This window comes from Ranitomeya imitator, chromosome 2, assembly GCF_032444005.1.
Source record: "Ranitomeya imitator isolate aRanImi1 chromosome 2, aRanImi1.pri, whole genome shotgun sequence".
In the NCBI taxonomy this organism is placed as follows: domain Eukaryota; kingdom Metazoa; phylum Chordata; class Amphibia; order Anura; family Dendrobatidae; genus Ranitomeya; species Ranitomeya imitator.
Genome location: NC_091283.1, coordinates 108,559,813 through 108,703,991, shown reverse-complemented (window position 1 = coordinate 108,703,991; position 144,179 = coordinate 108,559,813). Strand labels below are relative to the sequence as shown.

The 144,179-nt window shown below is 43.9% G+C and overlaps 1 protein-coding gene across 1 annotated transcript; it reads left to right on the top strand.

Annotated features, from left to right (window-relative positions):
* The first annotated feature begins 47,067 nt into the window (after positions 1–47,067).
* On the top strand, positions 47,068–133,712 carry TMEM164 (transmembrane protein 164). The gene is made up of 6 exons (XM_069747133.1): positions 47,068–47,687; positions 105,742–105,791; positions 115,286–115,352; positions 126,885–126,963; positions 129,526–129,626; positions 131,351–133,712. Exons 1-6 carry the CDS (start codon positions 47,151–47,153, stop codon positions 131,555–131,557), a joined length of 1,041 nt encoding a protein of 346 aa, XP_069603234.1. The 5' UTR covers positions 47,068–47,150; the 3' UTR covers positions 131,558–133,712.
* Positions 133,713–144,179: the final 10,467 nt, after the last annotated feature.

The following is a 144,179-nucleotide window of genomic DNA, read 5'->3' as shown; positions in this document are numbered from 1 at the left end:
CAGTCTCTGGTTGGTTGACATTTATGGCGGTAATGCACTTCAGTTGAAAGATGTGCCAAATTCATTAACATGCATCTTACTGGAGCCAAGACTGGTGTACAAAATGCCAGTCTTAAAGGTAATCTGTCAGCAGGATTTCACCCTTCATATAAGATGTGGGGTGCCCCAAATGCAGCACTTATACTGATATAGTCCACTTATTTTCTGATAAGTAAGGCTGTTCATTTGATTGTTGGAAAATCCCAGTTGAAGGTGCATTTAGAAGGTGTTAGGCAGTGACCCCTGTTACAGCTAGGGGGCGCTGTGTGTGCTCCCCGGGTTCTGCATGCAGACGGATGAAGTCCATAGGTGTGCATGGGAGTCACGGATTTCCGATCCAGGTTTTCCATGTGGCTGAAGGCCACAGGTTTGTGTGTGTTAAAAGCCCTGCAGTAAGGCTGCCGTCACACTAGCAGTATTTGGTCAGTATTTTACATCAGTATTTGTAAGCCAAAACCAGGAGTGGGTGATAAATACAGAAGTGGTGCATATGTTTCTATTATACTTTTCCCCTATTTGTTCCACTCCTGGTTTTGGCTTACAAATACTGATGTAAAATACTGACCAAATACTGCTAGTGTGACGGCAGCCTAAGAGGTATGGGTGTGTCAGGTGTATGAGGTGCAACCTCAGTGTCAGTCTGGTGTGTGCTGGTGTGCAGAGCAGAGGCCTGCAGAGCGCTGTCTGAGTTCATGGAGGCACAGGCCAGTGGAGCCAACACCCAGGGAAGCGGAATAGCCTGGCACCCGCAGTGTATACAGCGATGCAAGTCATCCAAGGTACTGGTCTCAGATATGGGCAGTCCTGTGCCCCGAGGAGTTGGATGTGAGCAGTCCTGTGCCTGGAGATGGATGTCCTGTGCCCGAAAGAGACGGATGTGGACAGTCCTGTGCTCGGATGTGGATGTCCTGTGCCCGAAAGAGGACTAGCATGTGTAGCAATTGCAAACAGGTGGATATGGTGCCCGGCTGCTATCCGGAGGATATCCTGGGCTGTATACAGCTGTGTGAGTACAGAGACTGTAATACAGTGATGCAGAACACCCACGGGAACTAGTCGGAGGGGGCTGGCATGTGTAGTGTCTGCAACATATGAGGCTGTGTGTATGGAGACTGTAATATGGCGTGCGGTCGCCCAGGGAAACTGGACAAGGGAAGTCTGGCCTGTTTAGGGACTGTAAATCTAAAGCCATATGATATGTATTGCTATGAACTAGTGTGAACTTAACACTGTTATTATTTATACTGAAGTTATATGCATTTGTGTGAATTGGACTTTAATGCTGTGAGGAAACACGTTAAAGAGACTTTTGAGTTGAAACTTTGTAGGTCACTGCCTCTTCATTGCGTACGATGCAACTACAATCTTTCAAAGGGTAATAGGTGCATTTAGATGGGCCATTCTCCACATGTTAATCCTAATCAACCAAATACAAGTAGATTGGCTTTTATTTACTGCCTGTTTACACGTGGTCAACACTGGCCTGTTTACACAATGATTTTAATGTGATGTAAAAGGGTAGGTGATAAATATTAGGCTGGCGTCACACACAGCGTAAAACAATACGGTCCGTATATTACGGCCGTAATACGCTGAAAAGTCCCGAAAAAAGTGGTCCGTAGCTCCTCCGTAGGCAGGGTGTGTCAGCGTTTTTTGCGCATGGCATCCTCCGTATGTAATCCGTATGGCATCCGTACTGCGTGGTTTTCTCGCAGGCTAGCAAAACCAACATACCGCTATAGAAGTGATCCATGTGTCCCAAAAAGAAAAGAAAATATATATATACTGTCTATATATATATATATATATATATATATATATATATATGTCAGTAGACACATATATTAGAGAGAAAAGCCGGTAATTCAGTGCGGTGTACAGTATACAGTACAGTATATTAATATTTATTCCAGCGCTAGACAGCTTGATAGCCGGTAATTCAATTACCGGCTTTTTCCTTCTCCTTCCTAAAACCCGACATGATTTGAGACATGGTTTACATACAGTAAACCATGTCTTCTCTCCATTTTTTTTGCAGATTCCACACTACTAATGTCAGTAGTGTGTATCTGCAAAATTTGGCCGTTCTAGCTCTTAAAATAAAGGGTTAAATGGCGGAAAAAATTGGCGTGGGCTCCCGCGCAATTTTCTCCGCCAGAGTAGTAAAGCCAGTGACTGAGGGCAGATATTAATAGCCTGGAGAGGGTCCACGGTTATTGGCCCCCCCCCTGGCTAAAAATATCTGCCCCCAGCCACCCCAGAAAAGGCACATCTGGAAGATGCGCCTATTCTGGCACTTGGCCACTCTCTTCCCATTCCCGTGTAGCGGTGGGATATGGGGTAATGAAGGGTTAATGCCACCTTGCTATTGTAAGGTGACATTAAGCCTAATTAATAATGGAGAGGCGTCAATTATGACACCTATCCATTATTAATCCAATACTAGTAAAGGGTTAAATAAAACACAAACACATTTTTTAAAATTATTTTAATGAAATAAAAACAATGGTTGTTGCAGTATTTTATTCAACGCCCAATCCAGTCACTGAAGACCCTCGTTCTGTGAGTAAAAAAACATAATAAACCAACAATATACTTACCCTCCGCAGATCTGTAACGTCCAACGATGTAAATCCTTCTGAAGGGGTTAAAACATTTTGCAGCAAGGAGCTGTGCTAATGCAGGCTGCTCCTCGCTGCAAAACCCCAGGGAATGAGGCTAAAAATAGATCAATGATCTATATTTAGCTTCATTTGCGGTGAGGCGCCCTCTGCTGGCTGTTCATAGATCGTGGGAAATTACCTAGAAAGCTCATGAAGCTAAATATAGATCATTGATCTATTTTTAGCCTCATTCCCTGGGGTTTTGCAGCGAGGAGCAGCCTGCATTAGCACAGCTCCTTGCTGCAAAATGTTTTAACCCCTTCAGAAGGATTTACATCGTTGGACGTTACAGATCTGCGGAGGGTAAGTATATTGTTGGTTTATTATGTTTTTTTACTCACAGAACGAGGGTCTTCAGTGACTGGATTGGGCGTTGAATAAAATACTGCAACAACCATTGTTTTTATTTCAATAAAATAATTTTAAAAAATGTGTTTGTGTTTTATTTAACCCTTTACTAGTATTGGATTAATAATGGATAGGTGTCATAATTGACGCCTCTCCATTATTAATTAGGCTTAATGTCACCTTACAATAGCAAGGTGGCATTAACCCTTCATTACCCCATATCCCACCGCTACACGGGAATGGGAAGAGAGTGGCCAAGTGCCAGAATAGGCGCATCTTCCAGATGTGCCTTTTCTGGGGTGGCTGGGGGCAGATATTTTTAGCCGGGGGGGGCCAATAACCGTGGACCCTCTCCAGGCTATTAATATCTGCCCTCAGTCACTGGCTTTACTACTCTGGCGGAGAAAATTGCGCGGGAGCCCACGCCAATTTTTTCCGCCATTTAACCCTTTATTTTAAGAGCTAGAACGGCCAAATTTTGCAGATACACACTACTGACATTAGTAGTGTGGAATCTGCAAAAAAAATGGAGAGAAGACATGGTTTACTGTATGTAAACCATGTCTCAAATCATGTCGGGTTTTAGGAAGGAGAAGGAAAAAGACGGTAATTGAATTACCGGCTTTCAAGCTGTCTAGCGCTGGAATAAATATTAATATATATACATATATGTGTCTCACTGACATATATATATATATATACCTATTCTATGTGTACACATTTATTCTACCTATTCTACTGTAAGCTGTCAGTGTGATTTTACTGTACACCGCACTGAATTACCGGCTTTTCTCTCTAACAGCGCTGCGTATTTCTCGCAAGTCACACTGCTTGTCCGTGTGTAATCCGTATTTTTCACGCTTCCATAGACTTTCATTGGCGTATTTCTTGCGCAGTACGGTGACAAACGCAGCATGCTGCGATTTTGTACGGCCGTAGAAAGCCGTATAATACTGATCAGTAAAATACGGCAAATAGGAGCAGGGGCATAGAGAATAATTGTGCCGTATTTTTTGCGAGTTTTACGGACGTAGATTCTGCGCTCTTACGTCCGTAAAACTCGCATGTGTGACGGCGGCCTTACAATCATAGTGAACACTGACAGAGGATGATATTGGTTGCCCATTTTGCTCATTTGAAGAATGACTACCAATAGGTTAGCATGAAATAACTCATCATAGCTCACTATGCAAACGAGTGGTAAACTGGATACAAATTTATTAAAACGTCTCAAGAATCAGATGCTAATTTCGTTTCTTCAGCCTTTATCATGATGAAATGCAGCAGAATATACTTTCCTAAGCAATCAACTAGAGGCTAAAACTGGAGCTTTTGTCATACAGTCTGTCATCTTTTAAGCCGAGTTGCTATGGCAACCACATTATTAAACAAGGAATTGACAGGTGTTGATGATTGCATAGAACGATCTATATGGGTGATATTTTAGAACGTTTCTGTCTATTCAATGATGATTCTATTCTGTTTTTTGGTGGAAACTGACAACTGTTTACATAGTGTGATATCTGCAGTGCTTTTTCCATGTACGCCAGATGCCAAACATTATTAATATTTATGTGTTGTAAAAATATAATGTCTATCATCACTGGTGTACTGATCAATGAAATAGATAATTGGGTGATTTAAAGAAACTGTTCTTCCAAAATAACAGCTGTGCTAATATGTAATTACTCTACAATGCTGGTGCTAGATGGAGTCATTCCTCTATAAATAGGCCACATACTGTTTGTAATACAGCATCACACAGCGGTAAATTAAGATTCAGATTGGACTGTATTTTGGATGTGTCGAACTTCACTGGTTGTATTATAGACTTATACATTTAAGTTGCAGCCACTAATACACCAGATCATTAATATCTGATCTGTGTAGGGTGAGACATCCGGGACCCTCGACGATCAGCTGGCAACTGCCGGAACTTCTCGGATGATGCCGGAACACAACAGGTGCATCATTTCTATACTGGTTGTGACCAGGTTCTGCAGATCCTCATGCTATTCAAATGGTGGATGGTGGAAATAACGGAACTGCTGTGTTCTGCATCCGAGAACTGCTATCTGCTGCCCGTGATGGTAACAGCTAATTGGTGGGGGAGTGCCAGGTGTCACTTCCACTACCTATCCTGAGAATAGGCTATCAATAAAAAAGTAAAAAATGTTTCTAATATTGCTGTGTCTGGGTGAAGTCTCTATGCTCCTCTATCTCGATGGTTCACAGCAGAAAACTCTGCATCTGTAACAGGTAAGTATTAACAGCGGCTTGCAATGAGTTTCATCCACATCCAATCTTCATTAAAAAATTGAAGTTTATTTTATCATTTTAAAAACATTAAACAGATTAAAAGGAAAGTTGGAGAGGAGTTTTAACATGTTTGAAGGGGTTGGTCAGGACTGATATATTGTTACGCTACCTATAGAATAAATCATGAATATGAGATCAGATCAGTGAGGGTGCGGCATGTTGTCCTTGGTGGGATTTGAACCCATGACCCCAGCTACAATGCTATAATGCTAACCACTGAGCTACTAGGCAGCCCAGGCAGGTAATTGTCCCACACAATTTACCCCCACAGGACCTCTCCACAAGTACAGTATGATGATCCTACAGTGTCACTCATAGATTATGATGTTCCCATAGTGGCTCCCACATTTTGATGCCCCATCAGTTAACCCCCTCTCACAGTATGAAAGCTCCACAGTTTGATGTCCCTTCAGTTCTCTCACATAATATTAGAGGACCTCACAGTGACCCCCAACACAGTATGATACCAACAGCGACTCTCAACACAGCATGGTGTCCATATTGTCCCCCCAACGCTGAATGATGTCTCCTCGATATGAAGACTCCAGTCACCCCCACACACCGTATGATTCCCCAGTTATACTACACAATATGATGGCCCCTAAGGCCCACCATACAGTGTGCCCCCACCACTGCCTCACACACAATATGATGGTTCTTGTGACCTCACAGCACCCCCACATAACATGATGCAACTTCACAGTAAGACACCCCCACACTTTTCCTGCCTGAGAAAATAAAAAAAAGTCTACCCTAGTCCCTTTTCCCCAATGCATTGCAAAACATTCACTATCAAGAAATGTTACATCATTGATCTGTTATCTGGTTTCAACCAGAGATCAACTATGCTGTACTCAGCTTTGCAATGGCTGCAAAACAGAGCTTGTAATAACTAGGCACAGCACAACTGACACAAGTAGGGCTGAGCTGTGGTTGATGCCTGCAGCTGACAGATCAATTATGTAAAACTGCAAGTACTACTCTATTTGTACATGTGACAGAAAATAATCCTCTGCCATATGCATCAACTACAATTTACAGTTTTGTATAATTCATCTGTCAACAGCAAGCATCAAACACCATAGAGTGGCATTTGCAGTTTTACATCCGTCAGTTCTACTATGCCTAGCTACATTGCAAGCAATGCAAAGATGAGTACAGGATAATTGACCTCTGCTGGAAACCAGCTAACAGGTTACTGATGTGAAGTCTACACATTCAGCTAAGTTGATGTAGAGAGTAGGCGATAAAGTCCTTCAAGGAGCGTTATGTACTTGAAATAAATAGACTGTTGTCACGTTCCACCCCTCAGTGTGTCTGGGATGCAGTTACTGTCAAGTAAATAAGGCAGCACACTGCAGCGTTGAAACATGCAAACATGAAACACGAAAATTGAACTGCATTACTGCACTAGAAATATGAAAAATGAGAGCGTTTAGCGCATAAAAATGGCCAATTTTATGTGTACCTGGGAGCCACTTTAGGGCATCTCTCTTATACCAGGTCCTACACTTTCCTCTCCTCGCTGAGAATAAACGTCTCCATCTGAATGGGTACCTGTGAAATCTCTTCTTAGACTAAAATTCTCTCTGTGGAGGGATAATGGACCTGCTGCAATTAAAACACCTGTGGCTAGGAGGCGGAGTGCTCGGTCAGAAGGCTAAATAATACATTTCAAAAAACTGACCGTCACTTCCAAACATAGACTAAGTGCGAACAGTTGCTTAACCTAGAGTCACCAACTCGTATACAGTCAAGTAAATAAGGCAGCACACTTGACTGTATACGAGTTGGTGACTCTAGGTTCAGCATCTGTTCACACTTAGTCGTCTATGTTTGGATGTGAATATCAGTTTTTTGAAATGGGATGCAGTTACTGACAGCGCAGCCATCCAATCTGGTACAGAGGTTGCTGAGCTGTCACTTTGTCGATTAACAGCTCGACTAAGTGTTCATTATCCCAGGCGATTGCCATGCTACTTAAGTGAGCTGTTTCTCCCAGACCTCTGCAGACGCACATTCAGCTAGTGAGGTTTGTGCTCCCTGTGCCTTGAGTCCTGTATGCGTAATATTTTGTTGCCTGACCTTGGACCTCATTCTGAACATCCACCTGTGCCTGTGCTTTATTACACATTCAACAGTCAGCAAGTGATCTGCCCAGTTTTGATTCATCAATTGAGAGGGGGTGGGCTAGTCAGGAGCACACAAGAATAGGAGAGGGATCTGCAGTACTGAGGAGAAGCAAGTGCTAGTGGGAAATTTATCTTCAATAGATAAGACCAGGACCATCCATTCAGTTCTGTGGGACAGAGAGAATTGAAAAAAGACACAAAAGTATAAGAAAAAATATTTTATTTGAGCATGGTCTGTATATCTATATATATAATTGTCTAAGGGGTACTTCCGTCTGTCTGTCGGTCTGTCTGTCTGTAACGGAAATCCCGCGTCGCTGATTGGTTGCGGCCACGACCAATCAGCGACGGGCACAGTCCGGCCGAGAATTAGTCCCTCCCTACTTCCGTCCAGTCAGAGCCCGCTCCATACTCCCCTCCAGTCAGCGCTGACACAGGGTTAATGGCAGCGTTAACGGACCGCGTTATGCCGCGGGTAACTCACTCCATTAACGCTGCTATTAACCCTGTGTGACCAACTTGCAGCATCAATAGTAAAAATATCTAATGTTAAAAATAATAAAAAAACAAAAAACCTGCTATTCTCACCTTCCGTCGTCCGCCGATGCGCACGCGGCTGGCGCTAGCTTCCGTTCCCAGAAATGCATTGCGAAATTACCCAGAAGACTTAGCGGTCTCGCGAGACCGCTAAGTCATCTGGGTAATTTCGCAATGCATCACTGGGAATGGAAGCTGGCAGCAGCAGCGCATGCATCGGGACAGCTTTGCTGGACGCCGGCGGGTGAGTATATAACTATTTTTTATTTAAATTATTTTTTTTTACCAAGGATATGGTGCCCACACTGCTATATACTGCGTGGGCTGTGTTATATACTGCGTGGGCTGTGCTATATACTGCGTGGGATGTGTTATATACTGCGTGGGCTGTGTTATATACTATGTGGGCTGTGTTATATACTGCATGGACTGTTATATACTACGTGGGCTATGTTATATACTGCATGGCTGTGTTATATACTGCATGGGCTGTGCTATATATTATGTGGGCTGTGTTATATACTTGAAGACGTAAGAAATGTGAAGATTGTTCCAGCTCCTTTTCGATTAAAAGTCCTTTATTGATCCATATCCTTAAAAATCATCCCTGCACAAAAGGGAATGTGAACAGCGACAAAATCCTGCTAATAGCAACGCGTTTCAATCTAAAAGATCTTCATCATGGCTATCTACACACAAATGCAGAGGAAGTATATATACAATTCTTTAGCAAATCACAGTGAAACTTCAGATCACATGGTCTAATCGCAGGTCCTGCAAGCACAAATGCAGAGGAAGTAAATACAATGCCTTAGCAAATCACAGTGAAAATTTCAGATCACATGATCTGATCGCAGGTCCTGCAGGCAAAGCAAACATGCAAAAACCATATAATAACAATAAAAAAGAGCAAAAATAGATTAAAATTAACATTTTAACAATAATGGTACATAATTTCGTTCCTTTTGTTAAGTCCCAAAGGCAATCTAGTTTGTAAAATATATATCCAGTACGCCTCCCTTGTGAGGAGGCGTCTCTTAACCCCTTCCCGACCTTTGACGCCACGTAGGCGTCATGAAAGTCGGTGCCAATCCGACCCATGACGCCTATGTGGCGTCATGGAAAGATCGCGTCCCTGCAGATCGGGTGAAAGGGTTAACTCCCATTTCACCCGATCTGCAGGGACAGGGGGAGTGGTAGTTTAGCCCAGGGGGGGTGGCTTCACCCCCCCCCCCGTGGCTACGATCGCTCTGATTGGCTGTTGAAAGTGAAACTGCCAATCAGAGCGATTTGTAATATTTCACCTATTATAACTGGTGAAATATTACAATCCAGCCATGGCCGATGCTGCAATATTATCGGCCATGGCTGGAAACACTAATGTGCCCCCACCCCACCCCACCGATCGCCCCCCCAGCCCTCCGATCTGTGCGGTACACTGCTCCGGCTCCCCTCCGTCCTGTGCTCCGCTCCCCCCGTGCTCTTGTCCGCTCCCCCCGTGCTCCAATCACACTCCCCGTGCTCCAATCACCCCCCCTGCACTCCGATCCACCCCCCGTGCTCCGTTACACCCCCCCGTGCTCCGTTCCACCACCCCCGTGCTCCGTTCCACCCCCATGCTCCGTTCCACCCCTCCCGCGCTCCGATTCCGATAGATTATATCTCAGTGATCAAAATAAAAAAAATAATAAATGACCCCCCCCCTTTGTCACCCCCATAGGTAGGGACAATAAAAAAATAAAGAATTTTTTTTCCCCACTAATGTTAGAATAGGGTTAGGGCTAGGGTTAGGGTTAGGGTTAGGGCTAGGGTTAGGGCTAGGGTTAGGGTTAGGGCTAGGGTTAGGGGTAGGGTTAGGGTTATGGTTTCGGTATGTGCACATGTATTCTGGTCCTCTGCGGATTTTTCCGCTGCGGATTTGATAAATCCGCAGTGCTAAACCGCTGTGGATTTATGGTGGATTTACCGCGTTTTTTCTGCGCATTTCACTGCGGTTTTACAACTGCGACTTTCTATTTGAGCAGTTGTAAAACCGCTGCGGAATCCGCACAAAGAAGTGACATGCTGCGGAATGTAAACCGCTGCGTTTCCGTGCAGTTTTTCCGCAGCATGTGTACAGCGATTTTTGTTTCCCATATGTTTACATTGAACTGTAAACTCATGGGAAACTGCTGCGGATCCGCAGCGTTTTCCGCAGCGTGTGCACATACCTTTAGAATTAGGCTATGTGCACATGGTGCGGATTGGCCGCTGCGGATCCGCAGCAGTGTTCCATCAGGTTTACAGTACCATGTAAACATATGGAAACCAAATCCGCTGTGCCCATGGTGCAGAAAATACCGCGCGGAAACGCTGCATTGTATTTTCCGCAGCATGTCAATTCTTTGTGCGGATTCTGCAGCGTTTTACACCTGTTCCTCAATAGGAATCCGCAGGTGAAATCCGCACAAAAAACACTGGAAATCCGCGGAAAATCCGCAAGTAAAACGCAGTGCCTTTTACCCGCGGATTTTTCAAAAATGATGCTGAAAAATCTCACACGAATCCGCAACGTGGGCACATAGCCTTAGGGTTAGGGTTGGAATTAGGGTTGTGGTTAGGGGTGTGATTAGGGTTATGGCTACAGTTGGGATTAAAGTTAGGGGTGTGTTGGAGTTAGTGTTGGAGGTAGAATTGAGGGGTTTCCACTGTTTAGGCACATCAGGGGTCTCCAAACGCAACATGGCGCCACCATTGATTCCAGCCAATCTTGTATTCAAAAAGTCAAATGGTGCTCCCTCACTTCAGAGCCCCGACGTGTGCCCAAACAGTGGTTTACCCCCACATATGGGGTACCAGCATACTCAGGATAAACTGCGCAACAATTGCTGGGGTCCAATTTCTCCTGTTACCCTTGTGAAAATAAAAAAATGCTTGCTAAAACATCATTTTTGAGGAAAGAAAAATGATTTTTTATTTTCACGGCTCTGCGTTGTAAACGTCTGTGAAGCACTTGGGGGTTCAAAGTGCTCACCACATATCTAGATAAGTTCCTTGGGGGGTCTAGTTTCTAAAATGGGGTCACTTGTGGGGGGTTTCTACTGTTTAGGCACACCAGGGGCTCTGCAAACGCAACGTGACGCCCGCAGACCATTCCATCAAAGTCTGCATTTCAAAAGTCACTACTTCCCTTCTGAGCCCCGACGTGTGCCCAAACAGTGGTTTACCCCCACACATGGGGTATCAGCGTACTCAGGAGAAACTGAACAACAACTTTTGGGGTCCAATTTCTCCTGTAACCCTTGGGAAAATAAAAAATTCTGGGCTAAATAATTATTTTTGAGGAAAGAAAACGTATTTATTATTTTCACGGCTCTGCATTATAAACTTCTGTGAAGCACTTGGGGGTTCAAAGTGCTCACCACACATCTAGATAAGTTCCTTTCGGGGTCTAGTTTCCAAAATGGGGTCACTTGTGGGGGGTTTCTACTGTTAAGCCACATCAGGGGCTCTGCAAACGCAATGTGACGCCCACAGAGCATTCCATCAAAGTCTGCATTTCAAAACATCACTACTTCACTTCCGAGCCCCGGCATGTGCCCAAACAGTGGTTTACCCCACATATGGGGTATCAGCGTACTCAGGAGAAACTGGACAACAACTTTTGGTGTCAAATTTCCCCTGATACCCTTGGGAAAATAAAAAATTGCAGGCTAAAAGATCATTTTTGAGAAAATATTTTTTTTTTTTTCATGGCTCTGCGTTATAAACTTCTGTGAAGCACTTGGGGGTTCAAAGTCCTCACCACACATCTAGATTAGTTCCTTTGGTGGACTAGTTTCCAAAATGGGGTCATTTCTGGGGGATCTCCAATGTTTAGGCACACATGGGCTCTCCAAACGTGACATGGTGTCCGCTAATGATTGGAGCTAATTTTCCATTTAAAAAGCCAAATGGCGTGCCATCCCTTCCGAGCCCTGCCGTGTGCCCAAACAGTGGTTTACCCCCACATATGGGGTATCAGCGTACTCAGGACAAACTGGACAACAACATTTGGGGTCCAATTTCTCCTATTACCCTTGGCAAAATAGGAAATTCCAGGCTAAAAATTCATTTTTGAGGAAAGAAAAATTATTTTTTATTTTCATGGCTCTGCGTTATAAACTTCTGTGAAGCACCTGGGGGTTTAAAGTGCTCAATATGCATCTAGATAAGTTCCTTTGGGGGTCTAGTTTCCAAAATGGGGTCACTTGTGGGGGAGCTCCAATGTTTAGGCACACAGGGGCTCTCCAAACGCGACATGGTGTCCGCTAACAATTGGAGCTAATTTTCCATTCAAAAAGTCAAATGGCGCGCCTTCCCTTCCGAGCCCTGCCGAGTGCCCAAACAGTGGTTTACCTCCACATATGAGGTATTGGTGTACTCGGGAGAAATTGGCCAACAAATTTTATGATCCATTTGATCCTATTGCCCATGTGAAAATGAAAAAATTGAGGCGAAAAGAATTTTTTTGCGAAAAAAAAGTACTTTTTCATTTTTACAGATCAATTTGGGAAGCACCTGAGGGTTTAAAGTGCTCATTAGGCATCTAAATAAGTTCCTTGGGGGGTCTAGTTTCCAAAATGGGGTCACTTGTGGGGGAGCGCCAATGTTTAGGCACACAGGAGCTTTCCAAAAGCGACATGGTGTCCGCTAACGATGGAGATAATTTTTCATTCAAAAAGTCAAATGGCGCTCCTTCCCTTCCGAGCCTTACCATGTGCCCAAACAGTGGTTTACCCCCACATATGAGGTATCAGTGTACTCAGGAGAAATTGCCCAACAAATTTTAGGATCCATTTTATCCTATTGCCCATGTGAAAATGAAAAAATTGAGGCTAAAATAATTTTTTTGTGAAAAAAAGTACTTTTTAATTTTTACGGATCAATTTGTGAAGCACCTGGGGGTTCAAAGTGCTCACTATGCATCTAGATAAGTTCCTTGGGGCGTCTAGTTTCCAAAATGGGGTCACTTGTGGGGGAGCTCCAATTTTTAGGCACACGGGGGCTCTCCAAATGTGACATGGTGTCCGCTAAAGAGTGCAGCCAATTTTTCATTCAAAAAGTCAAATGGCGCTCCTTCCCTTCCAAGCCCTGCCCTGTGCCCAAACAGTGGTTTACCCCCACATATGAGGTATCAGCGTACTCAGGACAAATTGGACAACAAATTTTGTGGTTCAGTTTCTCCTTTTACCATTGGGAAAATAAAACAATTGTTGCTAAAAGATCATTTTTGTGACTAAAAAGTTAAATGTTCATTTTTTCCTTCCATGTTGCTTCTGCTGCTGTGAAGCACCTGAAGGGTTAATAAACTTCTTGAATGTGGTTTTGAGTACCTTGAGGGGTGCAGTTTTTAGAATGGTGTCACTTTTGGGTATTTTCAGCCATATAGACCCCTCAAACTGACTTCAAATGTGAGGTGGTCCCTAAAAAAAATGGTTTTGTAAATTTCGTTGTAAAAATGAGAAATCGCTGGTCAAATTTTAACCCTTATAACTTCCTAGCAAAAAAAAATTTTGTTTCCAAAATTGTGCTGATGTAAAGTAAACATGTGGGAAATGTTATTTATTAACTATTTTGTGTCACATAACTCTCTGGTTTAACAGAATAAAAATTCAAAATGTGAAAATTGCGAAATTTTCAAAATTTTCGCCAAATTTCCGTTTTTATCACAAATAAACGCAGAATTTATTGACCTAAATTTACCACTAACATGAAGCCCAATATGTCACGAAAAAACAGTTTCAGAACCGCTAGGATCCGTTGAAGCGTTCCTGAGTTATTACCTCATAAAGGGACACTGGTCAGAATTGCAAAAAACGGCAAGGTCTTTAAGGTCAAAATAGGCTGGGTCATGAAGGGGTTAATATCTCCTCCACGGACAGACTTCTTTAATAGCTCAATCCCCTGAATGAACAGGGCAGAAATATTACCTTTGTGGTGCGTTGCAAAATGTTTTGAAACCATAGATATATTTCTATTAATGGCATTAAAATTTGTAATATCCCTCAGGTGTTCCGATATCCTTGTTTTTAATTTCCTAGTTGTACACCCAACATATGCAACCTTACATTCCCTACACCCAATTTTATACACTACATTCTCAGAGTGACAGTTGATAAATTCTTTTAGGTTAAATTCGTTTGTATTATTGTAATTGGTAAAAGTTTTGCCAGTCAGGCTGTGAGCGCAAGTGGTGCAAGAAGTAGTGCCGCACTTATAAAATCCCTTGCAATCCAGCCAGGTTTGGGATCTAGGTCTGGATAGGAACAATCCTGGTGAAATTATATTGCCAATTGTGGGGGCTCTACGTGAAACAATATTAATTCCCTTGCTTAAAATTTTAGCAGTTTCCTCATCTTCCAATAATACAGGCAGGCGCTTATGAATAATAGACTTAATGTCTGAAAATTGGGGGCTAAATTGAAGGCACACAAATTGTTTTTCTTTTCTTTTGTTAATATTAATTTTGTTCTTGTTTTTCTGTATTAACAAATCAGCCCTCTCTTTTTTGTCCACTATTTTGCGAGCCCTATCAAGGCACCACTTGGGGTATTTGCGTTTTATTAGTTTATTTTCAAGGGCATCAAATTCTTTAATCCTATCCTCTTCCTTGAAGAAATTTCTTTTAAGTCTTGTAAATTCCCCGATTGGTATAGACTTTATTGTATGCGTAGGATGGCTACTTTTGGCGTGCAGCACTGTGTTGCCGCTAATTGGTTTAATAAATGTTCTACTGTTAATTATTTCCCCACCAATCCCACTCAATTCCAAATCCAAAAATGATATCTGATTTTTGTCACATCTATGGGTGAATCTAATACCAAGCTCATTAGTGTTGATGTATTCAATAAACCCAGGTATGGCAGATACATCGCCGCCCCAAATTTAGCCCCCAATTTTCAGACATTAAGGGTATGTGCACACGTTCAGGATTGCATCAGGATTTGGTCAGGATTTTTCATCAGTATTTGTAGCCAAAACCAGGAGTGGAACAATTAGAGGAAAAGTATAATAGAAACATATGCACCACTTCTGCATTTATCACCCACTCCTGGTTTTGGCTACAAATACTGACATAAAATCCTGACCAAATCCTGATGCAATCCTGAACGTGGACACATACCCTTAGTCTATTATTCATAAGCGCCTGTCTGTATCATTGGAAGATGAGAAAACTGCTAAAATTTTAAGCAAGGGAATTAATATTGTTTCACGTAGAGCCCCCACAATTGGCAATATAATTTCACCAGGATTGTTCCTATCCAGACCTAGATCCCAAACCTGGCTGGATTGCAAGGGATTTTATAAGTGCGGCACTACTTCTTGCACCACTTGCGCTCACAGCCTGACTGGCAAAACTTTTACCAATTACAATAATCCAACGGAATTTAACATAAAAGAATTTATCAACTGTCACTCTGAGAATGTAGTGTATAAAATTGGGTGTAGGGAATGTAATGTTGCATATGTTGGGTGTACAACTAGGAAATTAAAAACAAGGATATCGGAACACCTGAGGGATATTACAAATTTTAATGCCATTAATAGAAATATATCTATGGTTTCAAAACATTTTGCAACGCACCACAAAGGTAATATTTCTGCCCTGTTCATTCAGGGGATTGAGCTATTAAAGAAGTCTGTCCGTGGAGGAGATATTAAGAGACGCCTCCTCACAAGGGAGGCGTACTGGATATATAATTTACAAACTAGATTGCCTTTGGGACTTAACAAAAGGAACGAAATTATGTACCATTATTGTTAAAATGTTAATTTTAATCTATTTTTGCTCTTTTTTATTGTTATTATATGGTTTTTGCGTGTTTGCTTTGCCTGCAGGACCTGCGATCAGATCATGTGATCTGAAATTTTCACTGTGATTTGCTAAAGCATTGTATTTACTTCCTCTGCATTTGTGCTTGCAGGACCTGCGATTAGACCATGTGATCTGAAGTTTCACTGTGATTTGCTAAAGCATTGTATATATACTTCCTCTGCATTTGTGTGTAGATAGCCATGATGAAGATCTTTTAGATCGAAACGTGTTGCTATTAGCAGGATTTTGTCGCTGTTCACATTCCCTTTTGTGCAGGGATGATTTTTAAGGATATGGATCAATAAAGGACTTTTAATCGAAAAGGAGCTGGAACAATCTTCACATTTCTTACGTCTTCAAGCTGCTGCTACGTCTGGGTCAGGACGGGTTCACGTGCTCCTGTGGTCTGTTGGTGAGCTGACTGGGCCTTTGGCCCCTGTATTTCTTTCTATTGATATATTGTGTTATATACTACATGGGCTGTGTTCACAAAAGAGCACAGTGAGGTCAAAAATACTCTGTTGTAAAAAAAAATCACAGTAATAAGCAAGTGCTATTCAAAAGATGGAAAAAACAGGGTATTTATTTGATATATTTTTTTGCATGTGGACATGCTGGATGGAACAGCTTTGATGCAAATGACCCATAAGGAGTGGTGGACTCCCTAGTCATATAGAAACAAGAGAACAATTATAGAACCAGAAACACATGGGCTACTTGCCTCTCTGAATCCTGCTTATACAGGTACTATACAGATGATCAGGTTTTTAAATACATCAGATAGGGATTATATACATTAGGTAGGACTGCTCTATATGGGTATACCTTGACGATTAGTGGAGCAGCTTAGTATACATTTTTTTGCAAAAAACGTATCAACTAAATACCCTGTTTTTGTACATCTTTTGACTAGCACTTGCTTATTACTGTGATTTTTTTTACAACAGAGTATTTTTGACCTCACTGTGCTCTTTTGTGTCTTCAAGTTTCTTGGTGGTGTGTGAACAGGTTCCTACAGACTTGTTCAATGTGCAAGTAGCCCATGTGTTTTTTGGTTCTACATGGGCTGTGTTATATACTGCGTGGCTGTGTTATATACTGCGTGGGCTGTGTTACGGTATATACTACGTGGGCAGTGTTATATACTGTTGTGAATTCTGTTGTCAAGCTCCCTCCTGTGGTCATGAATGGTACTTCGGCTGGTTCTGTCCATGGGCTTCCTCTGGTGGTTGTGAGTGGAGCTGCTGCTTCTGAGTTTCCATCCACAGGTGACGAGGTTAATTCGTTAGCTGGCTGCTCTATTTAACTCCACTTAGATCTTTGCTCCATGCCACCTGTCAATGTTCCAGTATTGGTCTTGTTCTCTCCTGGATCGTTCCTGTGACCTGTCTTCCCAGCAGAAGCTAAGTTCCTGCTTGCTTTTCTCTGGCTTGCTATTTTCCTGTCCAGCTTGCTATTTTGATTTTGTCTTGCTTGCTGGAAGCTCTGGGACGCAGAGGGAGCGCCTCCGCACCGTGAGTCGGTGCGGAGGGTCTTTTTGCGCCCTCTGCGTGGTCTTTTTGTAGTTTTTTGTGCTGACCGCAAAGTTACCTTTCCTATCCTCTGTCTGTTCAGTAAGTCGGGTCTCACTTTGCTAAATCTATTTCATCTCTGTGTTTGTTATTTTCATCTTTACTCACAGTCATTATATGTGGGGGGCTGCCTTTTCCTTTGGGGAATTTCTCTGAGGCAAGGTAGGCTTTATTTTTCTATCTCTAGGGCTATCTAGTTTCTTAGGCTGTGTCGAGTTGCATAGGGAGCGTTAGGAGCAATCCACGGCTATTTCTAGTGTGTGTGATAGGATTAGGGATTGCGGTCAGCAGAGTTCCCACGTCTCAGAGCTCTATATTATTAGTAACTATCAGGTCATTCTGTGTGCTCTTACCCACCAGGTCCATTATTGTCCTTACCACCAGGTCATAACAATATACTGCGTGGCCTGTGTTATATACTGCGTGGCCTGTGTTATATACTGCGTGGCCTGTGTTATATACTGCGTGGGCTGTGTTATATACTGCGTGGGCTGTGTTATATACTGCGTGGGCTGTGTTATATACTGCGTGGGCTGTGTTATATACTGCGTGGGCTGTGTTATATACTGCGTGGGCTGTGCTATACATTACGTGGGCTGTGTTATATGCTATGTGGCTGTGTTATATACTACGTGTCTGCTATATGCTACATAACTCCTATATACTACGTGGCCTGTGCTAAATACTATGTGGCTGCTATATATATATATATATACACATACATACATACATACATACATACATACATACATACATACATACATACATACATACATATTCTAGAATACCCGATGCGTTAGAATCGGGCCACCATCTAGTTAACAATAAATATGCAATTAATGTGCTTTGTGAAACAAAATGTATGTGGTAATAACCCTTTAACGAAATTTGATCATTCATGACTAAACATGACCGCATATGCCGAGTACGGTCTTTTCCTACGTATGTAACCTAACCACCAAGACTGCCCACCGACCCAACCTTTTCCTTAAATAAAAACATAACCAATTATTCTTTTGGATATTTTGGCCACAGTGGCCAACTTTTATTAACAAAATTAACATAAACATAAATACAACAGTATAAATTCGAGGGGAGGGTTCTTGGAGCTAAAAAGATCTGGCAAAACCCCACAAGAGAAGATCGCCCACCATATTACCCTCAGCCGTGAAAACCAGCTCGAGGGCACCGTACATCCCGTTCCGGGAAGAGAAAAAACCACCGACAGCTCCCAGGGTAAAACCCCGTCCAGAGCCCATACCAAAATGCCAGATCCAACCCCACCACATTTTAAATTGCCTGCAATTATGCTCCAATTCCTTCCCCCAACCAATCAGCGTCAACTCCAAGAACCCCCACCCCCCCACCACACACGAACAGCCCTGACCACCTCAGGCTCGTGAGTGCCCCAACGCCACCAACGCCCGTTCAACTCCCTCTTGCAATGCTAAAGTCCACAAATCAATCCCAATCGCGTTTAAGTGGACTCCGTCCTCCAACCAGTAGTTACCAAGCCCTGACTCCAATTCAAAATGTCTCACACTAATCCCCCCGTTCCTGGAAACAAAACCCGCTATTGCCCTATTCAACTTGACCCTAGCCTTATTAATACCCTTCAAAGATCTAGCCCCCCTCCACTGTTTCCTAGGCACAATATCTGACCACACAATCAACACCCCAGGAAATGATACCTGCAACCTCAACAAATCGAACCGTATGTCCCTAATCAACTCCCTGACAGGCCGCACACCCAAGTCGTTCCCCCCCAAATGCACAATTAAAATGTCAGGCTGTCTATCTAAACGAACCGCCTTAGAAAATTCAGAAAGGGCCCTGCTCCACACCATCCCCCTATATCCCAACCACCGAATGACAACTTGACGCCTACTAAACCCCAGTTGCCTACCGTCCGGCCTGACCTCGGCCCGCAGCGCCCCCCAATGAACGAACGAATGTCCGAAGATCCAGGCTAAGTAAGGGGACACACCTGCAACAAGATGCATGAAGAAAAAAAAAAACACTTGGGTCAAATACAAAATCATAATCACACCACTAAATTAATGACGGACGTAACTTAAGTAACGATTGGAAGTCCACCTGCCAATTCTACAAATGTCTTCCGCGCCCAAACCCAAACTATCAGCTTCTGATGCCGCCCCGATACGAAATGAATGCGACCCAAACAAATCCGGAGAAAGGCCCAACTCCCGCAAGCCCCTTCTTAACACCGCAATGAACTGAAAGCGTGACAAAAAGGACCCCTCTACGTGACACAACAAAGGGCCAGATCTGCCTGACCATAACTGCCAGTATGCTTCCAGACAACCTCTAGGGCACATCAGAGACCCGTTAACCCTCCCCAGCACCACACGTTTTCCTCTCCCCATTTGGTCAGTCTTTGAACGCCGAATCCAAAAAACGATACCCCCCCCGTTCAAACTTCCACATCCTCTGCCAACAAACCCCCTGCTCGACTTCTGGAACTCGACACCAGCTCCCCAACACGCAATGCCCCAAAAATGCTAACGAAAAAGCGAGATGAAATAACGCCAACTCGAAACTCGAACCACAAATAATCTCCAAAACTCCACCCAACCGTTCCAAAAGGCTAAACGAAATGGGGCGGCGACGGTCAATCGACTGATTGCCTCTCCTAAAACCCCTAAGTGCTTGTCTGACCAAAAAATGCTTAGTCGCGTCCACCAACCCCTGCAACTTAAAAGCAAAAGCCAATCCAGCAACTAATTTGTTTACCTTCGAAATCGACCAACCTTCCTCGGCCGCCTTACCGATCAAGAATAACACCGCCAACATCCTATCTTCGTCAGACACCAACTGGCCCCACACCGACACCCAACTTTGCCATACCCTCCAAGAGGCTTCGTATGATGCCCAGGTTTGACTCGTCACAGACTCCCGAATCAACCGGCCCGCTCGTCCATAATCACGCTCCAAAGATGCAAAGGGCATTCCTCTCCCGAGATCTCCGCGTCCGGCGCCAATTCCCGAAAACGGTCCCACTGGAAACGAGACAATGCATCGGCTATTGAGTTCTGCACACCCGGCACATGCACAGCCGAAATACAAGCGTTCAGCTCCAAACACCGGAAAACCAACTCCCTCACCAACTTAATCACCGGGGGGGATGAGGCCGATAAACTGTTCATCACCGACACGACGCTCATGTTGTCGCAATGAAAACGAATCCTCCTGTTAGCAAACATTTCACCCCAAATGGAAACCGCCACCACGATGGGAAACAATTCCAGCAAAACCAGATTTTTTTTGTCAGGCCCAACTCCCTCCACTGGCCCGGCCACCGTCCGGCACACCAACGACCACCGCAATAGGCCCCGTAACCAGCCGAACCGGCTGCATCCGTATAAATCTCGCAATCAAAGTTTAAGACCTCCTGCTGAATCAACGACCGCCCGTTGTAATTGCACAAGAAACGTTGCCACACTAGCAAGTCGTCTTTGTGTTCCTTGCTCAGGCGAACAAAATGATGCGGCTCTTTCACACCTGCTGTTGCGACCGACAACCTGCGACAAAATATCCTGCCCATGGGTATGATCCGACATGCAAAATTCAATCTACCCAAGAGAGACTGCAACTCTTTCAAAGTCAGCTTCCTCCTCCTTCTAGCTCTATCAACCTCCTGCTGCAGCATGGCCAACTTATCCTCCGGCAACCGACACTCCATTCTCTCGGAGTCAATTAAAATTCCCAAAAAACTCAACACCGTGGTGGGACCTTCCGTCTTATCCGCCGCTAATGGAACTCCAAAAAGCTCTGCTACCCAAAACATAGCCGTTAGCGTATTACGACACACTGCGGAATCAGGCGGCCCAATAAACAAAAAATCATCCAAATAATGGATAACCGACTGAACTCCCGCCACGTCCCTAACCACCCACTCCAGAAAAGTACTAAATGTCTCAAACAATGAACAAGAAATGGCGCAACCCATTGGCAAACATCTGTCCAAATAGTAACCACCATTCCAAAAGCAACCTAACAACGGAACACTGTCCGGATGCACCGGAAGCAACCGGAAGGCCGATTCAATATCCGTCTTTGCCAACAGCGCCCCCGGGCCATGCCTTCTCACCCACTGTACCGCTGCATCGAATGATGTATACTCAACAGAGCACAGTTCTTGGGCGATGCCATCATTTACCGACCGACCCTTTGGATACGACAAATGTTGAATCAACCGAAATTTATTCGGCTCTTTCTTAGGCACCACCCCCAAAGGGGAAACCACCATACCCTCAGTCGGCGGGTTCAAGAACGGCCCAGACATCCTTCCCAACTCCACTTCTTTCTTGAGTTTAACATCAACCACCTTGGCATGCAACATTGCCGACCGCAAATTCTTAATCGAAAAAGGAACCTCGTGACTCGGGGGAGGAATCCTAAAACCATCCGCAAAACCATTAAAAATAATACCTGCCTTCACCTGATCAGGGTACCTATTTAGAAAGGGGGCCATCTCGTGAAGCCTCACCGGGCTCTCCCCCTTGACCGGCACCCACAACTGGCTTTCCTTTCCCCTTCCTGAAACACTTTGAAGCCCCGTGTGAACTTCCATTACAGTGGGAACACACGTGCTTAAATTTACAGGTGTTACCGTATTTACACTGCCCGTCATTAAACTGCCAGCAGGTTCCAGACTTCTCCTTTGCTCCCTGTGCACCCTGACTACTGCTTCCGTGTCCCGCCTGCTGGCTGCCACCACCCCCGGACCCATGAAAGGACTGCCCATGTCTAGCTGGGGCCATAACCTTCAGCCAAAGGCCTATATCCTTCTGGTCCCACCTAATTTCCGGCCTCACCGCCTTCCTCTGCCTAAACTGCTCATCATACCGCAGCCACGTCTGACCGCCGTATGTACGATGCGCCTCCCCAATCGAGTCCAGATAGCAAAACAAACCCGAGCAATTCTCGGGCGCTTTCTCCCCCACTACGCTCGCCAATATTGCGAATGCCTGTAACCAATTCGCAAATGTCTGCGGAATTAACCGCCACCTCCGCTTTTCTTCCTCCTCCTTTTTGCTATCGTCTTTTTTCCCTTTATCCAAGTTAAACTTCTCCAACGGAAGCAGGGAAAAAATTTCCACATACTCGTCTCTCCAAATCTTCTCCTTCACCTCCTTTTTTAAATGCGCTCCCAACGGCCCTTCAAAGCACACATAAACTTCCCCTTTCGCTCTGTCATCTAATTTAACCGTATCGCCTTTCTCCTTCTCTGTCTGAACCGAAACCGATACACCTGCCGATGCCACCTCCAATACCCGACCAGGGCTTACCAACCCACTTCCCGACGGGGGTACCACCCCTCGCCCAGCCAACCACGCCTCCACCGGCGATGCGGCAACCCCAGTTGCCGACCCCCCCCTCCAATCTACGCAAAATTTGTGACATGTCCTGCATACCTGGCACCTCTGCCACAATCGGCCCACTCCTCTGCCATTCCTCACACACAGCCACCCGACCTCCCCTAACTTCCTGCAACCCGGCCCCTGCGGGCGACAAACCAGACATAGACTCATACTCACAACGCTGCGCGGGTGCTGTGTCCCCGCCAGCCGGACCTCCGGATCCCTGTCGCTCCGACCTCCCTTGACGATCACCGCTGGACTCCGACACCTCCTCACCGCGTCGATGCCCTGGGCCCGTGCCCCTGGCCTCCTCGTCACCAGGGGGGACCCGAGCGTGTTGGAACTGCTGCGCCGCTAGCCCTCTCTGCCCCAGGCCCGCGCCCCTGGCCTCCTCGTCACCAGGGGGGACCCGAGCGTGCTGTAGCTGCTGTACCGACCCACTCCTCCGTCCGTGGTCAATCTCCCCCGCCACCTCACCGTCCGATGAGTAACGGGTAAATGCTGCTCTGTGCTCCGGAGACCTCCTGGGCGACCTCGACCGATCCCCGCGTTCCAACCCGGGCGAGCCCGCCCGGTCGTGTAACATTCTTCGCTCCCGAGCAGGCAGCTCGACACTGCTGCCTGCATCTCTCCCTCCGCTGCGCCGTTCCATACAAGCGGGACGTATAAGATCCCCCGACCGCTGACCGTCCGCCGCCTGTGTACTCCTCGTGGTCATCCCAGCAGGCACCCTGGGAGGTGATGGGCTGTGGGTGCCTGCCGCCGGTAAAGGGTCCGGATTACTGGCTGCTGCTGCTGCTCTTCCTGGCCATGCTGCTCCTCCTAGCCGCGCTGCTCCTCCTGGCTGTGCCGCTCTACCTGGCTGTGCTGTTCCTCCTGGCAGCGCTGCTCTTCCTCTTCCTGCCGCTGCGCGCCCCCTGGGCGCTGTGGATCTGCTGGGGGCAGGGGGGGCGGCGGCCGCTCTCCCTCTGGACACCGGCACAGCAGGAGAAGCCGGTGGAGCGGCGACCGCGCGTCCCCTGGGAGCAGGAGACCTGACAGGAGCTGGGGAAGCTGCGGCTGCGCTCTGCCTGGATCGCGCAGGCCGCACTTCCGGTCCGGCGCTCCCGGCAGCAGCGGCGGTGTCCTGGGCCCAACTCCCGGCGCCTGCAAGCCGGGTACTTGGATTCCTGCCGGAGCGGGAGCGACCGGAGGGGGCAGCGCCGCCGGACTCACCGCCCGCAGGGTCCCTGGAGGGGCTCCGGAGCCTGCGCCTGCCACGCGCCGGGACTTCGGGGGATAGTCTCTCTGGGGGCCTGGTCCTCCTGCCCCGTGAGCTCTGCCCGGATCCTCCTGCAGCACCGATGATGGAGGCCAGCTGGGCCTCAAGCCAGCCCCCTCTCCTGGACCTGGCCATCTCTCTCAGCTGGGACATCATTGAATCCGCCGACGCCATCCTGCACGTCTTCCTTCTCCTGAATTAAGGTAGGGAATGGCGGTTTTCCCGCACTTTCCCTACTACCTCCCCCTTCTAAACCCCTCCCCCCCTTTCCATTCTCCTATCCCCAGCGGCAGCATTATTTAAAAAGACCGCCCGGCTCAAAGCAGTCATGGGGGGCCTCCTCCCAGCTGCGCTTTGTTCCAGCCCCCATCTGTCTTGTAGGTGTGAATGTCTTATTGATAAGCATTACCTTGTAAGTACTTGCAGAGCTTGTGAAACTAAAGGTAAAGCCATGCTGACATTCACAGAAATTGTACCTCCAGGCTTTGTATTGTTTAGAAGGATATTACAGACGTTACAGAAAGTATTTATTAGGGAAGTGGTGGTTGTAAGTCTATCTGGATATCAGTAGAGGGAGGTTTTAGTAGCTGTGTCACACATCAGTCATAAGAAAACAGCCGTCAGTATATGTGTGTTATAGATATCGTTTCTGGCACAGAAAACAATACCACATGTGTCAGGCAAATGACCAAATAAAATATTTTGCCATATTCAGCAGTTATCATATGATAGAACAACCCTTTCAAAAGAAGAGTAATATACAGTGCCTTGCGAAAGTATTCAGCCCCCTGGAAATTTCAACCTTTTCCCACATATCAGGCATCAAACATAAAGATACCAAATGTAAATTTTTGGTGAAGAATCAACAAGTGGAACACAAATGTGAAGTTGAACAAAATGTATTGGTTATTTTACATTTTTGTGGAAATTCAAAAACTGGTAAGTGGGGCGTGCAATATTATTCGGCTCCTTTTCTTTCAGTGCAGCAAACTCACTCCAGAAGTTCATTGTGGATCTCTGAATAATCCAATGTTGTCTTAAATGCTTAATGATGATAAATATAATCCACCTGTGTGTAATCAAGTCTCCATATAAATGCACCTGCTCTGTGATAGTCTCAGGGTTCTGTTTGAAGCATCATGAAGACCAAGGAGCACAACAGGCAGGTCCGTGATACTGTTGTGGAGAAATTTAAAGCCAGATTTGGATAAAAAATGATTTCCAAAACTTTAAACATCCCAAGGAGCACTGTGCAAGCGATCATATTGAAATGGAAGGAGTATCATACCACTGCAAATCTACCAAGACCTGGCCGTACCTCTAAACTTTCATCTCAAACCAGGAGACGACTGATCAGAGATGCAGCCAAAAGGCCCATGATCACTCTGGATGAACTGCAGAGATCTACAGCTGAGGTGGGACAGTCTGTCCATAGGACAACAATCAGTCGTACACTGCACAAATCTGGCCTTTATGGAAGAGTGGCAAGAAGAAAGCCATTTCTCAAAGATATCCATAAAAAGTGTTGTTTAAAGTTTGCAACAAGCCACCTGGGAGACACACCAAACATGTGGAAGAAGGTGCTCTGGTCAGATGAAACCAAAATCGAACTTTTTGGCAACAATGCCTAACGATATGTTTTTAGCGTAAGGTAACACAGCTCATCACCCTGAACACACCATCCCCACTGTCAAACATGGTGGTGGCAGCATCATGATTTGGGCCTGCTTTTTTTCAGCAGGGACAGGGAAGATGGTTAAAATTGATGGGAAGATGGATGGAGCCAAATACAGGACAATTCTTGAAGAAAACTTGTTTTAGTCTGCAAAAGACCTGAGACTGGGACGGAGATTTGTCTTCCAACAAGACAATAATCCCAAACATAAAGCAAAATCTACAATGGAATGGTTCTGTTATGATCTGGTGGTTTAGGAGCAACATGGGACGAGCTCTGAAGGAAGTGGTACCTATACTGACCGCAGTCCCTAGAAGTAGCCGTGGGATGCTCCTGACACTCCCTAGGCACCTCGTCACAGCCTGAGAACTAACTACCCCTAAAGATAGAAACAGGAAAACTATCTTGCCTCAGAGAAAATCCCCAAAGGATAGATAGCCCCCACAAGTAATGACTGTGAGTGGAGAGGGAAAAGACATACACAGAATGAAACCAGGATGAGCACAGGAGGCCAGTCTAGCTAGATAGATAGGACAGGATGGAATACTGTGCGGTCAGTATAAAACACTACAAAAAATACACACAGAGTCTACAAAAATCTCCACACCTGACTAAAGGTGTGGAGGGTAAATCTGCTTCCCAGAGCTTCCAGCTACACAGAATTAATTCATACTGACAAGCTGGACAAACATAGAAAGCACAGAACGGATAAGTCCACAACCTGTGGACAGAAAAGAGCAAGCAAGGACTTAGCTTTGCTGAACTGGTCAGTATAACAGGGAAATCCAAAGAGATGTGAATCCAACCAGGAACCATTGACAAGTGGCACTGGCTGAAGAGAGAGCCAGGCATAAATAGCCGAGCAGAAAGACAATCAGTGGAAGCAGCTGCAGACTGCTAAATCCAAGGAGCAGCCATACCACTTAAAACCACCGGAGGGAGCCCAAGAGCAGAACTCACAAAAGTGCCACTTACAACCACCGGAGGGAGCCCAAGAGCGGAATTCACAACAGGTTCACAAATAAATGTATCCAGGTGTTAGAATGGCCAAGTCAAAGTCCAGACCTCAATCCAATTGAGAATCTGTGGAAAGAGCTGAAAATTGCTGTTCACAAATGATCTCCATCAAACCTCACTGAGCACAAGCTGTTTGCCAAGGAAGAATGGGCAAGAATTTCAGTCTCTCGCTGTACAAAACTGATAGAGACGTACCCTAAGCGACTGGCAGCTGTAATCGCAGCAAAAGGTGGCGCAACAAAGTATTAAGTTAAAGGGGCCGAATAACATTGCACGCCCCACTTTTCAGTTTTTGAATTTTCACAAAAATTTAAAATAACTAATAAATTTTCGTTCAACTTCACAATTGTGTTCCACTTGTTGTTGATTCTTCACCAAAAATTTACATTTGGTATCTTTATGTTTGAAGCATGATATGTGGGAAAAGGTTGAAAAGTTCCAGGGAGCCGAATACTTTCACAAGGCACTGTATTTTGAGAACTTTAGGATTCCCTATCCATCATGGCTTTTGAGTCCAAGAAGTAATCAAAAAGCCATAATTGACATTAAGATATTTTGAAAATAGTTGTATGCAAACAACAAAATTTGAGACTAACATAAAATTTGGATTTCTCACAGTTTAAAGGGAACCTATCACCCCGAAAATCGCGGGTGAGGTAATCCCACCGGCATCAGGGGCTTATCTGCAGCATTCTGTAATGCTGTAGATAAGCCCCCGATGTTACCTGAAAAAGGAGAAAAAGACGTTAGATTATACTCACCCAGGGGCGGTCCCGCTGCTGGTCAGGTCGGATGGGCGTCTCCGGTCCGCTCCGGCGCCTCCCATCTTCTTTCCATGACGTCCTCTTCTGATCTTCAGCCACGGCTCCGGCGCAGGCGTACTTTGCTCTGCCCTCTTGAGGGCAGAGGATAGTACTGCAGTGCGCAGGCGCCGGAAAAGTCAGAGGCCCGGCGCCTGCGCACTGCAGTACTTTGTCTGCCCTCAACAGGGCAGAGCAAAGTACGCCTGCGCCGGAGCCGTGGCTGAAGATCAGAAGAGGACGTCATGGAAAGAAGATAGGAGGCGCCGCAGCGGACCAGAGACGCCCATCCGACCTGACCAGCAGCGGGACCGCCCCTGGGTGAGTATAATATAACGTCTTTTTCTCCTTTTTTCAGGTAACATCGGGGGCTTATCTACAGCATTACAGAATGCTGTAGATAAGCCCCTGATGCCGGTGGCCTTACCTCACCCGCGATTTTCGGGGTGACAGGTTCCCTTTAATGCTTCATGGTTTTAAGATCTTTTAGCCAGATATTTCTATGGTTACTGAAGTACAAATTTAAGCATTTCATAAGTTTTTACACTTATTGGCAAATACATCAAGTTTATGGAAAGACTCAATATTAACAGTGTCGACCCTTATTTTTTCAAGATTGCTGCAATTCGTCCCAGCATGCTGGATTTCAGCTTCAAGGCCAAATCCTCACTGATGGCAATCCATTCTTGCCTGATCCGTGCTTGGAGTTTATTTCTATGTTTTGTCTGTCCACCCGCTTTTTGAGGATTGACCACGGACTCAAAATTTAAATGTTTTATTCACTGAGCCAATTAGTTGCTCCTGAAGGAGGTTTAGATACAATTCTTTATTAGTGATGAGCGAGTGTACTCTTGCTCGGGTCTTCCCGAGCAGGCTCGGGTGTTCTCCGAGTATTTGTAACTGCTCGGAGATTTAGTTTTTGTTGACGCAGCTGCACGATTTATGGCTGCTAGCCAGCCTGAGTAAGTGTGGGGGTTGCCTGGTTGCTAGGGAATCCCCACATGTATTCAAGCTGTCTATCAGCTGTTAACCCCTTTCTGACCTCAGACGGGATAGTACGTCCAAGGTCAGAAGCCCCACTTTGATGCGGGCTCCGGCGGTGAGCCCACATCAAAGCCGGGACATGTCAGCTGTTTTGAACAGCTGACATGTACCCGTAATAGGCGCAGGCAGAATCGCGATCTACCCATGCCTATTAACTAGTTAAATGCCACTGTCAAACGCAGACAGCGGCATTTAACTACCGGTTCCGGCCGGGCGGCCGGAAATGATCGCATCGCCGATCCCCGTCACATGATCGGAGGTCGGCGATGCTTCTGAATAGTAACCATAGAGGTCCTTGAGACCTCTATGGTTACTGATTGCCGGCAGCTGTGAGCGCCACCCTGTGGTCGGCGCTCACAGCACACCTGCATTTCTGATACATAGCAGTGAACATCAGATTGCTGCTATGTAGCAGAGGCGATCGCACTGTGCCTGCTTCTAGCCTCCTATGGAGGCTATTGAAGCATGGCAAAAGTAAAAAAAAAAAAAAAAAAAAGTAAAAAAAAAAGTGAAAAAAATAAAAAAAAAAAGTTTAAATCACCCCCCTTTTGCCCCATTCAAAATAAATCAATAAAAAAAAACGAACCTACACATATTTGGTATCGCCGCGTTCAGAATCGCCCGATCTATCAATAAAAAAAAAGCATTAACCTGGTCGCTAAATGACGTAGCGAGAAAAAAATTCGAAAAGCCAGAATTACGTTTTTTTGGTCGCCGCGACATTGAATTAAAATGCAATAATGGGCGATCAAAAGAACGTATCTGCACCAAAATGCTATCATTAAAACCGCCAGCTCGGCACGCAAAACATAAGCCCTCACCCGACCCCAGATCACGAAAAATGGAGACGCTACGAGTATCAGAAATGGCACAATTTTTTTTTTGGCAAAGTTTGGGAAAATTTTTTCGCCACTTACATAAAAAATAACCTAGTCATGTTAGGTGTCTATGAACTCGTAATGACCTGGAGAATCATAATGGCAGGTCAGTTGTAGCATTTAGTGAACGTAGCAAAAAAGCCAAGCAAAAAACAAGTGTGGGATTACACTTTTTTTTGCAATTTCACCGCACTTGGAATTTCTTTCCCGTTTTCTAGTACACGACATGGTAAAACCAATGATGTCTTTCAAAAGTACAACTCGTCCTGCAAAAAATAAGCCCTCACATGGCCAAATTGACGGAAAAATAAAAAAGTTATGGCTCTGGGAAGGAGGGGAGCGAAAAACGAACATGGAAAATCCCAAGGTCATGAAGGGGTTAATCATGCATCTGAGGCAACGAAAACTAAATCTCCGAGCACTTACAAATACTCGGAGACCACCAGAGCGTGCTCGAGAAAACCCGAGTGACGAGTACGCTCGCTCATCACTATTTTTTATTCATAGCACTGTTCTTATGCAAAAATGTGAATGAGCCCACTCCTCTGAATGAAAAGAAATCCTACACATGTAGTCTCAGGTGGGTTTACTGTTGATTGGACTTATGGTAGCATTCACTTTTTCTTCTCTGAACAATATTTTTTTTTAGATTTCACAAAAAGTCTGAAGGGGGCTTCATCAAAGATAATAATAACTTTACCCCAGTTGTCTACAGTCCTTGTACTTCTTGCAGAATATAGGTTGTCATTGATGCTTTTCTTACAGAGAAGTGGCCTCTTTGCTGCCTTTCTGGACACCAGGTCAGCCTTCAAAAGCCTTTGCATAACTGCGAGTGCAGATTCACTGACATTTGCCTGCTGCTGTTCCTGAGTAAGCTTCGCACGGTTGTTGAACCACTCCTGTAGCTGAATTCCCTTTAGGAAACATTCTTGGCATGTTGGCGTGCCCTGAAGCCTCCTTCACAGAAATTAGAACCTCTGTGATGTTCTTGATGATCCAATAGATTGAAGGGTAATCTTAGAAGCAGCAATGTCCTTGTCTGTAAAGCCTTTTTGATGCAAAGCAATGATTACTGCACATTAGGGTTATAGTTACGGTTGATCGAATAGCATCGGATAAGTGCTTATCCGAATAGCTATAGTGCTTACCGAACAGCTGCATTGGTAATTTGGATACCTGGAGTGCTCCCAATAATCAGCTGTCCGGCGCCACATGTGTCACGGCGGTGTGACAGTCACAACACATGCATGGAGAGGCTGTTTGTTGGGTTCCAGGTTACCAATGCAGCTATTTGGTGAGGCCCCTTTCACACATCAGTTTTTTGCCGTCAGTCACAATCCACTGGCTCAACGGATCCATCGCAGATTGTGAAAAACTGATGTGACTGATCCGTTTTTTGGATGGATCTGACCAGCAGATCTGGCTATTTGGATCGGAGCATGCTCAGTTAAAAAAACTTGACAGATCCAGCACCATAGGTTTCCATTATAGCAAACGACGGATGGCGACAGATCCGTTGCTGTCCGTTTTTTCAACATACACAAAAAACTTTACTTTGTCCATTGTCTCCGGCTGCCGGACACACAATTTTTGACGGATCCGGCAAATGACGAATGAAACGTGAGGCCATCTGTCGCTAATACAAGTCTGTGAGAAAAAAACAGATCTGCGGCATCAGTCGCTGGATCCGTTTTTCTCAAAATTTGACGGATTGCGTCTGATGGCAAAAAACTGATGTGTGAAAGGGGCCTAAGCGCTATAGCTATTCGGATAAGCACTTATCCGAACATATTAGATGAACCCTAGTTATAGTCAAAAAATGTTTGTGAAAACTTGTAGGTCTCACCCTTGGGATTAATTCCTTGGGATTAATTCCCCTTGGTGTGATTGTAACATCTACAACATTTCGTTAACATTGCAACATTGTTTACTGGTGGCATAATCATCACAGAACTAACAATGATTTATAATGTCTTGCAGCAAAATAAATATACAATTTTTAAGCATTTTCATGATTGCACTTTTTTTTTTTTTTTTTTTTTAAATGAAACACACTTTATTTGGTTCAGGAAAGTCATGGCAATGCTTCTCCACCCACTGGAGAATCAACTGTTTCTGGTCTTCTTGAGTGCTCAGTGACGAATTGAATGTACTCATGAATGCAATAGAGCATTCTACGGCATCATTCACGATTTTCAATCTGGTGACTTTTAAGGATGCATCGATGGAACTTGCCTTAGTGTGCCACAGACGAGGATCTTGATGAAGAAAATCTTAGTTTATTATTATTATAAAATAAAAATTATTATTATTGTTTTTTTTCTAGTGCAACTAAGCTTTTTTGTGTTGGACGACATAAAGTGTTGAAGTATCTTGTGTGAAACAAGGTCTTCGGTAAGCTGCACACAAGTTGAGCAGACATCGTTGCCTTCCTTCTGCAGAGCCAGTACCATCTCAACTGTTTTGCAGGTGGAAACTCACTGTCAAAAAAGCCAGACCCACTATAATCTGACTGAGGTACCACAGGTGTCTGTTGAAAATTTTTATTGCTCCCTCAGCCAAGGGGTGTTGATTCCTTTGTAAGCTACAAGTTCTTGCAGTAATGTCAAGTCATTTCGTGGTGATGTGGCTGGGTTCCGACAGAGGTAGCAAGCCTTCATGTATAAGGGGGCAGTAAAAGTGCAAAATTGATGGAGATTTTTTTTAACTGTCAAAAGTTAAACAAAATTGGTGACGATACATGAAGCTCTTCAGAGCATATATCACTTTGGCCATCCGTTGGACCCGATGGTAGGCGCCTGCAGTATTGATGTGTATGTCTGGATTTGCTGGCGAGCCAAGTATCAGGAGGTCCAGTGTTAACTATTCCTTGTCATCATCTCTTTCATGGCGTTGTGCAAGCTGGTTGGTGCAAAATTCAACTAGACATTCCTTAAGTGGACCTAGCTCAATTTGAACTATGTCATCTTCCATTCAAGCTGAAAACGTGGTTTTATCCAGTTGGTTTCAAACAGCCGAAAAATCTCGTGAACAAGTTTATATTTGGACCTGTTGCCAGCCACAATTTATCAAACACGCTTGCGGTAATTAGCTCATGAATGTGTTGCCTACACGGAAAACTCAGTAGTTCTTTCTGCAGTTTCTGTTGCAGGAGGACTCGGGGACCAGACTTTGTACCAGTATTACTACTAGTTGTGTTGAATTACATAAACTCCATTTTATCCAAGAACTACCAATTCAGAAGAACTTCGAATACAGCCTTAGCTTGTGCTGCTCCTGTGCTGTAAGATATCTCTGGGATCGGCAGCAACTTCTCAGTTCCTCCTCCTGACACCAGTACTGCCAGTCGCTCAGCAGTTTCATTGCGAATCTGGCTTGAAACCTTTCCCCATCCCAGCGTCCAGTCAGTGGATCACTGTTATCGAAGGACTCTTTGATAGCATTTGCTCCAATCTCTCGATGCAGGTGACAAGCCTGTCTGATAGACATTCAGACTATTCAACGTGAGACTGTCTGGATCATGGCCAAGAGACTGAGAAGCAGCAGCAAGCAGGTAAGTCGCTTTTCTATCAATGGTAATAGTTCCATCTAGAGCTGCAAGAACTTTTGGAGTTGCAATATTGACAGATCTTATCAATTTATGTTTCTTGGGACAAAAATGTTCTGCGCCCTCATTGTTGGAAGCGCCATTGTCGCTGCACCTGCTACTACTACTGCAAAGTTCAGCCGATGTTTTTGACTGATGAACTCTGTTTCCTTTTTTCTTAATGTCTCTACCTGTAATTCTCTCATAAATCTTCTTTCCTCGACCTTGGCCAGCTTTTTGTCTAACGGTCCCATACATCCACAATGACCTTATCCTCTTTGAGTAAGCAAGAAGTCACGGTCTTCCTGAAGTTTTATAAGTTTCATGGCATCAGCATGAGCGACATCAAACAAATCATCAGGTTTATTAAAATTCCTTCTTTTTGGATTTTTGTGTTTTGGTTTGCCATTTAGCATTCCTCTTGAGACCCTTCCATTGACCAAACATACTTTTCAACTTCCTGTTCTGCTGCCGCAACCCACTGGTAAGCCTGCATTCGGGCTATAAGACGCACCCCCCATTTTCCTCCCAAATTTTTTGAGGAGTGATGTGCTTCTTTTAGTCAGAAAAATACGGTAATCACTTTTCATAACAATCTAGAGTTATTTCAATTTTTCACTGCAAAGCATGAAAACCAAAATTTAACTCTCAAAACTTTTGGTTGGTCCTTTCAAATGGAGTCAAAAGTGCCCCATTCTGGCAATCAATAGGGGTCTAAATAGTCTGACTGACACTGATCTAGAAGATATCACATTTCCTGTGGATAGGTGAAAACTTTGTATTATTAGTTCACACCTACTTGCATGCAATAAAATGAAAGGCTTGTGCTTTCCATGCTGAAAATGTTTGAGCACTGATATTGAACTAATAACAAAAGATGATTTCAGTAAGTTGTTCACAAATCACGATAAGTTTAACGTGGTTTACCATAGATGCAATGTCTTCAGCTACTTTGATTCCTGCATAGAAAAAGAGACCTAGGTCACATCCCCATGACTTCACAGACCACAGGAACATGAGAAGTGAGAAGAACCAGACAAACAGTACTTGGGAAGTTGGGCAAGCTAACCTTGCACTATTTTCTCCCCTATTTCAAACACTTATCAGTGCACTTCTAGTTATCCAAGATCTGCAGAGGTGGGCAATTCATTTTCCCCAAGGGGTGGCATGGCAGACCCTGACTTTTGTGGAGGGCCCAACTAACATACTGAACCTAAATTTGCTCAATAGCATTATTATATATTAGGTTTTTATTGCTTAAGATGAAGCAGAAATAAGTATGCTGACTAGCTGCTACTGCTAATCCATGTTACAATAGGGCTTATTGTAACATGTATTCTTATCAGCAGCAACTATTCAAAGTTTATTAACAGCAATAACTCATACTTCTCCTGTTATTCAGTTTTAAAGGGGTTTTCTGGTCTAAAACTACAAGTCTGCAGTCAGTCTGTGACTGCAGACTTGTGAATCCTCACATCGTGCGCACTGTGCGCTGTGAGGATTATCCGGTATAAGCGTCGGGAGTGGGTGGTCATGTGACCACAATTATGCGATATTATAATCCTCGCCACAATTCAACCAGACTGTTAACCGCCTTGTTCAATACACTTTGAGCGAGGTTGCACCCATCTAGTTGGATTGTGGCCTGGAGTATGCGTATAGCATACTTGTGGTCACCATTGACTGCGCTGACACTGAAGAATCCCCACAGTGAGCAGTGCACGCGATGTGAGGATTCACAAGTCTGCAGTCTCATAGAATGACTGCAGACTTGTAGCTTTACACCAGACAATCTCTTTAAGTATACATAATAAGTATAGATGTACCTTGATCAACAGCTCTCCCCAACAAAGTATAATGCCTCAACATACACTATGATGCCCCCACTTCTGATACCCCAAAGTCCCCCACGCGCAATATGACGGCACTCACAGCCCCCCAGATAGTATCATGGCCCCCTGCACAGTATGATAACCACCAGTTTTCCTTCACATTGTAAGATGCCCCCACACATAGTGTGAGGTTTCCACAGTATGATATAACCCACTGCCCCACCTACACACAGAATTAAATCCCCAAAGCCCTCCCACACAGTATGATGTTCTCCACAGATCCCTCACACATTAAACTATCCCCACACAGAATGATTTACCCACTGCCCTTCGACACAGTATGAGGCCCCCATTGCCCCCCCACACACTATGATGCCCCCCCCACAAGTACTGACTGACAATGATAAAAACAATACTCACCTCGACCCGTTTTCCCAATGCTTTGCTCCACTCTGTCTAGTGTGTGGACTAAAGCACCATGGAGTAAGTGCGATCTATTGACATAATGGTGACTCAGATGCATAGGCTGAATGGTGCCAGAGAGCCAAGAGCTCATTCTTGGTGGTCATGGACGGCGACACATTAATGGTGAACATTACAGATGAACAGCAGGACAAAGTCAGTCACTCCATCTTCCTGGTACAGGGACACGTGGGCGAATGTGTTTTGCTGTGTCCACTGCATCCTAACCACACTTCCTGAGAACAACGTAAGGAAACTCCACCGGCTACACACACACACACACACACACACACACACACACACACACACACACACACACACACACACACACACACACACACACACACACACACACACCACTCCCTACATCTGAGGGTGTACACACACACACACACACACCTTCATCTGAGGCTGTACACGCACACACCTTCATCTGAGGGTGTACACACACACACACACACAGACACGCACAAACCTTCTTCTGAGGGTGTCCTTTCTTGTCTCCTGCTAGCTAGCTAGCAGCTAACTACAACAACAGGAACTAACACAAAGGTCCCTATTACTCCTCTCCAACTATGGTTCGGCCCTACAGTTGACCTTGTCACCCCTGACTAACAGGAACTGCAGCCTCCAGGAGGATAACACATACAATACAGTATATTTTCATACATGTAAAACAACAGGGGTCTTCAGAGAGGTGTCACGTCATCCTCTGTACCCCTACACAGACAGGAACACTCAAAGGGTCAGATTTAGCCCTTGGGCCGCAGTTATGCCAGGTATATCCTGCGATATAGCATAGTGTAGAAAGCTTCCTTCCATGCTAAGCTTTTAACAGTAACTATACTACTTGCAGTGGCCTTACTGTACAGGTTCCTCCCAAACCTCTGTGCTTGCTCGAGTTGGTTGACATTTTTCCAGTAGATAAGCTATCTGTTTACATTGGCAGAATATTTGTTCCTGTATTGCAGCATATTCTCACTTCATGTTTGCATAAGACTTCTCTGTACTTACATAGCTTTCTTCAGTATACAAACAGCACAGAAGTGCAATTCTAGAATAAATTTCAAAACTATGCAAGATCATTAGAGTGGATCTCTGTGGTCTTTCTGACCGAGAAAGGAGAATGATTTATGTCTTGTTGATTTCAGGCTAATCTGTTATAAATGTACCTTTCCGCGCTCCAGCACTGATCCTCTTTGCAAGGCATGGTGTCTCTGGTATCTTCACGGGATCTTGGGTGCTGCAATGCTCCTGAATATCCAACTACCGGTAATTGGTCCTCTGAACAGCTCCGCTAATTAGCCAATTGCAGGGCAGGTTTGGTTTTGGAGGCCAATCAGAGTTCCTGGCGCCGTTTTTAACTTCTGTGCCAGCTGTTGTATACTCTATACGTTTAGTATGCTTATAGGATTTTTATTTTAGTGTTCCAACCCAGATTTCTTCCTGACCATTGTGGTTTGATCTTGGATTATCTCACTACTCAACATGTTTATTCTGCTTTCCCTCCTGGACTCTTCATTTATTAAATAGATTACAGAATATATATATATATATATATATATATATATATATATATATATATATATATATATATATATATATATATATATATATTGAATATATTATGCCTCATGAAAAAGTACATCCTGTAAATGCATTGAGATTTTTTTTTCAGGAAATGCTTTTCTGCAAAGAAGAAAACACAATCGCTGTTTTTCAAAGAAAACATTTTAGAAACTGATACTTTTAGGAGCCGATATTTTTTTCTGCAGTTTTTCAAGTGAATCTGTCATCAGATTTTTGCTTTGTAATCTAAGAGCAGCAGGATATAGGGGCTGAGACCCTGATTCCAGCAATGTGTCACCTGCTGGTCTACATGCTGTTAATTGTGATACAATCACTGTTTTCTCTGCTCCAAATCTAGCAGTGCTGTGAATGCTGAGCTGTGTAGAACCCCGCCCACACCAATGATTGGCAGCTTTCTGTGTATACTGTACATTGGCAGACAGCTGCTAATCAGCGATGGGGGCGGAGTTACACACAGCAGATGACTAGGAGGCACAAGACACCTAGTCCTGTACTGATATTATTGAAACAGCAACACACAGCCCAGTACATGATACATCACTGGAATCAAGGTATCTGCCCCTAGATCATGCTGCTCTCAGATTACATAACAAAAACCTGCTGACAGATTCCCTTTCACTCAATAAATGCCGGGCAGCTTTGCACCATATGTGTACAAGCCTTAAACTATGAGGACTAATTCTCTATTTTATTTTGTGAGGCTCTGGCCTCTGATACAGCTAGGGTGCGCTGTTTGTTCTCCCCAGAATGTGCATGCAGACGGATAAAGTCCATAGGTGTGCATGAGAGTCACGGATCTCCGGTCCGGTTTTTCCAGGTGGCTGAAGGCCACATGTTTGTGTGTGTTTAAAAGCCTTGCAGTAAGGGGTATGGGTGTGTCAGGTGTCTGGCCAGGTGTGTGAGGTGCACATCAGTGTCAGTCTGGTGTACTGGTCTGCAGAGTGCACCCAGGGCAGCTGAATAGCCTGACACCCGCAGCGTACACAGAGATGCAAGTCGTCCATGGTACTGGTCTCGGATGTGGACAGTCCTGTGCCTGGAGGTGGATGTCCTGTGCCCGGAAGAGGACTAGCATGTGCAACGATTGCAAACAGGTGGATATGGTGCCCGGCTGCTATCCGGAGGATATGCTGAACTGTGTACGACAGTGTGAGTAAAGAGTCTGTAAAGAGACTGTGATACAGCGATGCAGGACACCCACGAGAAAAAGTCAGAGGAGGGCTGGCGTGTGTAGTGTCTGCAACATATGAGGCTGTGTATATCGAGACGTATAGAGACTGTGAGATGGCGTGCGGTTGACCAGGGAAACTGGACAAGGGAAGTCTGGCCTGTTTAGGGACCGCAAATCTAAAGCCATGTGATATGTATTGCTTTGAACTGGTGTAAACTGGTCACTTGTAATATCCACTGAAGTTATATGCATTTATGTGAATTGGACTTTAATGCTGTGAAGAAACACATTAAAAGAGACTTTTGTGTTTGAATTTGTGGGTCACTGCTTCTTCACTGCGTACGATGCTACTGCAGCTTTACAATTTATATCTAGGATCATGTGAAATTCATTTTATTTTATAACAAGTTCAGAGGATAACTCTGAACTTGTTATAAAATATTTCCAAGTGCATTTAAAGGGAATTTACAGCATTACAGAATGCTGTAGATAAGCCCCTGATGCCGGTGGGCTTAGCTCAGATACGATTTTTGGGGTGACAGAGTCCCTTTAAAGTATATTAGAAAATAGTTTAAATTATGGCTTTAAATGTGGATTTAGGATGAAAATTAAGTTATATTCCGGACCACCCCTTTCACTGCACCTTCCCAACTACTTGTTTTCCCTCAATCTTCACCCCTGTCTTTTTTGATTGACAGCTCTGGATTCATAGAGCAAAAGAAGTGTAGAGAAAGATGGATACCTAGCAGGTGGGAAGGTGTAACTAATAAACAATAATAATTTTATTTCTATAGCGCCAACATGTTCTGCAGCACTTTATGATTAAGCCGGGACATGTACAGACAATAAAGAAATCACAAATTAACACACAGTTCATCAGTTACAGGAGGAGTGAGGGTCCTGCTCACAAGCTACAATCTATAAGATGGGGGACACAATAGGTAGAACGTGCTATTATGTATTGTCTGGTCATCATTATAATAAGTAGGGGTTATGATATAAAGCTGCATGGTCTGGTCATCAGCCATGATCTAAGTACAGTTACCGTGTGCTATAGGCGGCATGGAGGATGTGGAGACAGATGAGTAGGAGGAAGCAGATCCTGATGAAAATTTAGAAAGAGACAAGTGAGAGATTAGTGAATTGAGGCCTGTCTAAAGATGTGGGTGCTTAAAAATATGAGGGCTAAGTATAAGTCGGACTGTGTAGAGTATTCCAGAAAACTGGTGCAGCACGAGAGAAGTCTTGGAGACCGAGGTGCGAGGTTCGGATTATGGAGGATGTTAGTCTTTAGGGATAAGCGAATAGATTTGGATAACTCCTTATCCGAATAGCTATAGCGCTTACTGGATAGCTGCACCGGATACCTGGAGCGCTCCCGACAATGTTCAGCTCCGCAGCTGCATGTGTCGCAGCTGTGTGACAGTCACAGCAAACGGGCTATCCATACATGTGTTATGAGTGTCACACAGCCACACACTTGCAGCGGCGGAGCCGAATATTGTCGGGAGCGCTCCAGGTATCTGGGTTCCCGATGCAGGTATCCGGTAAGTGCTATACAGTTGTGGCCAAAAGTATTGACACCCCTGCAATTCTGTCAGATAATACTCAGTTTCTTCCTGAAAATGATTGCAATCACAAATTCTTTGGTATTATTATCTTCATTTAATTTGTCTTAAATGAAAAAACACAAAAGAGAATGAAGCAAAAAGCAAAACATTGATCATTTCACACAAAACTCCAAAAATGGACCCGACAAAAGTATTGGCACCCTCAGCTTAATACTTGGTTGCACAACCTTTAGCCAAAATAACTGCGACCAACCTCTTCTGGTAACCATCAATGAGTTTCTTACAATGCTCTGCTGGAATTTCAGACCATTCTTCTTTGGCAAACTGCTCCAGGTCCCTGATATTTGAAGGGTGCCTTCTCCAAACTGCCATTTTTAGATCTCTCCACAGGTGTTCTATGGGATTCAGGTCTGGACTCATTGCTGGCCACCTTAGAAGTCTCCAGTGCTTTCTCTCAAACAATTTTCTAGTGCTTTTTGAAGTGTGTTTTGGGTCATTGTCCTGCTGGAAGACCCATGACCTCTGAGGGAGACCCAGCTTTATCACACTGGGCCCTACATTATGCTGCAAAATGTTTTGGCAAACTCCAGCCTGGCTTTTTTATGTCTCAGGGTAAGAAGTGGGGTCTTCCTGGGTCTCCTACCATACAGTCCCTTTACATTCAGACGCCGACGGATAGTACGGGTTGACAATGTTGTACCCTCGGACTGCAGGGCAGCTTGAACTTGTTTGGATGTTAGTCGAGGTTCTTTATCAAACATCCGCACAATCTTGCATTGAAATCTCTTGTCAATTTTTCTTTTCCGTCCACATCTAGATAGGTTAGCCACCGTGCCATGGGCTTTAAACCTCTTGAGGACACTGCGCACGGTAGACACAGGAACATTCAGGTCTTTGGAGATGGACTTGTAGCCTTGAGATTGCTCATGCTTCCTCACAATTTGGTTTCTCAAGTCCTCAGACTGTTCTTTGGTCTTCTTTCTTTTCTCCATGCTCAATGTGGTACACACAAGGACACAGGACAGAGGTTGAGTCAACTTTAATCCATGTCAACTGGCTGCAAGTGGGATTTAGTTATTGCCAACACCTGTTAGGTGCCCCAGGTAAGTTACAGGTGCTGTTAATTACACAAATTAGAGAAGCATCACATGATTTTTCGAGCAGTGCCAATACTTTTGTCCACCCCCTTTTTTATGTTTGGTGTGGAATTATATCCAATTTGGCTTTAGGACAATTCTTTTTGTGTTTTTTCATTTAACCCCTTTCTGACATTAGACGTACTATCCCGTCGAGGTGGGGTGGGCCCGTATGACCACCGACGGGATAGTACGTCATATGCGATCGGCAGCGCTCACGGGGGGAGCGTGGCCGATCGCGGCCGGGTGTCAGCTGACTATCGCAGCTGACATCCGACACTATGTGCCAGGAGCGGTCACGGACCGTCCCCGGCACATTAACCCCCAGCACACCACGATCAAACATGATCGCGGTGTGCTGGCGGTATAGGGAAGCATCGCGCAGGGAGGGGGTTCCCTGCGGGCTTCCCTGAGACCCCCGCAGCAACGCGATGATGTGATCGCCGTTGCTGCAAGGGTCTCCCTACCTCCCTCCCTGTAGCAGGCCCGGATCCAAGATGGCTGCGGCATCCGGGTCCTGCAGGGAGGGGGTGGCTTACCAAGTGCCTGCTCAGAGCAGGCGCTTGGTAAGCCTGCACTGCTGTAAGTCAGATCGGTGATCTGACAGAGTGCTATGCAAACTGTCAGATCATTGATCTGTGATGTCCCCCCTGGGACAAAGTAAAAAAAAAAATAATTTCCAAATGTGTCAAAAAAAAAATCCTAAATAATGAAAAAAATATATATATTATTCCCATAAATACATTTCTTTATCTTAATTAAAAAAAAACAATAAAAGTACACATATTTAGTATCGCCGCGTCCGTAACGACCCGACCTATAAAACTGGCCCACTAGTTAACCCCTTCAGTAAACACCGTAAGAAAAAAAAAAAAGATGCAAAAAACAACGCTTTATTATCATACCGCCGAACAAAAAGTGGAATAACACGCGATAAAAAGACGGATATAAATAAACATGGTACTGCTGAAAACGTCATCTTGTCCCGCAAAAAACGAGCATACAGCATCATCAGCAAAAAAATAAAAAAGTTATAGTCCTGAGAATAAAGCGATGCAAAAATAATTCTTTTTTCTATAAAAGTTTTTATCGTATAAAAGCGCCAAAACATAAAAAAAATATAAATGAGGTATCGCTGTAATCGTACTGACCCGAAGAATAAAACTGCTTTATCAATTTTACCAAACGCGGAACGGTATAAACGCCTCCCCCAAAAGAAATTCATGAATAGCTGGTTTTTGGTCATTCTGCCTCACAAAAATCGGAATAAAATGCAATAAAAAAATGTCACGTGGCCAAAAATGTTACCAATAAAAACGTCAACTCGTCCCACAAAAAACAAGACCTCACATGACTCTGTGGACCAAAATATGGAAAAATTATAGCTCTCAAAATGTGGTAACGCAAAAAATATTTTTTGCAATAAAAATCGTCTTTCAGTGTGTGACGGCTGCCAATCATAAAAATCCACTAAAAACCCGCTATAAAAGTAAATCAACCCCCCTTCATCACCCCCTTAGTTAGGGAAAAATTTAAAAAATGTATTTATTTCCATTTTCCCATTAGGGCTAGGGTTAGGGTTGGGGCTAGGGTTAAGGCAACAGTTAGGGTTGGGGCTAAAGTTAGGGTTAGGGTTTAGATTACATTTACGGTTGGGAATAGGGTTGGGATTAGAGTTAGGGGTGTGTCAGGGTTAGAGGTGTGGTTAGGGTTACCGTTGGGATTAGGGTTAGGGTGTGTTTGGATTAGGGTTTCAGTTATAATTTGGGGGGGTTTCCACTGTTTAGGCACATCAGGGGCTCTCCAAACCCGACATGGCGTCCGATCTCAATTCCAGCCAATTCTGCGTTGAAAAAGTGAAACAGTGCTCCTTCCCTTCCGAGCTCTCCCGTGTGTGCAAACAGGGGTTTAACCCAACATATGGGGTATCAGCGTACTCAGGACAAATTGGACAACAACTTTTGGGGTCCAATTTCTCCTGTTACCCTTGGAAAAATACAAAACTGGGGGCTAAAATATAATTTTTGTGGAAAAAAAAAAGGATTTTTTTATTTTCACGGCTCTGCCTTTTTTAACTGTAGTGAAACACTTGGGGGCTCAAAGTTCTCACAACACATCTAGATAAGTTCCTTGGGGGGGGTCTAGTTTCCAATATGGGGTCACTTGTGGGGGGTTTCTACTGTTTAGGTACATTAGGGGCTCTGCAAACGCAATGTGACACCTGCAGACCATTCCATCTAAGTCTGCATTCCAAATGGCGCTCCTTCCCTTCCGAGCCCTCCCATGCGCCCAAACGGTGGTTCCCCCCCACATATGGGGTATCAGCGCACTCAGGACAAATTGGACAACAAATTTTGGGGTCCAATTTCTCCTGTTACCCTCGGAAAAATACAAAACTGGGGGATAAAAAATAATTTATGTGGGAAAAAATTTTTGTTTTATTTTTACGGCTCTGCATTATAAACTTCTGTGAAGCCCTTGGTGGGTCAAAGCGCTCACCACACATCTAGATAAGTTCCTTAGGGGGTCTACTTTCCAAAATGGTGTCATTTGTGGGGGTTTCTACTATTTAGGTACATTAGGGGCTCTGCAAACGCAATGTGACGCCTGCAGACCATTCCATCTAAGTCTGCATTCCAAATGGCGCTCCTTCCCTTCTGAGCCCTCCCATGCGTCCAAACGGTGGTTCCCCCCCCACATATGGGGTATCAGCGCACTCAGGACAAATTGGATGACAACTGTTATGACCTAGTGGTCGGGACAACAATGGACCTAGTGGTTAAGAGCACACGGAATGACCTGATAGTTTCTGATAATAAGGACGAGCTCTGGGACGTGGGAACTCTGCTGACCGCAATCCCTAATCCTATCAAACACACTAGAAATAGCCGTGGATTGCGCCTAACGCTCCCTATGCAACTCGGCACAGCCTAAGGAACTAGCTAGCCCTGAAGATTGATTTAGCAAAGTGAGGCCCGACTTACTGAACAGACCTGAGGATAGGAAAGGTTACTTTGCGGTCAGCACAAAAACCTACAAAAAGACCACGCAGAGGGCGCAAAAAGACCCTCCGCACCGACTCACGGTGCGGAGGCGCTCCCTCAGTGTCCCAGAGCTTCCAGCAAGCAAGACAACAATAAAAATAGCAAGCTGGACAGAAAATAGCAAACCAAAGAAATACAAGCTGGAACTTAGCTTCTGCTGGGAAGACAGGACACAAGAACGATCCAGGAGAGAACTAGACCAATACTGGAACATTGACAGGTGGCCTGGAGCAAAGATCTAAGTGGAGTTAAATAGAGCAGCAGCTAACGAATTAACCTCGTCACCTGTGGAAGGAAACTCAGAAACACCCACCAGAGGAAGTCCATGGACAGAACCAGCCGAAGTACCATTCATGACCACAGGAGGGAGCCCGACAACAGAATTCACAACAGACAACTTTTGGGGTCCAATTTCTCCTGTTACCCTCGGGAAAATACAAAACTGGGGGCAAAAAAATAATTTTTCTGGGAAAAAAATTTTGTTTTATTTTTACGGCTCTGCATTATAAACTTCTGTGAAGCCCTTGGTGGGTCAAAGGGCTCACCACACCTCTAGATAAGTTCCTTAGGGGGTCTACTTTCCAAAATGGTGTCACTTGTGGGGGGTTTAAAAATTTAGGCACATCAGTGGCTCTCCAAACGCAACATGGCATCCCATCTCAATTCCTGTCAATTTTGCATTGAAAAGTCAAACGGTGCTCCTTCCCTTCCGAGCTCTCCCATGCGCCCAAACTGTGGTTTACCCCCACATATGGGGTATCAGCGTACTCAGGACAAATTGTGCAACAACTTTTGGGGTCCAATTTCATTTCTTACTCTTGGGAAAAAAAATGGGGGGCGAAAAGATAATTTTTGTGAAAAAATGTGATTTTTTATTTTTACGATTCTGTATTATAAACTTCTGTAAAGCACTTGGTGGGTCAAATGGCGCTCCTTCGCTTCTGAGCTCTGTCATGCGCCCAAACAGTGGTTTACCCCCACATATGGGGTATCGGTGTACTCAGGACAAATTGTACAACAACTTTTGGGGTCCATTTTCTCCTGTTACCTTTGGTAAAATAAAACAAATTGGAGCTGAAGTAATTTTTTTGTGAAAAAAAGTTAAATGTTCATTTTTATTTAAACATTCAAAAAATTCCTGTGAAGCACCAGAAGGGTTAATAAACTTCTTGAATATGGTTTTGAGCACTTTGAGGGGTGCAGTTTTTAGAATGGTGTCACACTTGGGTATTTTCTATCATATAGACCCCTCAAAATGACTTCAAATGAGATGTGGTCCCTAAAAAAAAAAATGGTGTTGTAAAAATGAGAAATTGCTGGTCAACTTTTAACCCTTATAACTCCCTAACAAAAAAAAATGTTGGTTCCAAAATTGTGCTGATGTAAAGTAGACATGTGGGAAATGTTACTTATTAAGTATTTTGTGTGACATATCTCTGTGATTTAATTGCATAAAAATTCAAAGTTGGAAAATTGCGAAATTTTCAAAATTTACGCCAAATTTCTGTTTTTTTCACAAATAAATGCAGGTAATATCAAAGACATTTTACCACTACCATGAAGTACAATATGTTACAAGAAAACAATGTCAGAATCACTGGGATCCGTTGAAGCGTTCCAGAGTTAGAACCTCATAAATGGACAGTGGTCAGAATTGTAAAAATTGGCCCGGTCATTAACGTGCAAACCACCCTTGGGGGTAAAGGGGTTAAGACAAATTAAATGAAGATAATAATACCAAATAATTTGTGTTTGCAATCATTTTCAGGAAGAAACTGAGTATTATCTGACAGAATTGCAGGGGTGTCAATACTTTTGGCCACAACTGTAGCTATTCGGATAAGGAGTTAGCCAAATCTATTCGCTTATCCCTATAAGGCTAGAGTCACACTAGCGCATATGTGATATGCTAATGACCCTCGGCTCCTGCTCTGCTGTGAGAGGGAGCCGAGTGTCATGTGTCTGTGGTCCAAGGCTCTCACACAGAGCGGATCGGAGCACAGCTGCAAAGGAGGAGGCAGAGAAATGAATTTCTCCATCTCCTCCATTGCCGGGGTCAGCGTATATCGCACATCACTAGGATGATATCTGAGTGATGTGCGCTGTCTCATCTCACTCGCACCTATAGGCTTATATGGGTGCGAGTGAGCCAAGTCTCGGCTAAGTGTCGGTGACAATCACAGCATGCTGCTATTTCACTCACACACTGAAAACGGCCAAGAAAAAATACAGTGAAGTGAGCTGCCCCATAGAGGAATACTGGTCCGAGTGCGATGAGAGTTTTATCACTCGTGCATATTCATCGCTAGTGTGACCCCGGCCTTAGATCAGTTGCAGAATTGGGGGCACAGGTTGGGGACAGGCAGAGATGAGGGCGGAGATATAGGGCAGAGCTGTGGAGAGCTCTGTGGGTGACAGATGAGATTGTATTGTGTTCTGTAGTGGATGGGTAACCAGTGCAATGGCTGGCACAGGGCGGAGGCGTTGGTGTAACTATATATTTTGCCCCCGTCATGCTCTGAACACCTGTTATTAGTGTGAGCAGTCATTCTGTGCTGACTCCCTTCAAGGCCTCATTCACACGCCAATATTCTGCATCAGTGTCTGTACGCCAAACCAGGAGTGGCACAATCAGAGGAAACCTATAATTCAAACATTGACATCGCTTCTGTGTTTTGGAAACGCTTCAGGTTTTGGCACACAACTACTGATGAAATGCGCATGTGTGAACAAAGCCTTAGGCTGAGGTAGTAGGGAATACGTGTGTAAGAACTGTACAGTACAAGGCTAGCGATCCTCAGCAACCCGTCAGCTATCAGCGCAGCCTATTACAAGCGGTTCTTTCCTCCGTTGCCATGGACACCGCCCACTCGTTGCGCAGCAGCTGTGAGGAAGCACGCGGTTCTTTCCTCTGTTGCCATGGACACCGCCCACTTGTTGCGCAGCAGCTGTGAGGAAGCACGCGGTTCTTTCCTCTGTTGCCATGGACACCGCTCACTTGTTGCGCACAGCTGTGAGCCTGTACCAGTACAATAACACCCAGCGGCTCCTGACTGACTGACACATCCGGGTCCGAGGCTGCAGTATACATGAATGGCATACGTCATAGTAGGCGGGGTTCCGAAGAAACGTCTTGGCCAATCGCAGAGCTCGCAGACCCAGGCAGCTCTGTAGGGTGACTAGCGGGAGGGTACAGTGTGAGGAACTGGCCGCATGGGGGCGCTCTGCACATGACGCACGGAGAACAACATCCATGTACACACGGACCGTGTATGAGCCCAGTCTGCTCGCACTGACAGCCCACACGTGCGCCCTCCTTCTGCCGCCATCTTCCTCCTCCCTCCCGGAGACTCCCCGGCCGTATCTCTCCTCCCTCCTTATATTGAGCGCTCGGGCCGGGCATTTGATGTTCCGTCAGGAAGGCGGCGGTGGTGTGCTGGGATTACTGAGCGGCAGCAGCATGTCCCGCTACACAGACTGGTTGTACGGCGGGGTGGACCCCAGCCTGGCAGGTAACGGGGGCCCGGAGTGTGCCGGCTTCCTGCCCGCCGGCCAGAGGCTGCTGGAGACCCTGGTGCTGCTGCTGCTGTCCGTGCTGGAGATCGGGCTGTCCCTGAGGAGGATCTCTGGGGGAGCGCTGCCGGCAGTCACGGATCGGCCGCACCGCCTGGGCCAGGACCTGCTGCTGGGGGCGCTCTGCCTCACCTTCGGGGTGGAGGTCGGCTTTAAATTTGCCACCAGGACTGTTATCTACCTGCTGAACCCCTGCCATGTGGTCACCATGCTACAGGTGAGTGTGTGCCCCGTCAGCTGTTGGGACTACAACCCCCAGCAGGCGTCAGGAGATTGTAGTAGCGCCCAGCATCTCCCCACATCAGGGGATGCTCAGTGACAGCTGCCATGACATCTCCTGGGTGTGGTGCTGCCAGCCATCACTGTGCCCTCTGGAGGATGGTGACCTGTAGGGGCCGGACCCCTCTGTGGCTGCAATGGTGGGCGCTGCTGGATGAGGCCACACTGTATATGGGCCCTTTGTAGTCCACTAGCTCCTCATAATGCCCCATCCCACCTGCCCTGGGGGTGGTAGTGGCCCCCTTACCTCATGGGTGCCAGTAATGGGGGTGTCACATCAGCGACCTATGCACGCTCCGATTGTCTCAGTGCGCTTGTGTCTTGTATAGGAAGACATTTACATTTACTGTGCCCACGACTGAGGTCCCGCATCATCATCTGTAAGGTGGTCAGCTGTCCCCCCACATACACGAAAAGGTTCACTTTAAGTGATGGTGGCTGAGATACGGGGGGTACAGGTCTCCTCGCCATGCTGACTGTCTCCGATCTTTTGTGCACTACACATTGTGGCTGGTTCATCCCAAAGTTGCATACAACAATGTCGGAGGCAGTATGTGAAGGGTATGGCCGCTGACTGAATATTGGGGGGTTCCTGTATCCGTGCTGCCAGTGTGATGAGGGACTGAGGGTCTTTTTAGGGTGGGGTACCTCATTCTGGCATGCTGCGGTAGGACAGACCCTTTCATTCTGCAGCTCCCATGACAATGCTATCCCTGTAATCTCTGGGAAATGTATTACATGGCATCCCTTGAATTTAGAATATGTCTGAAAACGCCCACGTGAAAAGTGCTGGACGGCCACGAACAATTCATGGCGGAGGACACTAAGCATTGTGCTGAGAATGACAGCGAATAGGTCACAGTACTGTAAGGAAACGCCGCTGCCGCCCCACTCAGACATAGGAGTCGGTGCTCCATTCAGTAAGATGAGGCGGCTCCTAGGGGGTCCGTGCTCCATTCAATAACACGTGGCGGCTCCTAGGGGGTCAGTGCTCCATTCAATAACACGTACCGGCTCCTAGGGGGTCAGTGCTCCATTCAATAACACGTACCGGCTCCTAGGGGGTCAGTGCTCCATTCAATAACACGTACCGGCTCCTAGGGGGTCAGTGCTCCATTCAATAACACGTGGCGGCTCCTAGGGGGTCAGTGCTCCATTCAATAACACGTGGCGGCTCCTAGGGGGTCAGTGCTCCATTCAATAACACGTACCGGCTCCTAGGGGGTCAGTGCTCTGTATATTAAGACGATGTGGCATCGGGGGTGGTCAGTGTTCCGTTTGGTAAGACGTGCTGGCTTCTAGGGGGTTGGTTCTCCCCAGGTAGTCTAGTCTAAGGACACATTGACGCCTGCAGCTCCCCTAGAATCACTCTTGCAAAGTTCCTACTTAGAGGTTTACTCAACAAGACAACTCCTCTTTGAAAGGAATCTGATCAGCCTGAAGCGATCCACTGCTGTCTCTGTGACAAGTTGGGACCGACCGTACACGCAGTGTATATATAGCTGGATTCTGTACAGATTTCTTGCTGAGCCCCACAGTTGTCAACAAATGTCGTGACCATTAGCAATGAACTTCTGATGCATCTGAAAGCGGCGACCACATCTCAGCCTTACAGTGTCTGTGCAGTGTGACTGCGCTATACGTGTGTGTGCGCTGTGCGTGACCGCTCTGTGTCTGTACTCGGTGTGACTGCACTGTACATGTATGCAGTGTGTAACTTAACTATGTGACTGCACTGTACGTGTGTGTGTGTGTTTGTGTGTGTGCGCATAGTGACTGCTCTGTATGTGTGTGTGCGGCACTGCGCTGTGCATGCTATGTTCTGTCAGGTTAGGAAATAGGCGGGTGCACTTGTGGACAGTGTACAAGGACATGATGTGAGAGGATGTTGTGCCATCATTATGCCATCTTGCTGATTACCTCAGTTGTGCCAGGAGCAGTATCCTAATGGAATGTTTTCATCAGTATATTTGCTAATTACGCAGAACCATGAATGGATCATCTTAGGACCCTACTGAACAGCAAGTTGTCAAACCTTTATAGCAGCCTTTTTAACCAGGCCAGAGTTCTTCTATAGCTCCCCCATCTACTATATAATTGTCCAAGCGTCACTTCCGTCTTTCTGTCACGGATATTCATTGGTCGCGGCCTCTGTCTGTCATGGAAATCCAAGTCACTGATTGGTCGCGGCAAAACAGCCACGACCAATCAGCGACCGGCACAGTCCGGCGGAAAAATGGCCACTCCTTCCTCCCCGCAGTCCAGTGCCCGCTTAGTATTCCCCTCCAGTCTGCCCTCACACAGGGTTAATACCAGCGTTAATGGACCACAGTGTAACGCACTCCATTAACGCAGCTATTAACCCTGTGTGACCAACTTTTTACTATTGATGATGCATATACGGCATCAATAGTAAAAAGATCTAATGTTACAAATAATAATAAAAAAAGGCTATTCTTACCCACCACCATCGCGTCCTCTCCTCGGCAGTGCAAGCGGCAGGTTCCGGGGCCAAGGATGGTATGTGAGAAGGACCTGCCATGACGTCACAGTCATGTGACCGCGACGCCATCACAGGTCCTTCGCTCATCCAACCCTGGGACCGGAAGCTGCCGCTTCACCACACACAGGCGACAGGACTACAAGGGCTCCCTCGGAAGGTGAGTATGTTTATTTTTTATTTTAACTTTTTTTTTTTTTTTTTACCTGTTACCTACTTGGCTGGGCAATTATACTACGTGGCTCTGTGCTGTATACTACGTGGGCTGGGCAATATACTATACTACATGGCTGGGCAATATACTACTTGGCTGGGCAATATACTACGTGGACATGCATTTCTAGAATGCCCGTTGCGTTAGAATCGGGCCACCATCTAGTACACAATATGTAGCCTTCAGCCAAATGATTGACTGCCTGGCTGCTATCCCGACTCCCCCGTACACATATACTGTAACTCGACTTTTCTGAGCATTCCTGTATTCTTTGAGTGGGCTGCCAGACTCCTCCGATGGCTGCTTATCTTCTCAGAGAACAAAAGGATTGGCCGTCAAAGATCCCACTTGTCAGATCGTTCTCGCCCCCAACATCATCTGTCAGGGAAGAGTTGGAGGCCCCCATACACATAAAGGTACCTTCACACATAACGATATTGTTAACGATATCGTTGCTATTTGTGACGTAGCAACGATATCGTTAATGAAATCGTTATGTGTGACAGCGACCAACGATCAGGCCCCTGCTGGGAGATCGTTGGTCGCTGAATAAAGTCCAGAACTTTATTTCGTCGCTGGACTCCTGCTGACATCGCTGGATCGGCGTGTGTGACACCGATCCAGCGATGTCTTCACTGGTAACCAGGGTAAACATCGGGTAACTAAGCGCAGTGCCGCGCTTAGTAACCCGATGTTTACCCTGGTTACCATGCTAAAAGTAAAAAAAAACAAACACTAGATACTTACCTACAGCCGTCTGTCCTCCAGCGCTGTGCTCTGCACTCCTCCTGTACTGTCTGTGAGCCGGAAAGCAGAGCGGTGACGTCACCGCTCTGCTTTCCGGCTCACAGCCAGTACAGGAGGAGTGCAGAGAAGCAGAGCGCAGCGCTGGAGGACAGACGGCTGTAGGTAAGTATCTAGTGTTTGTTTTTTTTTACTTTTAGCATGGTAACCAGGGTAAACATCGGGTTACTAAGCGCGGCCCTGCGCTTAGTTACCCGATGTTTACCCTGGTTACCGGCATCGTTGGTCGCTGGAGAGCGGTCTGTGTGACAGCTCTCCAGCGACCAAACAGCGACGCTGCAGCGATCCGGATCGTTGTCGGTATCGCTGCAGCGTCGCTTAATGTGAAGGGGCCTTTAGCCTGTTTGCAGAGATCTGCACGTTTGGCTGCCATTAAGGTACCTTCACACATAACGATATTGTTAACGATATCGTTGCTTTTTGTGACGTAGCAACGATATTGTTAATAAAATCGTTCTGTGTGACAGCGACCAACGATCAGGCCCCTGCTGGGAGATCGTTGGTCGCTGAATAAAGTCCAGAACTTTATTTCGTCGCTGGATCTCCCGTGGACATCGCTGGATCGGCGTGTGTGACACCGATCCAGCGATGTCTTCACTGGTAACCAGGGTAAACATCGGGTAACTAAGCGCAGGACCGCGCTTAGTAACCCGATGTTTACCCTGGTTACCATCCTAAAAGTAAAAAAAACAAACAGAACATGCTTACCTACAGCCGTCTGTCCTCCAGCGCTGTGCTCTGCTCTCCTCCTGTACTGTCTGTGAGCGTCGGTCAGCCGGAAAGCAGAGCGGTGACGTCACCGCTCTGCTTTCCGGCCGCTGTGCTCACACAGACAGTACAGGAGGAGAGCAGAGCACAGCGCTGGAGGACAGACGGCTGTAGGTAAGCATGTTCTGTTTGTTTTTTTTTACTTTTAGGATGGTAACCAGGGTAAACATCGGGTTACTAAGCGCGGCCCTGCGCTTAGTTACCCGATGTTTACCCTGGTTACCGGCATCGTTGGTCGCTGGAGAGCTGTCTGTGTGACAGCTCTCCAGCGACCAAACAGCGACGCTGCAGCGATCCGGATCGTTGTCGGTATCGCTGCAGCGTCGCTTAATGTGAAGGGGCCTTGCCATTACTCCAATGTGTATTGGCCTTTAGCTTATCTGATTGCTTTACTCACCGTAGCCTCATCCTGCTTATTATCAGCTCTCCAGTAGGTTTTTGCAGTATACATTGAATATCACCTTTATTATTAATTTACAAAGCCTGTAGATTTAGCAGATAGGAGAACAATGGCAGTCACAGACGGTTGGCAGCTCCAGGATTACGTGTCCTTACATGCTATTCAGTGAGCCGCGAGCTGCCCCTCTTGCTCTATGGCACATAATGCCGTGTGATGATGGCAGCGAACTCCCTGGTGGCTGAGTAACCTGGCGCAGTTCTCTATACTGTCAGCATTGCCAGGGTGTTGGCTTGTTTGAGTTAGCAGGAATCTAATGTTGGCGTGATATTGTGAGGGCGACTTAATTCTCCTAGGTAGAGAATATAGTGTCTGAAGGATCTGGAGGTTTCCCCTAATAATGGGTAACTTAACATGTTCCCATATTGTGCTTTTGGGACCTCATTGAGCACAACAATTACACCAAGTACTGAGTCCCACAGTTCCTCATTACGGAAGCTTTTGAAGTGCACCACATAATGGAAGGCTTTATACTACCTTCAATGATATACAATGGTGGAGAGAGGTGTGGGGCAAGAACATTGGATAGGTGCCAGATCGATGGGGCTTCAACTGCAAGAATTCAGATTTGATGCAAGAATTCAGGCGTAAAAGTTTAGAAAAGTTGCAAACTGTAGGCACAATTCGAAAGTTGTGCCCAAATTTTTGTGTTTTTTTTTTTTCCCACACCAGTTCTCCTAAATGGGCAGATCTGGTACGGGAGCGCAGCTTGTCTAATTCATGATGAGCTGTGGCATTCCCTACTCCAGAAATCTCACTCCAGTACTTTACTCGTGAGATTTCTGGTGTAGCACACAGAGGCACGCGCTGTTCGTCAGACACTCCAGATCTATGAAGAGGTGTGCACCACGACATGAATCGGGCATCTGACTCCAGCGCACCCCCTCATCTAGACTGGTCTGAACAACAGCGGTCTTGATGATTAAAGGGAACCTGTCACCCCGTTTTTTCAGTAGGAGATAAAAATACCGTTAAATAGGGCCTGAGCTGTGCTTTACAATAGGGTATTTTTTTGTCCCCTGATTCCCTACCTATGCTGCCGAAATACCTTACAAAAGTGTCCTTTTTTTTTCGCCTGTCAATCAGGCTGGTCAGGTCGGATGGGCGTGGTCACAGCGCTGTTTCTTCCCCCAGATCTTGCTTATGTTCCCGTTGGTGGCGTAGTGCTTCTCGCATGCACAAGTGCCGAATGCACTGCGCAGCTGTAGAAAAAGAGCGCGCTCGCCGCTATTCAGCGGTTTCTCGGTGGGCGCGGCCATCTTCCTGAGGCCGCGCGTGCGCAGATGGAGTCTCCTGCTTCCCGGGGCTTCAGGAAAATGGCCGCAGGATGCCGCGCGTGCGCAGATGGACATCGCAGCGGCCATTTTCCTGAAGTCGAGTTCAAACTCGGCTTTAGGAAAATGGCCGCCGCGATGTCCATCTGCGCACGCGCGGCATCCCGCGGCCATTTTCTTCATGGAGCATCTTCATGGAGCATCTTATGGGGCATAATCAATGTTTGTGCAGCTTTATATTGGGGCAAATGTCTACATGGAGCATCTTCTGGGGCCATAATCCGCATTTGTACAGCATTATATGGGGCAAATGTCTGTATGGAGCATCTTATGGGGCCATAATCCGCATTTGTGCATCATTATATGGCGCATATTTTAATATGGAGCATCTAATTGGGCCCAACAAACTGTATGGAGCACTATATGGGGCTCCTGATTCAATATGGATATTCAAAAACACTTAACCTACTGATGTCTCAATTAATTTGACTTTTATTGGTATCTGCTGCATTTTACACCCCAGGCTTATACTTGAGTCATTAAGTTTTCCCAGTTTTTTGTGGCAAAATTAGGGGTCTCTGCTTATGCTCGAGTATATACGGTAATTCTGGATGTATAGGAACAGTATGAAAAATAGTCGTGAAGGTGTACAAATTTGAACATTCAACTCCAGGGAAGATGTCAAGAGTAATTTCTGTAAAACATGATCAACTTGTATTTTCAGGTGCCGTATAACAAGCAAGATACAGTGCCTTGCGAAAATATTCGGCCCCCTGGAACTTTTCAACCTTTGCCCACATTTCATGCTTCAAACATAAATATACCAAATGTAATTTTTTGGTGAAGAATCAATAACAAGTGGAACACAATTTTGAAGTTGAACGATATTTATTGGTTATTTTAAATTTATGTGGAAATTCAAAAACTGGTAAGTGGGGCGTGCAATATTATTCGGCCCCTTTGCTTTCAGGGCAGCAAACTCTCTCCAGAAGTTCATTGTGGATCTCTGAATGATCCAATGTTGTCCTAAATGCCTGATGATGATAAATATAATCCCTGTGTGTAATCAAGTCTCTGTATAAATGCTCCTGCTCTGTGATCGTCTCAGGGTTCTGTTTGAAGCATCATGAAGACCAAGGAACACAACAGGCAGGTCCGTGATACTGTTGTGGAGAAGTTTAAAGCCGGATTTGGATACAAAATGATTTCCAAAACTTTAAACATCCGAAGGAGCACTGTGCAAGCGATCATATTGAAATGGAAGGAGTATCATTCGACTGCAAATCTACCAAGACCCGGCCGTCCCTCTAAACTTTCATCAAAAACAAGGAGACGACTGATCAGAGATGCAGCCAAGAGGCCCATGATCACTCTGGATGAACTGCAGAGATCTACAGCTGAGGTGGGACAGTCTGTCCATAGGACAACAATCAGTCGTACACTGCACAAATCTGGCCTTTATGGAAGAGTGGCAAGAAGAAAGCCATTTCTCAAAGATATCCTTAAAAAGTGTCATTTAAAGTTTGCAACAAGCCACCTGGGAGGCACACCAAACATGTGGAAGAAGGTGCTCTGGTCAGATGAAACCAAAATCGAACTTTTTGTCAACAATGCCAAATGATATGTTTGGCATAATGGCAACACAGCTCATCACCCTGAACACACCATCCCCACTGTCAAACATGATGGTGGCAGCATCATGATTTGGGCCTGCTTTTCTTCAGCAGGGACAGGAAAGATGGTTAAAATTGATGGGAAGATGGATGGAGCCAAATACAGAACCATTCTTGAAGAAAACCTGTTGTCTGCAAAAGACCTGAGACTGGGACGGAGATTTGTCTTGCAACAAGACAATGATCCCAAACATAAAGCAAAATCTACATTGGAATGGTTCACAAATAAATGTATCCATGTGTTAGAATGGACAAGTCAAAGTCTAGACCTCAATCCAATAGAGAATCTGTGGAAATAGCTGAAAACTTCTGTTCACAAGCGATCTCCATCAAACCTCGCTAAGCTCGAGCTGTATGCCAAGGAAGAATGGGCAAGAATTTCAATCTCTCGATGGACAAAACTGATAGACATACCCCAAGCGGCTGGCAGCTGTAATCGCAGCAAAAGGTGGCGCAACAAAGTATAAGGTAAAGGGGCCGAATAATATTGCACGCCCCAATTTTCAGTTTTTGAATTTCCACAAAAATTTTAAATAACCAATAAATTTCGTTCAACTTCACAACTGTGTTCCACTTGTTTCTTCACCAAAAAGTTACATTGGGTATCTTTGTTTTGAAGCATGATATGTGGGAAAAGGTTGAAAAGTTCCAGGGAGCCGAACACTTTTGCAAGGCACTGTATTCATGTGTCACGGTCCGAGTACTGTAATTGTAGACTGACGCCGGGGTCTTGGGACAAATGACAGGATGTCTGTCCAGCTTTAGATGGGTCATACATAGTGATAAATGATTGGAACACCGCGTCAGGGAGAAGGTTTATAGCTGAAGTAAGGAGCATTCTGCCTTCCAGATTAAAAACTTAATTTTCAGTCAATAAGTAGCAATAAAATCCATCATGGAATGTTGACTCCGGCACCGCATTTCCAGTGCATTGTGCGTCCCTAGCCGTGGCCTGTAGCTTCATTGGATGACCTGGTTACAGTTGGGCAAAAATTAGCAATACAGAAAAACATAATGTTCCCCAGAGATTTTATAATCTCTTGGGGATTTAATTAAATTAAAACATTAATACAAAAGTCCCCACCACACAAAAAATCTGATTTTTCTTTTTTCATGTTTATAAAATACACTTTTATTATATAGGTTTCCTGACCTGCCTTGTTCTGTGTATTTTCTTGGTGAACGTCGAAGAAGGATATACCTTTGTTTATATGGTTCGATCGTTGGCCAGAACCCTGTGATTAGCTCTGAATCCCCACTGGGATCGCTTTCGCTGTGTGTACTGGTAGGAGCTGTTTGCATGTAATATGGTGTTTCCTGCAGTGGATGCATATACATGGTAGGGTCACGTACTGAGATTTTCTGAGACTGATCCCTACATCCACTGAGTATGTCTTATGTGGGAAAACGGTGGATCGGTTATTTTATTTTTTTTCTTCTATGTGGATCAGTTCTGGTCTATGGACGATCTTCTCAAGCGCTATGCTTGGCCCTCTTTTCATATGAACAGAATCGTTGGCCCGCTCATGGAGACATCTGAGGACATTTCCTTTCCTGCTCCTCCATTGAATATCCCAGCGCGATTAGTAAACTTGTTTTGGGAGAACGATATGTCGAACAGGTTCCAGCAGGCGTGGTCTGTCAGCGTTCCCAGCTTGTAGTGTTCATGTAAAAGCTTTAATGACTGATTACATAACTCCTTTTCTAGCAAAACATTGCTGGTATTGGGACAGTCATTGTCTATAGGCCTGAACCTGCAGAGGTGTCTCCAGGATGGCGAGAGCTTTCCTAATAAATACATTTATGGCCTTATCCACAGAATAAGTGGTAAATGTAGAATTGTTGCGGTCCCCACCCGGTGGGTTCAGATGTTTGGCTGTTCATGTGATCCATACAATATACTGGCTGTTAGCAGGAGGTTTGCAGGGCTCCGGGCATAGAGCCATGGACTACAGATGGGCCAGGAACCTGCATATCTTTCTGCTCATCGCCACTTCTTACAGCTTGATAATGGAATCCATGAGGTAAAAACATTTTATGGGAGAAAACCACCTAAAATGAATACAAGGGTGTGTATGCGGGCACGGTGAGTTCACGTTCACGTGTTTAGGGTTCTGCAGGGGTTGGACACAGTCAAATATGACTCCTTTATCCTAATGATATATCGTTACTGCACATACATGGCTAATCTTATACCAATCCATGATTTCTAGGGGATGTGAGCTACATGCACTATGGACAGGGCTTGTGGTGATATTCACGACTCCGTGGACATCAATTTATCTACATATGCTTAAGGGATATGATGTGGACAGCCTGGTCTTACTTGCCAGAGACTTAAGTCATCAATAAGCTTAATTTTGAGAAAAATGACAGTATGATATTCTTTAGTAAACCTTTTGGAGACTGTTTTATCCACAAGGTGCTAATGGCGGTTTTGGAGACAAAAGTTTCCTTTTAGGCTATGTGCACACGTTGTGGATTAGGCTTAGGAATTTCTGGTGCGGATTCTGACTCTCCTGGCAGAAAATGCACCTGCGGATTTGTCGCGTTTTTAGTGCGTTTTTGCTGCGGTTTTCTTGCGGATTTGCTGCGGGGTTTTTTTTTTTTTGTTTTTTTTTTTTACCCCTGCAGTTTTCTATAATGGAATGGGTACAAAAACGCTGCAGATTCACAAAAAAGTGACATGCTACTACTTTTATGAAATGAAACCTGGCACTCAACTTGTACGTGAAAGCGGTTTTATTTACCAGCAACAAAAAAAGTTTCGGTCGTTAATCTGACCTTCATCAGTTACGTATAGATAGTGTTGTCTATAGTGAGTGAGCGAAGGGCTATGTTTTCCCTGTTATGAGAAGAGACCGGGTATGTGACCGATAACCGCTGGCTTGTGATGTGACGTGACGCGGTGTCCACCGCTGCTACTACTTTTAAACCGCAGCGGATTTTCCGCAAAGTGTGCACAGCATTTTTTTTTTCTCATTGATTTACATTGTACTGTAAATCAATTGCAGATCTTCAGCGTTTCTGCACTGCAAAAAACGCTGGGGATCCGCAGAGAATCCGCAACGTGTGCACATACCCTAAATCTATAGAATATAATAAGACTTTTGGATTAACAAAGGAGGCTGTGGAAGAAGAAATCATGCAAAGATGAGGAATACCTTATAAATATATATTTTTAGTATTTATTAAATGACACAATCCAAAACAAAGACATTAAATACACTTAAAAAGCACAAAATGGCCATAACCTATAGCAGAGCACAGCACTGTGGTGTTGACTTCTAATCCACCATCTGTAAAGGTACCGTCACACATAGCGACGCTGCAGCGATACCGACAACGATCCGGATCGCTGCAGCGTCGCTGTTTGGTCGCTGGAGAGCTGTCACACAGACCGCTCTCCAGCGACCAACGATCCCGAGGTCCCCGGTAACCAGGGTAAACATCGGGTAACTAAGCGCAGGGCCGCGCTTAGTAACCCGATGTTTACCCTGGTTACCATCCTAAAAAGTAAAAAAACAAACGCTACATATTTACCTACAGCCGTCTGTCCTCGGCGCTCTGCTTCTCTGGTCTGGCTGTGAGCGCCGGACAGCCAGAAAGCAGAGCGGTGACGTCACCGCTCTGCATTCCGGCTGACCGACGCTCACAGCCAGAGCAGGAGGAGAGCAGAGCACAGCGCTGGAGGACAGACGGCTGTAGGTAAGTATGTAGTGTTTGTTTTTTTACTTTTAGGATGGTAACCAGGGTAAACATCGGGTTACTAAGCGCGGCCCTGCGCTTAGTTACCCGATGTTTACCCTGGTTACCAGCGAAGACATCGCTGAATCGGTGTCACACACGCCGATTCAGCGATGTCTACAGGGAGTCCAGCGACGAAATAAAGTTCTGGACTTTCTTCCCCGACCAGCGATCTCCCAGCAGGGGCCTGATCGCTGCTGCCTGTCACACTGGACGATATCGCTAGCGAGGACGCTGCAACGTCACGGATCGCTAGCGATATCGTCTAGTGTGACTGTACCTTAAGATTGTACTTAAGGATCCATGAAAGATTAAGCCATGGTATTGTGAATGTGAAATTTTGCCAATAAGTCTAGAGTCTGTATTAAGATATTTTTGTGTTTTTTTTTTTTTTTTTTTTTTTTCCATGTCTTTGTTTTGGATGGTGTCATTTAATAAATGTTAGTCAGCTGATCATTGTCTTTTCATTTGTTCTTCGTCCTTGCTTTTTCTATGTGATAAGTAGTAGATCCCGACCTTTCTGGTGGTGCCCTCTACTTTAACTTGTTAGATCAATGAGGCTGCGTAATCCTCCTTTCTTCATGAAAGCACCCTCTTCTCCCATCTTTCTGGTCTCCAAGACGGGGGCGGTTATGGGGGCTGCGCTCCTGAAGATTGACAGTTTGGGCCAGCAGCATGGCTGAGCTCTCCGATGCAGCAAGTAGACAGTTTTGCCTCTGCTGTATCGCTCACGCTCCTCCGATACTGCAATCTTGCCAGCTTAAGTGTTTATTGTAAGCTGAACAGGAGAGAACTTGTAAGCGCTGCACTCCTTGCCTAAGACACTGGCCACTGATGATGGCCTGCAGTGCTGCTGACAAACTAGTTAATGAGGAGTAAACTATAGCAGTAATAATTCCTCCGTTGAGTATTTTTAATAAGTAAAATGATTTATGGCGATGAGACATTTCCTTTGAGATGGTGAAATGTGGTATTTGCTCATAAATCTACATACGGTATTTCCGCCTTGTCTGGTTCCTGCTCGTTATTCATGTTGTGTGCTCTCCCTATTTACCTGTGACGGGCTGACACTGTACACAAACGCCTGTGGTTTGGCTGATCTACACATATGTATGTATCCTGCGTGATGGCTTGGCGAGTTCTCCGCCTGAATGTTTCTGAATGATACAACTTATTACCATTCTCTCCTTTGGCTATCCTTTTATTAGAGGCTTCTATTGTTACAGTCTGCAGTGCTGTTTTTGTGTCTCGTGTGAAGATGTGGTGCGTGTTCTCCATCACTTGTCCATACAATTCCTCATCACCACAGCCATCTGGATAAGCAGGGACCAAGTGTAGGTGTCCACTATTATAGTGATTTATTAGGATCCCAGCAGTTGGACATTCACTCATTCCCTCCAAATCATGCTATTAGGGTGACAGAAGGGTGGCGGTATGCGGGTCTGCACTGGCAATTGCTGTAGTGCAAAGTTTAAGGTAGGGTCTTCGACTCTTCCATGGCCCCTAATAAAATTTTGTGACAGCGGTGCTTGCACAGGAGTATAGCAAGGGGAGTATCCCAGTATAATAAAATATAACCTTTAATCAAAATTCTAAAATGGACATGCATAACACACAAAAAACACATAAAGTGCTCGTGCCAACCAGTGCTCTAATTTAAAACTCTGATCTCCCCAATATAAGCAGACGTATAACCAGAGACAGAGTTCCTTGCGACATGTATGGCAGGAACAGCGGAGGTCCAGATAAGTGTGGGGTAGAGGGTGCGGGGTTCTTTCCCTAAACCCCTGTCGTGCCCCTACGAAGCTCCTGTCCTAACAAGGACAGGCCCCAAGTAAGCCCTGCTATGGGCCCCCCCAACACAAGAATAGGGTCATATATCTCCCTACGTGTTTCCTCCCCAATTATGGGGATTCATCAGGGGCGTTCAGGATAGCCAGTAGGCCAGAGAAATAAATTCAAAATATTAAGTGTCCGTCAGAAATAAAGACACCAGCAGTGGCTGGATGATCATTAGCGAGTGTAACTGTGTGTCACTGCCTTAGTATGGGTCCTGGGTATCCCACAGTACAAGTCCCCTTAAATAAATTCCTGGAGGCGTAGTCCGCCCCTGGAGTGTGACATCTAGAATAACAAGCCTCCATTGTAAATACCCACATCCAATCGGGACTTCAGAAATAATGCCATGCCCCTGTCTGCAGGGGTAGTCCGCCCCAATACCGGTACCTTAGCCAATCCTAACCAGGCCGCATGGCATTCACTCACACTGCGCTCCACTGCGTGGAACGCAGACCAACCGGAAGTGTCCGCGCCATCTTGGATATGTCACTTCCAGTATACGGAGAGACGCTCCAGGGACCTTATGAGATGGCATTCCAAAAATGGAGCGCACCATGGCCGGAATTACCTGTGCCATGCCAAAATCGTCACTTATGGTTCTATTGCACTGCAAAAAACAGGGCAGTAGCCCTCTGACATACGGAAAAGCGCCAAAGGTAATGGCATTTAAATACCCACCGAGCATAGCTGATTATGAAGGGAGACTGTAAATATACCCAGACCCAAAGCAGGACAGATTTCCCATACATATGAACAATATCCCACATATGAACTATATGAAGAATGGTATTGCACCGAGGGGCCTAAGCATTTCTTTACTCCCAGCTCTATGTTGTAGAATGCCCCAATTTATGAGTCTGTGGAAAAAGGAAACAACCTGCAGCTCCCTGAGGTTAATGCAAATTTTGATCAATGAAGAAAAGGTTAATCTGGATAGACTCAATGCTAAGCTCAAAGAGCAAATAGAGATTACAATAAAATTCAAAACTGAAAGCGACTTCTCTTAGTCAGCTGCAGAATTCCATTAAAAAATGTCAATATAATTTAAAAGAGAAACATAAACAATACTTCAGTGACCTGCAGGACTTCAAAGACAATAAAATATATCAGTTGGTTGTAGATCGCCAAGACAGAGGGGAGAGAGATAGAGAACTCTTCTCTACTGAGACTGACCTGTCAGATACAGAGACCAGGTTGGTCAACTCGAGGGGTCGACAGAGGGAGAGAAGCAGAGGTTATCAGAGGGGAGATGGATGCCAGCCCTCAACTTCTAGACCAGGTTTTTTAGACAGACTGTACCAGTTAAGTACCTAAGGTTACTTTCACACTAGCGTTGTACATCGCAATGCGACGTTGCGACGTACCGACGCATACTGCGAATGCGCCGCACAACGCGGGCAGCGGATGCAGTCTTCAAACGCATCCGCTGCCCAATTCTGAGCTGCGGGGAGGAGGGGTGTTGTGAATTCTGTGGCTGAGTTCACTTCTGTGGTCACAAGTGGTATTGCAGTCTCTGGGCTTCCTCCCTCAGGTGTTTTGGTGAGCTCGTTGGCTGCCTTGCTATTTAGCTCCACCTGAGTCTGTCTTCCTTGCTCCTTGTCAATGTTCCAGTGTTGGATCTGAGCTACTGCATCTTTCCTTGGGCCTGCTGCTCTGCTAGATAAGTGCTTCTAGTTTGTTTTCTGTTTTTTCTGTCCAGCTTGCTATTAACTTTTGCTGGAAGCTCTGAGAAGCAAAGGGGTGCACCGCCGTGCTGTTAGTTCGGCACGGTGGGTCTTTTTGCCCCTTTGCGTGGTTTTCGTTTTAGGGTTTTTTGTAGACTGCATAGTTCTCTTTGCTATCCTCGCTCTGTCTAGAATATCGGGCCTCACTTTGCTGAATCTATTTCATTCCTACGTTTGTCTTTTCATCTTGCTAACAGTCATTATATGTGGGGGGCTGCCTATTCCTTTGGGGTATTTCTCTGAGGTAAGTCAGGCTTGTATTTCTATCTTCAGGCTAGTCAGCTCCTCAGGCAGTGCCGAGTTGCATAGGTAGTGATAGGCGCAATCCACTGCTGCTTATAGTTGTGTGAGGATAGATCAGGTACTGCAGTCTACAGAGATTCCACTTCTCAGAGCTCGTCCTATTGTTTTTGGTTATTGCCAGATCTCTGTATGTGCGCTGATTACTGCACGCTGTGTTGCCTGATTGCCAGCCATAACAGAGGGGGTAGAGTTCCGGGCGCGCATGCGCGGTCGGAAATGGCGGACACGACGCACCAAAAAAAGTTACATGCAACGTTTTTTGGTTTCGACGGTCTGACGCAACACGACGGTTGCGATGTGTGGCAAAGCGTCGCAATGCGTCACTAATGTTAGTCTATGGAGAAAAAACGCATCCTGCAAGAAATTTTGCAGGATGTTTTTTCAACAAAACAACGCATTGCGACGTACGACGCTAGTGTGAAAGTAGCCTTAGGGTACCGTCACACTATAACATTTCGATCGCTACGACAGTACGATTCGTGACGTTCCAGCGATATCGTTACGATATCGCTGTGCCTTGCACGCAGCAGCGATCAGGGATCCTGCTGAGAATCGTACGTCGTAGCAGATCGTTTAGAACTTTCTTTCATCGCTGGATCTCCCGCTGTCATCGCTAGATCGGTGTGTGTGACACCGATCTAGCGATCTAGCGATGCGATCCAGCGATGCGTTCGCTTGTAACCAGGGTAAACATCGGGTAACTAAGCGCAGGACCGCGCTTAGTTACCCGATGTTTACCCTGGTTACAAGCGTTAAACTAAAAAAAAACAAACAGCACATACTTACATTCTGGTGTCCGTCAGGTCCCTTGCAGTCTGCTTCCAGCACTGTGACTGCCGGCCGTAAAGTGAAAGCAGAGCACAGCGGCTGTGCTTTCACTTTCACTTTACGGCCGGCAGTCACTGAGTGCGGGAACCAGACTTCAAGGGACCTGACGGACACCAGAATGTAAGTATGTGCTGTTTGTTTTTTTTTAGTTTAACGCTTGTAACCAGGGTAAACATCGGGTAACTAAGCGCGGTTCTGCGCTTAGTTACCCGATGTTTACCCTGGTTACCCAGGGACCTCGGCATCTTGGTCGCTGGAGAGCTGTCTGAGTGACAGCTCCCCAGCGACCACACAACGATTTACCTACGATCACGGCCAGGTCATATCGCTGGTCGTGATCGTAGGTAAATCGTATAGTGTGACGGTACCCTTAGTCGCAATCCTTTCAACAGGGATTAGATCAACAGGTTATCAATTTGTCTGATAGGCAATTGAACCCTGTGGAGATGTCAGTTCTTTCAAAGGGATTATCTTTTATACCTACTACGGACTTTGTCCTATTTGATATGATTAAAGATCTTAATCTTTTTGTCAGAAAACTGAGTTGGCATAAGTTTTATATACAAAGGGACAAGAAAACTTGTGGTGCAAGGTGTACAGCTGCTCGCGAATCTGGATACTGTTCCAGTAACCAATAGGGGACTTGGTCCATTCACACATCTAAAAAAATCCCAGTACGAAGATGGCACCGGCTGGGGTGGATCTTTCAGCAATAGATCTTTCTGAATCTTGCCACAAAAGACATCAAGCAGTATGTACAGACACAACCCAAGCATAACCTCAATAAAGAAATTATTGCACTCCGGAACTTGGAGATGGATAAATCAATAATCTTTAAACCCTCTGATAAAGGTGTAATGTGGTTATGATGGGTATTAATAAATACAGAGACATGTGCCTACCTCTACTCAATGACCATTCTACTTATGCTCGAGTTACACAAAATCCAATTGCGACATGTCTGGGGGCTCTAGAGGCGGTGCTGATGACATGACAGCTAAATCTGACAATCTGATCAGTCAGGATGAATATTCGTTCTTACTTCCTCGGCACCCGGTAATGGCCACCTTCTATGCCTTGCCCAAGGTCCACAAGGGCACTGAACCCCTGAGGGGGAAGCCCATTGTCTGGGATAGGGAGTATTGGTCAAAATGTGGGTATTTATGTTGATTGTATCCTTGGACGTTTTGTCACCGCACTTCCATCCTATGCTAGGGACACGATGGACCTCCTCCGTAGGCTGGAAGGGATATCCCTTGAACCCGGGTCTTTGCTGGCAAGCGTTGATGTTGAGGCACTCTACTCCTCGATTCCACATTCCTATGGGATTCGGGGGGGTGGAACACTTTCTTGGTACCAGAGCCAGACAGTTTGCATCCCACAATGAGCTGGTGTTAACCCTTCTTGACTTCATGCTTAACAATAACTACTTTTGTTTTGATGGTAAGATCTTCCACCAGCTCAGGGGCACCGCCATGGGGGTCCATGTGCACCAAGTTGCGCCAACTTGTTCCTGGGCTGGTGGGAGGACAGTATTGTCTTTTCTGAGGCCCATGAGGAATTCACGGTCTATATTGATCTGTGGGCAAGATACATAGACTATGTTTTTGTTTTATGGAAGGGCACAAGGGATACTTTCCAAAGGTTTATTGCATCTCTGAACAAAAATATTTGCTTGATTCACCTCTGAAATAGAATAAGCCAGGCTACCATTCCTAGATGTGGTGATTAAGTCAGCTAGAGGGTATTGTCTGGAAACGACTAGTTATAGGAAATCTACATCCACCAACGCACTATTGAGATGGGAGCGCTATTGAGATGGGAGAGCCATCACCCCTATCCCCTGAAAAGGGGCATCCCAAAGGGCCAATATCTCCGACTTAGACGAAATTGCTCTAGTGAATCCGACTTTAAGTTTAAAGCGGATGACCTCAGACAAAGGTTTCTATCTAGGGGCTATCCTGACCGGGTGCTGAGAGAAGCCTTTCACCACGCTAAGGGACAGGTGAGAGGTACATTATTAACACTGCGTGATGGAGAGGTGAGGACACCTAAGAAAACTACGGTAGGTTAATTTGTGATTTTGACAATGGGTCTCCATTTATCAGACAAGTCTCAAAGAGACACTGGGGCATTCTTGGGATGGATGAGGACCTAAGGGATGTCATAGAGGAGGAGCCACCAGTCACCTATAGAAGATGCAAAACCTTGGGTGATCGGCTGGTGCACAGCCATTTCGACCGATTATTTTATATATATATTTTTTTTAATTCCCCCCCCCCCCCCCCCCCCAAAAGGGGAGACATGATTGCCCAGGAGACCGGCGGGATGCTTTAAATGCGGTACCTGTGTGGCTTGTGAGTTTGTTCAGGTTGGGAAAGAATTCTTTAACATTAACACACAGGAAACATTCAGAATTAAGGACTTTATTAATTGTAAAACCAAAGGCGTCATTTATAGAGCTGTATGTGAATGTGGTATTACCTACATTGGAAAGACCATCAGGGAATTCAGAAGGAGGGTTGGGGAGCATTTGGGGGATATTAGGAACTAGAGGGACACTCCTATTGCCAAACATGTCAATGGGCATCATGGGGGAGATGTCAATACTATATGGTTTATGGGTACTGACCAGGTAAAACCGCTGAGGGGAGGTAACCTGGATAAAATGTTACTGCAGAAGGAGGCAAGGTGGATATTTACCTTAGACACCTGCCATCCTCGGACTCAATGAGCAACTGAACTATGGATGCTTCCTGTGGATTATTTTCACCTTGAGGGGCGTACCCGCGCCATCCATGTCCACCCCCTTATATGATCCGGTTTATACTTACTGGAAATTACAATCTCCGGGTTTTGCTAATGGTCCCATGTACTTGCGCCCCACTTCTCTTACCTCTCCCCCTCCCCCTGCCCCCCCTGCTCCTCCTCTCCCTCATGGTTTTTGGAGAAAACGACATCATATGACACCCTATTTGGTTTCTAACTCCCCTCGTCTTTTCTCTATTGCGGAGAAAATTGTATCTGAGTACATCTCATGTGAGCTCTAATATGACAATAACCCTCACCTCCCTTCATCCCCCTCTCCCCCCTTCCCCCTTCTGTTGTGGAAAATGACATCTTGTGACACCTTGATTCATTCTTCTGTGCCTGGGTCCTGTGGGAAGGGGACTGCCGATTTTAAACAAAATCTTTTTATGTCTATTAGGACAATTTGAATGGGATCATTACCCCTCCCCTGTATGATTATCCTCTTACATTCTTTTTGTATAGAAATTGGTGATAATGATATTGGGTATTGGCCAATTCTATCAATATATGTGGATATTCATATGTATTGGACATCTGTCCTGCTTTGGGTCTGGGTATATTTACAGTCTCCATTCATAATCCGCTATGCTCGGTGGGAATTTAAATGCAATTACCTGTGGCGTTTTTGGCGTATGTCAGAGGGCTACTGCCCTGTTTTTTGTGGTGCATTAGAACCATAAGTGACGATTTTGGCATGGCGCAGGTACAGTTGTGGCCAAAAGTATTGACATCCCTGCAATTCTGTCAGATAATACTCAGTTTCTTCCTGAAAATGATTGCAATCACAAATTCTTTTATATCATCTTCATTTAATTTGTCTTAAATGAAAAATCACAAGAGAATGAAGCAAAAAGCAAAACAATGATCATTTCACACACAACTCCAAAAATGGGCCAGACAAAAGTATTGGCACCCTCAGCCTAATACTTGGTTGCACAACCTTTAGCCAAAATAACTGCAACCAACCGCTTCCGGTAACCATCAATGAGTTTCTTACAATGCTCTGCTGGAATTTTAGACCATTCTTCTTTGGCAAACTGCCCCAGGTTCCTGATATTTGAAGGCTGCCTTCTCCAAACTGCCATTTTTAGATCTCTGCACAGGTGTTCTATGGGATTCAGGTCTGGACTCATTGCTGGCTGTTATGGCTGGCAATCAGGCAACACAGCGTGCAGTAATCAGCGCACATACAGAGATCTGGCAATAACCAAAAACAATAGGACGAGCTCTGAGAAGTGGAATCTCTGTAGACTGCAGTACCTGATCTATCCTCACACAACTATAAGCAGCAGTGGATTGCGCCTATCACTACCTATGCAACTCGGCACTGCCTGAGGAGCTGACTAGCCTGAAGATAGAAATACAAGCCTGACTTACCTCAGAGAAATACCCCAAAGGAATAGGCAGCCCCCCACATATAATGACTGTTAGCAAGATGAAAAGACAAACGTAGGAATGAAATAGATTCAGCAAAGTGAGGCCCGATATTCTAGACAGAGCGAGGATAGCAAAGAGAACTATGCAGTCTACAAAAAACCCTAAAACGAAAACCACGCAAAGGGGCAAAAAGACCCACCGTGCCGAACTAACAGCACGGCGGTGCACCCCTTTGCTTCTCAGAGCTTCCAGCAAAAGTTAATAGCAAGCTGGACAGAAAAAACAGAAAACAAACTAGAAGCACTTATCTAGCAGAGCAGCAGGCCCAAGGAAAGATGCAGTAGCTCAGATCCAACACTGGAACATTGACAAGGAGCAAGGAAGACAGACTCAGGTGGAGCTAAATAGCAAGGCAGCCAACGAGCTCACCAAAACACCTGAGGGAGGAAGCCCAGAGACTGCAATACCACTTGTGACCACAGAAGTGAATTCAGCCACAGAATTCACAACAGCTGGCCACCTTAGAAGTCTCCAGTGCTTTCTCTCAAACCATTTTCTAGTGCTTTTCGAGGTGTGTTTTGGGTCATTGTCCTGCTGGAAGACCCATGACCTCTGAGGGAGACCCAGCTTTCTCACACTGGGCCCTACATTATGCTGCAAAATTTGTTTGTAGTCTTCAGACTTCATAAGCCATGCACACGATCAAGCAGTCCAGTGCCAGAAACAAAGCAGCAAAGCAACCCCAAAACATCAGGGAACCTCCGCCATGTTTGACTGTAGGGACCATGTTCTTTTCTTTGAATGCCTTTTTCTCCTGTAAACTGTGATGCCTTTGCCCAAAAAGCTCTACTTCTGTCTCATCTGACCAGAGAACATTCTTCCAAAACGTTTTAGGCTTTTTCAGGTAAGTTTTGGCAAACTCCAGCCTGGCTTTTTTATGTCTCGGGGTAAGAAGTGGGGTCTTCCTGGGTCTTCTACCATACAGTCACTTTTCATTTAGACGCTGACGGATAGTACGGGTTGACACTGTTGTACCCTCGGACTGCACGGCAGCTTGAACTTGTCTGGATGTTAGTTGAGGTTCTTTATCCAACATCCGCACAATCTTGCGTTGAAATCTCTTGTCAATTTTTCTTTTCCGTCCACATCTAGGGAGGTTAGCCACAGTGCCATGGGCTTTAAACTTCTTGATGACATTGCGCACGGTAGACACAGGAACATTCAGGTCTTTGGAGATGGACTTGTAGCCTTGAGATTGCTCATGCTTCCTCACAACTTGGTTTCTCAAGTATTCAGACAGTTCTTTGGTCTTCTTTCTTTTCTCTATGCTCAATGTGGTACACACAAGGACACAGGACAGAGGTTGAGTCAACTTTAATCCATGTCAACTGGCTGCAAGTGTGATTGTTATTGCCAACACCTGTTAGGTGCCACAGGTAAGTTACAGGTGCTGTTAATTACACAAATTAGAGAAGCATTACATGATTTTTCAAACAGTGCCAATACTTTTTTGTCCACCCCCTTTTTAATGTTTGGTGTGGATTAAATCCAGTTTGGCTGTAGGACAATTTTTTGTGTTTTCATTTAAGACAAATTAAATGAAGATAATAACAAAGAATTTGTTTGCAATCATTTTCAGGAAGAAACTGAATATTATCTGACGGAATTGCAGGGGTGTCAATACTTTTGGCCACAACTGTAATTCCGGCTATGGTGCGCTCCATTTTTGGAACGCAATCTCATAAGGTCCCTGGAGCGTGTCTCCGCATACTGGAAGTGACGTATCCAAAATGGCGCGGGCACTTCCGGTTGGCCTGCTTTCCACACAGTGGAGCGCAATGTGAGTGAATGCCGTGTGGCCTGGTTAGGATTGGCTAAGGTACCGGTATTGGGGCGGACTACCCCTGCAGACAGGGGCATGGCATTATTTCTGAAGTTCCGATTGGATGTGGGTATTTACAATGGGGGGCTTGTTCTAGATGTCACACGCCGGGGGCGGACTATGCCTCCAGGAATTTATTTAAGGGGACTTGTACTGTGGGATACCCAGGACCCATACTAAGGCAGTGACACACAGTTACACTCGCTAATGATCATCCAGCCACTGCTGGTGTCTTTATTTCTGACGGACACTTAATATTTTGAATTTATTTCTCTGGCCTACTGGCTATCCTGAACGCCCCTGATGAATCCCCGTAATTGGGGAGGAAACGTGTAGGGAGATATATGACCCTATTCTTGTGTTGGGGGGGCCCATAGCAGGGCTTACTTGGGGCCTGTCCTTGTTAGGACAGGAGCTTCGCAGGGGCACGACAGGGGTTTAGGGAAAGAACCCCGCACCCCCTACCCCACACTGTTATCTGGACCTCCGCTGTTCCTGCCATACATGTTGCGAGGAACCCTGTCTGTGGTTATCCGTCTACTTATATTGGTGAGATCAATCCGATTTTTAGATTAGAGCACTGGTTGCACGAGCACTTTGTTTTTTTTTGTTTATGTATGTCCATTTTAGAATTTTGATTAAAGGTTTTATTTTATTATATTGGGATACTCTGCTTGCTATACTCCTGATATCCTGAGGGTAGTATAACAGTGTTGACAACTGCACACTGTAGCTTATTTACTAGCGGTGCTTGCACAGAATGTTCTATAGGTGGGCTTAAATAAAATGGTGCCGTAATGGCGCTAGCGCAGATTGAGATCTTGGCTAGATAACGAGTCAAGATCTCAATTTGTGCATGCGCAGACAGCGGCGCCATTTTCCCAGCGACTGCCAGAGAATCAGTCTGCGCATCCAGTCCCGTCACTCAGTGCTTCACGGTGGAGCCAGTCGGTTAACTAAACCTTCCCACCTGCTTGTTTTCCATTTAGCTCAACCACCCCCTTATTTGGCTGACAGCTCTGCATCACATCATAGAGCCAGAGAAAGCAGGAGATGGATGGAAACCAAGAGGATGGGATAGTGTACAGGTCCTTCTCAAAAAATTAGCATATAGTGTTAAATTTCATTATTTACCATAATGTAATGATTACAATTAAACTTTCATATATTATAGATTCATTATCCACCAACTGAAATTTGTCAGGTCTTTTATTGTTTTAATACTGATGATTTTGGCATACAACTCCTGATAACCCAAAAAACCTGTCTCAATAAATTAGCATATCAAGAAAAGGTTCTCTAAACGACCTATTACCCTAATCTTCTGAATCAACTAATTAACTCTAAACACATGCAAAAGATACCTGAGGCTTTTATAAACTCCCTGCCTGGTTCATTACTCAAAACCCCCATCATGGGTAAGACTAGCGACCTGACAGATGTCAAGAAGGCCATCATTGACACCCTCAAGCAAGAGGGTAAGACCCAGAAAGAAATTTCTCAACAAATAGGCTGTTCCCAGAGTGCTGTATCAAGGCACCTCAATGGTAAGTCTGTTGGAAGGAAACAATGTGGCAGAAAACGCTGTACAACGAGAAGAGGAGACCGGACCCTGAGGAAGATTGTGGAGAAGGACCGATTCCAGACCTTGGGGAACCTGAGGAAGCAGTGGACTGAGTCTGGTGTGGAAACATCCAGAGCCACCGTGCACAGGCGTGTGCAGGAAATGGGCTACAGGTGCCGCATTCCCCAGGTAAAGCCACTTTTGAACCATAAACAGCGGCAGAGGCGCCTGACCTGGGCTACAGAGAAGCAGCACTGGACTGTTGCTAAGTGGTCCCAAGTACTTTTTTCTGATGAAAGCAAATTTTGCATGTCATTCGGAAATCAAGGTGCCAGAGTCTGGAGGAAGACTGGGGAGAAGGAAATGCCAAAATGCCTGAAGTCCAGTGTCAAGTACCCACAGTCAGTGATGGTGTGGGGTGCCATGTCAGCTGCTGGTGTTGGCCCACTGTGTTTCATCAAGGGCAGGGTCAATGCAGCTAGCTATCAGGAGATTTTGGAGCACTTCATGCTTCCATCGGCTGAAATGCTTTATGGAGATGAAGATATCATTTTTCAGCACGACCTGGCACCTGCTCACAGTGCCAAAACCACTGGTAAATGGTTTACTGACCATGGTATTACTGTGCTCAATTGGCCTGCCAACTCTCCTGACCTGAACCCCATAGAGAATCTGTGGGATATTGTGAAGAGAAAGTTGAGACGCAAGACCCAACACTCTGGATGAGCTTAAGGCCGCTATTGAAGCATCCTGGGCCTCCATAACATCTCAGCAGTGTCACAGGCTGATTGCCTCCATGCCACGCCGCATTGAAGCAGTCATTTCTGCCAAAGGATTCCCGACCAAGTATTGAGTGCATAACTGAACATTATTATTTGATGGTTTCTTTGTTTGTTATTAAAAAACACTTTTATTTGATTGGATGGGTGAAATATGCTAATTTATTGAGACAGGTTTTTTGGGTTATCAGGAGTTGTATGCCAAAATGATCAGTATTAAAACAATAAAAGACCTGACAAATTTCAGTTGGTGGATAATGAATCTATAATATATGAAAGTTTAATTGTAATCATTACATTATGGTAAATAATGAAATTTAACACTATATGCTAATTTTTTGAGAAGGACCTGTATATAAATGATTGACCCACCATGGCGCACCAAGAGCTTGTACTTTGAACAGTAATTTTGTGCTAACAGTCCCTTTTTAGGGAATGTTCATACTAAATTTGCATTAAAAAAAAAAACAACTATCAGCTGCTTTTTACAGTACCATCCCATATATAACCAAGGAAGTCAAACGCCAAATATATAAGAAAATAGATGATTTTTATTTCAAAATAACTAAACGAGACATTTAAAATACATATAAGGGGGGAACACACCACAAAGTAAACTGCAACACATACATATGTACCAAAAATAAGATATAAAAATATAAGCGCCTTTTTGAAAGAACCAATTGTAACAATGTATAATATACTGGCCCAAATGTATACAAGTCTGGGTGGGGACTCAATTCCACGGTGTGCCACCCCGAAGCCAGATGCTCACAACATACATAAATAGCACCCATTGCCTATAGCCTGCCAGTGCGTCCAATAGAATATATGCTATAAATAAGCTATTATAAAGTGCCTACTAAATTATGTTAAAGTAAAGTGCAAGAAGTGCTTCCTACATAGGTGGCCTCATATGTGCATAATGTTATGCTTCCAGTAAGCAAAGACAGGCATAGACAATATATAAGGTGCAAGTAACGGCTAAAGGTGCCAAATGGTACATAACCTGTGTCAGCAGTACGACCCCAACGCGCGTTTCGCGATAGCTTCTTCCAGGGGGATTGTCGTGTAAGGTCTCATATGTCTGGTGCTCTTTATATACCCATATCCTGCTGCTACTGATTGCCGCGGCTGAGTAGCGGCGCTTCCGTTGCTCTGATCCGGATGTGACGTCTCCTCAAACCAGCGTCTCACGCGGCAGGTCCACTCCCCCCCCCCTGACGCGTCAGAGAGAGGGCGGAAAACTACAGCGCTGAGGACGCGTCGCCAAGGAGACCCCAAGAAAACCGGAAGTCTCGGGAAGCGCTCTGCCGCTAAGGTAACAACGCTAGCTACGGAGCTTATGCTGTCTAATACAACACCGCTCCAACGTTCTAACTGAAACGCTGGCATAAGGACTAATGCTACCTGTTATAATGGCACTTCACCGATCTAGGAGGAACGCTAATTAAGAAGATTGTTTACACTGTCCATTAAATATAATAGTGCTTCACCACTCAAATGGTGACACCAGCTAAATAACTTGCGCCATCCATTCTAGTGGATTCGCTAAATACCAAAGTGTTACTTTAAAAGAGACTACCATGATATTAACACATAATACTCCAGTGACACAGATAACTATTTTATGTGCTAAAACCTACTAACCATATAGCGCAACCACTATTGCACATATTTTACACCTAATGTATACATTGATGTACCATAATATAATCCCATATCGGGAAGTGAAATAACAACATATTATTTTTACAATGACCTTATAACTATTAATATATAAAAAAAAAATATATAAAATGTGTATTATAAGTGATTAAGATTAAAGGAAGGAACACGGATCCAAGTCCAACAGATCTTCTTATATCAGCAGAGGCCATAGTATTTAAGATGGAAATCGCAGCAGGATATAGATGACGATAACTGAAAAACTAAAAAAATATAAATTAGAACAAAACTAAAACACAGAACACTATAGACATTAAAAATACTAAAAAAGCACTGAGAAGCATTTAAAGAAATGGAGCAAAGCTGAGGACTTCATTTAGACCATGAGGTTGAACCGAGTTGATTTTGAAGATCCATTTTGCCTCCAATTGGGCCAAATTTTTCCGCCAATTACCTCCCCTCTGGTCAATGTAGACTTTATCAATGCCTATTACTTTCAAAAGTTTTGCATTACTATTATGTCTTCGTTTAAAGTGTCTCGGGACTGGCTTTAATGTTGCATCATCAGCAACATCTTTGGAATTCACTATATCCCTATAGTGTTCCCTGACACGTATTTTTTAAAGGTCTGGAGGTTAGGCCCACATAGATTTTGCCGCAAGGGCACACAGCATAGTACACTACACCAATGCTATTGCATGTAATATTCTGCGTAATGGTGTATGTGTGTTTTCCATCGCTAGATTCAAATGAACAAGCTTGAAGCATATTCGGACATGCTATACAGTCATTGCACGGATAGAAGCCCCATTTGGGGCCTCTTGATCCAAACGTTTTTCCTGGAGTCTGCCCCGTATGGTAGCTATGGACCAAGAGGTCCTTCAAGTTATGGGATCTTCTGTACGTAATCGACGGTTGTTCACTCAAATATTTTGTCAATGTTCTGTCCGTTGTTAACATTGGCCAGTACTTATTCAGTGCTTGTTTTACATTAGGCCATTTATCACTGTACGTAGATATAAACCTCACCTTTGAGTCCACTTGAGATTTGATTCTAGGTTGCAAAAGATCCTCTCTTCTGGTTGAGTTCGCTTTCTTCCATCCTCTCTTTATACAGCGTTTCGAATAACCTCTGTTCACAAATCTGGTGGATAGAGCCTCGGCCTGTGCTTTGAAAGAGTCATTATTAGAACAAATTCTTTTTATCCTTAGAAACTGTCCAGTTGGTATACCGTTAATTAACGGTTTTGGATGTGATGACGACGCATGCAGTAAGGAGTTCACTGCTGTCTCCTTACGATGTACATTAGTTTCAATCTGGTCGTTCATGCCTCTGTTGACCAAAACGTCCAAAAATTCAACACTCGTCTGACTGTACTTGCAAGTGAGTCTCACATTTATCTCATTGTCATTCAAAATATCAAGGAAGGCGAGAAGGTCCTGTTCTGTGCCCTGCCATATCAAAAAAAATCATCAATAAATCGCACCCAGAACAGGACCTTCTCTATGAAAGCAATGGGTCTTGAGAAAAAGATGTTCCTTTCCCATGCCCCCAAAAATAAATTTGCGTATGAGGGGGCAAAAGCCGCCCCCATGGCCGTCCCTTGATTCTGTAAATAAATAATTTCTTTAAAAATAAAAAAATTATGTGTCAATGAGAATTCCAAAAGAATGATCAAAAATTCAATTAGTTCTGTGCTATATTCTGTCATAGCCAGAAACGTCCTTACTGCTCTTATCCCATCATTGTGATGGATGGACGTATACAAGGATTCCACATCCAATGTTACGAACCATATATCATTTTCCAATGGTATCCCTTCAATCTTGGATAAAAAATCCCCTGTGTCCCTAATATATGAAGGCAGTGTATAGACCAGGGGTTTTAGATGAAAGTCCAAGTACTTACATACAGTTTCACAGAGACTGCCATTTCCCGAGACGATAGGACGTCCTGGGGGGTTGATCTGATTTTTGTGAATTTTCGGTATGAAATATATGCACGACATCCTTGGATATGCCGGAATCAAATTGTCTCTGAGTTGTTTGGTAATGGTTCCATTGACAAACGCTTGTTCCAGGATTTCCTGTAATTCATCAAGATAAATTGAGGTTGGATTATATGTGAGTCTCTTATAACATACAGGGTCCCTCAATTGTCTAAGAGCCTCTTTCTCATATTGTTTTATTGGCCACACAATAACATTGCCCCCTTTATCGGCTGGCTTTATGACAAGTTGTTTCAAGCCCTTCAGTTCTTTCAATGCCTTTCTCTGACTCTTCGTGAGATTATCATTTCTCAAGGTTGATGACATTTTTTGAAGTTCATTACTTACCATTTTCACAAAGAGTTCTATATTTGGATATAGGTTTAGAGGAGGAAATTTTTCTTTTGGAATGGGAGGAACAAATTTTCTCATACTTACCGAAGTATATGTTTATGGTCTCCAATTCTTGCTCAGTCCATTCTTCTCCAAAGTTCGATTTTTCATGGAGTTTCTTCAACACTAGTTTGCGTGCGAATAGGTTTAAATCCTTCATTACTGAGAAAAGATCAAATGAGGCAGTAGGTGAAAAGCTCAAACCTAAACTCAACACTTCAATTTGTGGCTCAGTTAATACAACATCCGATAGGTTTATCACCTGCAATTTGGATGTGGAAGGGCTGTCCATATATTTATCCTTCCTTTTATAATTGTTGCCTCTTCTTCTGTTGGAATTATGTCTAAGATTGTAAAGACGAGTTCCCGTCCTTACACCTCCTTCCTCTTCCCTAGAGGACACCGATGAGAGGGATGAGGACCTTGTTATGTCACGACTCCTACTGGTACCTACCGAGATCTTCAAGATTTTAATGATGGAACAGTTTATAGATGGCAACAAACTACCAGTAGGAGTCGTGGCATAACAAGGTATGACAGGGCACAGAACAGGACCTTCTCGCCTTCCTTGATATTTTGAATGACAATGAGATAAATGTGAGACTCACTTGCAAGTACAGTCAGACGAGTGTTGAATTTTTGGACGTTTTGGTCAACAGAGGCATGAACGACCAGATTGAAACTAATGTACATCGTAAGGAGACAGCAGTGAACTCCTTACTGCATGCGTCGTCATCACATCCAAAACCGTTAATTAACGGTATACCAACTGGACAGTTTCTAAGGATAAAAAGAATTTGTTCTAATAATGACTCTTTCAAAGCACAGGCCGAGGCTCTATCCACCAGATTTGTGAACAGAGGTTATTCGAAACGCTGTATAAAGAGAGGATGGAAGAAAGCGAACTCAACCAGAAGAGAGGATCTTTTGCAACCTAGAATCAAATCTCAAGTGGACTCAAAGGTGAGGTTTATATCTACGTACAGTGATAAATGGCCTAATGTAAAACAAGCACTGAATAAGTACTGGCCAATGTTAACAACGGACAGAACATTGACAAAATATTTGAGTGAACAACCGTCGATTACGTACAGAAGATCCCATAACTTGAAGGACCTCTTGGTCCATAGCTACCATACGGGGCAGACTCCAGGAAAAACGTTTGGATCAAGAGGCCCCAAATGGGGCTTCTATCCGTGCAATGACTGTATAGCATGTCCGAATATGCTTCAAGCTTGTTCATTTGAATCTAGCGATGGAAAACACACATACACCATTACGCAGAATATTACATGCAATAGCATTGGTGTAGTGTACTATGCTGTGTGCCCTTGCGGCAAAATCTATGTGGGCCTAACCTCCAGACCTTTAAAAATACGTGTCAGGGAACACTATAGGGATATAGTGAATTCCAAAGATGTTGCTGATGATGCAACATTAAAGCCAGTCCCGAGACACTTTAAACGAAGACATAATAGTAATGCAAAACTTTTGAAAGTAATAGGCATTGATAAAGTCTACATTGACCAGAGGGGAGGTAATTGGCGGAAAAATTTGGCCCAATTGGAGGCAAAATGGATCTTCAAAATCAACTCGGTTCAACCTCATGGTCTAAATGAAGTCCTCAGCTTTGCTCCATTTCTTTAAATGCTTCTCAGTGCTTTTTTAGTATTTTTAATGTCTATAGTGTTCTGTGTTTTAGTTTTGTTCTAATTTATATTTTTTTAGTTTTTCAGTTATCGTCATCTATATCCTGCTGCGATTTCCATCTTAAATACTATGGCCTCTGCTGATATAAGAAGATCTGTTGGACTTGGATCCGTGTTCCTTCCTTTAATCTTAATCACTTATAATACACATTTTATATATTTTTTTTTTATATATTAATAGTTATAAGGTCATTGTAAAAATAATATGTTGTTATTTCACTTCCCGATATGGGATTATATTATGGTACATCAATGTATACATTAGGTGTAAAATATGTGCAATAGTGGTTGCGCTATATGGTTAGTAGGTTTTAGCACATAAAATAGTTATCTGTGTCACTGGAGTATTATGTGTTAATATCATGGTAGTCTCTTTTAAAGTAACACTTTGGTATTTAGCGAATCCACTAGAATGGATGGCGCAAGTTATTTAGCTGGTGTCACCATTTGAGTGGTGAAGCACTATTATATTTAATGGACAGTGTAAACAATCTTCTTAATTAGCGTTCCTCCTAGATCGGTGAAGTGCCATTATAACAGGTAGCATTAGTCCTTATGCCAGCGTTTCAGTTAGAACGTTGGAGCGGTGTTGTATTAGACAGCATAAGCTCCGTAGCTAGCGTTGTTACCTTAGCGGCAGAGCGCTTCCCGAGACTTCTGGTTTTCTTGGGGTCTCCTTGGCGACGCGTCCTCAGCGCTGTAGTTTTCCGCCCTCTCTCTGACGCGTCAGGGGGGGGGAGTGGACCTGCCGCGTGAGACGCTGGTTTGAGGAGACGTCACATCCGGATCAGAGCAACGGAAGCGCCGCTACTCAGCCGCGGCAATCAGTAGCAGCAGGATATGGGTATATAAAGAGCACCAGACTTATGAGACCTTACACGACAATCCCCCTGGAAGAAGCTATCGCGAAACGCGCGTTGGGGTCGTACTGCTGACACAGGTTATGTACCATTTGGCACCTTTAGCCGTTACTTGCACCTTATATATTGTCTATGCCTGTCTTTGCTTACTGGAAGCATAACATTATGCACATATGAGGCCACCTATGTAGGAAGCACTTCTTGCACTTTACTTTAACATAATTTAGTAGGCACTTTATAATAGCTTATTTATAGCATATATTCTATTGGACGCACTGGCAGGCTATAGGCAATGGGTGCTATTTATGTATGTTGTGAGCATCTGGCTTCGGGGTGGCACACCGTGGAATTGAGTCCCCACCCAGACTTGTATACATTTGGGCCAGTATATTATACATTGTTACAATTGGTTCTTTCAAAAAGGCGCTTATATTTTTATATCTTATTTTTGGTACATATGTATGTGTTGCAGTTTACTTTGTGGTGTGTTCCCCCCTTATATGTATTTTAAATGTCTTGTTTAGTTATTTTGAAATAAAAATCATCTATTTTCTTATATATTTGGCGTTTGACTTCCTTGGTTATATATGGGATGAGTTTATAGTGGAAGTGCCACGTACCTAGGTCTTGAGTCTTTTTTGATATTTTTACAGTACCAGCTGTCTGGGATTTCAGAAATCTCATGCACTTTTTTTTTTTTTTTGTCATCAGTATTTTGTGCTTTTACATGTTTTTTTTTGCACAATAGAATGTCACTTCTTTCATGGTTTTTTTTCAGTGTTTTTCATCATTGACCGGAATGGGTGGTGAAAAAGCTGAACTTCTAGCAGAAACGCAGATATCAGGTTTTGCTGCTTATTTTGTGCCAAAATCTGATTCTGTATAGGACTTTTTTTTTTTTTTTTTACACTAAACTTTATCAGCATGCACAAGAGACAAATCTAGCATAGCAAAAAAAACAAGAAAAATCACGGAAAAACTGCTTCTTACTGCAGCTTCTTTTTTGCTAAGAGATCAGAATTTAAAAAAAAAAACCACTTAGTGTGAGCCTACCCTTTAGAAAGTTTAACTCCATTTCCTCCCACCCAGCCTGATTGACAGTTTCTCAGTGTCCCTCCTCCCTGCTGCTGCTGCTGCTGAAACCTCACACTGCTCAGTACAAGCTTCAGCTGTCAGGCTGGATTGGCGCAGACTAAATACACTTGGACTCGTGAGTTATTTCATTCTGTAGCTGGACTAATGTGCCTCTTACAATCTGTATTATACAGCCATGCTGACATGGATTTTCAAAGTAAATACACCAGTCTAATCAGGTCTAATACCTCTATTTAATAATGTATACAGTTTGCATTGTGAAATTTCTTGACAGATGCGCTTTTATACTTTCCCTCCACAAAGCTGCCGAGAGGCTTTACTGTGACATAATGCAGCTCTCTAGCCTGTATTCGAGTGGATGCCTTCTGGTTGTGTTCACCTCTGGGAGATGAGTGTTAGCACTGGGAACTATTACTGCAATTAGCTGATCACATATGCTCCATTATCATATGGCAGCGCTGAAATCCTCTGGGACTAGTTGCAGCCTAACATACAGTGGGGCAAAAAAGTATTTAGTCAGTCAGCAATAGTGCAAGTTCCACCACTTAAAAAGATGAGAGGCGTCTGTAATTTACATCATAGGTAGACCTCAACTATGGGAGACAAACTGAGAAAAAAAATCCAGAAAATCAAATTGTCTGTTTTTTTTTTAACATTTTATTTGCATATTATGGTGGAAAATAAATATTTGGTCAGAAACAAAATTTCATCTCAATACTTTGTAATATATCCTTTGTTGGCAATGACAGAGGTCAAACGTTTTCTGTAAGTCTTCACAAGGTTGCCACACACTGTTGTTGGTATGTTGGCCCATTCCTCCATGCAGATCTCCTCTAGAGCAGTGATGTTTTTGGCTTTTCGCTTGGCAACACGGACTTTCAACTTCCTCCAAAGGTTTTCTATAGGGTTGAGATCTGGAGACTGGCTAGGCCACTCCAGGACCTTGCTTCTTACGAAGCCACTCCTTCGTTGCCCTGGCGGTGTGCTTTGGATCATTGTCATGTTGAAAGACCCAGCCACGTTTCATCTTCAATGCCCTTGCTGATGGAAGGAGGTTTGCACTCAAAATCTCACGATACATGGCCTCATTCATTCTTTCATGTACCCGGATCAGTCGTCCTGGCCCCTTTGCAGAGAAACAGCCCCAAAGCATGATGTTTCCACCACCATGCTTTACAGTAGGTATGGTGTTTGATGGATGCAACTCAGTATTCTTTTTCCTCCAAACACGACAAGTTGTGTTTCTACCAAACAGTTCCAGTTTGGTTTCATCAGACCATAGGACATTCTCCCAAAACTCCTCTGGATCATCCAAATGCTCTCTAGCAAACTTCAGACGGGCCCGGACATGTACTGGCTTAAGCAGTGGGACATGTCTGGCACTGCAGGATCTGAGTCCGTGGTGGCGTAGTGTGTTACTTATGGTAGGCCTTGTTACATTGGTCCCAGCTCTCTGTAGTTCATTCACTAGGTCCCCCCGCGTGGTTCTGGGATTTTTGCTCACCGTTCTTGTGATCATTCTGACCCCACGGGGTGGGATTTTGCGTGGAGCCCCAGATCGAGGGAGATTATCAGTGGTCTTGTATGTCTTCCATTTTCTAAATATTGCTCCCACTGTTGATTTCTTCACTCCAAGCTGGTTGGCTATTGCAGATTCAGTCTTCCCAGCCTGGTGCAGGGCTACAATTTTGTTTCTGGTGTCCTTTGACAGCTCTTTGGTCTTCACCATAGTGGAGTTTGGAGTCAGACTGTTTGAGGGTGTGCACAGGTGTCTTTTTATACTGATAACAAGTTTAAACAGGTGCCATTACTACAGGTAATGAGTGGAGGAAAGAGGAGACTCTTAAAGAAGAAGTTACAGGTCTGTGAGAGCCAGAAATCTTGTTTGTTTGTTTCTGACCAAATACTTATTTTCCACCATAATATGCAAAAAAAAATGTTAAAAAAACAAACAATGTGATTTTCTGGATTTTTTTTTCTCAGTTTGTCTCCCATAGTTGAGGTCTACCTATGATGTAAAGTACAGACGCCTCTCATCTTTTTAAGTGGTGGAACTTGCACTATTGCTGACTGACTAAATACTTTTTTGCCGCCCTGTGTTGTAGCCTCCCTGAGCATTGGTACTATATGTAGCAATCTCGTAGGAGCTGTTACTAAGCATCTGACTTGTTTGTTACAGTGAAACTGCAACCATGATACATTGTTTTAGAATTTTAGTTTTAACTTTTTTTGATATTGTAATTCTAATTGCTAACGTCTCTCCTTTTATTATAGTAACCATTTTTCCGATGAGAGGATATTGGTGCGTCCCAGGATACTATGGGCTTGAATCATCACTTGAAATTACTTTTTGTCCCTTTCTTTTTTTCTTCTGTGGTATTCTCTCACATGATTTTTTTTTTTTTCTTTTTTTGCCAAAGCCATCAAAATGAGGTACACGCTGTACTTGAATTTGGTGAAAGGAAAAATTGAATGTGTGTGTAAATAATATATATGTATGTATATGTATATGTGTGTATATATATATATATATATATATATATATATATATATATATATATATATATATATATATATATATATATATATCTCTCTATTTTGTAACTTCCTTAGCTCAGTCACCTATCCTCCTGTATTGTCGCACCATTTGCACAAAAAATAAACCGGTGAAGCCATTCAGAATAAAATTTAATAGTTGCAAATGGGAAAAAAAATAAATGTGGAAGAAAACAAGGCACAAATGTATTAATTTGTCTGCCCTATATCTTTTGGGAATTTAGACAAAATCTAGCAGTAGCCCATGAGGAGATGTGCTCTGAATTGTCGAATATTTTATTTTTTACCCTGGAAGCAATACATGATAGTCATATGCCACATTGACAATTTTCTCACTATAATCTTAATTTAAGTCTAAAAATAATGAAATGATTGCTCCTTGTGTGCATAAAATAAAACGGTGAGCTGCCAGTAACTTCATCCTCCTCCTGATCCCTGGCTGTATCTGTATTACTGCCTATTGCATATACCGGCATAATGAATTGCTGCCAGATTCTGAATTCCCGGAAGGGCTGTTTCAGTGTCTTTGGAACATAATGTGTGTGACTCGGTATCATCTCCTCCTGGCTTGTCACATTGTTGTGTGAAAGAGTCATTCTCAAGCTGGCAGAATTATTCCACGCCGAGGGGAGCACGGACTTTGTGCTCCATCTCCAGTACTTGCATTGTGTGCCCGCCTATGCTAGAACGTGGTGTCTGAAGGTGTTCCCACATTTCTATGACAGTTCACCTGTGATTCACTGTGACAGCTTGTAGAGGAAAAGAGAAAATCTGCCTGCAAAATACTACAGGTTATAGCAATGTAAAAAATCTCAGACCCCTCACCTGCAGCTGGAATCTGGGTGGGTCTGAATTCAGGACATTTTTTGTCTGACCTCAGTCTGGCCAAGTTCTTATGTTTAAGTGCATGAATGAGTTGATACAACTTCTTTTAGTCTATAGCTTCATTTCATGGCAAATTCCCAGGCTATAATTTGAAGGCTTCCCCATGGAAAAGTTGCCAAGCCTCTTGAAACCATGACAAAGGAGGCACATTTTTTTGTGTTGGCCACAGATAATTACAGTGCCTTGAAAAAGTATTCGTACTGACTTTCCTCATGTTACAGCCACGAACATAAATTAATTTTATTGGGACTTTGTGATGCACCAGCACAAAGTAGCAAGTATGTGAAGTGTAAAGGAAATTATACATTTTTTTTAAGTTATTTTAAAAATCTGAAAATTGTGACATGCATTCGTATTGCGTACCCTGTGGTCTGATCCTCCTACATAAAATCCTGAGTGACCATTTGCCTCTTGAAGTCACGTAATTAGTATGAGTCAGATCATACCAAAGTAGAACTTGTTTGGCTATATGAAAAATGTTGTGTGGTGAAAAAATAACACTGCACATCACCTAGAAAACACCATCCCCTCCATCCAACATGGTGGTGGCAGTATCATGTTGTTGATATGCTTTTATTTAGCAGTCAAAGGAAGGCTGATCAGTTGATGGAAAAATGGATGAGGGAAATGCAGGGCACTCCTGGATTAAAACCTGTTAGACCGGCGTCACACTAGGCGTAAGTAAATACGGTCCGTTTTTTACGGCCGTAATACACAGTAATTGTCCCAAAACACTGTTCCGTATTCGTGAGGATTTTTACGCACAAATTTATCTGTATGGCATCCGTATGGCAATTTTTTTTTTCTTCTCTTGCAGGCTTGCAAAATGGACATATGGATCCATTGGCTCAAATATTCCTAAAAACATATATACAGTGTATGTACAGTACAGACAAAGTTTGGACACACCTTCTCATTTAAAGATTTTTCTGTATTTTCATGACTGTGAGAATTGTAAATTCACACTGAAGTCATGAAAACTATGAATTAACACATATGGAATTATATACTTAACAAAAAAAAAAAGTGTGAAACAACTGAAATATGTCTTATATTCTAGGTTCTTCAAAGTAGCCACCTTTTGCTTTGCACACTCTTGGCATTCTCTAGATGAGCTTCAAGAGGTAGTCACCGGAAATGGTTTTCACTTCACAGGTGTGCCCTGTCCGGTTTAATAAGTGTGATCTCTTGCCTTATAAATGGGGTTGGGACCATCATTTGTGTTGAGCAGAGTTCTAGGGGATACACAGCTGATAGTCCTACTGAATAGACTCTTAGCTGCTTTTTTTTTTTTCTTGCCATAATACAAATTCTAAGTAAAGAAAAATGAGTGACCATCATTACTTTAAGAAATGAAGGTCATTCAGTCTGAAAAATTGGGAAAACTTTGAAAGTGTCCCCAAGTGCAGTTGCAAAAACCATCAAGCGCTACAAAGAAACTGGCTCACATGAGGACCGCCCCAGGAAAGGAAGACCAAGAGTCACCTCTGCTTCTGAGGATAAGTTTATCCGAGTAACCAGCCTCAGAAATTGCAGGTTAACAGCAGCTCAGATTAGAGACCAGGTCAATGCCACACAGAGTTCTAGCAGCAGACACATCTCTACAACAACTGTTAAGAGGAGACTTTGTGCAGCAGGCCTTCATGGTAAAATAGCTGCTAGGAAACCACTGCTGAGGACAGGCAACAAGCAGAAGGGACTTGTTTGGGCTAAAAAACACAAGGAATGGACATTAGACCAGTGGAAATCTGGGCTTTGGACTGATGAGTCCAAATTTGAGATCTTTGGTTCCAACCACCTTTTCTGCGTCGCACAAAGACACTACGAACGGATTGACTGTACATGCCTGGTTCCCACCGTGAAGCATGGAGGAGGAGGTGTGATGGTGTGGGGGTGCTTTGCTGGTGAGACTGTTGGGGATTTATTCAAAATTGAAGGCATACTGAACCAGCATGGCTACCACAGCATCTTGCAGCGGCATGCTATTCCATCTGGTTTGCGTTTAGTTGGACCATCATTTATTTTTCAAAAGGACAATGACCCCAAACACACCTCCAGGCTGTGTAAGGGCTATTTGACCAAGAAGGAGAGTGATGGGGTGCTACGCCAGATGGTCTGGGGTGAGCTGGACCGCAGAGTGAAGGCAAAAGGGCCAACAAGTGCTAAGCATCTCTGGGAACTCCTTCAAGATTGTTGGAAGACCATTCCTGGTGACTGCCTCTTGAAGCTCATCAAGAGAATGCCTAGAATATAAGACATAATTTCAGCTGTCTCACACTTTTTTTGTTAAGTATATAATTCCACATTCATAGTTTTGATGCCTTCAGTGTGAATTTACAATTTTCATAGTCATGAAAATACAGAAAAATCTTTAAATGAGAAGGTGTCCAAACTTTTGGTCTGTACTGTGTGTGTGTGTGTGTATGTGTATAATTTGAAACCGGCTTTTCTGCTATTTCCTTCACAAACCCGACAGGATATGAAACATGGTTTGCATACAGTAAACCATCTCATATCCCTTCTTTTATTACATATTCCTCTTTAGTAATGTAAGAAGTGTCTTTGTGTCAAATTTGGGGTCTCTGGCTATTAAATTAAAGGGTTAAATCCCAGAGAAAATTGGCGTGGGCTCCCGCGCAATTTTCTCCGCCAGAGTGGGAAAGCCAGTGACTGAGGGCAGATATTAATAGCCTAGAGGGGGACCATGGATATTGCCCCCCCCCCTAAAAACATCTGCCCCCAGCCATCCCAGAACAGGCACATCTGTAAAATGCGCCTATTCTGGCACTTAGCCTCTCTTTCCACTCCCCTGTAGCAGTGAGATATGGGGTAATGAAGGGTTAATGTCACCATGCTATTGTAAGGTGACATTAAGCCAGGTTAATTATGGAGAGGCGTCAATTATGACACCTATCCATTATTAATCCAATAGTACGAAATGGTTAATAAAACACACCACACACATTATTACAAAGTATTTTAATGAAATAAAGACACATGGTGTTTTAATATTTTATTATACTCTTAAAGGGAACCTGTCACCCCGTTTTTTCAGATTGAGATAAAAATACTGTTAAATAGGGCCTGCGCTGTGCGTTACAATAGTGTATGTAGTGTACCCTGATTCCCCACCTATGCTGCGAAATACATTACCAAAGTCGCCATTTTCGCCTGTCAATCAGGCTGGTCAGGTCGGGTGGGCGTGGTCACAGCGCTGTTTCTTCCTCAGCTTTACGTTGGTGGCGTAGTGGTGTGTGCATGTTGAAGTGACGAATCCACTGCGCGCACGTGAAGAAGCAGTGCGCGATCTGCGCTATTACCCCCTGTCATCGGTGGGGGCGGCCATCTTCCTGGGGCCGCGCGTGCGCAGATGGAGTGCTCTGCTGCACGGGGCTTCAGGAAAATGGCCGCGGGATGCCGCGCGTGCGCAGAAGAGATCGCGGCGGCCATTTTCCTGAAGCCGAGTTTGCATCTCGTATGAACTCGAGCGTGGGAAAATATTCTGAAAAGTTCCCAGGCTCGAGTTCATATGAGTTCATCCAGCAGAGGGCGCATCACCGCGACCCATAGAGAATCATTGCCCCATAGAGAATCATTGGGCTGTGTGCAATGCGTATTTACTGGACGTATTTTCTGCACTCATACGTCCGTAAAACTCGCTAGTGTGACGCCGGCCTTAGAGGCAGCAAAAGACTTGAGACTGGGACATGGGTTCACCTTCCAGCAGGACAACGACCCTAAACATAGTGCCAGAGCTAGATGAGCAAAGCTAGATATATCCCAAAAGACTTGCATCAGTAATTGCAGCAAAAGGTGTTGACTCGGGTTTGGGCTGAATACAAATGCACATCACAATATTCAGATTTATGTTTTTAAATACTTAGAAAGCCATGTGTGATTTCTGTTTATATTTCACAAATACTTGCTACTTAGGGTTTGATATATCATTATGTTTGTGGATGTAACATAAAAACTGTGGAAAAGTTCATGGGGTATGAATACTTTTTCAAGGCACTGCACCCCCAACCCATAGGCACTTTAATGTTGATGATGTATCCTTAGGATCAGTAATCAAAGTTACATGGGTGCCTGACTCGCAACACCATGACCCAATCCCGTACATGGCAGTAGCCCTAAACCGTACTGCAAGCGCATAAAGTGGGGGATACAACAGAGTACAGAATTGTAACCGTTCGGGTGCCGCACTGCCCTTAGTTGATCGATAGTGGTGTTAAGAGTTGAGTAATAAAACTCAGAGCAATGAGATTTTCTTCAAGGAAAAGTTACTCAAAGGTTTTTATTTCACTGGGAAAATATATTTACTAATAATGAATATTTACCAACAGAAAAAAGTTACCGGTAAATAGTTCTAAAGTAGGAACAGAATATGGCCAAATAAGCGTGGTAGATTTTATGTGTAGAATGGCAGCAATGCTTTATTACTTAGTGAATACATGCACCCCCCCCCTCTTAAGAGACCACAACAGGTAAGTCCACAGCAGTGTTTGGTGACAGCAGTCCTTTGGCTTATATTCTCAGTCCCAATTGGTCCGCCTTAAGATTTGGGGAGTTTAGCTGCCGTCACATGTCGCCTATGGTTCTGCGGAGAACTTTCCATTCTATCCTTTTGTATTTCTACCAAAGAAAGATATCAGGAGAAAATCAGGCAGCATTCTCTATCTGACATCATATTTGGAATATAGATTATTAATTTCCAATCGGTCACTAATACACCGTACTTAGACTGCTTTATCTCTTGGTGTTTGTGCTGCAGTACAGGATACAGAGGGTTGCTACTTATTTTGCTGATGACAGTAACAGGGGTTAGATTTTGTAACTAAATAATGTGTCAGCAAGACAGGAAATCAAATGTCTCAATGTCACAGGGTTTTCTTGAATTTATTACTTATGCTTAATCCTCATTTACATATAAGAAAAGTGTGGATTTTTCTGGAATAAGACATCAGATCACAGATATCAAGATATCATTTTATTTAGCTTCCTATGACCCACTTGCCCATACATATGGCTTAGTTGGTCTTACTTAAATGATGGGTGAGTAGTTCACAGCTGTTACCTCTGTTCCATCTACCTTTCCTGGAAATCTAATACCACCTCCCATGAAGTAGCATCTTTACATAGTCTCTTAGGGAGCTCATTGGATAAAAGTGGTATGAAATGGCCGATTGTTAATTATTGCCATCATTGTTCATTGTCAAATTTGTTGGTTCAGTGTAATCCCAATTTTTTGTTATGGGTCAACCCATGAACATTTGGTTCTTTTTTTTTTTTTTTTCAGTCAATGATCTGCACAGGCTGCCTCATATTCTGACTAAAAAAAAATAAATAAAAATCTAACATGACCCCGTGTAGTCTGTAATGCAGTTGGGGGCATCATCATTGGTCCATTTTCATCTGTGAATAGGAGCCTTTAGCACGGTCTCTGACATTGATCTGACCTTGTGTGCAGCCATTTACATGTGTCTTAGTGTCTCAATTTACTTTTGATTTGCATTTCCTCTTTTCTTAACATTTTAATACATAGATCAGCTTGTGTGATGAGGAAGCTAGCCCAATATTGATCACAGCCTCAGTCAGTAGATCCTCGCTTATAGCACTACATTATATGTAATATAAAGTAAAAAATAAATAAAACCTTTCATGAAACCTTCACTTCAAAAAATCTTGTATGGTAGATGATTGTCGGATTGAGTCAGATATAAAAGCGAGATTGTCCTCTGCTGGAGCGGCGAATCAATAACTGAGATTACTCATTTAGTTTGCAGCAGATTTGTTTGGGGTCATTAAAACCCTCAGCACTGATAGGTGTCTGTGACATGCACGGTCACTGAGCATTCAGCTACTCTCATTACTCTAGGACCAGGCGCTTCTATACTGAACACTTCCTGCAGAACTGAACATTCATATTTATATCTAGCAACTAAAGTGTCCCAGTGAATTTTGCATTAATGAGAATAACATTTTTTTTTTCATTTCGCTTTTCCACTGCTGATATATTGGCAATCAAAATATTTGGCCTTTAATGAGTTTATTTTTAAGTTCAAATGGATTTTACAAGAGTTTTCACTGGAGGCATGTGCTTTTCTCTCTGTTGTCGAACATTCATAAGCAGGCAGCAACACGATAAAACTAAAGAACACCACCCACTATAGCTTATAGCAGGTTTCTAAGTGTGTGAGATGTAATGATGCAGTTCTGATCGCCTGGTCTAACCTCCTGCATGAGTCAGTTTGGGGGACAGGGAGTACAGCTGAGTTTAGCTGTGTCAGATAGTAATCAGCAGAGCTGATAAAAGTTTGCTGAGTGTGTCACTAAACACTCTTGTCTGCTGTGCTCAATCCACTTTTAATCTAGCTGCAGTGAGGTTAGGGCTGTCATGTCTCACACAGGAATAAACTGACTTCTGGACTACTGCTGTGTGTGAAATAATGACACCCTGCTTTGATCTCGCTGCACAGCGTGTAAAAATTGAGCACAACCGTCAGATTACGGAGACATCTCTGGGCTGACAGTGTGAAGGAAGGGCAGTACAGCAGAGGTAACAATGCTAGGAGTGAGAGCTGATTAAAATCTTTGTAATTTGACGCAGCTAAACTTGGCTGTACTTGCCCCCCCCCCCCCACTGATTCATGCAAGAAGTTAGACCAAGAGATCAGGGCATGTTGTTCCTTTGGGTGGTGTTGCCTGCTTATGATTGGTCACCATCATAAAGGGAGAACTAGTACACGACCCCCCCCCTCCCCAGCAAAAACTAGAACACCCACTTGGACTTAAATTTAAAAAAAAAAAAAAAAAAGCTTTATTCATTAAAGATCAAATACTTTGATCACTTATATCTCTGCAATGGAGAGACCCGGGAAGGATGAGCAATGGTCTCTTTAGACTTTCAAGCTACAGTTTTGTCCTTCTCCCAATAATAAACCTATTTGGTTCTATATTGAAGCACCATTACATGGGGAGGTGATGAGAACTGCAGCAAGCTTATAATTACAAACTGCATCACGTGTACACGGACTGTTCTGTACGGGGGACACTACTGTCCTGTATTATTCCAGGGGAAAGGTTAAGTAAAGTGTATTAGCTGCTGGTGGCGGTCACAAGCGGTCGGTCTGGTCTGTGCAGGATGAAATCTGAGAACTGCTGTAAAATCTACAAAACACTGCTCCTCTAAGTGCTGACCACATATGACGAGTTTATGGTGTGGAATTAACAGTGGAAACGTGATCCATTTATAGGGTGCACAATTAGTAATGTAAATAACGTCATGCTTCATCGCCGGATCATCAGTTTTCATTACAAATTCTCATTTATAGGGCGTCTCAGCCAACTAATGTGACGCAGGTCCCTGGCTTATGCAGCTGCTTACTGATGAGCAGAAACCTTCACCAATTGGAGGAATTTAAGATTTGAGGAGCACTACAGCGCCTCCAGAAGACTTGTTGCACAGCGCTATGGCCGAGCAGGAGCTGTGCCGTAGGCCCACTGCCAATTGCTCCCGTTTGTCTCCTCCACTTTTGTGGTTATGGATCTCCTGCAGTCACATCTACCCAACCCTTCCTCATTTTACTAAATGGCCTACCAGAGACGCACTAAAGTGACCTTCCACCATGGGACTGATAGCATCTTTAAATTTGTCATGAATAGTCACAACACCTGGTGCTCTCAATTCAGCAGGGGAGAACAGTGGCAAGTATAAACCATGCCTTCCCTGTGCTGTGCAATTGGTAAGGCAGCGGAGGCGTAACTTAGACTTACCACTGTACTCCCTATACCTCTATGGTGGTCATCTTGGAGGCAGGAAAGACTGTGTGGTCATCTGAGCAAATGTACAGTCACTGTGTAGGCCGAGGGTGGAGGGTCGCTTTTAAGGGTATCTGTCAGTAGGATCAAGCCTCCTAAGCCATGTACAATGGCATGTCAAAGTTTGGGTACCCCTGGTCAAAATTACTGTTATGTAAACAGTTAAGCAAGGTAAAAATTAAATGATCTCTAAAAGGCCCAAAGATAGATATATACAGTGGGGCAAAAAAGTATTTAGTCAGTCAGCAATAGTGCAAGTTCCACCACTTAAAAAGATGAGTCATCTGTAATTTACATCATAGGTAGACCTCAACTATGGGAGACAAACTGAGAATAAAAAATCCAGAAAATCACATTGTCTGTTTTTTTAACATTTTATTTGCATATTATGGTGGAAAATAAGTATTTGGTCAGAAACAAACAATCAAGATTTCTGGCTCTCACAGACCTGTAACTTCTTCTTTAAGAGTCTCCTCCACTCATTACCTGTAGTAATGGCACCTGTTTAAACTTGTTATCAGTATAAAAAGACACCTGTGCACACCCTCAAACTGTCTGACTCCAAACTCCACTATGGTGAAGACCAAAGAGCTGTCAAAGGACACCAGAAACAAAATTGTAGCCCTGCACCAGGCTGGGAAGACTGAATCTGCAATAGCCAACCAGCTTGGAGTGAAGAAATCAACAGTGGGAGCAATAATTAGAAAATGGAAGACATACAAGACCACTGATAATCTCCCTCCATCTGGGGCTCCACGCAAAATCCCACCCCGTGGGGTCAGAATGATCACAAGAACGGTGAGCAAAAATCCCAGAACCACGAGGGGGGACCTAGTGAATGAACTGCAGAGAGCTGGGAACAATGTAACAAGGCCTACCATAAGTAACACACTACGCCACCATGGACTCAGATCCTGCAGTGCCAGACGTGTCCCACTGCTTAAGCCAGTACATGTCCGGGCCCGTCTGAAGTTTGCTAGAGAGCATTTGGATGATCCAGAGGAGTTTTGGGAGAATGTCCTATGGTCTGATGAAACCAAACTGGAACTGTTTGGTAGAAACACAACTTGTCGTGTTTGGAGGAAAAAGAATACTGAGTTGCATCCATCAAACACCATACCTACTGTAAAGCATGGTGGTGGAAACATCATGCTTTGGGGCTGTTTCTCTGCAAAGGGGCCAGGAAGACTGATCCGGGTACATGAAAGAATGAATGGGGCCATGTATCGTGAGATTTTGAGTGCAAACCTCCTTCCATCAGCAAGGGCATTGAAGATGAAACGTGGCTGGGTCTTTCAACATGACAATGATCCAAAGCACACCGCCAGGGCAACGAAGGAGTGGCTTCGTAAGAAGCATTTCAAGGTCCTGGAGTGGCCTAGCCAGTCTCCAGATCTCAACCCTATAGAAAACCTTTGGAGGGAGTTGAAAGTCTGTGTTGCCAAGCGAAAAGCCAAAAACATCACTGCTCTAGAGGAGATCTGCATGGAGGAATGGGCCAACATACCAAAAACAGTGTGTGGCCACCTTGTGAAGACTTACAGAAAATGTTTGACCTCTGTCATTGCCAACAAACGATATATTACAAAGTATTGAGATGAAATTTTGTTTCTGACCAAATACTTATTTTCCACCATAATATGCAAATAAAATGTTAAAAAAACAGACAATGTGATTTTCTGGATTTTTTTCTCTCAGTTTGTCTCCCATAGTTGAGGTCTACCTATGATGTAAATTACAGACGCCTCTCATCTTTTTAAGTGGTGGAACTTGCACTATTGCTGACTGACTAAATACTTTTTTGCCCCACTGTATATACACACACACACACACACACACACACACACACACACACACACACACACACACACACACACACACACACACACACACACACGTATTTAGTCAGTCAGCAATAGTGCAAGTTCCACCACTTAAAAAGATGAGAGGCGTCTGTAATTTACATCATAGGTAGACCTCAACTATGGGAGACAAACTGAGAAAAAAAAATCCAGATAATCACATTGTCTGTTTTTTTTATCATTTTTTTTTTTTTTTTGCATATTATGGTGGAAAATAAGTATTTGGTCAGAAACAAACAATCAAAATTTCTGGCTCTCACAGACCTGTAACTTCTTCTTTAAGAGTCTCTTCTTTCCTCCACTCATTACCTGTAGTAATGGCACCTGTTTAAACTTGTTATCAGTATAAAAAGACACCTGTGCACACCCTCAAACAGTCTGACTCCAAACTCCACTATGGTGAAGACCAAAGAGCTGTCAAAGGACACCAGAAACAAAATTGTAGCCCTGCACCAGGCTGGGAAGACTGAATCTGCAATAGCCAACCAGCTTGGAGTGAAGAAATCAACAGTGGGAGCAATAATTAGAAAATGGAAGACATACAAGACCACTGATAATCTCCCTCGATCTGGGGCTCCACGCAAAATCCCCCCCCTTGGGGTCAGAATGATCACAAGAACGGTGAGCAAAAATCCCAGAACCACGCGGGGGGACCTAGTGAATGAACTGCAGAGAGCTGGGACCAATGTAACAAGGCCTACCATAAGTAACACACTACGCCACCATGGACTCAGATCCTGCAGTGCCAGACGTGTCCCACTGCTTAAGCCAGTACATGTCCGGGCCCGTCTGAAGTTTGCTAGAGAGCATTTGGATGATCCAGAGGAGTTTTGGGAGAATGTCCTATGGTCTGATGAAACCAAACTGGAACTGTTTGGTAGAAACACAACTTGTCGTGTTTGGAGGAAAAAGAATACTGAGTTGCATCCATCAGACACCATACCTACTGTAAAGCATGGTGGTGGAAACATCATGCTTTGGGGCTGTTTCTCTGCAAAGGGGCCAGGACGACTGATCCGGGTACATGAAAGAATGAATGGGGCCATGTATCGTGAGATTTTGAGTGCAAACCTCCTTCCATCAGCAAGGGCATTGAAGATGAAACGTGGCTGGGTCTTTCAACATGACAATGATCCAAAGCACACCGCCAGGGCAACGAAGGAGTGGCTTCGTAAGAAGCATTTCAAGGTCCTGGAGTGGCCTAGCCAGTCTCCAGATCTCAACCCTATAGAAAACCTTTGGAGGGAGTTGAAAGTCCGTGTTGCCAAGCGAAAAGCCAAAAACATCACTGCTCTAGAGGAGATCTGCATGGAGGAATGGGCCAACATACCAACAACAGTGTGTGGCAACCTTGTGAAGACTTACAGAAAACGTTTGACCTCTGTCATTGCCAACAAAGGATATATTACAAAGTATTGAGATGAAATTTTGTTTCTGACCAAATATTTATTTTCCACCATAATATGCAAATAAAATGTTAAAAAAACAGACAATGTGATTTTTCTGGATTTTTTTTTTTTCTCAGTTTGTCTCCCATAGTTGAGGTCTACCTATGATGTAAATTACAGACACCTCTCATCTTTTTAAGTGGTGGACCTTGCACTAATGCTGACTGACTAAATACTTTTTTGCCCCACTGTATATATATATATATATATATATATATATATATATATATATATATATATATATATATAATATATAATAATTTTTTTTTTTCTCTTACTCCCATGACGGCACCACGGAGAGAGGGATCCGCCCTCAGGGACAGGAAACCCACAGGTTAAAAAGGCGGGACCTCTCTTCCACCTCAGTTCGGTTTCCTGTTCCTGACGGGGAATCCACAGTTACCTGATGTCGCGGGATACCGGGGACCATCTGGCCGAATTCAGGCAGCAGGGGGCCCTGCCGCGGTTGTAGGTGGAGGTTCTCCCTGAAGGCACAATCCGGGGTCGGCGGGCCTTGTACGAATGTGCAGGGAAGAGGCAGTGAAGAGGACACCAGTCTGCCTCTTTCCTTCAGCAGCAGCTGGTAATGGGTAGCGGTGGCTACCTGGTATGTTACCGCCGGCTTAGGGCCCTGGGAGGAGGTGGCGGCGGTCACCAGCAGGAAGCGCCAACAGGAGACAGCGGCGGCTGCTGCAAGGCTTCCGTCCCTCCTGGGAGCCGACCGAAGCACGTGCGCACGTGGGGCTGGCGGCACATGTGCGGGGGTCATTTCCGGGTCGGCGCAGGGCACCTTTGGGAATCCGGATGCTGCTGTACGCTACAATATGAAAGCGGCACAAGAAGAGCGCTATGGGCAAAACCGCTGATCAACAAGTTTCACAATGTGTAAAAAAAAAAAAAAAAAGCAGCTAGCAGAGGAAACTCTGCAATCCCCGCAGAAGAAACGCCCGCAGCAGCGCCATCACCCGCAACGGAGACCGCAACAGCAGGGCGAACCTGTGCAATGCCACAACTCGGGATCCCAATGCAGCAGAGGCTCCAGCGGATCCTGGAGAAAATCAACGGTTCAAATGGAGGAGGCTTCCCCAAACACCAGAACCGGTATCTCCCCCACATTAGGAGGGTAAGTGACCTCCGTGAATGTATATATTCCAAATAGGGATTCATTGTGGAAAGGCACATCGAAAATCAAACATAAAGTGTGGCCACTTTGCTCCACAAATTTACCCGCTACCTGGGTAAAGAAACTCTATGCGACATGCATAGAGAACACCATAAGTGAAGAAACCCCAAGATTCACTTCTGATCTTAAGGACTTAATTAAGTCTCAAGTGAAAGATGCGCAGAAAAGCGTAAAGAACCGTAAAAAGAAACGCAAGGCCAGATATAAATCCCCGGAGTCTAGCGTTAATTATAGTTCAGATAGCTCTACGTCCTCCTCTGCATCCTCAGAGGGCGGAATCTTATGTTTGACGGACTAGAACAAAGGAAACGCAGGGCGTTCCTGTTAAATGAAAAAATTCGGGCCCTAATAAAAAAGGAGTGGTAAAGGCCAGATAAAAGTCTGTTAACACCTAAGAGAAAATACCCATTTTGACAAAAATTAGATGTCGCAATTGCGAAGACCTCTAAAAAAAAAAAAAAAAAAAAAAAAATTTCTTTTTTGCATTGCCCTTTGAAAGCATAGGAACTCTCAAAGACCCTATGAATAAACGGGCCGACATCTTCTTAAAAAGGCTCCTGGGAAGCAGCTAGCGGGGGGTTAAATCCCGGGATAGCTGCTACATGTACTGCCAGAGCATGACTAGATCACCTGGAGACCCAATTAAAAGATAAGACTTCAAGAGAATGTATACTAGTCTCGGTGTCAGTAATGAGGGGAGCCGCGGCATGTATAGCGAACGCCTCCATAAATTCAGTGAGACTGACAGCAAGTTCAGCCTCATTCTCAAACGCAGCAAAAAGAGCGCTATGACTGAAGTGCTGGCCAGGTGATCTACAAACTAAGGCCAAGCTATGCTCCATACCATGTCAGGGCGAATTTTTATTCGGGCCACCCTGGATGATATTCTTGGAAAAGCTGTGGGGGAAAAAAAAAAAAAAGCCTTCCTAGGTTTTCCCAATCAGTCTTATAGACGGCCCTTTCAAGGGTGAGGATGGGAGGATAAGAGATTTAAAGGCAGAGGCTTCATGTTTAACAAACAGGATAATGAGTGGCCCCAATAAAGGTGCGCCTCAGGTAGGAGGGAGACTGACATACTTTCTCCAAGCCTGGGAGAAAAAAAAAAAAAAAAAAATCAGTAAGCACATGGTCTTTAAACATAATTAAGACGGGTCTGAAGTTAAATTTCCATACGATGCAACATCATCAATTTGTCGCAACACCACAGAGGGAATCAGAGATCAAACAGCTGGCCGTTCAAAAGTAAGTCTACAGTCTCCTTTTTAAAGAACGTCCTACAGGAGGTCCCACAGCAGGAGGAGACAACAGGTTTCTACTCCCCTCTTTTTCTATGGGCAAAGCCAGATGGGACTTTCAGGACAATAATAAACCTGAAGAAATTAAACAAATACCTGGTGATAGACAGCTTCAAGATGGAAACAATAAACTCATGTGTCAGAACCCTTCATCCGTTTTGCTTTATGACTGTAATAGACCTAAAAGACGCATACTACCATGTGCCGATCCATCCGGATCACCGAAAATATCTGAGTGGCGGTAGTGATGCGAGGGGAACTGAGGCATTATCAATTCAAAGCTCTCCCCTTTGGTCTTGCCATAGCCCCGAGGGTGTTTACAAAATTAATGGCAGACGTGATGGCTCACATAAGGGAACAAGATGGGTTAATTGTTCCTTATCTGGACGACCTCCTAGTGATGGGCAGATCCTCTCGCCATTGCAGTCGGACAAAGTGACGACAGCCCTATCAAATCTGGGTTGGTTTTTGAACCTAGAGATATCCAAAATTATCCCAACACAAGTACAGCAGTACTGGGGGACAATAATAGAATCAAAAAAAAAAAAAAAAAAAAACCAGAGTCGTCTAACAGAGTTAAAAATTTCCAACATGACACAACTAGTGGAGCACTTATAACATTCTCCAGTCATTTCTTTAAGGAAAGCAATGTCCATATTAGGATCGATGACAGCCTGCATCCCAGCGGTCCAGGGGGCTCCGTATCATTCCAGAGATCTCCAGTGGGAAATCCCGCCTAGAGGGAGATTTAGAAAAACGCTTGAAAATCTCCTCGCAAACAATGACTTCCCTAGCCTGGTGGATAGACTCGACCAATCTCGCCAGGGGGGTTCCATGGATATGGCCGGTCTCAGTAACCCTCACCACGGATGCAATTCCATGGGGTTGGGGAGCTCACTTAAAAGATCAAATTGCCCAGGGCCCATGGTCAGAGGGGGAAAGCTCTTCACTTCAAACATGAAAGAGTTTTGTGGCAGTAAATACGCGCCAAACCATTTCTTAGTTTCCCTCCGTTCCCATCACGTAAGGCTACTGACAGACAACAGGATGGTAGTGGTGTATTTGAATCACCAGGGGGGTACGAGGTCCCAATCCCTGATGGAAGTAACGAAATCCATTCTTTTACAAGCAGAATCCAACCTATCCTCCCTATCAGCCCTTCATATCAAAGGGACAGAAAATCAGACAGCAGATTTCTTAGCAGAACACAGCTAAAACAAGGGGAATGGGAATTAAGCCAGCAAATATTCAATCACATAGTGGACCGTTGGGGGACCCCGGATATAGATCTATTCGAGAACAGTCAAAACCAGAAAACAGAGAACTTCTGTCCAATAGATCCACGGGGGAATCCAGTGACCCTAGACGCCTTTTTTGTAATTCCCTGTAATTTCCAAATAGCATACGCCTTTCCCCCGATAGCATTGATTCCATTAGTCCTGAGGAAAATCCAGGACGACAGAGCAAAGATGATCATGATAGCCCATTTTTTGGCCAAAAAGAACGCGGTTCCCATGGCTACGCCTGATGTCGGTAACAGACCCTTGGGTCCTCCCAGATATCCAGAATCTTCTGCGCCAGGGGCCAATAAACCATCCACACAAAAAAACAAACAAAAAAAAAAAAACTTGCATATGGCAGCCTGGAATTTGAGAGGAAACTTTTGACCAGGAAAGGGTTTTCTCCAAATTTAGTCTGAACTCTGTTAACCAGTAGGAATCGAGTAACTACCAGAGCGTATGGCAAAGTCTGGAAAAGATTCCTCTCTAATTCAGGTATCAGCTTATCGGGAGAGACCCCAGTTCAGGAAATACTAGAATTCTTCCAAAAAGGATTAGAGAAAGGCTTGACAATGAGCAATCTAAAAATTCAAGTCGCAGCATTGGGCGCCCTTTATAACTGTGACTGGGAAGGGAACCACTAGATTTAAAGGTTCGTTAAAGCTTTAACTAGATCTAGGCCAGTTGTACATCATACTACGCTTCCTGGGATCTGAACGTAGTACCTTCTGCACTAACCAAGCGCCTTTTGAACCCTTATTACAGGCTTCTTTAAAAATAGTTTCCCTGAAAACCTTCCTACTGGTAGCACTAACCTCGACTTGCAGGATCAGTGACTTACAGGCTCTATCAGCTTATCTGCCTCTAACCCAGATATAAAAGGACCGCGTAGTCCTTAAAACTGATCCATCCTCCCTTCCTAAAGTGGCATCACGCTTCCATAGATCCTAGGAGATATCCTTACCATGCTTTTGTCCAAACCCCCCCCCCCCAAAAAAAAATAAATAAATAAATAAAAAGGGGAAAAACCTTGCACACACTAGATGTGAAGAGATGTTTCACCCAATATATATCAGCCACGAGGGAGTGTAGGAAAGGGAGGTCTCTGTTTGTCTATTTTCAGGGGCCAAACAAAGGACACAGCATCAAAAGCCACGTTGGCAAGATGGATATGGGACGCTATTGCCCTGTCATACGCCTCATCCAAGGAAGCCACTCCAGAAGGAATTAAGGCTCATTCAACCAGATCGGTAGCGACCTCTTGGGCAGAGCGAGCTGGAGCATCACTTGACCAGATATGTAGAGCAGCCACTTGGTCCCTTCCTCTACTTTCTTTAAGCACTACCAGCTTGACCTATCTTCCTCTTCGGGAGAAGGGTTCTGGAGGCAGTAATCCCACCCTAAAACTCACATCCTATGAAATTCTCTCCGTGGTGCCGTCATGGGAGTAAGAGAATATCGTAGTTACTCACCGATAACGGTATTTCTCTGATCCCATGACGGCACCCGTATATTCCCTCCCTTCACATATGGGTGTGCACACTTCTAGTTAGCCATTAATGCTTAGCCACGCGGTGGAGAAAAAAAAAAAAAAATTTTAATATAATGATAAACGATGACTTGAAAGACTTTCTGTGTGTGTAAATAACTACTTAAGTTACAGCTGAAGTCCTGTCAAGGATCTATAAAACAAACTGAGGTGGAAGAGAGATCCCGCCTTTTTAACCTGTGGGTTTCCTGTCCCTGAGGGCGGATCCCTCTCTCCGTGGTGCCATCATGGGATCAGAGAAATACCGTTATCGGTGAGTAACTACGATATTTTTTTTTACATTTTAAAAATTACTGAAAGGAAAATGGGCATATGCAAAAGTTTAGGCATTTGTGCTCAGATAACTTTGACCAAGGTTTCAGACCTTAACCCGTCTTTTTATTGACCTGCAATATAAGAGAATAGCCTCCCCATACAGGTCACAATCCAGCAGCTGTCCGCTGTACACTATAGCTGACAACTTGCTACATCAGCCAAGATCAGTGTTGTCACCGTCCATCTCTGTTTAACACCTTAGATGCTGTCAATAGTGATTACATCATATAAATGGTTAACAGAGTTTTGGGGCTTTCTTTTTATCCCCATCGTCACCCTGAGGTCATAGTTACCGTATGTTGTCCTGATGATTGTCATGGCAATTCGCAACCAAATAGCAACCTCGAGTCTGCCGTCTATAGCGGCCTGCTATATTTAGGTGATTAAAAATACACTTTCTCCTGTCATGTCACTTTGCATTACTTCCTGAAAGTCACCTGAAGGGTTAATAAACTGACAGCAGTTTTCAGTGTGTGTGCTGTTTGTAAAATGGTATCAGTTTGGGGGGGGGAGGGGGTTCCAATATATAGGACCAACAAAGTCACTTTAAAACCTTGATAAGTCCCTAAAAAAAAAAAAAAAAAAATTTGGATATGTCCTTTGAAAAAATGAAAAATTACTGCTACAATTTTAAACCTCCTAAAATGCTTACAAAATAAAATAACATTTTACAAATGGTGCTGTTGTAAAGCAGACATGTGGGAAATGTTGTTTATGATTGCTTTTCTATGGCATGACTATCTGGATTAAAGGAATAATCATTACAATTTTGAAAATTGCCAATTTTTTTTTTTTTTACATTTTTGAAAAATTCCTGATTGTTTTTTTCGTGACACATTATACTTTATGATGATGGTAAATTTAGATTGATATGTTTTGTGTTTCATTTATAAAAAAATAATCTCAATCGCTGGGATTTGTTGAAGCATTCCAGAGTTATCATGTTAAGTGACATTAGTCAGATTTTAAAAATGTTGGCCCTATCACTAAGGGGTTAATTAGCCTTTTAGTGTTATGGCTTGTTCACTATCATCGTTAGGAAAGACCAGGTAATGCGAATTTCCCAGCTTTATAAAAATTCCGCCTCCTCTAACCTTATGGCCGTTGTCACACTTGCAACTGCAATGCGAGAAACTCTGGTAAAAAATGTGAAGTTTAAAAGAGGATGGCTTCTACAAATGGATAATGATCCCAACCACATGTCAAAATCCACAATAGACGACCTCAAGGGTATGTGCAGACGATCAGTAAATGCTGAGGGTTGGACCCTGTGTACTTGTGCTGCGCCCATCCTGCGGCGTCCAGATGTCACAGCATAGTGGATGGAATTTCAAGAAATCCCATGTTCACTATGCATCCACTGACGCCCGTGGCTCACCCGCGGAGATGGACATGTGGCGCATCTCTCCAGACCGCAGCATGTCTGTTTCTCTTGTGGAGACACAAGTCTCCGCAACAGAAATGCCACCCATAGAATATACTGGACACGGTGGCTCCGCATGGTTCAGTGAACACATGCGGATTCACCAGCGTTCAATAGACGGCAGCGCTTTGAACGCAGCGAACATGCCCTGCGTCCAAAACACGGCCACTTCCCAATCGTCTGCACATATCCCAAAAAGACACAAGCTGAAGGTCCCCTGATCTGAACATCATTGAAAATATCTTGCTGGACCTGAAAATAGCAGTGCATGCAAGATGAGCCAGGAATCTCGCAGAACTGGAAGCATTTTTCAAGGAAGAATGGATGAAAATCATCTTTCAAAGAATTGGAAGACTCTTGGCTGGCTACAAAATGCATTTACAAACTGTAATATAAGGCGGGGCTACTAGGTACTAATCATGCAGGGTGCCCAAACTTTTGCATCGGTCCATTTTCCCTTTTGTAATTTTTAAAATGTGGTATGTATGTATGGGTTTTTTTTGCCCAAAATACAAAGGAAATGTGTCATCTTTAACTTTAGGCCTTTTGGAGATCATTTTATCTTCAACTTGCTTATTACAGTAACTAGATTGTGGCCCGATTCTAACGCATCGGGTATTCTGGAATATGCATGTCCCCGTAGTATATGGACAATGATGATTCCAGAATTCGCGGCAGACTGTGCCCATCGCTGATTGGTCGAGGCAACCTTTATGACATCATCATCGCCATGGCAACCATTATGACATCTACGTCGATACTGTGCCCGTCGCTGAATCAGAAACGTGGAATTTCTACACGTGTAACGCTCCCTTTCATATAAAATAATTTCTGTAGCCAGATTCTCAGGGAGATTGATGTCCGGTCCATAGATCTTCATAGCTCAGTTACATAGTTGTTAATATGGATTTTTCTGGAAAGACCTCAGATCTAGTGTTCACCCAAACAACAAGCAAAACGCTTGTCAGTAGCAGGATTTGAGTGTTTGTCAGCTTAAAATTGATGTCAACTAATCGTGTACATAGATGTGCTTTTGATAACTTGATCCTGCACGGCAGGGGTGGGGAACATCAGGCCTGAGGTCCATTTACGGCCCACAATGACCTTTTCTCCGCCCCTCTTGGCACATTCCTGGGGACCACAGTGCTTGGGCCGGCAGCTGTATTTTGATGGCCACCAGCCTTTTCATTTGTTGTTGCTCCGTGACCACGGGCATGCAGTGTTCATACTGCTGGCACACAATTTGTACTTCCCCTGAAGCATGACTTAAGTACCCAAATGGCCCTTGGCAGAAAGAAGGTTCCTCACCTCTGCTGTACTGGGGACAAGACACTTGTATTATCAATCATTCTGGTCTCCTCAGCAATTTATCGGTCTGTAAATTGTTAGTTTTTAGTCGATCAGCGCTTGTTGATTGGCCAAGATCGGCCCGTATCATTGGGCATTGACCGGGTGACAGGTCTATTTGGGTGGTGATGGGCTGTTGAATAAGTGGTAAAGCCCTTGTTACCATTTCGGAGTAAACTTTCTTGGGTGTTGCCGAATCTCTAACCTTTCTCCTTGAAGATAAGCGAGTCCATATCAGCATTAATGACTTGTTTTATCACGTAGCCAATTATTGAGTGATTGTGTCTAGCAGGCTGTATATGTGCTGCGCTGGGATTTCATATTTTATTGCTTCTAGCTATCATTTTTTTTTAACAAAAAAAAAAACCCAAAGCACCACAGCTGAAGACAGCGTGATCTTGGCGACAGCTGTCTGTGAGGACGAAGAATAGTCATATTCCATATAATATGGGTTTCTAAATTCTGACAGGGAGAAGGACTTGGGGATCCTAGTTAATGATAAACTTACCTGGAGCAGCCAGTGCCAGGCAGCAGCTGCCAAGGCAAACAGGATCATGGGGTGCATTAAAAGAGGTCTGGATACACATGATGAGAGCATTATACTGCCTCTGTACAAATCCCTAGTTAGACCGCACATGGAGTACTGTGTCCAGTTTTGGGCACCGGTGCTCAGGAAGGATATAATGGAACTAGAGAGAGTACAAAGGAGGGCAACAAAATTAATAAAGGGGATGGGAGAACTACAATACCCAGATAGATTAGCGAAATTAGGATTATTTAGTCTAGAAAAAAGACGAATGAGGGGCGATCTAATAACCATGTATAAGTATATAAGGGGACAATACAAATATCTCGCTGAGGATCTGTTTATACCAAGGAAGGTGACGGGCACAAGGGGGCATTCTTTGCGTCTGGAGGAGAGAAGGTTTTTCCACCAACATAGAAGAGGATTCTTTACTGTTAGGGCAGTGAGAATCTGGAATTGCTTGCCTGAGGAGGTGGTGATGGCGAACTCAGTCGAGGGGTTCAAGAGAGGCCTGGATGTCTTCCTGGAGCAGAACAATATTGTATCATACAATTATTAGGTTCTGTAGAAGGACGTAGATCTGGGTATTTATTATGATGGAATATAGGCTGAACTGGATGGACAAATGTCTTTTTTCGGCCTTACTAACTATGTTACTATGTTACTATGTTACTATGTTACTATGTTTTCCACGCAGTGATTTAGGAACGGGTCAGGGCTCCTTCCTCCCTTGCATTAGGGAGACCCGATCTCTTTTCAGCAGATTGTTGTTGAGGAGATTCACCTGACTCACAAGGTCCTGCAATCACCTGATTACCAGAGGCTGAGATTCATGTATTTCATTCATATAGCTCTCACATCAGTCCAGCTGATACCTGCCTCCCCGCACCTGGGATCCGAATTTATTAGCTGCGTTGGTTTTATATCTGGTGCCAAAGACACAGCCCTGATAAACTGCAAGATGCTGTTGGGGAATGTGACTAAGGGTATGTGCACACATTGCGGACTCTCTGCGGATCCGCAGCGTTTTTTGAGGTGCAGATCCGCAATTGACTTGCAGTACAATGTAAATCAGTGGGCAAAAAAAAAAAAAAATGCTGTGCACACTTTGCGGAAAATCCGCTGCGGAAACGCTGTGGTTTAAAACAAGTTGCTTGTCACTTCTTTTCTGTGAATCTGCAGCGTGTTTGTACCCATTCTATTATAGAAAACCGCAGGGGTAAAAAACGCAGCAAATCCACAAGAAAACTGCAGCAAAAAATGCACAAAAAACGCAACCAATCCGCAGGTGCGTTTTCTGCCAGGAACGGCAGAATCCGCACCAGAAATTCCTAAGCCTAATCCACAACGTGTGCACATAGCGTAACAGTTCACTTTTTAACTTTATTCTGAAATTACAACTGTCCATAATGACCTGAACCAGATAAGCATAACACATTAGGAAATTAGCTGTGTGATTTTCATTTTTTTTTTTCTTAAAATATCTGAAGATGTAAAGGAAGGCAAGGTCTCAACTTGTATTGTGGGGTGAATGGAAGCTAGTATCAGAAAATAACCAGGTTTTTGTTACATAAAATTTTACAAAAAAGGTTGAAGAAATTCACATGTACATTAGCCACAATGATCAGATCCCACCCATTCTTTGCACTGAAGCATCTAATGAGCGTGTGCAAAAGTGATTGTAAATTGAGAAGGAGCAGGGAAACTGTGACATCGTCTATGGATTGGTAGATCCTGTTATCCGCTGTGTATAGAAGTGCTACCTGTTATTGTAATCCTGCCTCTGATGACAAGGAGCCTCCCGAATACTCTTCCTGAAAGGTCAGGAAATAGGAGTCTAAAAATAGCCAACCTATGGTAATTAAACATTTATGATGGTTTCCTTTTAAAGAAAAGGGATTTATTGCCCTAAATCACACGTCATACTGAATCTTTCCTCACCAAACTTCCCATCCCAATGAGGCCTAGACTGGCGCCATCCATAGATCGCTGCTGAGCGGGCAGTGAATTGAGGAGAGCTGACCCGTCCCTGCATATTTGGGTGACAGATCTGCTGTAAATGTCACGGTTTTATCCATTTCAGTGATTGGACTTGTACAACTACATTTTCCTCGTATTGCTCTTGTCTTAATTTCCTCTGCAGGTTTCTGCCTCACTTGTTCCTTCAGAAAAGTATGTGAAAGCTTTGATAATTGAACTACTTTTTTCTATGAAAATATTTAATTTTTTTTTTTCTGCATTGCAGATATTTCTCCTGGCATGCCCCCCGTGTAAAGTCGCCACAATAATATTCAGGTGAGTAGTCTACTTTAAAACCTACAAGGGGTTGCCCACTACTAGGACCACCCCTTCTTGAACAAAATGTTTGACCCCGATAAAGTAATAAAGCCTATACTCACCACCTGTGAAGACGCCGATCCCACGGTGTTGACACTCGCAGTGTCGGGGGTCCCATGCTGTTGACACATGACCTCAGCACACAAACAAGGCTGGCGTCCCTGTCCCCAGTTTCGAACAAATCAAACATGGAGTAAGTCTGGGATCGGCTGATCTGACTTCCTATTCCTGTTGAATTTGAGGCGGAGACAGTGAAGCCAGCGCTGCGCGGATTGGTCGCCGGTGTCACAACAGCATGGAAGCCGCAGGGAGAGTGAGTACCGACACCGCGGGAACGATGCTGGCACACGAGGGAAGTATAGGCTGTATTATTTTATGGGGGCCAAGCAAGGGGTATGAGAAGAAGTTGTTTAAGTAGTGGACAACTTATTGAAATATATCTAAAGATTTCTGCTTGCTGTGAACTTATGGAGACTTTCATGTACAAACTTGTATGGGCTCCATGAACCGTACAGTCATCCATACACAAGTCCTGTATGATGACGGCAAGCAGAGATCTTTGCAACTTAATACCAAATCCTAAAGCAAGTTGTGGCTGCAACTATTCGATACTAATATACCGTATTCGGAATATTCCAGATAATTGACAATGTGGGCCACATGCTGTATCAAGGCAGGCCTACATACAGCTTTATTTAGAAGATGCTGTTAGTGTAGAACTGCAAATAAGCACTATTTACATTTTACGCTTTTCGTTTGTTTTTTCTTTTTCTAACATGTGCATTATTTTTATTGCAATAATGACATTTCATAAATGCAGTGTGAGGCAAGGTGATAAATGTTTGCTGGAAAACCCAAAATAAATATCCTCCTTTACAATGGATCCTTTATATCCCGGGGTGCAATGTTTCGGCTCCACTCGGTGCCTTCCTCCTGATTACTTCTGAGCTGTGTTGTACTATAGAGAAATGCCCCGTGTCTCTAGCCTTAGTGTGAATAATGCCCGAGTGCTTGCTTCACATCCTTCTCCCGTTTACTGCGGTGCTGGAACAATTCTTTTCCTGTGTTATTGAGTTTATTATTTGTGGAAGGGATGAATAGATGGCCTGTACTATTAGAGGGTGGTCTTGTTGTCTTGAGATAGATATAGATATATATATATATATATATATATATATATATATATATATATATATATATATATATATATATATATATATATAGCTCTTTCAAAAAAATATAGGGAACATTAAAATCCCACATCCTAGATATCACTGAACGAAGTATTCCAGTTGTAAATCATTATTCATTACAAAATGGAATATGTAGAGAGCAATACAACCTAAAAATTATCAACGTAAATTACAATATCCCACGGAGGTCTGGAGTTGGAATGATGCTCAAAATCAAAGTGGAAAATGAAGTTACAGGCTGATCCAACTTCAGTGGAAATGCCTCAAGACAAGGAAATGATGCTCAATTGTGTGTGTGGCCTCCACAAGCCTGTATGACTTCCCTACAATGCCTGGGCATTCTCCTGATGAGGCGGCGGATGGTCTCCTGAGGGATCTCCTCCCAGACCTGGACTAAAGCATCTGGCAACTCTTGGACAGTCTGTGGTGCAACGTGATGTTGGTGGATGGTGCGAAACATGATGTCCCAGATGTGTTCAGTTGGAATCAGGTCTGGGGAAAGGGCGGGCCAGTCCATAGCTCTAATGCCTTCATCTTGCAGGAACTGCTGACACTCTAACCACATGAGGTCTGGCATTGTCCTGCATTAGGAGGAACCCAGGGCCAACCGCATATGGTCTCACAAGGGGTCTGAGGATCTCATCTCGGTACGTAATAGCAATCAGGCTACCTCTGGCAAGCACATGGAGGGCTGTGCGGCCCTCCAAAGAAATGCCACCCCACGCCATTACTAACCCACTGCCAAACCGGTCATGCTGAAGGATGTTGCAGGCAGCAGATCGCTCTCCACGGTGTCTCCAGACTCTGACATCTGTCACATGTGCTCCATGTGAACCTGCTTTCATCTCTGAAGAGCACAGGGCACCAGTGGCGAATTTGCCAATCCTGGTGTTCTGTGGCAAATGTCAAGCGTCCTGCACGGTGTTGGGCTGTGAGCACAACCCCCATCTGTGGACATCGGGCACTCAGACCATCCTCATGGAGTCGGTTTCTAACCGTTTGTGCAGACACATGCACATTTGTGGCCTGCTGGAGGTCATTTTGCAGGGCTCTGGCAGTGCTCCTCCTGTTCCTCCTTTCACAAAGGCTGGGGTAGCGGTCCTGCTGCTGGGTTCTTGCCCTCCAACGACCCCCTCCACGTCTCCTGGTGTACTGGCCTGTCTCCTGGTAGCGCCTCTGGACACTACGCTGACAGACACAGCAAACCTTCTTGCCACAGCTTGCATTGATGTGCCATCCTGGATTAGCTCCACTACCTGAGCCACTTGTGTGGGCTGTAGAGTCCGTCTCGTGCTACCACGAGTGTGAAAGCACAACCAACGTTCAAAAGTGACCAAAACATCAACCACAAAGCATTGGTACTGAAACGTGGTCCCCACCTGCAGAACCACTCCTTTATTAAGTGTCTTGATAATTGCCAATAATTTCCACCTGTTGTCTATTCCATTTGCACAACAGCAATTTGATTTCACAGAAGTCTGATTTACTTAGTGATATTCTGTCTAAGTGTACCCTTTATGTGAGTGTGTGTGTGTGTGTGTATATATGTACAGGTCCTTCTCAAAAAATTAGCATATAGTGTTACATTTCATTATTTACCATAATGTAATGATTACAATTAAACTTTCATATATTATAGATTCATTATCCACCAACTGAAATTTGTCAGGTCTTTTATTGTTTTAATACTGATCATTTTGGCATACAACTCCTGATAACCCAAAAAACCTGTCTCAATAAATTAGCATATTTCACCCATCCAATCAAATAAGTGTTTTTTAATAACAAACAAAAAAACCATCAAATAATAATGTTCAGTTATGCACTCAATACTTGGTCGGGAATCCTTTGGCAGAAATGACTGCTTCAATGCGGCGTGGCATGGAGGCAATCAGCCTGTGACACTGCTGAGATGTTATGGAGGCCCAGGATGCTTCAATAGCGGCCTTAAGCTCATCCAGAGTGTTGGGTCTTGCGTCTCTCAACTTTCTCTTCACAATATCCCACAGATTCTCTATGGGGTTCAGGTCAGGAGAGTTGGCAGGCCAATTGAGCACAGTAATACCATGGTCAGTAAACCATTTACCAGTGGTTTTGGCACTGTGAGCAGGTGCCAGGTCGTGCTGAAAAATGAAATCTTCATCTCCATAAAGCATTTCAGCCGATGGAAGCATGAAGTGCTCCAAAATCTCCTGATAGCTAGCTGCATTGACTCTGCCCTTGATGAAACACAGTGGACCAACACCAGCAGCTGACATGGCACCCCACACCATCACTGACTGTGGGTACTTGACACTGGACTTCAGGCATTTTGGCATTTCCTTCTCCCCAGTCTTCCTCCAGACTCTGGCACCTTGATTTCCGAATGACATGCAAAATTTGCTTTCATCAGAAAAAAGTACTTGGGACCACTTAGCAACAGTCCAGTGCTGCTTCTCTGTAGCCCAGGTCAGGCGCCTCTGCCGCTGTTTATGGTTCAAAAGTGGCTTTACCTGGGGAATGCGGCACCTGTAGCCCATTTCCTGCACACGCCTGTGCACGGTGGCTCTGGATGTTTCCACACCAGACTCAGTCCACTGCTTCCTCAGGTTCCCCAAGGTCTGGAATCGGTCCTTCTCCACAATCTTCCTCAGGGTCCGGTCTCCTCTTCTCGTTGTACAGCGTTTTCTGCCACATTGTTTCCTTCCAACAGACTTACCATTGAGGTGCCTTGATACAGCACTCTGGGAACAGCCTATTTGTTGAGAAATTTCTTTCTGGGTCTTACCCTCTTGCTTGAGGGTGTCAATGATGGCCTTCTTGACATCTGTCAGGTCGCTAGTCTTACCCATGATGGGGGTTTTGAGTAATGAACCAGGCAGGGAGTTTATAAAAGCCTCAGGTATCTTTTGCATGTGTTTAGAGTTAATTAGTTGATTCAGAAGATTAGGGTAATAGGTCGTTTAGAGAACCTTTTCTTGATATGCTAATTTATTGAGACAGGTTTTTTGGGTTATCAGGAGTTGTATGCCAAAATCATCAGTATTAAAACAATAAAAGACCTGACAAATTTCAGTTGGTGGATTTTTATTTATCTGTGGCCCGATTCCAATGCATGGGGTATTCTAATAGCACAGAGCCATCAAAAACCGTAGAACCAAATGAGATCACCGAAACCTCAGGATTTCCAAAAATAAAAATTTCTTTTATTTTTTTGCAACATTGTAGCCCAGCAAGCAGCTTCAATGCCACCAGGTCGCAAACCGGCTATAGAAGGAGAAGCATACAATCCGCCTGGCCAGTCAGAAGTGACAAAGAACTGGTACTGCCTACAGTCCTTGTGGCTATACAGTATCACTGAAGACCCTTTAGGAGCGTAGCCATACTTATGAGTATCGGCTGAGATGCTGTTCACTCCTTTAACCCTAAAGTCAAATGGCTTAAGAGGGTAACCGGATTGTATGCTTCTCCTTCTATAGCCGGCTCGCGACCTGGTGGCATTGTAGCTGCTTGCTGGGCTACAATGATGCACATGGGAGAAGATGGATATATTGAAGCCACCAAGAGTATTATTTCAAACGCACGATTCATCATAAGAGTTGCAAAAAATAAAAGAAATTTTTATTTTAGCACAGCCATGTAGTATACAGACTTAAAATAAATAAAAAAATAAACATGTACTCCCCCCTCCATTGAAGTCCTGGCCCTGTGTGCGGTGCACGCGGCAGCTTCCGGTCCCAGGGTTGGTATGGGCGCAGGACTTGTGATGACGTCGCGGTCACATGACCATGATGTCATGGCAGGTCCTTGTCGCATACCATCCTTGCCACTGGAACCTGCCGCTTGCATGGAGCGGTCACGGGAGCGTCGCGAGGAGCGGGAAAGGCGCCGGAATGTGAGTGATGAGTTTTTATTTTTTTAATTATTTTTAACATTAGATCTTTTTACTATTGAGGCTGCATAGGCAGCATCAATAGTAAAAAAAAGTTGGTCACACAGGGTTAATAGCAGCGTTAATGGAGTGCGTTACACCGCGGCATAACGCGGTCCATTAGCGCTGCCATTAACCCTGTGTGAGCGCTGACTGGATGGGAGTACGGAGCGGGCACTGACTGCGGGGAGGAAGGAGCGGCTAGTGACTGCGGGGAGGAAGGAGCGGCCATGTTGCCGCCAGACTGCACCCGTCGCTGATTGGTCGTGGCAAAACACCCACGACCATTGCCACGACCAATCAGCGATTCCATGACCAATGGATATCCGTGACAGACAGACAGAAGGACAGACAGAAAGATGGAAGTGACCCGTGACAATTATGCAGTTGATATAAAAATATGTGTGTTCAGAATTATTAGGAAAGTTGTATTTTAGAGGATTATTTTTCTTATAGATCAACAACTATGTTCTCAATCAACCCAAAAGACTCACAAATATCAAAGCTTAATATTTTTGGAAGTTGGAGGTTTTTTTTTTTCCTTTTTGGATTTGGCTATCTTAAGAGGATATCTGTTTGTGCAGGTAACTATTACTGTGCAGATTAGACAACTTAATAAAAACCACATATATTATTAATAATAATAATCTTTATTTTTATATAGCGCTAACATATTCTGCAGTACTTTACAGACATTATCATCCCGCTTGTTTATTTTCACCAGGTAAACCAATACAACTGCACAAAGTTTAGAAATAAACATTTCTGACATGCAAAAACAACCTCCCCCCCAAAAAAAAAATTGTGACCACTATAGCCACCTTTCTTTATGATGACACTCAGCAGCCTTCATCCATAGATTCTGTCAGTTGCTTGATCTGTTTACGACCAACATTGCGTGCAGCAGCCACCACAGCCTCCAGACACTGCTCCGAGAGGTGGACTGTTTTCCCTCCCTGCAGATCTCACATTTTATGAGGGACCACAGGTTCTCTATGGGGTTCAGATCAGGTGAACAAGGGGGGCCATGTCATTATTTTTTCTTCTTTGAGACCTTTACTGGCCTGCCACGCTGTGGAGTAGATGGAGGCATGTGATGGAGCATTGTCCTGCATGAAAATCATGTTTTTCTTGAATGATACCGACTTCTTCCTGTACCAATGCTTGAAGAAGTTGTCTTCCAGAAACTGGCAGTAGGTCTGGGAGTTGAGCTTCACTCCATCCTTAACCTGAAACAATCCCACAAGTTCATCTTTGATGATACCAGCCCATACCAGTACCCCACCTCCACCTTGCTGGCGCCTGAGTCAGAGTGGAGCTCTCTGCCCTTTACTGATCCAGCCTCTGGCCCATCAAGAGTCACTCATTTCATCAGTCCATAAAACCTTTGAAAAGTCAGTCTTAAGATATTTCTTGGCCCAGTCTTGACGTTCTATCTTATGTTTCTAGTTCAAAGGTGGTCGTTTTTCAGCCTTCCTTACCTTGGCCATGTCCCCGAGTATCGCACACCTTGTGCTTTTTGTTACTCCAGTAACGTTGCAGCTCTGAAATATGTCAAAACAGGTGGCAAATGGCATCTTGGCAGCTTCACGCTTGATTTTTTTTTCCTCACTAATGGGCAGTTATTCTGCACCTTATTTGCCATGAAATGCTTGATTGTTCGGTGATCGCTCTTCAAAAGTTTGGCAATTTCAAGACTGCTGCATCCCTTTGCAAGACATCTCACAATTTTGGACTTTTCAGAGCCCGTCAAATCTCTCTTCTGACCCATTTTGCCAAAGGAAAGGAAGTTGCCTAATAATTAAGCACACCTTATATAGGGTTTTGATGTCATTAGACAACACCTCTCCTCATTAGAGATGCACATCACCTGATTTACTTAATTTGTAGTTGGCTCTCAAGACTGAACAGCTTGGAGTAGGACAACATGTATAAAAAGTATCATGTGATCAAAAATACAACTTGCCTAATAATTCTGCACACGTACTGTATATCGCCCCCCCCATCCTGGTATGCATGCTCACTACTAGGACAACCCTTTTTCAAACTGAATGTTTGCCACCATTAAAATAAAAGCACTTACCGTATATACTCGAGTATAAGCCGAGATTTTCAGCCCAAAATTTTGGGCTGAAAGTGCCCCCCTCGGCTTATACTCGAGTCACGATGGGCGGCAGGGTCGGCGGGTGAGGGGGAGATGGCGCTGAGGCATACTCACCTAGTCCCGGCGATCCTGACGCTCCCCCTGCCGTCCCACGGTCTTCGGTGCTGCAGCTCTTCCCCTGTTCAGCGGTCACGTGGGACCGCTGACTAGAGAAATGAATATGCGGCTCCACCTCCCATAGGGGTGGAGCCGCATATTCATTTCTCTAATCAGCGGTGCCGGTGACCGCTGATAGAGGAAGAGGCTGCGGCACCGAAGACCGTGTGACAGGCAGAGGGAGCGGGACGCCGGGAGCAGGTAAGTATGTAATATTCACCTGTCCGCGTTACACACGCCGGGCGCCGCTCTGTCTTTGCGTCCTCTTGCTCTGACTGTTCAGGTCAGAGGGCGCGATGACGCATATAGTGTGCGTGCCGCCCTCTGCCTGATCAGTCAGTGCGGAGAGACGCCGGGAGCTGCAAGCAGCAAGGTGAGTATGGCTTTTTTTTTTTTTTTTTTTAATTGCAGCAGCAATGGCAGAGCTTTATATGGCACAGCTATGGGGCAATAATGAACGGTGCAGAGCACTATATGGCAGCTATGGGGCAATAATGAATGGCGCAGAGCACTATATGGTAGCTATGGGGCAATAATGAACGGTGCAGAGCACTATATGGCACAGCTATGGGGAAATATGAACGGTGCAGAGCACTATATGGCACAGCTATGGGGCAATAATGAACGGTGCAGAGCACTATATGGCACAGCTATGGGGCAATAATGAACGGTGCAGAGCACTATATGGCACAGCTATGGGGCCATAATGAACAGTATGGAGCATCTATTTTTATTTTTTGACATTCACTGGTAGCTGCTGCATTTTCCACCCTAGGCTTATACTCGTCAATAAGTTTTCCCAGTTTTTTTGTGGCAAAATTAGGGGGGTCGGCTTATACTCGGGTCGGCTTATACTCGAGTATATACGGTATACTCTCCTCTTGTGCCGGAAACTTTCCAGCGGTGTCAGCACGCATATTCCCGAGACTCCTGTGTGGTTGTTAGGTCACGTGTGCCCAGCACCCAATCGGCGCCATCATTGCTACCCCGCTTTTGGATGTATAAGTAATCAAACGGAAGTGAGCGGCCAGCCACTGATCTCACGCAGTTCGGCACTAAATCATTTTTACTGTTGGTTTTAATTAAAATGTTGCACCCTTTGCCTCCTATAGTCGCTGTATTACACGGTCTTGCGCTGGCGGCAGAATGAGGTAACGGGGTCGGCCACATTATTTTATCAGATGTGTTGAGGACACTCCTTCTATAGATATGACAGGTTCTCCTCCTCCTTACACTCTGCACAGTTCTCTCCATACAATGGCGGCCGGTGGAGGAGCATGTGACAGACATCTCCTTCAGTCTCGTCCAATAGAAAGTTTTCTCTCGTAAGGTTTTTTTATTGGAGACTGACGGAGAAGTCTGGTCACATGCTCCTCCACCGGCCGCCATTGTATGGAGAGAACTGTGCTGTCTGAGGAAAACTGCAGTAACAAGAGGAGGAGAGGAGGACCTGTCATACCTATATAATAGTGAGTGCCATAAAGTCATGTGCTCATCAGGTCATAAAAAAATAAAGATAATGTTGTCGACCCCCATTACCTCATTTCACCGCCAGCAATAGACTGTGTAATACAGCGGCAATATAGGAGACAAAGGGTGCAATATTTTTAATAAAAAATCCAATTGTAAAAATTATTTTTAGGCACAATTACATAAATTTAAGTAAGAAAATTGACCACAACCCCTTTAAAGAATAATACTATCAAGAATATTTGTGTCCCTGGTGAAGTTTTTCAAAAGAATTCTTCAGGTCACAGGACAGAAGTAATATCAAATTTTATCTTTTAAGTGTCATGAATATTATTATTTAAAAAAAAAAAAAAAAAAAAAGGTAGAGAAAATGCAGTGTTGATGATCAGTGGGGGGATCGGAACCTGAGACCACCACTGATGGCTCTAAACACTGCTGGGTTGCACAGCCCCTGCAGGAATGTACCTAGAGCTGTTTACAGAGCAGTAGACTTATCCATGTGCAGTAAGAACATTTTCTAGGCTGATCTTTTAGAATATTTTATCGGTGTTCTGCACCTTCTAATTATGTAGATGAGACTTCTGTGCTTGGTTTTAATATTGTCCCTTTTTGCTTTAAGGCTGCAGATGCACATGTTGAATGGGGCCCTTCTTGCCTTGTTGTTCCCTGTGCTCAACACCCGAATGGTAAGAAATCCATACTTCACAATCTTACTGGACTGTTACTCATCTGTGACTTATACCCTCGCATCCTCAAATGGTTGTGGGGCTGATTAGGACGTAAATGAACACCCAAATTAGTTATGAAAAAGATACAATTGTGTATTGTGCTTAACGAGGGTGTGTCGCCAGGGCAAAAGTGGCCAAGTTTGGTCTTTTTATTCTTTTTACCTCCCTCTTTCTTCAACCCAGAGTATTTTGCTTCTTGTCGTTTTTTTTCTAAGGTCTGTGATATGGTTTTGGAGATATAGTGCAAATTTTTATGGTATTTATTAAGGGGTTGGTGATCACAGTATAATAAAGCCAAGCAGCCTCTACACACGGCCTACACAATCTTTTGAGCCAGGACCCTTGTAAAGACCAGAAAAATTAACATTTAATGAAAAGATTCATATCTCTGGAATTGTATGTTGGATTTAAAAATAAAAAATATGCAAGACCGAGAGGTGGAGAGGGAATAACATAAGCTCAAAAACTGGCTCTTTACAACTGATGACCGTTCCTCTCTAAGAGAAGCTTTCATAAAATAAGCACATGATTAAATAACCATACAATGAAAGTATATGAATCCTTGTAACGGAGACGTGACTTGGAAAAGCTGCAGCTTCAATTTCCAGGAGCCTTTAGTTCTGGAGTTCTTCTTTCTAGAATGCAAATTCTGTAAATCTTCAGTCTGCAAAAAAATTCCTATAGTGTTAACGGAGAGGGAGGAGGGAGATGCAGCTTCCCATGGAAGAATGGAGGAGGAGCAATAAGGAGGTGACATCTGATTGGATAAGGGTGCACAGCACATCAGGAAAAGCCCGCCCATTCATCAAGCATGGAGTGAAGAAAATGTGCCTTTCTAGAGACCAGCATTGGAAGCAAATTACCCAAATTCCTATAATTTACAGCTTCAGACTAAGATGTTTTTCATGTTTTGCTTTAGTAAAAATTTTACGCTTTAAAATGAGCTGTCGAGAAGCCGTCCAGTGACCGTGCTCTTTTCTCATTTATTGTATTGCTGTTTGGCATTTACCTGAGCGCTTTGTTAGGATTTGTCAGGATCTGCAGACATGCATGTTTGAGGTGCGCTACTGATACTGGAAGATGTGTTAATGATTTCATATTTGATTAGGACACGAGCTCATCATCGTTTCCCGCAATCCCCGTGTTTGTCAGGAAGCCTGGTTATTGATCCGATGTGTCTACTGAAGTTTATAGTCAGATTTTTTTTTATTTTTTCTCGTTTTAATTTTTTAACACAACCCTTTAATAAAAAAAATAAACACTGTGGGCACACGCCCTAAAGTATAAAGCACTGACAATTTGTAACCACATAAGATCTCGATGAAAGTGCTGCACCTGACCAAAATCCGAGCAGGAAATGACCTCTGATTGTTTCAGTAGTGCAGTCTCAGGCTATGTGCACACGTAGAATGGTCCACTATGGATTTTTCTGCAGCGGATTTGATAAATCCGCAGGGCAAAAACACCGCGTTTTTTCTGCGGATTTATAGCGGATTTACCCCGCTGTTTATGTGCGGTTTTACACCTGCGGTTTTCTGTTATGGAGCAGGTGTAAAACCGCTGCGGATTCCACACAAAGATTTGACATGCTGCAGAATGTAAACCACTGCGTTTCCACGCGTTTTTTTCCGCAGCATTGGCACAGCGTTTTCGGTTTCCCATAGGTTTACATTGTACTGTAACTCGCGGGAAACTGCTGCGGACCCGCAGCAAAATCCGCATCGTGTGCACATAGCCTTAGGCTTCAAGCAGTAAACATAATGACAGATCCTAAGGAATACGTTCCTTATGACCTGTTCTGTAGGTCACCTGTAATGTAAGGCTGAGGCAGAATAGGGAGGCCGGTGTAACCTCTTAGAGGCCTGCAATCTGCAGTTCTACTAAAGTGATGCGTCACACAGCGCACCTTCTTCAGGGCTGGTGAATAAGTTCCTCTGTATGTCATGCCACCTATTCCCCAGGTTTTACTTGATCAGATCACTTCATTTGTTATCAGTTAACTCTTTCACCACAAGCTCTCCCCTGAAATGTGTCCCACTAGAAGTCTCTCTACAAGGGAAATGTGAATCTCACACAGAATGAGCCCCATATATTGCTCCATACAGTATGGTGGGCACTACTGGTGCTCCATACAGAATAATGAGCCCCATATATTGCTTCTTACAGTATTAAGTGACATAGTAACATAGTTAGGCCGAAAAAAGACATTTGTCTATCCAGTTCAGCCTATATTCCATCATAATAAATCCCCAGATCTACGTCCTTCTACAGAACCTAATAATTGTATGATACAATATTGTTCTGCTCCAGGAAGACATCCAGGCCTCTCTTGAACCCCTCGACTGAGTTCGCCAAGTGCACCACATAGTACTCCACACAGTACAATGAACCCTATATATTGCTCCATATAGTAGTATGGGCACCACATAGTGCTTCATACAGAATAATGAACCCCACATATTGCTCCATACAGTATGGTGGGTACTACATAGTGCTCCATACGGAACAATGAACCCCATATACTGCTCCATACAGAATAATAGAATGGACCCCATGTAATGCTACACACAGTATAATGAACCCCATATATTGCCACATACAGTATTATGGGCATCAGAACGAGCCCCCCCATATATTGCTTCGTACAGTATAATGGACCCCATATATTGCTCCATACAGTATTATGAGCACCACATAGTTCTCCATACAGAATGAGCCCCCCATATATTGCTCCGTACAGTATTATTGGCACCACATAGTTCTCCATACAGAATGAGCCCCCCATATATTGCTCCATACAGTATAATGGACCCCATATATTGCCCCATACAGTATTATGGGCACCACATAGTGCTCCATACAGAATGAGCCCCATATATTGCTCCATTCATAATAGGCCCCATATATTGCTCCATTCATAATAGACCCCTATAATGCTTCATGCAGAATGGGCCCCATATATTTCTCCAACATAAAAAAAAAAAAAATTAAACACTCACCTCTCCTCTTCTGGCTCTCTGCACTGTGACTGCTCCGAGCAGAGGGTGCACAGTAGTAATGTCATCGGGCTCTCTGACCTGAACCGTCAGTCAGAAGACAAGAAAGATGCTGCAGCTGCGGAGGAACGGGGAAAGGTAAGTATTGCAAGAATTGGGGCCCTGACCAGGCAGAGGGGCGACTCTCGGGTTCTGGCATCGGGCTCCTGGTGGGCACCCTGGCGTCCCGCGACAGTGAGTGGGCTCCCCTGTCTGCTCAGTGCCCTGGCACTTGCCCGGGTGCGGATGCTGGCCCTATATAGGTGTATTTAAAATACTTACCAATTGCCCTCTTCCCCAGTTTCCAGTGCAGCCCCGCTCATCCTGTAACCCACATAATCTAAAATCCTACTATCCAGCTCACACATGGGTTTATATAGATGTAACGTGAGTCTATGGAGCCGGCTTCTGCATCTCATATGGGGCTCATTCAGAATTGCACTTTGGTATATACCGTATCATGGATGTTTTTTTTTTTTTTTTGTTTCATCAGTTTTTCGTGGATGGAAGAAAACCTTTTTTTTTTTTTTTTTTTTTTTTTTTTAACTGTCTCCCATTAAACAGTCTGTGAAAATTAGACCGTGCATAGATGGCACCCTACTACAGTCCATTTTTATTTTTTTATTTTTTTCTCCCCCAGACCTATACACTTGCTTTGGCAATTTTGATCCCTGACCCAGATCAATATAGGATACGTCTCGGTGCTTTTGTCAGGACCACTACATTTCAGTAATCGGATGTGAACATCCTAGTAGACTATCATAGGTTTGATAGTAGATTATCATAGGTTTATTAAACGCTCGTATATGAAAACCGGACGTGTGAATGAAACCACATACTGTGAAAACTGCACCGCCCAACGTAGTAAACAGCGCGAGCGAGCACAGCCTTAGAGCAGTCACATCAACCAGAAGAGGAAAGGAGCAGCGCCGGAAACCAGGGAAGACTGTGATTCTCATACATACTCGTAATTAGGTTTAGTGAGCAAGATATTCTACTGGGAAATCTTTAATCTTGGAGTTTAATTTAAATTTTCTTTTTTTTTTTTTTTTCTTTTCTTTTTTTTTTTTTGCGCTGACTTTGAATTGTAATTTTTAATTGATACCAGTCTGGATGCAAAAAAATTTTGATTACGTTGTATTGCATTTTTTTGGGGAGATACAGCACCTATAAAAACAAGAGTTCGGTGTTTGGATTTGTTTTCTTTAACCCCTTAGCGACCGCCGATACGCCTTTTAACGGCGGCCGCTAAGGGTACTTAAACCACAGCGCCGTTAATTAACGGCGCTGTGGAAAAAGTGAATAGCGCCCCCCAGAGGCCGATTTTCTCTGGGGTCTCGGCTGCCGGGGGTAGCCGAGACCCCAGAGAACATGATTCGGGGGTTTTTTAACCCACCCCGCATTTGCGATCGCCAGTAATTAACCGTTTACCGGCGATCGCAAAAAAAAACAAAAAAAAAAAACGCGATCTCTTTTTAATTTCTCTGTCCTCCGATGTGATCGCACATCGGAGGACAGAGAAAAGGGGTCCCAGGTGGCCCCCCAATACTCACCTAGCTCCCCAGGTGCTCCTCGTGTCTCCCGGTGGGCGCCGCCATCTTCAAAATGGCGGGCGCATGTGCAGTGCGCTCGCCGGCCGGCCCCGCGAGAATCTTTGGGGTCTCGGCTGCCGGGGGTAGCCGAGACCCCAAAGAGCATGATCGGGGTCGGTTTTACCGACCCCTGTTTTGCGATCGACGGTAATTAACTGTTTACCGGCGACCGCAAAAAAAAAAGTAAAGTGTAATTCTCTGTCCTCTGATGTGATCACACATCAGAGGACAGAGAAATAGGGGGATTCGGGGACCCTACAATACTCACCTGTGTCCCTGGATCCTCTTGCTGCTCCTCCTGGCCGCCGGCAGAAGAGAATGGCGGGCGCATGCGCAGTGCGCCCGCCATCGGTCTCCATCTGCCGGCCGGCAGGAGAACAGCAGTTGGGGCTAAAATTAGGGGTAGGGTTGGGGCTAAATTTAGGGTTGGGGCTAAATTTAGGGTTAGGCTTTTTTCACACTTACGTCGGTACGGGGCCGTCGCAATGCGTCGGCCCGACATACCGACGCACGTTGTGAAAATTGTGCACAACGTGGGCAGCAGCTGTAGTTTTTCAACGCATCCGCTGCCCAATCTATGTCCTGGGGAGGAGGGGGCGGAGTTACGGCCACGCATGCGCGGTCAGAAATGGCGGATGCGACGTACAAAAAAACATTTCATTGAACGTTTTTTTGTGCCGACGGTCCGCCAAAACACAACTGATCCAGTGCACGACGGACGCGACGTGTGGCCATCCGTCACGATCCGTCGGCAATGTAAGTCTATGGGCAAAAAACGCATCCTGCGGGCACATTTGCAGGATCCGTTTCTTGTCCAAAACGACGGATTGCGACGGAATGCTAAACGACGCAAGTGTGAAAGTAGCCTTAGGGCTAGGGTTAGGGTTGGGGCTAAAGTTAGGGTTAGATTTGGGATTAGGGTTAGGGTTTGGATTAGGGTTGGTATTAGGGTTAGGGTTGGCATTAGGGTTATGCTTGGGATTGGGGTTAGGTTTGGGATTAGGGTTAAGGTTAGGGTTGTGATTAGGGGTGTATTGGGATTAGGGTTAGGTTTGAGGTTAGGGTTGAGATTAGGATTAGGGGTGTGTTGGATTTAGGGTTTTGATTAGGGTTATGGTTAGGGTTGACATTAGGGTTGTTTTGGGGTAAGGGTTGTGATTATGGTTAGGGTTAGTGATTAGGATTATGGATCAGGTTGGGATTAGGGTTAGGGGTGTGTTGGGGTTAGGGTTGGAGCTAGAATTGGGGGGTTTCCACTGTTTAGGTACATCAGGGGGTCTCCAAACACGACAGCCAATTTTACGCTCAAAAAGTCAAATGGTGCTCCCTCCCTTCTGAGCTCTGCCGTGCGCCCAAACAGTGGGTTACCCCCACATATGGGGCATCAGCGTACTCGGGATAAATTGGACAACAACTTCTGGGGTCCAATTTCTCTTGTTACCCTTGTGAAAATAAAAACTTGGGGGCTACAAAATCTTTTTTGTGGAAAAATATATATATATTTTTTTATGACTCTGCATTATAAACTTCTGTGAAGCACTTGGGCATTCAAAGTTCTCACCACACATCTATATAAGTTCCTTGGGGGGGTCTAGTTTCCAAAACGGGGTCACTTGTGGGGGGTTACTACTGTTTAGGTACATCAGGGGCTCTGCAAACGCAACATAACGCCCACAGACCATTCTATCAAAGTCTGCATTCCAAAACGGCGCTCCTTCCTTCCGAGCTCTGCCGTGCGACCAAACAGTGGTTTACCCCCACATATGGGGTACCAGCATACTCAGGACAAATTGGACAACAACTTCTGGGGTCCAATTTCTCTTGTTACCCTTGTGAAAATAAAAACTTGGGGGCTAAAAAATCTTTTTTGTGGAAAAAAAAAATATTTTTTATTTTCACGACTCTGCATTATAAACTTCTGTGAAGCACTTGGGCATTCAAGGTTCTCACCACACATCTAGATAAGTTCCATGGGGGGTCTAGTTTCCAAAATGGGGTCACTTGTGGGGGATTTCTACTGTTTAGGCACATCAGGGGCTCTCCAAACGAATATTGAAAAAGTAAAACGGCACTCTTTCTCTTCCAAGCTCTGCGGTGCGCCCAAACAGTGGTTTACCCCCACATATTGGGTATCGACGTACTCAGGAGAAATTGCACAACAACTTTAGTGGTCTAATTTCTCCTGTTACCCTTGTGAAAATAAGAATTTGTGGGCGAAAAGATCATTTTTGTGTAAACAAAAGCGATTTTTTTATTTTCACGGCTCTACGTTATAAACTTCTGTGAAGCACTTGGGGGTTCAATGTGCTCGCCACACATCTAGATAAGTTCCTTAAGGGGTCTAGTTTCCAAAATGGTGTCACTTGTGGGGAGTTTCCACTGTTTAGGTACATCAGGGGCTCTCTAAACGTGACATGGCGTCCGATCTCGATTCCAGCCAATTCTGCATTGAAAAAGTCAAACAGCGCTCCTTCACCTCCAAGCTCTGCGGTGCGCCCAAACAGTGGTTTACCCCCACATATGGGGTATTGGCGTATTCAGGAGAAATTGCATAACAAAATTTATGGTTACATTTCTGTTTTTACACTTGTGAAAATAAAAAAAAATGGTTCTGAATTAAGATGTTTGCAAAAAAAAGTTAAATGTTCATTTTTTCCTTCCACATTGTTTCAGTTCCTGTGAAGCACGTAAAGGGTTAATAAACTTCTTGAATGTGGTTTTGAGCACCTTGAGGGGTGTAGTTTTTAGAATGGTGTCACACTTCGTTATTTTCTATCATATAGACCCCTCAAAATGACTTCAAATGTGATGTGGTCCCTAAAAAAAATGGTGTTGTAAAAATGAGAAATTGCTGGTCAACTTTTAACCCTTATAACTCCCTAACAAAAAAAAATTTTGTTTCCAAAATTGTGCTGATGTAAAGTAGACATGTGGGAAATGTTGTTTATTACCGTAACTATTTTTCGTGACATCTCTCTCTGATTTAAGGGCATAAAAATACAAAGTTTGAAAATTGCAAAATTTTAAAAATTTTCGCCATATTTCCGCTTTTTTCATAAATAATCGCAAGTAATATCGAAGAAATGTTACCACTAACATGAAGTACAATATATCACGAAAAAACAATCTCAGAATCAGCGGGATCCGTTGAAGCGTTCCAGAGTTATAACCTCATAAAGTGACAGTGGTCAGAATTGCAAAAATTGGCTCGGTCATTAAGTACCAAATTGGCTGTCACTAAGGGGTTAAGCTACTTTTCCCGTATGTGTAACATTTTTTTACATTTTGACAATTGGCCTTACAGACACAGCGATACTAAATCTCTAAAAAAAAATTATTTTATTGTTGTTTTTTTTTATTTTTTTATTGGTGATGTGAAAAAGTTGAGTGACTTCAGTTTTATTTTTTCTTCATTTTAAAGTTTTATTTCTCTTAAAAAATTTTTTTTTTTGTCTCTCGGGCTGGTTTCACACTTGCGTTGTTGTGCGCTGCGTATGGCAGTATACTTCCTCCGTGAAGCGTTTCCCTGCGTACCTATCTTTAACACTGGGTACACAGGGACATGTGTCGTATGCAGATGTGTCCGCGTGCAGCGATTTGACGTGTGCAGCGACCGCATGGAAACGCCAAGTGTGAAACCAGCTTAAGGTACAAGGAATAATCTCCTGTGAAGCCCCATGTGGGACTGGGCTTTAAAAGAGCACAGAGATGGCAGGGACAGAACCCTGGGTGTCGGTGCAATCCCTCGGCACACCACGGAGGGATGAGCAGTGTGCCGCACCATGGTCACCCCATTAGGATCGTACATAACGGCGTCAACCAAAGCTGGCTGTGACCATGACAAATTCTTATGTCCTATTATGTCCTAGGGAAGCGAGGGGTTGATATGCTGTCTGCTGTGGCTGATTGTGAACTGTCCTCCTATTTAACCAATATCGCTACTTGCTAATATTTTACCATTTAGACATCTGAGTGCATTTAGCAAATTTTTCATAATGCTTTTTTTTCACCTTTTTAAAAAAGATTAATGATCGCATTCCATAAGTGCAGCCTGACTCGGGTAACACAAATATAGGGTGCATTTTTGGGTAAGATGTTTTGATTTTTCTGTAAACGCAATAAGTCTATATAGTTTATTCAGTTGAAGCCAACCTCACTGTTGGAGTGCTGTAAATAGTCCTGGTTGTTATAAAAGGAGAAAACTTAAAACTACACTAATTTCATCTTGGTAGAGAGCACCCAATCTATTGTATAGACATGGGGTGAAAATGACCCTTCTGACTGGCTGCAGTCACCACTAGGGGGAGCACACGAAGTACAGTGTTGTTATTAGAGCTCAATACATACATGTCTGTCTGTCATGGAAACCCGCGTCGCTGACCAACCAGCGACTGGCACAGTCCGGCCGCGAATTCGCCCCTTCCTACTCTTAGTGCCCCCGCCAGTCAGCGCTGACACAGGGTTAATGGCTGCGTTACACCGCGTTATGCTGCGGTGTAACGCTGTCCGTTAACGCTGCTATTAACCCTGTGTGACCAACTTTTTACTATTGATGCTGCCTATGCAGCATCAATAGTAAAAAGATCTGTTACAAATAATAAACAAAATAAAAAATCATTATATTCTCACCTTCCGTCGCCTTTCCCACTGCTCCTCGCGATGCTCTGGTCCATGCATTGCGGTCTCGCGAGATGATGATGTAGCGGTCTCGCGAGACCGCTACGTCATCATCTCGCGAGACCGCAATGCATTCTTGGGACCAGAGCGTCGCGAGGAGCATCGGTAAACGCCTGAGCTGGATCCATGGGCTGACGGAAGGTGAGTATATAACTATTTTTTTTTATTTGAATTATTTTTTTTTTAACAGGGATATGGTGCCCACATTGCTATATACTATGTAGGCTGTGTTATATACTGCATGTGCTATGTTATATACTACGTGGCTGTGCAATATATTACGTGGGCTGTTCAATATATTACGTTGACTGTGCAATATATTACGTGGGCTGGGCAATATATTACGTGTGCTCTATACTACGTGGCTGTGGTATATATTACGTGGCTGGGCAATGTACTACATTGCTGGGCTCTATTCTACGTGGCCTGTTATATACTGCATGGGCTGTGTTATATATTACGTCTCTGTGATATATATTACGTCTCTGCTATATATTACGTGGCTGGGCAATGTATTATGTGGCTGGGCAATGTATTACACGTCTGTGTTATATACTACATGGCCTGTTCTATATTACGTGGCCTGTATTATATACTACGTGGCCTGTGTTATATGCTACTTGGCTATGCTATATTTCTCTGCTGTACCTGTGCATCATGAATCGTGGTATGTGTTAAAAAGGGGGGGCCCACTGAGGCTCTTTCGACCGGGGCCCTCAAAAACCTGGAGCAGGCCCTGGCTTCACTGATTGGTCACACCTGGCCAAGAACAATCAGCGACAGGCGCAGTCGGCGCGTGAATTGCTGCGGAATTTGAACCATGCTTCGCTAATTGGTCGCCCCCGGCCGGCCGAATCCTGTGTATAAATTGCATTATTATGAAAACTTCATAAACTTCATACATATTCTAGAACACCCGATGCCTTAGAATCGGGCCACCATCTAGTATTACTATAAGCTGCGGGGAATGTTAAGAAAAAAGTGTAGGGAAGGGAGGGTGCCAGGAGAGGGCAGATGGTCGGGAGAGGTTGCGGTTTGGCCAACGGACATTTAAAGCAATTGTAACATAGTAACATAGTTAGTAAGGCCGAAAAAAGACATTTGTCCATCCAGTTCAGCCTATATTCCATCATAATAAATACCCAGATCTACGTCCTTCTACAGAACCTAATAATTGTATGATACAATATTGTTCTGCTCCAGGAAGACATCCAGGCCTCTCTTGAACCCCTCGACTGAGTTCGCCATCACCACGTCCTCAGGCAAGCAATTCCAGATTCTCCCTGCCCTAACAGTAAAGAATCCTCTTCTATGTTGGTGGAAAAACCTTCTCTCCTCCAGACGCAAAGAATGCCCCCTTGTGCCCGTCACCTTCCTTGGTATAAACAGATCCTCAGCGAGATATTTGTATTGTCCCCTTATATACTTATACATGGTTATTAGATCGCCCCTCAGTCGTCTTTTTTCTAGACTAAATAATCCTAATTTCGCTAATCTATCTGGGTATTGTAGTTCTCCCATCCCCTTTATTAATTTTGTTGCCCTCCTTTGTACTCTCTCTAGTTCCATTATATCCTTCATGAGCACCGGTGCCCAAAACTGGACACAGTACTCCATGTGCGGTCTAACTAGGGATTTGTACAGAGGCAGTATAATGCTCTCATCATGTGTATCCAGACCTCTTTTAATGCACCCCATGATCCTGTTTGCCTTGGCAGCTGCTGCCTGGCACTGGCTGCTCCAGGTAAGTTGTCAAATAAAATTGTCAAATTTTATTTTGCCTAACTTAAATGTATTTTTAACTAAATACCATTTTTGTAATTGGGTTTAATCACAAATTCTGTCCGATTTTCTTTCGACATCCGGTATGTTGAGCTGTCTACTGCTGGCTGCAACTACAGAACACAATGTTTGAATATGCAGGGAAACAAGAAGCCTGTAAAAGCAAATTGAGGCAACATTTTTAATTAAACCAAATTGCTAAAAATATTTGCATTTAAGTTAATAAAAAATATCTAAAAATGTATAATACACTAGCACCCAAAGAAAATAGGCGGCTTCTAATAACTGCTGGCAGACCACCAAGCCCTGTGTGCTAGCCCGTGGATAGTGATGGCTTCTATATTCCTGCTTCCTCTGTACGGTGTATTGCTATAAGGTGATGACCTTTTCTTGTTCCTTTGCAGTTGCCATTTGAGGTTGAGGTGTATTACCTCCAACACATCCTCCTGTATATTGTACCCATCTACTTACTAAGGAAGGGAGGTAAGTTCTGCGTCTCCATGCTCGCTGCCACCTACTGTATAGAAACAATGTAACAAGGTACAGACACAAAGCATTGTACTCTGCTGCCATCTAGTGTTCATTGGTGGAAGCGCTATTAGTGAATTTCTTTTGCAGCACCTTCATTGTTCACTGTTCTAATACAATTAATATTAATCAGTAGTACGTCACATTTTTTTAATATCTTTTTAGAGAAAAATGCATCTGTCTCTTTGCTGTTTTAAAAGGCAGGTTAAACTATTCGCTTATTTGGGAATTGGGTTATTTGATGCTTTCACAAGTTTATATTCAGTGTATGGGGGAGGAGGAAGCAGCTGCAGAGAGACAGACGTCAATGCTGCTTCTTAGTGTTTTATCTCACAAGCTGCTGGATTTATAGCTGCAGTACTACAACCCCTGGCAAAAATTATGGAATCACCGACCTTGGAGGATGTTCATTCAGTTGTTTAATTTTGTAGAAAAAAAAAAAGCAGATTGCAGATATGGCACAACTAAAGTCATTTCAAATGGCAAATTTCTGGCTTTAAGAAACACTGAAAGAAATCAAGAACAAAAAAGTGGTAGTCAGTAATGGTTACTTTTTTTTAACCAATCATAGGGGGAAAATTATGGAGCCACTCAATTGAGGAAAAAATTATGGAATCATGAAAAACACAAAAAAACACTCCAAAACATCACTAGTATTTTGTTGCACCACCTCTGGCTTTTATAACAGCGTGCAGTCTCTGAGGCATGGACTTAATGAGTGTCAAGCAGTACTCTTCATCAATCTGGCTCCAACTTTCTCTGATTGCTGTTGCCAGATCAGCTTTGCAGGTTGGAGTCTTGTCATGGACCATTATCTTCAACCTCCACCAAAGATTTTCAATTGGATTGAGATCCGGACTATTTGCAGGCCATGACATTGACCTTATATGTCTTTTTTTTTTTTTTTTTTCAAGGAATGTATTCACAGCTTTTGCTCTACGGCAGGATGCATTATCATCTTGAAAAATGATTTCATCATCTCCAAACATCTTTCAATTGATGGGATAAGAAAAGTGTCCAAAATATCGGCATAATCTTGTGCATTTATTGAAGATGTAATGACAGCCATCTCCCCAGTACCTTTACCTGACATGCAGCCCCATATCATCAATGACTGTGGAAATTTGCATGTTCTTCAGGCAGTCATCTTTATCAATCTCATTGGAACGGCATCAAACAAAAGTTCCAGCATCATCACCTTGCTCAATGCAGATTCGTGATTCATCACTGAATGACTTTCATCCAGTCATCCACAGTCCACGATTGTTTTTCCTTAGCCCATTGTAACCTTGTTTTTTTCTGTTTAGGTGTTAATGATGGCTTTCGTTTAGCTTTTCTCTATGTAAATCCCATTTCCTTTAGACGGTTTCTTACAGTTCGGTCGCAGATGTTGACTCCAGTTTCCACCCATTCGTTCCTCGTTTGTTTTGTTGTGCATTTCCTGTTTTGGAGACATATTGCTTTAAGTTTTCAGTCTTGACACTTTGATATCTTCCTTGGTCTACCAGTATGTTTGCCTTTAACAACCTTCCCATGTTGTTTGTATTTGGTCCAGATTTTAGACACAGCTGACTGTGAACAACCAACATCTTTTGCAACATTGCGTGATTATTTACCCTCTTTTAAAAGTTTAATAATCCTCTCCTTTGTTTCAATTGGCATCTTTCGTGTTGGAGCCATGATTCATGTCAGTCCACTTGGTGCAACAGCTCTCCAAGGTGTGATTGCTCCTATTTAGATGCAGACTAACGAGCAGATCTAACTTGATTCAGGTGTTATTTTTGGGTATGAAAATTTACAGGGTGATTCCATAATTTTTTCCTCAGAATTGAGTGACTCCATAATTTTTCCCCTATGCTTGGCTAAAAAAAGTAACCATTACTGACTACCACATTATTTGTTCTTGATTTCTTTTAGTGTTTCTTAAAACCAGAAAGTTGCCATTTGAAATGACTTTAGTTTTGTGCCATGTCTGCGATCTGATTTATATATTTTTTCCTACAAAACTAAACAACTGAATGAACATCCTCCAAGTTCGGTGATAATTTTTGCTAAGGGTTGTATATACTGTGTCTGAAAGTGTTAGAGGGGAGCAGTATCTACCCCTGTGTGTACCGTGTATAATAGACCTAGGTATCCAAAATAAAATATTATATGCAACAATCATTGATAGTAAAGGGTTTTCAGTTCCCAGGCATTGTACATATGTAAAAGGTGCACACATTACATATGAGACATAATGTAAGACAGGAAACAAGTAGACTAAACCTGACTACATGGGTGCTGGAGATGCAGAAGGCCCTGCCCACGAGGCTCACAATCTACAGCAGGGGTGTCAAACTGCATTCCTCAAGGGCTGCAAACAGGTCATGTTTTCAGGATTTCCTTGTACTGGCTGCAGGATTATTACAGCTTCCTAACTCTTTTGGAAAGAAGCGGTTACTTTTGATTTTGCCTTTTTTTTTAAATATTTTTCATAGTCTAATCATTTGCATCCTTTCATACTTGATTTTGCAGGCACCTACACTCCAGAGCCACTTGGTAACTTTTGGTGGTCGATTTTATCAACTGGACTGATGTTTTTCTACCATTTTAGCTTTTTACAGATCCTAGGCATGGTAAGTACAAAGAATCAGTGAAAGGAAAAGTAGTGGTGCTGTAACCGAAGGGTCTTCACACTTTTCTATAATGAGCATTAGATTTAGCATTGGTAATGTGCACGGATTATTGCTTGTGTATATGATTGCGATTATCTACTTCTGGGCATTGAAATTGCAACACGACAAAAGGAATACTAGTGAAATTATGGACATTTCACGATTGATAGACATGTTAATGACATTCAAATAATAAAGAGCAAAGTATATTTTTGAAACATTTAGGCCACATTCACACGTTCCTTTTTATCCTTCGGGTTCTCCCGCAGCGGATTTGATAAATCTGCAGGGCAAACCCGCTGCGGTTATCCCTGCAGATTTATCGCGGTTTGTCCTGCGGGTTCCGTTGCGGGATTTACCCCTACTATTGATGCAGCAATATGCAGCATCAATAGTAGTGTTAAAAATAATAAAATCATGATATACTCACCCTCTGACGTCCCGATCTCCTCGGCGCTGCAGGCGGCGGTCCGGTTCCAAAGATGCTGTGCGACCAGGACCTTCGGTGACGTCACGGTCATGTGACCGCGACGTCACTGAAGGTCCTGGTCGCATAGCAAACCTGAGACCGGACGGCCGCGTGCAGCGCTGAGGCTTCAGAGGGTGAGTATATCATGATTTTTTATTTTAATTTTTTTTTTTTTTAATACAAATTTGTTTCCCGGGGCCTGGAGGAGAGTCTCCTCTCCTCCACCCTGGGTATAACCCGCACATTATCCGCATTACTTCCCGCATGGTGGGCACAGCCCCATGCGGGAAATAAGCGGATCAATGCATTTCTATGGGTGCAGAATCGCTGCGATTCTGCACAAAGAAGTGACATGGTCCTTCTTTTTTTCCGCAGCAATTCTGCGCGGTTTTTTTCGGGTTTTTCCGCATCATGTGCACTGCGGTTTCTGTTTTCCATAGGGTAACATTGTACTGTACCCTGCATGGAAAACAGCTGCGGACCCGCAGCGGCAAAATCGCCGCGGTTCCGCAGTAAAAACCGCATAGTGTGAACATGGCCTTATGGAGTACGAGCACCAGGCACACACAGCTCTGCACTTAAAGCCTTGGCTGCTATTAATGAGGTTATTAATGGTTGTCTGAGGAATGTTCTGCCTCGCTGAATTTACTTGGGCTCGAGAATAATCATCAAGAGCCTCTGCTGAAGGCTCTCTGCAGATCAATGATGTCCCAGGCGTGCTCAATGGGACACAAGACCGGAGACGCTGCAGGCCATGGTGGCATGTTTAGGGCTTCTCACAGCAACACGGGCAACAGAGTATGGCTTTGTTGTGTTGAAAAATGGTTCCTGCGACACTTTGGAGAAATGGTTCCATGATTTATTCATTCTATACTGCAAGGGAAATCAGACATCACATACTGGGCCTAAGGCATCAAACAGGATCTACATAAACCATCAGAAGGTGCTTACATGGCATTGGACCACAGCTGATGACTGAATTGAGATGTTTTTAAAACTTTGTTCCCGATTTTTCATAATTTGCATATCAATATATGTATCCATCCTGTGATTTCCAGATTTCCATGACGTTTCCTTCTTGGTGCTGCAATTTCAGTTTTCCGCAGTCGATATACAGATAGATGAACTGTACTTGTGATAATATATATTATGTTTTATAAGGGGGGATTACAGGTTTCTGGATGGATTCACATGTTTCCATGTGTTCTCTCATTAGATGACAGAGGTGAACTTGAACAACATGCTGTGCCCGGCCATCTCCGATCCCTTCTATGGGCCATGGTATCGCATCTGGGCCTCGGGGCATCAAACGCTCATGACCATGATCCACGGGAAGCTGATAGTGGCACTGTTCTCACCTGGTCTACCGGGATATAAATTCCTAATGGAGCTGATTTCCTTTTCTGGAAAGAAAGTGGATTAAACGGTCACTTCTGGATGAATCGTTCTTAGCCTCTTTACAGCCAAAATAAGCAGTTGGAGGTTAAAGGGCTACCAGCACTTTGATTAAACAGTGTTAAAGACTTCCAATCTCAGAAACAAGTGACCTTACAGAACGGACCATAGTGGCCAACTCCTTTTTTATTTTATTTTTTTGTAATTTTTCAATTTTTTGCTTTTGCTGCCCTTTGAGCCAAAAGGCTTTTTTTCTCCCAAGGAGCCCAAGAGTTAAAACCTGAGCATTATGGCGGCTGAATCTCTTTTGCACAGGGAACTTAGCTGTTTTTTGTGTGTTATTCCGAGTCTGTTACAAGATTTAATTATTTTATTTATACATTTTTATAGGATTTTTTTTTTTCTTTTAGCATGGCCAGACAGGTGCCGGTGCCCCCTACCATGTGTCGGATTACTACCACTCTCTGGCTTGATGAAGGGTCATCTAAATGGCCATCATGCGGGAGGCTAAATTACCAGAAGATTAACCTCAGTCTTATTATAATAACACCTCAGTCCATAATATTGGAATAACTTCAAAGCTAAAATATAAAATATTCCATGGTTTTACTGGTTACATAATGCAAAAATATACCTCTCCTAACTGTGCATATCACATTCCTGATGTACTAGCACTGCCAGGCAATATATAAAATATATATAACTTGCGTCCATGATCGGTAAAACCAACCTTGCTACATCTTTACATAGTCAGGTAGCAGTAGTAGTTTCCCATCACTGAAGTTAGGACTAATTAGTTGGATATGCCATAAATGTATGGTTGGTGGGGGGCTGCTAATATAATGGCGGCTGCAGAGCTATTCTTTCTGCCTTTAGTCACCTTGTGTTTTTGTCAGCTGTGGCAGTCTATCCTTGGAAGATCATCCAAGATCATCCCATAATGGACCAAACTAATCTCTCCTCTGAGCGCCGAGATCCTCTGAGCTCTGCATCTTCTTTTTCTTAGCCATGATTTGGTGTCCCTGCCATTATACAGACCAATCATCTAAACGATATGTTCTAAATGTAAGTGGTGGGAAAATGTCTTTAATTTAGTAATCCTCACCGGGATTATGTGGTGTGATGCCCACCATGTACCTGCAGTCTGTAGGGGGAGTTATACAACACCAAGGGCCTTTCATTCATGGTGAGCATGGTTCCACCTGGTGATCCCTCTCTGCGCTTCACCTGCCATTGGAATAAGGGATAACACCGTATCCTTTAAGTCCATTCCCTTTACTTTGGTCAGACTGGTCAACCATCTAATGTGTGTGTCTCCCCTGATGGCCAATGGAGACGGAGAGAGAAATCCGCAGTTGGATTTGAACATGCTCAATCCTCTTTCTCCCGGGACATAAGCTCCCACCAGAAGTATAAGCCAAGACGATGCAGAAGTGGAGTTCTCATGTGTGGTGCCAGCCTTACACCACAAGACCCATTCACATCATCTCTCACAGCAGTATGACTTTGTACATGAGTAGTATTTGTTCAGGGGGATTACATACCCTTATTGCCGTCTTAGCTGAGATGCTGAGGTGTCCATACCTGGGTATGTAATCCTTCCAGTCCAAATTTAAGAAGTCTTTATGGCTGCCACCCTTGTTTGCATTCATTTCTCATCCAAAAGAATATTCTCCGACCTCATGTAGTAAACGTGTTCTCGGGTCCTCGGTCTGTGTAGACCGCATGTGCCATAAACTAGCAGTGTGTCCACTTCACATTCCGTACACCCGGTCACTGGTCCCAGCATTAAAGTGGTTGTCAGGGTCTAATGAATCTATGTGTAGGATGAATGAGGGATAAATTGCAGTACCCAGGAGTGGCCACTAACGATATAAACAGTGGGGGTGCTGGGGTCCGGGTCCCCACCGATCTCCTGGTAAGACCCATATAGTGGATGAGTCTTCAATGTGTCAATCTCGGATAACACCTTAAAGGGGATTCCCATGTTCTTTACTATATTTTTACCCTTCTGTGAGATGTGTGCCGTCTATGTACATTCACACATTATAGTATAGATACACATACGGGCCAGTAGTGCCGACTGCAGAGCATCACATCATGTTATGTCCTGTATCACTCATGTATTTGTCTTTGCCAAATATTGTTTTGTAGAAGTTTTAGTAAAGCATTTATAACCTCTACATGAATGAAATTCTCTATTTGTACACACTCCTATCATCATTTCCTTATTATGAATTATCGTAATTTGCCGTTAAGTCCCTCTTGGTTCTAAGAGAACATTATTTAACTGTAGTTTAATAATTTAGAAACCCCTAAAGAATTGGTTATGATATTGCAAACTATTGATGGAGAAGCTGCGGGTATTGTTGTATCTTCATTACAAAGTCTTGATTTTCTGAGCATAGCTCTCTGTAGTCCTTTTACTTCCTCATTTTTGTAAACTTATTCATACAAATGCCACCTGTTAGTCCTGCCGACCGCCTTTTTCTAATTGACTAATGGGAAGTTCTCTTTGTTGCCCATGTTGTAGATACAGTGAAGCTGCCCCTGGCACTGTTCCTACCAGCCTGTTATAACACCTTACACTCCCCCGTAAAGGCTGCTGTAATCACAGGACATTATCATTTAGCCTACTCACTCCACAACGGCTTGTATTTACATATGTAGGTAACAAAATCAAGTTATTTTTATTATTTGTTTTAACCTTTTTTCTCCACGTATGTAATTTGCTCCAGCAATAGGGAGGAAGTAAAGTGCTATAATAATTAGTTCTCCTATGCCGCATATTGGAATGGATGCAGCCTGCAAATGACTGCTGCTAATAAACATGGGACATTCATTAGTATAATTCCATAGTGGAAACACATCCAGGAGAATTGTTGGTGGATCACCGGAGGCATGCTTTAATGTGCATGTATGCATTAATCCATCTGATCTCCTCCTTCTCTAGTCTTTTCACAATGCCACTGTCTTACTAGCCTGGTATGGACGTACTTAAATAGGAAATATGAAGGAAAGATCGCCGGCTCACACGGAGCTCAGATGCATGGACTCTGACTCTAAAGCGGCCTCGTCCACAGCAGAAGAATAAATGTTTGGCGCTCAAACATGGACAACCCCCCCCCACCCGACCCCCACCCACCCCCCCCAAAAAAAACCCCACCTTTTCACAAAATTCAATAACACCCAACACATGGAGACAGAAAAATGCTTACTGACGCATTTCGAACACATCAGGAATCTTTGTGCTACAACTAAGAATTAGTGATGAGCGAGTATACTCGTTGCTTGAGTTTTCCCGAAAATACTCATGTGGTCTCCGAGTATTTGTGAGTGCTCGGAGATTTATTTTTTGTCGACACAGCTGCATGATTTGCAGCTGCTGGACAGCCTGAACACATAGGGATTGCCTGGTTGTTAGGGAATCCTCATATGTATTCAGGTTGTCTAGCAGCCGCAAATCATGCAGCTGCGTGGACAAAGACAAAATCTCCGAGCACTCACAAATACTCGGAGACCACCCGAGCAATGAGTATACTCTCATCACTACCAAGAAGGTGTTTGAAACCCATCAGTAAGCATTTTTCTCGGTCTCCATGTTTTGGATGTTATTAGATTTTGTGAAATAAAGAGCTTTTTTTTTTTTTTTTTAAAACTTTTTATCCACATCTGAGTGCCGGACATTTATCATCACTCTACGTAGGAAATCACCACTGGAAACCAGGAGGATTACTGTAAGCTGGGATTCTGGTGACTTATGATCCCCATTGTCTCTCACCATGTACACAGACAATTGTTAATATGAAATCTAAAATATGTACGGTATATACTTTTTTTTTTTTTTTTTTATCTGTATTAATGAAAGTCTGAATAGTAATGAAGTGGAGCAACCTTATATGTGAATATAAGCTATAACTTGGCTTACCCCTTCTGTTCATAGAGTAGATGCCATCATCGTCACATTTTGAGAAGAAGGCTACACTTTGTATGCTGGGTCTGGATTCTGTTGTGGGATCCTCTTCTGGTGTTAGTGTACAAGTGTTTGTATATTTTGTATTTTTTAGTGGTGTTCCTCTCAGTATAGCCACGTGCTGTGTGTGTTTATTACAGGGATCTTCCGTACATACAGAAGGGGGTCCTAAGAATATTCGGTCTTCATAGTCAGGTTGGGTTACTGTAAACAAGTGTTAATCATACAATACAATGTCGTAAAATTGGATTGATGGAAGTAGTTATTATTCTTCAGTTAGGCGTATTTAGAGTTTAGCTTCATTTAACTTTGTTCCCATGAGACTGAGAATGTAAGTACAATATATATTACACTGGAGTCTTTTTTTTTTTTTTTTTTTTTTTGTATGATCTGTGAAATGTTTTGGTGCCATGATCCTTTGTATGCCAGAACCAGCACATCATAGGCAGGTTTGTAATAGCTAGATACACTTGGGGTATGACATGTGCTTTCTGTATGGGCTCTGCTTCTAATTTATAGGAACCTGCAATTGCAAAGAGCAGCAGAGTTGAACAGTGTTGGTGATTGACTGAAAATGTATTCAATGTAAGGGCATAGTCAGACGAATAAACCGGGCCATGGACTGGCTGATGGCTCTCCCAACCGGAGCATGACAACTGCATTGAAAGACATGAAGCTCCCATGCCTGGGTCGAGAGAGCCATGGGCAGTCTGTGCATTATGTTCCGATCTCTGTCCTATTTTATATAGTCGTCTAGCTACACCCTTAGCTAAATTCTAGAAGTCTCAATAGCGCATCCCTTTTTTACCCAATGAGGATTCTAAGCAATATCGGTGTTATCAAGATCATGGAAGTTCGGGTTCCACAAATTTGGGGGTGAATTATTGTGAAAGCTAACAACAATTGGTTTTGTCATCCATGGTTGAGCTATGACAAGTGTTCTTTGTATGGTAACTATTTAATAGCTGATTCCTTCCATATCCTCTACAAGCACTTGGTAGTTACAAATTATTATAACATAGACTACTTTCTGTGTTCCATACTAATTGCAGAGCTACTGCACAATTTTAGTGTATAGAAATGGTTAGGACCAAAGATGTCCAGGAATCGATGACTTCTAGGCAGCTGAACACCCAGAGGTCCAAGCTTTTGTAGCATGTCTCATAATATACACTGCTCCAAAAAAATAAAGGTTACACTTAAACAGAATATAACTCCAAGTAAATCAAACTTCTGTGAAATCAAACTGTCCACTTATGAAGCAACACTGTTTGACAATCAATTTCACATGCTGTTGTGCAAATGGAATAGACAACAGATGGAAATTATTGGCAATTATCAAGGCAAGCTCAGTGAAGGCGGTACAGCAGGTGGGGATTACAGACCACATCTCAGTACCAATGCTTTCTGGCTGATGTTTTGGTCACTATTGAATGTTGGTTGTGTGTTCACCCTCGTGGTAGTATGAGACGGACTCTACAACCCACAAGTGTCTCGGGTAGTGCAGCTCATCCAGGATGGCACAGCAATGTGCACAGCAATGTGAACTGTGGCAAGAAGGTTTGCTGTATCTGTCAGCGTAGTGGCCAGATAGCTGGAGGTGCTACCAGGAGACGTGGAGGGGGGCCGTAGGCAGGCAACAACCCAGCAGCAGGACCGCTACCTCAGCCTTTGTGCAAGGAGGAACCGGAGGAGCCCTGTTGTAGCCTGCTGGAGGTCATTTTTCAGGGCTCTAAGTGTGCATGTGTCTGCACAAACGGTTAGAAACCGACTCCATGAGGATGTCTGAGTGCCCGACGTCCACAGATGGGGGTTGTGCTTACAGCCCAACACCGTGCAGGATACTTGGCATTTGCCACAGGACAACAGGATTGGCAAATTCACCACTGGCGCACTGTGCTCTTCACAGATGAAAGCAGGTTCACACTGAGCACATCTGACAGACGTGACAGAGTCTGGAGATGCCGTGGAGAACGATCCGCCTGCAACCTCCTTCAGTATGACCGGATTGGCAGTGGGTCAGTAATAGTGTGGGGTGGCATTTCTTTCGAGGGCCGCACAGCCCTCCATGTGCTCCCCAGAGGTAGCCTGACTGCCAATAGGTACCGAGATAAGATCCTCATACCCCTTGTGTGACAAATGCCAGACCTTATGTGGCTGGAGTGTGTCAGCAGTTCCTGCAAGATAAAGGCATTGAAGCTATGGACTGGCCCGTCCGTTCCCCAGACCTTAATCCGATTGAACACATCTGGGACATCATGTCTTGCACCATCCTCCAATGTCCCGTTGCACCACAGACTGTCAAGGAGTTGGCAGATGCTTTAATCCAGGTCTGGGAGGAGATCCCTCAGGAGACCATCCGCTGCCTCATCAGGAGCATGCCCAGGCATTGTAGGGAGGTCATACAGGCACGTGGAGGCCACACACTGCTGAGCATCATTTCCTTGTCTTGAGGCATTTCCACTGAAGTTGGATCAGCCTGTAACTTCATTTTCCACTTTGATTTTGAGCATCTTTCCAACTCCAGACCTCAGTGGGTTATTAGTTGTGAATTACGTTGTTAATTTTTAGGTTTTATTGTTCCCAACACATTCCTCTATGTAATGAATAAAAATTCACACCAGGAATATTTAATTCAGTGATCTCTAGGATGTGAGATTTTAGTGTTCCCTTTATTTTTTTGTGCAGTGTATTTCTCCAGAAGAAAAATAAAATAAATCATTTGTATCCCTCTTCGTGAGATTTATGTGACAAGAGGGGGTAATAATTGTCCCCATGGGCATTTGTTTCATAATATGGTACAGCCAGAGTTAAAAAGAACAATGCCCAAGATGTTTTGTGCCACGTAAGGTGCATTTAGACATGCTGGTTTCGGCCCATCAGAAGACCATTAGTGAGCGCTGATCCACTATATACAGGTCCTTCTCAAAAAAATAGCATATAGTGTTAAATTTCATTATTTACCATAATGTAATGATTACAATTAAACTTTCATATATTATAGATTCATTATCCACCAACTGAAATTTGTCAGGTCTTTTATTGTTTAAATACTGATGATTTTGGCATACAACTCCTGATAACCCAAAAAACCTGTCTCAATAAATTAGCATATTTCACCCATCCAATCAAATAAAAGTGTTTTTTAATAACAAACAAAAAAACCAACAAATAATAATGTTCAGTTATGCACTCAATACTTGGTCGGGAATCCTTTGGCAGAAATGACTGCTTCAATGCGGCGTGGCATGGAGGCAATCAGCCTGTGACACTGCTGAGATGTTATGGAGGCCCAGGATGCTTCAATAGCGGCCTTAAGCTCATCCAGAGTGTTGGGTCTTGCGTCTCTCAACTTTCTCTTCACAATATCCCACAGATTCTCTATGGGGTTCAGGTCAGGAGAGTTGGCAGGCCAATTGAGCACAGTAATACCATGGTCAGTAAACCATTTACCAGTGGTTTTGGCACTGTGAGCAGGTGCCAGGTCGTGCTGAAAAATGAAATCTTCATGCTTCCATCGGCTGAAATGCTTTATGGAGATGAAGTGCTCCAAAATCTCCTGATGGCTAGCTGCATTGACCCTGCCCTTGATGAAACACAGTGGACCAACACCAGCAGCTGACATGGCACCCCACACCATCACTGACTGTGGGTACTTGACACTGGACTTCAGGCATTTTGGCATTTCCTTCTCCCCAGTCTTCCTCCAGACTCTGGCACCTTGATTTCCGAATGACATGCAAAATTTGCTTTCATCAGAAAAATGTACTTGGGACCACTTGGCAACAGTCCACTGCTGCTTCTCTGTAGCCCAGGTCAGGCGCCTCTGCCGCTGTTTATGGTTCAAAAGTGGCTTTACCTGGGGAATGCGGCACCTGTAGCCCATTTCCTGCACACGCCTGTGCACGGTGGCTCTGGATGTTTCCACACCAGACTCAGTCCACTGCTTCCTCAGGTTCCCCAAGGTCTGGAATCGGTCCTTCTCCACAATCTTCCTCAGGGTCCGGTCTCCTCTTCTCGTTGTACAGCGTTTTCTGCCACATTGTTTCCTTCCAACAGACTTACCATTGAGGTGCCTTGATACAGCACTCTGGGAACAGCCTATTTGTTGAGAAATTTCTTTCTGGGTCTTACCCTCTTGCTTGAGGGTGTCAATGATGGCCTTCTTGACATCTGTCAGGTCGCTAGTCTTACCCATGATGGGGGTTTTGAGTAATGAACCAGGCAGGGAGTTTATAAAAGCCTCAGGTATCTTTTGCATGTGTTTAGAGTTAATTAGTTGATTCAGAAGATTAGGGTAATAGGTCGTTTAGAGCAGAGGTCCCCAACTCCAGTCCTCAAGGCCCACCAACAGGTCATGTTTTCAGGATTTCCTTTGCATTGCACAGGTGATGCAATTATTACCTGGGCAAGACTAAGGAAATCCTGAAAACATGACATGTTGGTGGGCCTTGAGGACTGGAGTTGGGGACCTCTGGTTTAGAGAACCTTTTCTTGATATGCTAATTTGAGACAGGTTTTTTGGGTTATCAGGAGTTGTATGCCAAAATGATCAGTATTAAAACAATAAAAGACCTGACAAATTTCAGTTGGTGGATAATGAATCTATAATATATGAAAGTTTAATTGTAATCATTACATTATGGTAAATAATGAAATTTAACACTATATGCTAATTTTTTGAGAAGGACCTGTACAAGTTCTATACAGGTTTACTGGCCAACAAACTGATGGCGAAAGCAAACGCTAACACCATTGGTCAGCCCCCATTCAATATCATCTTGTCGGCAGCACACAGTCTGTTTACATAGGGTGATGTGCTGCCGATGATAACTTTCATTTTTTTTTTTATATATATATTTTGCTTGTCTGTTGGATCCCTTCCGACATGTTTACATGAACGTAGATATTCTTATTTCAGAATATCTGAACGCTCGTCCACCGATTTATCAACTTGCCTAAATGCATCATTATAAATCCTACCTGATAAAATGTCATTACTTCTTCATGGCTGTCCAAAATTGCTTGGAGATCAAGGGCCGATGTTCCTTCCCCCAATACAGTTCTAAGGTTACTCTGATGAGAGCTCCTCATTGAAGCATAGTCAGCACATGAGTTTTGAATAGAGGGTATGCCACAATTAATAAAGGGGATGGGAGAACTACAATACCCAGATAGATTAGCGAAATTAGGATTATTTAGTCTAGAAAAAAGACGACTGAGGGGCGATCTAATAACCATGTATAAGTATATAAGGGGACAATACAAATATCTCGCTGAGGATCTGTTTATACCAAGGAAGGTGACGGGCACAAGGGGGCATTCTTTGCGTCTGGAGGAGAGAAGGTTTTTCCACCAACATAGAAGAGGATTCTTTACTGTTAGGGCAGTGAGAATCTGGAATTGCTTGCCTGAGGAGGTGGTGATGGCGAACTCAGTCGAGGGGTTCAAGAGAGGCCTGGATGTCTTCCTGGAGCAGAACAATATTGTATCATACAATTATAAGGTTCTGTAGAAGGACGTAGATCTGGGGATTTATTATGATGGAATATAGGCTGAACTGGATGGACAAATGTCTTTTTTCGGCCTTACTAACTATGTTACTATGTATGTTACATAGGCCTGTGGCAAAAAAAATAAATAAAATGCTTTTTTCACATTCCATAGCAGTAATTAGTTCATCTGTAATTTAGGTAACTGCTGCCTGAAAGATATACTCTGAAGTGACCACTATTTGATTTCTAGGAAGTCTATCCCAAAACTACAGTGGAACATAAATGGTGGCACATTATTGCTCCTGTAAAGTTGGTGGCACCTAAGTGTTCATATCGTTGGACAGGAAATGTCTTTTCATTGAGAAATCTGTTGCCTGGTTAAGCTCCCACTGAAACTGGCTCAAAACCCTACGTGCCACAATCCTTATGGGGACTTTTTTTTTAGATACCCTATAACTTATAGATTAGATGTGTCAAGGTGACATTGTTCCAGGTTTGGTAGGTTTGGGGTCCTCTGTGATGTTTCAAATAATTAGGTCAAGAGTTTGTCCATTCATCTAGATATCCCAGAATCTCCTGGTCTTTCTAGCTTGTGTCAAAATCCCTCTTCAAACCTGTATTGCCTCCATTGTGAAATGTGCATTACAGTGAAAGATCCAGTCGAAGGCGATATTCTCTTGTTGTGTGAGCATTTGTATCCGTTTTATAATGCCTACACCGTTCACTAGCGTGTGTTTAATAGAAAACCTGCTCTTTTACTATTTATTCCAAAAAGGAAGCGTAACGTCTGTAACTACTTGTGTTGTACAGTGGGTGTATGGGTATTTCTAACTTGTTTTTACTACAATTGTGAAATAAAACTTTTGTTAATATTTGTAAATAAAATGTTATTTGTGGACAAGGGATGCCTTATCGTTTTTTATGTAAAGTTCAAAGATTTCATATGAACCAGCTGAAATAAGGTGATCGTATATGAGGAAAGGTACAGTACTACTGTGGTAGCCATGACATTATGACTGAGTAACTTTCCCAGTACTCCTGTTAAGGTGGGAGTGACACCAGACATTATCAAAATAGAGAGCCAGGAAATAAAATGTAATGTGTCCCACCTAGCCTCCGAAGACCTAGGTGGCAGCAGGGATATGAAATCACTAATGCTGGAGATCCCCTTCGCCAGATCTCTGGGATGTCCCGAGGGTTCGATGCTTTGGGGTATGTGCACACGTATTCTTGAGGTCTGCTGATTTTTCCGCAGCGGATTTGTGAAAACCACAGGTAAAAGGCCTGCGGAATTACCGCGGTTTTTGTGCAGATTCCACTGCGGTTTTACACCTGCGGTTTTCTATTACGGAGCAGGTGTAAAACCGCTGCGGATTCCGCAAAAAGAATTGCCATGCTGCGGAATGTAAACCGCTGCGTTTCCACATGGTTTTTTCCGCAGCATGTGCACTGCTGATTGCGTTTCCCATAGGTATATATTGTACTGTAAACGCATGGGAAACCGCTGCGGATCCGCAGCGTGTGGACATAGCCTCAAACCAGTGTTCCTCAACTTCAATACTCAAGAGCCACCAACAGATTGTTTTAACTAGATGGTGGCCCGATTCTAACGCTTCGAGTATTCTAGAATATGTTTGTATATAGCAGCCACATAGTATATAGCAGAGGTCACGTAGTATGTAGCAAATACGTGGCCTGTGCTATATACTATGTGGCTGCTATATACATACATATTGTAGAATACCCGATGTGTTAATACAGGCCACGCAGTATATAACAAAAGCCACGCAGTATATAACAGCCCAAACAGTATATAACACGGCCCACATACTATATAACACAGGCCACGCAGTATATAACAGGCCACGCAGTATATCACACAGCCCACAGAGTATATAACCGCCCACGTACTATATAACAGCCCACGCAGTATATAGCAGCCACGCAGTATATAACACAGGCCACGCAGTATATTACACAGCCCACGTAACATATAACACAGGGCACGTAGTATATAGCACAGCCCACTGAGTATATCACACAGCCCATGGAGTATATAACACTGCCCATGTAGTATATAGCAGCCACGTGGTATATAACACTGCCCACACAGTATTTAACAGTGTGGGCACCATATCCCTGTAAAAAAAAAATAAATAAAAGTTATATACTCAGCCCCTAGGATCCAGCGAAACTCTGGCGATGCGTGCGCGGCTGCCGACCATCTTCCGTTCCCAGGATGCATTGCAAAATTATCCAGATGACTTAGCGGTCTCGCTGTATGTGTGTGTGTGTATATATGTATATGTGTATGTATATATGTATGTATGTGTGTATATATATATATATATATATTAGTCATGGTCAAAAGTATTGACACCCGTGCAATTCTGTCAGGTAATACTCAGTTTCTTCCTTAAAATGATTGCAAACACAAATTCTTTGGTATTATCTTCATTTAATTTGTCTGAAATGAAAAAACACAAAAGAGAATGAAGCAAAAAGCAAAACATTGATCATTTCACACAAAACTCCAAAAATGGACCAGACAAAGGTATTGGCACCCTCAGCCTAATACTTGGTTGCACAACCTTTAGCCAAAATAACTGCGACCAACTGCTTCCGGTCACCATCAATGAGTTTCTTACAAAGCTCTGCTGGATTTTAGACCGTTCTTCTTTGGCAAACTGCTCCAGGTCCCTGATATTTGAAGGGTGCTTTCTCCAAACTGCCATTTATAGATCTCTCCACAGGTGTTTTATGGGATTTAGGTCTGGACTCATTGCTGGCCACCTTAGAAGTCTCCAGTGCTTTCTCTCAAACCATTTTCTAGTGCTTTTTGAAGTATGTTTTGGGTCATTATCCTGCTGGAAGACCCATGACCTCTGAGGGAGACCCAGCTTTCTCACACTGGGCCCTACATTATGCTGCAAAATTTGTTGGTAGCCTTCAGACTTCATAATGCCATGCACACGGTCAAGCAGTCCAGTGCCAGAGGCAGCAAAGCAACCCCAAAACATCAGGGAACCTCCGCCATGTTTGACTGTAGGGACCGTGTTCTTTTCTTTGAATGCCTCTTTTTTTTTTTTTCTCCTGTAAACTCTATGTTGATGCCTTTGCCCAAAAAGCTCTACTTTTGTCTCATCTGACCAGAGAACATTCTTCCAAAACGTTTTAGGCTT

Coding starts and splice junctions, on each gene's coding strand:
- TMEM164 (XM_069747133.1), top strand. CDS start 47,151: ATGTACACACGGACCGTGTATGAGCCCAGTCTGCTCGCACTGACAGCC. Junction 115,353..126,884: donor CTGTGCTCAACACCCGAATG/GTAAGAAATCCA, acceptor GTTCCTTTGCAG/TTGCCATTTGAGGTTGAGGT. Junction 129,627..131,350: donor TTTTACAGATCCTAGGCATG/GTAAGTACAAAG, acceptor TTCTCTCATTAG/ATGACAGAGGTGAACTTGAA.